At 39.0% G+C, this 121,896-nt stretch overlaps 2 pseudogenes; both read right to left on the bottom strand.

Annotated features, from left to right (window-relative positions):
- Nucleotides 1–1,338: 1,338 nt before the first annotated feature.
- LOC104215314 (uncharacterized) lies at nt 1,339–6,152 on the bottom strand (annotated as a pseudogene).
- Nucleotides 6,153–7,131: 979 nt separating this feature from the next.
- LOC104215315 (uncharacterized) lies at nt 7,132–54,177 on the bottom strand (annotated as a pseudogene).
- Between the last annotated feature and the right edge of the window lie 67,719 nt (nt 54,178–121,896).

Below are 121,896 nucleotides of genomic sequence, written 5' to 3'. Positions count from 1 at the left end.
CCTAATGATCTAAGAATGTCCAACTTCTATATTCGATGCAAAAACATATCATATCAAGTCTGAATAACTTCAAATTTTGCACACAAGTCATAAATGACATAACAAAGTTATAAAAAATTTCAGAACTGGATTCCGACCCCGATATCAAAAAGTCAACCCTCAATCAAACTTTCCAAAAATCTTCTAATTCCAACTTTCGCCAAAATGCACCGAATTATCCTACAGACTTCCAAATCCAAATCCGAACATGTGCCTAAGTCCAAAATCAGGATACGAAACTATTGGAATCATCAAAATTCTATTCTGGGGTCTTTTTCTCAAAATTCAAATCTCCGGTCAAACTTAAGAAATCTTTAGCCTCAAATTTCTAGATTCCGTTAAATGGCGATAATTTGATCTAGGGACCTCTGAATTCGATTTCGGGCATATGACCAAGTCCCAAATCATGATGCGGAACTATCAGAATGGTCAAAACTTTCATCCGAGTTCGTTTGCTCAAAATGTTGACCGAAGTCAACTTAGTTGAGTTTTAAAGCTCTAGTTCACAATTTAATCCATTTTTCACATAAAAATATTCTAAAAAATTATACGGACTGCGCACGCAAGTCGTGGAATTATTGATACCAATTTTCAAAGCTTTAAAATACTGAGATGATTATTAAATTTAAAGATGACATTTTGGGTCATCACATTCTCCCCCTCTAAAATAAACGTTCGTCCTCGAACGTACTAAGAATTATTCTCAAGTTACCAAATTGATGATTTTACTTTTACACAAATATTCGCGATTGATTCCACATTACCGCATTCGATATAAGTCCGACAACACCATTTCAATTGAGATTATTTTCTTTATCCATATTTTTAAAATTTAAGACCAAATTTCTTATACTCCAATCATTTCCAGAAAGGTCCGATTTTTACGTCAACACACGATATTAGTCTCGACTGGCTATAGCAACTCGTGCCTACGCACCCATCCAATAAGGGGTATTACATTCTCCCCCACTTAGGGTCATTCGTCCTCAAATGAGAAGTAGAGCATGTCCTTAAACACATAATGTAACTTATCTCTTTCTTTGCACATCTCAATATCCCAAATTTTTCTAACTCCCAAATTTTTCAGAAATTTCGACAGAGTCTCCCCTGTAATTGGGCCTATCCATTGCCAGAGTAACACCAAAATAACTCCTAACAACATGTCCACAACCCAACAAAGCACCACAAAGTATATATTAATAATACTAATCTCCGCATTACAAGCACGTCATTATCACAATGATATCTTGACATGAAACACATCATATGTATGACCATAACCACATCTCTGGTCTTAATAGTTGTTCATAAAATATTATAAAATCACCAATTAATCTCATGTTAACAAAATCTCGTTTCAAACCTCCAGTTTACTAACAACGAGGCATGAAGATCTCATAATTACTTACCTGAATTAACGAATAACAATTTACATCCCCCGGACACTCACCTCATAGTCTAAAACTCAATAATTACAATACAAATCTGGAAAATAAGTGTGACTCCTCAATCAGCAACCGCTGTGACCAGAAGGGTCTAGATCTGTACACGAGGTACCGGGGGTAACGTGAGTACACCAACTCAGTAAGTAACAGAAATAAATAAGGAACTGAGAAATAGTGACGAGCTATGCAAATACAGTTATCTCAATAACTTTTAAATAAGAGTAGTCATACTGGTAGGAGATAGCAGGTACCCAGTGGAATAGTCGAGGTGTGCGTAAGCTGGTGCTAACACCATTATTGTATGGACACAAAAGACTATATGAATAAACTGATTTACCTTATTTTCTTCTTATTATATCATTGCTAGAAAAATTACTCTCTTTCATATAATCTTTTGATTATAAGTAACCCGAGTTCTTCTAAATAGAAGCTTTGACCGAAATCCCATTTTTTTGATTAAACACCATCCATATACCGCACCTGCCGCTTTTTCCACTATGATTATATGCCATTAGCATTTATCTTTTGAACATTGGTAAGATTATGTAATCAACATTTATGTCCAAACAAACAAAGGAAAATGGCTTGAGAGGTGATTTTCAAAGATTTATCAGCATATACCTGATAATCACCTAGCATACATGTTTTGAATCCAACAGCAAAGTAGTCAAAGTAGTATTCCCTTGTCCTGATGAACTTGTCGTCAAATCCCAAAGCTCGAATTTGTCTAGTGATATAGTTATCAATAGTCAAGTATAAGCATTTACAACTGATCAAGCTACAAAGAATCGTTTTGGACTTATGTTGATCTTGTTACCTTTGATTTTTCAAGAACTTTTCTCGCCAACATCTCAGCGTCTGATAGTAGTGAATTCCTATCTCTTTGAGGTGCCCTACACTGCATTTATATCATTTATCAAATGCTTTCAGAGAGAAATGCTTTTGAAAAAGTAACAAGCACACGATATAGTGCAAAACAATGTTATCAAAGGCGCGCTTAAGTCCTGAAGTGAGGCTTAAAACATGTTGAACGCTTCACCTCACTTAGCGGGCACTTCAGTATTGTCATCAAGACCCTAAGACATACTTCTTTTGGCCAATGAGCGTAATCCTGAAGAGGCGATACTAAACAATTGATATTTTACTTTATCATAAATAGTCTTCTATGTCTTTGTCCATATATTTGGTATTCATGCTTATAGATATTAGTTTTGGACTACACATACATCTTTGTCATTTTTCTCCATTTGCACCTTTCTTCATTAAAGCTCACGCTTTATTTTCGCTTTACGCTTAAAGACCCAACAGAACTTAGAGCTTTTTTGCGCCTTTTGCCTGTGATAACATTGGTGCAAAATCACATAATGAACTCTTTCTTACCATATTCTGGATGCAACAGCCATGGGTGATGTTACTCGACTTAGTGCAGGCAAGCATCCACCTGGGAGTATATACTCTTTTAGGAATTCTATGCTATGCCTGCATTCGTCATACCTCTCATCTGGTATTGAAACGAACTAAGGAAAGCCATCACTTGTGAAAAGAAGCATAAAGAAACAAGAACGATAGGACAATGAAGGAAATTGAAGGGAAAAAGTGAACAAAGTGGACTATATTAAAGGATCAATTTAATTCAATACCTGCAGAACTAGAATCTCATCATCTGCCAATGCAGACTCGCAGCAAGTAAAGAATTCATCCATAAACTCATGACCAACATGTTCTATCATCCCGTTGAAAATTAAATTAGTTCAATCGTAACACTGGCTTGACATATAGTATGTAATACAATATGTCAAGATGTAGAGGATAAAAGCTCACATTGATATAATCCTGTGATATTTGACCTTGTTTGGCATTTGACGATAGTCACATAGGAGAAGTGTAATTCGATCCTGTGAAAAATTTTTATTGAATAGAATATTAATAGATTACCCAAACAGATATAAAGTGGCTCGGATTTGGCTTGCAAGTGCTCAGCAGATCATGTTCTCATGTTGATCTTACAAAGACAAATGTAGGAATGCAACATATAAAGAAGCATTTTAGTTAATTTTGTGTCATAACTTCTCAGGCCTAACCTGTGACCTATGTTGCTCCGACAAATTGATGGATGAGAATGAAATTCCAAACTCAAAAATTTTGAGCTTCAACATTACGAGTACAATCTATACCTGAAGGCCTGCTTGCTTGACTATCAACTGTGCATACTCCAGTTGCTGCTCGGAGAGAGTTTTACCAGTATATTTACACCCTGTTTGCCTGACAACTTCTACAGAAAAACTTCCCCAACCAAATCCTATCTCTAAAATGTGATGTTCCTTGCTAATTTTTGACTAAATAGAATAGAAGCAGAATCAAATTATGATTGAAATCTATGTTGAAACAAGAGAGCTTTTTACATAGTTCATCACTTACCTTTTTAATGAGAACGGAAATCTTTCTCAGCTGTGCATCTTTTAGGTCTTCATCCTCACTCTAGAAAAATTACGAAAGAAAACTAAATACCATGGGATGAGATTAAAGAACAGTAAATGTACAAGAGTATAAGGAAAAAAAGTGGGGTCTAGGGAGGGTAGTGCGTACGCAGACCTTACCCTACCTTGTGAAGGTAGAGAGGCTGCATTCGATAAGGAAAAAAAAGTGACAAGCATTTAAAAATTTGAGAGCTAACCTTGAATATTGCACAAGAGTATGTCATTGTCTCATCCAGAAAGAGTGAGAAGAGTTCATTACTCTAAACAAAACATCAATAAAACAATGTTTATTCTATACAATAACAGCCAATATTAGACAAAAAAATTACAGGAAAATGGAAGTGATAGATCTACTCCCAGGATTGAGTACTTCAATTTCACTACTGATCTTTGACATCCCCTACATACTTCGGGTGATATAATATGCACAAGTTGTTTACCAGGTCATAATGACAGGAGATATTCCGACGAGCCTGAGTCAAGGTGTTTCGATTTGAAACATGTCGAACGAAATATTTTGCAGATGATACTGCAGCTGTAAAAAGCAATGGTGTCCATCAGCCTCTGGAGGATAAATGAGTGTAAAACTTCTAAAGTATGAACATAAGTTGCAATTTCCTGATTTCAGTTTCTATAAACTACTTACCTTTTCTTACTAGACCTTGTGACTGATGCTTTCAAATCTCTGTTGGCAACAAATATCTGAAAAAGAATTTCAGGAAGCTAAGTATAAATAGCTATTTACAAAGATGTTGAGTCATTTTCTTACCATGAAAAGATTAAGAAGACCTTCATTCGCGTCAACAAAAGAGAAATCCCCATGAATAAAAGCATCAGCAAGGCCCATGTCAGCTTTAGTTGCAATCTATATCACAGAATTTGTCAGGATTTGGATTGAGTTTTTCCTTATGGGTTTATCAGTTGATAACATGAAGGAGACAAAAGAGAATTTGAATTTACCTTCCAGTAAAACTACGGACTATGAATTCTAAGAGAAACTTTCAGAGAGCATTTCCTCTCTATTCCTTGGAAGGTGAAAACTGTACCTCCTTCTTCAAACAAGCTGTATATCGCAAAATATAAAGTAACTATCTAGATATCTTTAACATTTAGAAGAAACAACTACTACTACTAACACTCAGTCTCAAACAAAGATGGAGTCGGCGATATGACTTCTCACTTCTTGCTTAACTCATATTGCATCATGCCAAAATAAAATAAGAGTTACAGTGAAATTAAGTTAAATATATATAAGTAATAGTAACAATAACAAGAAAAGTAAAATTTCAAAGCCTATTCCTAACTAGTAAGTATCACCTGCATTGATATTTTTCCTCCATTGTGCCTCCCTTTAGCTAAGTTGCATGATTCCAATGATTTATAAGTCTTTTGAGACAACGTATTTACATGTAATTTTATGTCTAATTTGCCCCTTTTTAACACCTTCATTCACCATAGTTCACACCTACAGGCCGGTGCATCTGTAGTGCGATGCAAGACATGACCAAACCATCTCAAGCGACCTTCTCTCATTTTATCCGCAATGCTTGCTACTTGCACCTTCTGGCAAATGTCTTCATTTTAATCTTATTAAATCTTGTATGACCGCACATCCATCTTAGCATTCGCATGGCTGCAATACTCATCCTGTGGATATGTGGGACTTTAGCTACCCAACATTCACTACCATATAACATTGTCGGTCTTATAGTTGTTCTATAAAGCTTACCTTTCACTTTGGTAGACATCCTTCTATCATGTAACACTCAGGTAGCATTTCTCTGTTTCAACCATCCTGTTTTAATCCCATGGATAACATCTTCATCTATCACTCCATTCTCTTAAAACAACGAGCCTAGATATCTAAATTGTTTGCATGTTGACACTGCAATCCCATCTAGTCTCACCTCAACTTTGTTCACTAATTACAGTGCATGTATACAGTCTTACTCCTACTTATTCTATAACTTATAAAAAACTCAAAATCTCCAAATAATATTCAAACATTTTCAGCATGAATAGTTAAGACAATTCTGAAGCTATGTATAATAGAAGAAATAATATAAATCAAATAGTATAATAAATCGTGACTCACATGTGAGTTGTCTTGCGACATGCTTTCGACTTGTATATGAGCTTTAAGCCAACGAGATTTGAATAAAAGAAGTGCATTTTCCCAATAAAATAGTCATTCCGCATATTGCTACCATTCAAATAGCAAAGATCATGACTGTGATAAAATAAGAAACGGAAAAGGGCCAACAATACCTTTATACTATCCGAGATGGATCACTTTTGCCCTCCGTTTATTTTTTGTATCAAAAAGATCCTTGCCGTCTAAAAATTGGATCAGACTTGCTCTCAAATTTAACGTTGTCAACATAAGCTTTTAGACTTATTTAATTACAATATATTTGCTGGACCTCGCCCACTCCCTCCACATCGATCTTCCCATTACTGCTCGAACCCACTAGCTGTTTCTGCAAATCAATGGCTTTATCTTGTTCATTCTTTGTTAGGGTTTTTGTTCTGTACTAAAACTAATTAAATGAATTGGATTGAGTTTTAATAAGGTCATTGGATTTTAAGTAGTCTCTTTAGGTTTTTTCCCAGGATCTGAAAATTTGAGTTGTCTGATGGAGTTAGGAGCTTCTCATGCGAGATCGATATCTCAAACGAGCATTTTCTTGAATAATTGTTTGCCTTCATTGAGCCATGTTCCTGCTAGCGAGTCATTGATGGTGTCGGCTAACTCTAGCTTGAAGAATACATCCATAGAGGAAGTAGATGTGAATTGTCCAAAAGTTGTGTCTAACTTTATGAGGGAAAATGTGATTCGAGGTAGCAATGGTATTCCTCCTCGAAAAGGGCATCGTTGGTCTAACAATGATGTTCCTTTAGGATTCTCAGCTATGATTCATGGCGACGTGTCTGTTTTTATGTTGGACAGCCATGTCAGCAAATATACTGTATTCAAATAGGTCTAGAAGCTCCAGAGGACAGCCGTTAGTTTTGAGGGTAAGTATGGCCCAATGTTTAGACGGCAAGGAACTTTTTGACACCAAGAACTAAGGGAGGGCAAAATGCTCTATTTTCGATAGTTCAAGGGTAATTTTGACCCTTTCTAGCATAAGAAATAGGATAGATGGAAATAAACAAGTTGTTAGATATGCATCTGCCACTATCTTGGGATTAAAGCAATACAAGGTGAAACTATCATCACTCATATTATACATCCCGTTTTAATGAAACTTCTGAAAAATCTTGTAACGACGAGGCGTGCTCCTGTTTCAGGCCAGGTTGGTACCATGTGCTTGGGGTTGTCCAGAATACTACAATTCCTTCTAAGCATGCCATCTGCAGCAGCCACACCCACCTGAGGAGGAGCAAACGTAGATAATCATCCACATGACATTAAAGGGACAACAAAAGCTAGAAAAGACTTCAAATTGTTTTCAGAGTAAGGTGATACTTCAAGTTAAAATCTGTTGAGCGTGTTATTAGCAAAAGTAGTACTACCTTTAGTGCATCCTCATGGAAGTCATAGCCTGGAAGTATTAATATACATCAATAAGTAGTGAAACAATAATAAAATCTTGCACTAGAGGGAAATTAAGACTACAAACATTAGCAACCACAACACAGGGGAAAGAAAAAAAGTGAATGAAGTTCTCTTTGTAAAGACAGCTTGGCGGCTTGTTTAGTCCCCTCAGCCTCGATAGCTCAGGGCTATTTTATCTAAATAGAAACGGAGTCGCATCTTATCCGTGAAGACTCAAAATAATTTCATAAACAGATTCAAACTTATAAACTCCAATTTCCAAGGAACTATAAAAGGTCCGGAGAAAGAAACTACTTATATTGTTTCATACGGTGTGTTCTACAAGTGATTTATTCGAGGTGCACTACACTGCATTTATATCATTTATCAAATGCTTTCAGAGAGAAATGCTTTTGAAAAAGTGACAAGCACACGATATAGTGCAAAACAACGTTATCAAAGGCGCGTTTAAGTCCTGAAGTGAGGCATAAAACATGTTGAGCGCTTCACCTCACTTGGCGGCACTTCAGTATTGTCATCAAGACCCTAAGACATACTTTTTTTGGCCAATGAGCGTAATCCTGAAGAGGCGATACTAAACAATTGATATTTTACTTTATCATAAATATTCTTCTATTTCTTTGTCCATATATTTGGTATTCATGCTTATAGATATTAGTTTTGGACTACACATACATCTTTGTCATTTTTCTCCATTTGCACCCTTCTTCATTAAAGCCCACGCTTTATTTGCGCTTTACGCTTAAAGGCCCAATAGAACTTAGAGCTTTTTTGCGCCTTTTGCCTGTGATAACATTGGTGCAAAATCACATAATGAACTCTTTCTTACCATAGTTTGGATGCAACAGCCATGGCTAATGTTACTCGACTTAGTGCAGGCAAGCATCCACCTGGGAATATATACTCTTTTAGGAATTCTATGCTATGCCTGCATTCGTCATACCTCTCATCTGGTATTGAAACGAACTAAGAAAAGCCATCACTTGTGAAAAGAAGCATAAAGAAACAAGAACGATAGGACAATGAAGGAAATTGAAGGGAAAAAGTGAACAAAGTGGACTGTATTAAAGGATCAATTTAATTCAATACCTGCAGAACTAGAATCCCATCATCTGCCAATGCAGACTCGCAGCAAGTAAAGAATTCATCCATAAACTCATGACCAACATGTTCTATCATCCCGTTGAAAATTAAATTAGTTCAATCGTAACACTGGCTTGACATATAGTATGTAATACAATATGCCAAGATGTAGAGGATAAAAGCTCACATTGATATAATCCTGTGATATTTGACCTTGTTTGGGTCGCGAGGCAGGAATATTTTGTCACGATGAAGGAAAATATCGCTGTCATAGAGAAAGAAAAAATGATTTTATATTTGGACATCATATATCTTGAATATGGTCCAATCAACGTAACATAAATTAAAACGAATTTATCAAACCACACAGCATCAGCAAGAGAAATAAGTTAAAACGAATTTCTCAAGAAGATGAACCTATTCAATTCGAACAAGCATTTTCAGACTAAGCTGCAACTACAGAGCATACTCAGACAGAACCTTGACTCAGTTACCAAGATAAATCTTTTCTGATGTGGAAGATCAGACTATGCTGCAACCACAGAGCATACTTAGACAGTACCTTGGCTCTGATACCAATTGTTGCGGAAGCCAAATGTATATAGTGTGAATAAGTCACAACTACTATACCAAAAATTATGACAACCACCAAATAATAAATAAGACAATAAAGCAACAATAAAGGGAACACCAGAATTTACGAGGTTCGGCTAATTTTGCCTACTCCTCGGACACAACCAATATTTTATTTCACTCCAAAATACAAGTGAAATAATACTAAAGAGAGAAGATACAAATGCCTTAAACAGATGAGAAGGCAAATGAGAGGTGTGTTTCAATCCTAAACATTAGGCCTTCTTTTATAGGGGAAAAATCCCCCCAAACTTAACTCCCAACCAATGTGGGACTTTGGCATTTTGCCAAACTTCAACAAATCTCCACCTTGGCAAAATTCCACATTTTCAATTCTCTCTCAATAACAAATTTTGGTTGTGTCTTCATCTTCAATCTTCAGTGTTCAACAATGTTGATCAAATCCAAACAATGTTGAAACTTGACCGCAGTCACCACCTTTGTCAGCATATCAGCAGGATTCTCTGTAGTATGAATTTTCTTCACCGTGACTCCACCTTCTTCTATGATTTCTCGTACGAAATGATACCGAACATCAATGTGCTTCGTCCTTGCATGATAAACTTGGTTCTTCGCTAATTGAATAGCACTTTGACTATCACAAAAAATTGTGATACCTTTTTGTTCAACACCAAGCTCCTTTAGCAATCCTTGAAGCCAAATTGCCTCTTTCACAGCATCTGTAATAGCCATGTACTCTGCCTCTGTTGTAGACAAAGCAACTGTTGACTGCAAAGTAGACTTCCAACTAACTGGTGCCTTTGCAAAAGTAAACACATAACCAGTAGTTGATCTTCGTTTGTCCATATCACCCGCAAAATCTGAGTCACAATATCCAACTACAAACTGATTGTCTTCCTGCTCAAAAACTAACCCGACATCTACAGTATTATGAATATACCGTAGAATCCACTTCACAGCTTGCCAATGCTCCTTCCCTGGATTGTGCATATATCTGCTAATAACTCCAACAGCTTGTGAAATGTCAGGCCTTGTGCAAACCATTGCATACATCAAGCTACCAACAGCATTTGCGTATGGTACCTTTGACATATACTCTCGTTCAGCTTCATCCATTGGCGACATAGTAGTACTTAGCTTAAAATGGGAAGCAAGTGGAGTACTAACTGGCTTAGTCTTGTCATCTATGCCAAAACGTTGAAGTACTCTCTTCAAATATTCCTTTTGAGATAAACAGAGTTTCTTTGAACGTCTATCTCTAATTATCTCCATGCCAAGAATTTTCTTTGCCTCACCCAAATCCTTCATCTCGAACTCCTTCTTCAGTTGAATCTTCAACTTATCAATTTCTTCCGAATTCTTGGAAGCTATCAACATATCATCAACATATAGGAGAAGATATACAAAGGAACCATCTTTAAGCTTGTGCAAATACACACAATGATCGTATTTGCTTCTCTTGTACCCTTGCCGCAACATAAACTCGTCAAATCGCTTGTACCATTGTCTAGAAGATTGTTTCAATCCGTACAATGATTTTTCAAGTTTGCACACCATATTTTCTTTTCCAGCAACTTTGAATCCTTCTGGCTGAGTCATGTAGATTTCCTCCTCCAAGTTTCCATGTAAAAACGCAGTTTTTACATCCATCTGAACTAGTTCCAAATCCAATTGTGCTACCAAAGCCAACATAATTCTAATGGAGGAATGTTTTACAACTGGAGAAAACACTTCATTGTAATCAATTCCCTCCTTTTGAGCATATCCTTTGGCCACCAATCTTGCTTTGTAGCGAACATCTACTTGGTTAGGAAATCCTTCCTTCTTTGCAAATACCCATTTGCACCCAATTGCTTTCTTTCCCTTCGGGAGATTGGCCAATCTCCATGTATGATTCTGATGAAGGGACTGTATCTCATCATTCATGGCAATCCTCCACTTATCTTCTTCTGAACTTTGAACAGCGTCTTTATAAGTAGTAGGAACATCATCAGCTACAATTGAGGTTGCACAAGCAACCGTCTCTATGAGACGAACAGGTTTCGTTATTGTTCTTTTTGGCCTGCTGGTTGCTATTGATTCAAGTTGTTGTTGAGATTCCTGAGTTGGAATCTCCTCTACTGGCTCTCCTTCCAGAGGGTAATCTTCATTTGTTTCCTCCTCTGCTTCTTGTGTAGGAAAAATAAATTTTCCCTCAAACTCCACCTGCTTAGAAGCACCTTCATTTTGTTTGGTATCTTCTGTTACCTTATTTACCATAGCAAATTCATCAAAGGTAACATCTCTGCTGAATATTACTTTCTTTGTCATAGGACACCATAAGCGATATCCTTTGACTCCAGAAGTAATTCCCATAAAAATAGCCTTCTTTGCCCTTGGATCCAATTTTGACTCCGTCACATGATAATATGCAGTTGAGCCAAACACGTGCAAAGAGTTATAATCTACAGCAGGTTTTCCGTACCATTTTTCAAATGGTGTTTTGCCATCAATAGCAGCAGATGGTAGACGATTAATGAGGTGGCATGCATATGTAATTGCCTCAGCCCAAAATTCTTTGCCCAAGCCAGCATTGGACAACATACACCGTACCTTCTCCAGCAAGGTCCGGTTCATACGTTCTGCCACTCCATTCTGTTGTGGTGTATGTCTAACAGTGAAGTGTCGGACGATGCCATCATTTTCACAGACCTTATTGAAATGATCATTTTTGTATTCACCTCCATTGTCTGTGCGAATACACTTGATTCTCCTGCCTGTCTGATTCTCCACCATCGTCTTCCATTTGAGAAAAATTCCCAACACTTCATCTTTGCTCTTCATTGTATACACCCATACTCTTCGGGAAAAATCATCAACAAAGGTTACAAAATAGTGCTTCCCACCCAATGAAGGTGTTTTGGAAGGACCCCAAACATCAGAGTGTACATAATCCAAAATGCCTTTAGTATTATGGATCGCTGTACCAAATTTAACCCTTGTCTGTTTCCCTTTAACACAATGCTCACAAAACTCCAAGTTGCAAGCCTTTACTCCTTTTAACAATCCTTGATCTGATAGAGTTTTCAAGGATTTTCCTCCAGCATGTCCCAAGCGCATGTGCCATAGCTTGGTTGCTTCTGCCTCTTTGTCGTCACTGGATGTTACTGTCGCTGTCCCAATAATTGTACTGCCACGATAGCGGTACATATTATTATTCTTCCGATTAGCCTTCATTACCACTAGTGCACCGGAGCATACTCTCATCACTCCATTTTCTGCAATGATTTTGAACCCTTTTGATTCTAGGGCTCCCACAGAGATGAGATTCTTCTTCAAATCCGGTACATATCGAACATCTATCAATGTTCTGATCATTCCATCATGGTTCCTTAATCGTATTGAACCAATGCCATATGAGGTAAGAGGGCTGTTATCCGCTGTGTGGATGACTCCATATTCTCCTTCTTGAAATTCCACGAACCAGTCCCTGTTGGGACACATATGATAGCTACAAGCCGAGTCCATCAACCATATGTCTGATGATGTTGATGACTCTGTTGTAACTAATGAGAAGTCTGAATCATCACAATCAGCTACATTTGAATCCATAATAGCCTTTCCATTGTTATGTTTGGCCTTATTCTTCAACTTCGGACAGTCTTTCTTCCAGTGCCCTTTTTCTCGACAAAAGGCACATTCATCTTTGCTGGGTCTGGATCTTGACTTGGATCTTCCCTTCTTTGTCCTCGTTTGATTTTGAGGACGACCCCTCACAAACAGTGCTTCTCCTTCTCCGCCCTTCTGTTTTTCTCGCTTTCTTTGTTCATAGCTGTACAAAGCTGAACAAACTTCTCTGAGAGAAATTTCGTCATTTCCATGGAGTAGAGTAGTTTCAAGGTGCTCGTACTCATCAGGAAGTGACGCCAACAACATTAAGGCCAAGTCACCATCATCATAAGTTGTATCCATATTTTGCAAATCTGTGACCAACTTATTGAAACTGGTGATATGTTCATTCATCGTGGTACCAGGAACATAGGTGAAGTGAAACAGTCTCTTCTTCATGTACAATTTATTTTGACTGTTTTTCTTCAAAAATTTATCCTCCAGTGCTTTCCATAATTTACTTGCAGAAGTTTCCTTTGTGTATGGATATTTCTGCTCTCTAGCAAGGTAGGATCGAATGGTACCGCAAGCAACACGGTTGATAATTCTCCAATCTTCTTCTCCAATAACATCTGGTTTCTTTTCTTCAATGGCCAGATCTAGCCCTTGTTGAAAAAGGACATCTAGAACCTCGCCTTGCCACATCCCAAAATGTCCGGACCCGTCAAATATTTCGACCGCAAATTTCGCATTTGACACAATTCTTGTCATAAGCGAAGATGCCAATGATGACGTATTGTTGACACTTGATGTAGATTCTTCTTGTTTATTGTCTCCCATCTTTGACACAAATATTATTTAATAGCTGACGACACAAATCAAGATTATTTCCTTTCTGGTGTGGAAGATCAGACTAAGCTGCAACCACAGAGCATACTCAGACAGAACCTTGACTCAGTTACCAAGATAAATCTTTTCTGATGTGGAAGATCAGACTATGCTGCAACCACAGAGCATACTTAGACAGTACCTTGGCTCTGATACCAATTGTTGCGGAAGCCAAATGTATATAGTGTGAATAAGTCACAACTACTATACCAAAATTATGACAGCCACCAAATAATAAATAAGACAATAAAGCAACAATAAAGGGAACACCAGAATTTACGAGGTTCGGCTAATTTTGCCTACTCCTCGGACACAACCAATATTTTATTTCACTCCAAAATACAAGTGAAATAATACTAAAGAGAGAAGATACAAATGCCTTAAACAGATGAGAAGGCAAATGAGAGGTGTGTTTCAATCCTAAACATTAGGCCTTCTTTTATAGGGGAAAAATCCCCCCAAACTTAACTCCCAACCAATGTGGGACTTTGGCATTTTGCCAAACTTCAACACTATAGACATACTGGAATGCACCCAGTATTCTTGTTTCATCATATGTTGCCTCTTTCCCTAACATTCTCAGAGTATTCGGAGCATGTGCTGCCCTTGATTTTCAGGCTTCTTTCTCATCTTCTCATTGAGTAGAAGAGCCGATGTGACATCTTTCAACTCAATAGTAGTCTTACCGTGCAGGATGGTTGTTGCCAAATTATCGTACGAAGATGGCAACGAGTTCAATAGCAAGATGGCTTTATCTTCTTCCTCGATTTTCACTCCGAGGTTGGCAAGCTGTGTGATTAGTCCGTTAAACACATTTAAATGTGACAAAAAATTCGTACCTTCACTCATGTGTAGGGCGTATAACTGCTTCTTCAGGTACAATTTATTTGTCAGCGTTTTGGACATGTATAGGCTTTCCAACCTTGTCCAAATTCCTCGTGCAGTGTCTTCATCAATGATGTTATTTACCACATCATCTGATAAGTGCAACCTAATTGCACTAGCAGCTCTTTCATCCAAGTCAGCCCAATCCTCAGCTTTCATGGTATCAGGCTTTTTGGAATCAACATCTAGAACCTTGTGTAATCCTTGTTGGATGAGCAGATCTCTCATCCTTCTTTGCCATGTTGAGAAACCGTTATCTCCATTGAATTTTGCTACCTCGTACTTTACTCCGGACATTTTTATTTTTCACCAAGTATAGTACTACCGACAGTGAATAGTATTTCAGTGAACGAGCAGAACCTGTGCTCTGATACCAGTTGTTGGGAATAAACCCCTTACCAAAATAATATTCACGGTAATAAAGCGGAATAATAATGTAGCACCGAGATACGGTAATTAACAAGAATAAAAGAGTAACAATGACACCAAGATTTTTACGTGGAAAACCCTTCTGAATAAGGGAAAAAAAAACCACGACCCCGAGAGGAGCAACTGATATCACTATAGTAAGGAATTTTACACTTTGTAGGTCGGAGGTAAATACTCCAAAGACCACTACAACACTCAAAAGAAATAACCCTCTTTTGATATTCCCACCTCACTACAATATCGCTCACTCTCTATTTTCTTCACAGACTATTTTCTTATACCTTGTCTGTGAAACCTCACTCTTTCTTTCTCTCTTTGTTGGTGTGAAGAAATGAGAGTTGAAGCTCTCCTTTTATAGCCAAAGTTTCACTCTCTAAAGCCTACCATATTTGACAATTTACACACACTTTTCACAATTCAACAAAGTTGGCTACCAAACCAAAGAAATTCAACAAGGTTGGCTACCAACCAAACCAAGTCAACAAGGTTGGCTACCAAACCAAAGAAAACTCTTATTAGGCACATGCCTAATACTTCTTCAATGAGATGGACATCATCAATCTCCCCCTCCAGTCTCATTCATCTAGAGGAGGTAGCACTGTCTTCTAGTTTGAATGCATGCCGACAAGTTCTTTGCATAGCTCGAACTTGTTCCTTGGTACCACCTTGGTCAGCATATCTGCGGGATTCTCATTTGTAGAAATCTTCAAGACTTTTAGAGATTCATCATCTACCATTTCTCGAATCCAATGATATCTCACATCAATGTGTTTGGTCCTTGCATGGTACATAGAGTTCTTGCTAAGGTCTATTGCACTTTGACTGTCACAATAGACGACATACTCCTTCTGATGCAATCCAAGCTCTTGAAGGAATCGTTTGAGCCATACCATCTCCTTGCCAGTTTCTGTAGCGGCAATGTACTCTGCTTCAGTTGTTGAAAGTGCAACGCACTTCTGCAACTTAGACTGCCATGATATAGCTCCCCCTGAAAATGTAAACAAATATCCAGTAGTGGATTTTCTGTTGTCAATGTCACCCGCCATATCAGCATCTGTATAGCCCTTCAAGATTGGATCAGATCCTCCAAAGCACAAACAATCTCCCGTGGTACCTCTCAGGTACCTGAGTATCCACTTGACTGCTTCCCAATGTTCCTTTCCAGGATTTTCAAGAAACCTACTGACAACACCAACTGCGTGAGCAATATCAGGTCTAGTACATACCATTGCATACATTAAGCTTCCGACTGCTGAAGAATAAGGAACTTTAGCCATGTTTCCTTTCTCCTCCACTGTTGTAGGACACATCTTCTTACTCAACTTTAGATGACCAGCAAGAGGTGTGCTGACTGGCTTAGCATTCTTCATGTTGAAGCGTTCTAGTACACGTTCAATGTACTTCTCCTGAGATAGCCACAACTTTCTACTTGTTCTCTCTCGAACTATCTTCATCCCTAGAATTTGTTGTGCTGGGCCCAAGTCCTTCATATCAAATGACTTGGACAGATCTCCTTTCAACTTTGCTATCAACCCCTTGTCTTTTCCTACAATTAACATGTCATCCACATACAACAACAATATAATAAAGTTATTCTCAGAAAATCTTTTGAAGTATACACATGGATCAGAATAGGTCTTTAGGTATGTTTGACTTTTCATGAATGAGTCAAACTTCATGTACCACTGCCTTGGTGCCTGCTTCAATCCATAAAGACTCTTATTCAATTTGCACACCATGTGTTTCTTTCCAGCTACTTCAAATCCTTCTGGCTGCTCCATATAAATCTCCTCTTCCAAATCTCCATGAAGAAATGCAGTTTTCACATCTAACTGCTCCACTTCAAGATCTAGGCTAGCTGCTAAGCTCAAAATTGTTCGAATAGAAGTCATTTTGACAACAGGTGAGAAAATTTCGTCAAAATCAATACCTTTCTTTTGTTCGAAGCCTTTAACCACCAATCGAGCTTTGTATCTGACCAGCTTGCCATTTCCATCTTTCTTGAGTTTAAAGACCCATTTGCATTTGAGTGGTCTTTTACCCTTTGGAAGTTCAACCAACTTGTATGTGCCATTTTTCTGGAGAGATTCCATCTCTTCTTGCATAGCTTTCATCCACTGGTTCTTTTCTGGATGGGACAACACCTCCTTAAGACTTTCTGGCTCCCCCTCATCACTGATGAGGACATACTCTGTGGAAGGGTACCTGCGTGACTCTACCCTTGGCCTCTCTGATCTCCTCAGAGGTTGAGGTTGTTCTTCTCCCTGAGTGGGGTGCTCCACTTCCTCGACACCTTCATCAAGTTGCTCCCCCTGCTCAATAACCTCACCAGGTTGCTCCACCTGCTCGGCAACCTCGTCGGTTGTACTTTCTGCACTTGTGGGATTGTTAGAAGTAGAAGGAATAGTAACAAAGTTAGGAATTATACCATTTTTCGCCTTTTCTAACATATCAGCAGCAGTTCCAACTTCACTTTCTCGGAAGACTACATCTCTGCTTCTGTTGACCTTCTTCTTTACAGGATCCCACAGTCTGTACCCGAACTCTTCATCTCCATATCCGATAAATATGCAGGGAACAGATTTATCATCCAGCTTTGTTCTCTGCTCTTTTGGTACATGTGCAAAAGCTCTGCAACCGAACACCTTCAGATGCGAGTAGGACACCTCCTTGTTGGTCCAAACTCTCTCTGGGATTTCAAACGCCAACGGAACTGATGGACTCCTATTGATCAGGTAACAGGCTGTCTGAACTGCTTCACCCCAGAATGACTTAGGCAGTTTAGCCATTCTGAGCATGCTTCTCACCTTCTCCACAATGGTGCGGTTCATCCTCTCGGCTACGCCATTGTGCTGTGGGGTTCCAGGAACTGTCTTTTCATGTCTGATCCCATGACTTGAACAATACTCTTCAAATTCCCTTGAAGTGTACTCACCTCCATTGTCACTTCGGAGACGCTTTAGCTTTCGACCCGTCTCCCTTTCTACTAGAGCATGAAACTTCTGGAAAACTTGAAACACCTGATCTTTGGTTTTCAAAATATAAACCCATAATTTTCGTGAAGCATCATCAATAAAAGTAACAAAATATTTGTTACCGCCCATTGATTCAATTTCCATTGGGCCGCAAACATCAGAATATACTAAATCAAGTATATTCAATTTTCTTTCAGACGATGTCTGAAATGAGACTCTATGCTGCTTACCAAATAAACAGTAGTCACAAGGTTTTACCGTTGTACCTTTGGCATAAGAAATGAGTGATTTCTTGGCAAGAATCTGCAATCCCTTCTCGCTCATATGACCCATTCTTTTGTGCCACAAATCTACAGAAATCTCATCTTGTGCCGCGTTCAATTCACCTTGGCATATTTCTGCATTTGTCCTGTACAACGTGCCACGAGCAACTCCCTTTGCAATCACCAATGATCCCTTAGTGAGTCTCCACTTTTGATTTGCAAAATAGCTCTCGTATCCATCTCGGTCTAAAGCAATTCCCGAGATCAAGTTCATCCGTAAATCAGGTACATGCCGCACATCCTTTAGAACCAATGTGCATCCGACATTTGTCTTGATACAAATGTCACCAATCCCCGCAATCTTTGAGTAACTTGTGTTACCCATTTTCACTGTGCCGAAATCACCTGCTACATATCTGCAAAAAAGATCTCTTACCGGTGTGGCATGGTGAGATGCCGCTGTGTCAACCACCCATTCCGACTCTGAACCTGACAGGTGCATGCATTCCTCTTCCTCATTTATAAAGAGGACAACATTATCATTATTTTGCACCATGGCGGCTGTGTTGTCGTCATTCTTCTGGCCACTGGTTTCACCTTTGCCCTTCCTTGGATTTGGGCAATCTCTTTTGAAGTGACCTGGTTGATTACAGTTGTAGCAATTTCTGACTCTTGATTTGGATCGGTTCTTTGACTTCCCACGAGCTCCGGATCTACCATAGTTGTTCGAACTCCTTTGATAACTCCTGCCTCTACCTTCTGTGATGAGAGCCTGTCCTTGATTTTCAGGCTTCTTTCTCATCTTCTCATTGAGTAGAAGAGCCGATGTGACATCTTTCAACTCAATAGTAGTCTTACCGTGCAGGATGGTTGTTGCCAAGTTATCGTACGAAGATGGCAACGAGTTCAATAGCAAGATGGCTTTATCTTCTTCCTCGATTTTCACTCCGAGGTTGGCAAGCTGTGTGATTAGTCCGTTAAACACATTTAAATGTGACAAAAAATTCGTACCTTCACTCATGTGTAGGGCGTATAACTGCTTCTTCAGGTACAATTTATTTGTCAGCGTTTTGGACATGTATAGGCTTTCCAACCTTGTCCAAATTCCTCGTGCAGTGTCTTCATCAATGATGTTATTTACCACATCATCTGATAAGTGCAACCTAATTGCACTAGCAGCTCTTTCATCCAAGTCAGCCCAATCCTCAGCTTTCATGGTATCAGGCTTTTTGGAATCAACATCTAGAACCTTGTGTAATCCTTGTTGGATGAGCAGATCTCTCATCCTTCTTTGCCATGTTGAGAAACCGTTATCTCCGTTGAATTTTGCTACCTCGTACTTTACTCCGGACATTTTTATTTTTCACCAAGTATAGTACTACCGACAGTGAATAGTATTTCAGTGAACGAGCAGAACCTGTGCTCTGATACCAGTTGTTGGGAATAAACCCCTTACCAAAATAATATTCACGGTAATAAAGCGGAATAATAATGTAGCACCGAGATACGGTAATTAACAAGAATAAAAGAGTAACAATGACACCAAAATTTTTACGTGGAAAACCCTTCTGAATAAGGGAAAAAAAAACCACGACCCCGAGAGGAGCAACTGATATCACTATAGTAAGGAATTTTACACTTTGTAGGTCGGAGGTAAATACTCCAAAGACCACTACAACACTCAAAAGAAATAACCCTCTTTTGATATTCCCACCTCACTACAATATCGCTCACTCTCTATTTTCTTCACAGACTATTTTCTTATACCTTGTCTGTGAAACCTCACTCTTTCTTTCTCTCTTTGTTGGTGTGAAGAAATGAGAGTTGAAGCTCTCCTTTTATAGCCAAAGTTTCACTCTCTAAAGCCTACCATATTTGACAATTTACACACACTTTTCACAATTCAACAAAGTTGGCTACCAAACCAAAGAAATTCAACAAGGTTGGCTACCAACCAAACCAAGTCAACAAGGTTGGCTACCAAACCAAAGAAAACTCTTATTAGGCACATGCCTAATACTTCTTCAATGAGATGGACATCATCAATCTCCCCCTCCAGTCTCATTCATCCAGAGGAGGTAGCACTGTCTTCTAGTTTGAATGCATGCCGACAAGTTCTTTGCATAGCTCGAACTTGTTCCTTGGTACCACCTTGGTCAGCATATCTGCGGGATTCTCATTTGTAGAAATCTTCAAGACTTTTAGAGATTCATCATCTACCATTTCTCGAATCCAATGATATCTCACATCAATGTGTTTGGTCCTTGCATGGTACATAGAGTTCTTGCTAAGGTCTATTGCACTTTGACTGTCACAATAGACGACATACTCCTTCTGATGCAATCCAAGCTCTTGAAGGAATAAATTTATGTATAAAAATTCATTAAATTTCAACAAATGATAGGTCAGAACCCATAAATTTAAAGATATAATGGTTACAATAACAACAACCTAATATAATCACACCAGTGGAGTCTTGGGAGAGTAGTGTATACGCAAACCTTACGCCTACCTGGAGCAAAGAGGCTATTTCCGATGGAGAAGAGAGTTTTAGGGCCAGGACTTCTTTTTTCTTTTGTCTTTTTTGGGTTGTGGAGACAACTTAAAGGAAAGATTCGGGATTTGACTCTCATTTCAGTGAAATAATTTCACAAGTCTTTTCGTTCACTAAAGGAAAGATTTTTCACAAGAAATGACTCTCAATAATTCTTTTTAGATAAACGGATACACCACATTTTTTTTAGTGAAATATACTACATTTAGCTAAATAATAAAGATACTTGTAATAGAGCTTTAATTTTATAAATCAAAACTAACATAAAAAGATAACAATAGAAATTTTAATGATAAAAGTAAGCATAAAACTAAAAGAAAAAGAGAACCGAGATGGATTATACTATATAGAGAGCTTTGTTGAAGAAATTTTTATAGAGCTTGACTTTTAAATTATAAAATTAATTTAAAAAATAACTTTAAATTTAAAAACTACTTTTAAATTAGTTGTTTGTTTTTACACATACAGTGGTTTAAACTCCTAAACAAAAGCTCGCTTTGAACACTCTAGATAATTGGGTTGCCTCACTCTTCTTTATCAAGGGTGTTCTATATATATATATATATATATATATATAATTTTTTAACAAAAAGGTGTTCGCTTAACTACCTTTCACATTGTGTAGCTATACCTATTTATTCAAACTCATAGAATCTGTGCGTTTTAAAGGAAAAACAGCCTCCTGCCATTTCAACTTGCATTGGATTATCAACCCGGTAAATGAACTTATAAGTTTCCCAATATAGCACCTTTACTTTACAAAGTAAGGAGCAATAAACATATTTGACTGTTGACTATATATACGTGGAAGAAACATTGTTGACATGGCCAAACTACGTGCAACTCACACTTAAATGGCGTGTGAATATAGTAGTTTTGATAGAAAATAGTAAAATAAACGAAAAAATTTAAATAATAAAAAAAGATAAAAAAGAATTAAAAAACTTTAAGATCCCAACATTTTCTCCCATCTCCTTCGTTCCCACCCCATCCATCTCCGACGTTCCTAACCCCCTTTCCCCATTCTTTCCGTTTCTTACGCCATCGCTCACTCCCAACCTTTTGTTCCCACCCCCTCTTCATTCTTTTCGTTATTATACTTTTTCTAAAAAGGAATTATAGCTTCTTTTTTTTTCAAATTGAATAGAAAGATCTAGAGGGAAGAAGGTAACCCATAACTCGATTTTCGGCCATAAGGAAATCGCATCGATTACTCAGATGGCGATGGTTGATTTTATTATGAAATTCTGGCGAAAAAAGGCTCTCATCTTCACATTTTAAGTGTTTGGAGTATGATTTTTATCAATGAAGGGGTTGATGTTAGTTTATGGCCGAGGGTCGCTATTAGAAGCTTTCCGATATGGTTGCCGCAGAGTGAAGTGGAATATCTGATCATTTTGCTGGTTTATGATTCTTGTTGGTCTCACTTGTGGTGGAGAGAAAAGGGAAAAAAATATGTTAAAATTTGATAAATTGTAATTAAAAAGTCAAATTACAGATGTCAAATTATAAAAGGTTAAACGTATAATATGTCATTTATGTTGCACCGAATTGCCAATCCCGTACAAGTTTAGGTATGTAATTTTCGTAATTTGGTTTTTGCCTAATAAATTTAAAAACTATTTGGTCAAATGAATACTTACCCGATTGAAGACCATAAGACCAACTGACCAAGGTCATCATCAACGCCGTCGACAGTGACAGACTTGGCGTGGCCGCCGAGTTAATCCTCCTTTTCATAAACCACAACTTTTGCCAATTCATATGCAGAAACCAGTCCACTTACCCTAACCACTGCTACTTTCACGTTTAAAACTTAGGTTTCAAAGTTACAACTGCATGCAATAACAATCAAGATTAGAAGAGGTAAAAGGACAGATCGAAGTAATTAGTAGTCACTAGTCAGTAAACTGTAGACTTTATTTTTAACTTATACATTACATATCACTCATTAGATGAGCATAGCTATGGAGTTGTTGGTGTTTAAGGTATTATAATGGTGGTAAACGTACCTCAAGATATTGCTGTGAGTTTTAAGAGTTGAGGATATTCTAAAAATGCAGTAGGAAAGGAAATAAAGTGAAAGAGTAGAAACTCCCTTAGCATGTTTGTGCCAAATTAGTTGACTATTTATAACCTGCACAAGATACTTCTGTTTGGATATGTTGGGTTCAAACGGCTCAAAAATACTCTTAATATTTTTGATATGTCTGTATGCTCGTTCGAGGACGAACGAATGTGTGGGAGGATGTAACGACTCGGCCGGTCGTTTTAAGAATTTACGCCCCGATCCCCTATTAACTGCTTTTCCCCGTGTTTAATTCTGCTATTTTGATTTGCCGGGATGGTTGTGAGTTTCGGAGAGTTTTGGGACACTTAGTCCCTAAATGAGAGCTTCCGTAACCGTAGTCGGAACAGTATGAAGACGGCCTCGGAATGAAAATTCGATGGTCCCATTAGCTCAGTTGGGTGATTTCGGGCTTAAGGGCGTGATCGGATTGTGTTTTGGAGGTTGGTAGCTAATTTAGGCTTGAAATGCCGAAAGTCAAATTTTGGAGATTTCCGGTTCGATAGTGAGATTTTGATCCGAGGGTCGGAATGAAATTTCGAAAGTTGGAGTAGCTCCATAGTGTTGAATGTGACGTGTGTGCAAAATTTCAGGTCATTCGGACGAGGTTTGATAGACTTTTTGATTGAAAGCGTAGTTTAGAAGAATTTGGAAACTTAGGCTTGAATCTGATGTGTTTTGGTTGATTTGATGTTGTTTGAGGTGTTTTGAAGATTTGTACAAGTTTGAATCAGGTTATGTGAGGTGTTTGTATTTTTGGTTGAGGTCCCGGGGGTCTTCGGGTGATTTCGGATGGTTGACGGAGAGTTTGGAATTTTTTTGAGAAAGCTACAAATTTGCTGTTTCTGGTATTTCTGCATCTGTGGATTGGGTACCGCAGGTGCGATGCCATAGAAGCGGAAAGGGCCTGGGAAGGTTGGAACCGCAGAAGCGGCTTAGGGGCCGCAGATGCGAAAAAGAGATCGCAGGAGCGGAAGTTGGGACTTAAGTGAAAAATTGCAGGTGCGGTTCAAGGACCGCAAATGCGGTACCGCAGAAGCGGAAATTGGGCCGCAGATGCGAAAATGCCTGATCCAGAAGATATAAATTGTGTCCTTCGCGATTTTGAGCTATTTTTCATCATTCTACGTCGGCTTTTGAGCATTTGGGGCGATTTTGAAGAGGAAATTCAATGGAACTTCGTTGAGGTAAGAATTTTGGACTAAAAACTCGTTCCTATGGTATTATTTCACGGATTAGAGTTGTAATTTATGGAATTTAAAGGTTAAAAATTAGGGAAACTATAGCTTGGTATCAGAGACCTAGACTTGAGGATTTGAGGGACCATTCTCCTCTCTCTCCCCGCTCCCCGCTCCCCGCTCCCCCCTCTCTATTTTTCTACTTTTCCTTTCCCTTCCATTTTCTGCTCCTTTATCTCGTTACTGGCGTAGCTCTCAAATTCTTAATTCCCTCTTTTCTTTCCATCGGCGAAGGTAAGGATCAGACCCACAAATATTTTTGCTTCATTGTGAACATTGAATTTCTAATATCTAATCAACCCATTTCCAGATCTAATCTCTTTGGTGCTTTTATTTTGGCATTCGGTTTCTCTCTCATAAATGAAGCAATTTTCCTTTTCAGTGCAACAACTTCAATAAGAAGTGTATATCCATACACGAAGCAATTTTACTAATTTTGCAATATTTGTTTGTCCATTAACTAGCACCTTCAAATTCGCTTCCTTTTTTCTTTGTGTTTCTTTGCAACGGCTGGGCATCACCAGTGGTAGCAGTGACAGCCCCCTATTTGTTTGGCTCTATGGTATTTTATGTGTATTTCAGGTTAGGACCGGTGACTTTTGGTGGCGAGCGAGGCGTGCACGTGTAAACAGTGAAGAAGAACCCGAGGTCAGCAAGGAACGACAGGAGTTGGACTTGAAAGAGCTAGGTGACCACAACACCATCGGATACCAAGAAAATTCCTAGGTTCTACTCACGGGAGTTGGTATCTCTCGTTTTCCTGTTTCCCTCTATTGTGTTAGTTAAATTGTTGTTGTCGTAGTTCTTATTAGTTTATTCAGAGTATTAGTGGGCCTATAGTGGAAACTCATCTTCTTCTTGTTTGGTCTGTTATGTGTGTTAGTGATTCCCCTTAGTAAGCTGGAGTTATAGTGGCTGTGGTCTGGAATGGTCGAATGAATTCATGTCCTTGGGGGGAGCGGGGGGTGAATCGGGAGGCAGGGCGGGGGTTAAGGGGTGGGTTGGGAGGCAAGGGAGGTAAAGGGAACAAGGGTGTTTGTCGGTTAAGGATTGGATCATGGAACGTAGGTACATTGACAGGTAAGTCTATAGAGTTGGAGAAGATCCTCCGGAAGAGGAAGTTCAATATAGAGTGTGTCCAGGAGACAAGGTGGATAGGGTCGAGTGCGAGGGATGCAAACGGGTATAAAATTTGGAACTCAGGAACTCAGAAAGGTAAGAATGGAGTGAGTATTTTGGCGGATAGGGAACTTAGAGAGTCTGTGGTTGAGGTTAGACGAGTGAATGATAGATTGATGATTATTAAGTTGATGGTTGGACAGTGCACCCTAAACGTCGTTAGCGCATATGTGCCTCATGTGGGCCTAGATGAGGAGGTTAAACGGCGCTTTTGGGAGGGGTTAGATGAGATTATGCATCAGGTACCACCCGCTGAGAAGTTATTCATAGGATGGGATTACAATGGTCATATTGGGGAGACCGCAAGTGGGTATGACGAAGTGCATGGAGGCTTCAGTTTTGGGGAGAGGAATGGAGGAGGAACCTAGTTACTGGACTTTGCTAAGATTTTTGGGCTGGTGATTGCAAACTCTAGCTTCCCGAATAGGGATGAGCATTTGGTTACTTTTCAAAATACGGTGGCGAAGACTCAAATTGACTATACGGTGGCGACAACTCAAATTGACTATCTCCTCCTTAGGAGGCGGACAGAGGGTTGTGCAAGGATTGCAAGGTGATTCCAGGTGAGATATTCGTGACGCGACATAGGCTCTTGGTGATGGACATTGGTATTACGATGAAGAGGAGGAAAATGTCTGCTCGAGGAAGACCGAGAATCAGGTGGGGAGCCTTAACTAAGGATAAAGCCCAAGAGTTGAAGGGGCGGTTGTCGGTTATGGGAGCTTGGGGGAGTAGTGGAGAAGCGAGCACTATGTGATCAACGACAACAGACTGTATAAGGGAAGCTACGAAAGAGATATTAGGGGGTCTCGGCGGGCATCTCTGGCAGGCACAAAAGAGACTGGTGGTGGAATGAAGTGGTTCACACTACAACAAAAAAGGTCTTTAGCGGCAATTATTTAAAGGCAATAACTTAATTGCTGCTAAATTGTTTAGTGAAGGCAAAACATTAGCAGCTAATAAACATTTGTCAGCAATAAATATATTTTTTAAGGTGATTCAAGAGAATTAGTCTGCTAAGCTTTTATTTTTACCTTTTCTTTTCCCTCTAATTTTTTTCCCCTCTAAATCTTCTCCCGCCTAAATATTATATCACTTCTCTGATTTGCCCAAAAAAAGGAAAACCTACGCCTCTAAGAATTAGGTCTCATTCTTAAAAAAGCTTTTACAATTTTCATGGTGTAAGAAAACCTCCGCCTCTAGCAACCAAAATTTTCGCCAATTGAAAGGTATGATTTCTATCTATTTTTCTATACTTTTATATTTTTCTCTTAATTTCTCTTTATACACCTCTATCTCTATCTCTATCTTTTAGGATATTGTCAGATTGATTCACGTTCTTGAAGTGAATGATGAAACTTTTTCTATTGATAATTATAACTTTAATTTGGTTTGCACTTTTTGCTTACTGAGATATTTATTTTGTGTTATATCTCTAGATTCTATGGTGCTACTTCTCCCTCCCAATTATTTTATACATATTAACTTCTCAAAAATTCAAATATCAAATTAAACATCAAGTTGAACACTTTTTTATCATTCTGATGTGTCAATAGTGAAATTTAATGGTGAAAAACATCTGAAATTTCATTCCATGGAATTTATGTGGCAATTAAAGATTCTTTAAAAAACAGTATTGGGTAGTTAGGTTTTCCACAATTTGATAGTGTTATTTAGTTTTTATGAATTCATTTTGTATAATGCGGCTTATTAGGTGTTTAATTGGTGTTGATTCATTGAGCAAAATTGCATTATAATGAATTTTAGTTATAGTTTGCAAGCGGTCGTCTTAGGTGCTTCTTAATGATTATGCATCTGTGAAGTCGTTTCTGAGCCAGCTGAATATGCACATTAAGAGTACAAAAAAAAAACTAGAAACTGGTGTTCTAATACCAAATAATAGTTTAATTTGCATTTCTTATTGTTTTTAATTTATTCCCAGTCCTTAATTTTATTGTTGAAATGACTTCTTTGAGCTATATAATCATGTTAATATCTCATCTATAACTACATTTTTTCTAGAACTACCATTTAGGTTATTTTCTCTTTTGTACTAAATTATTTTTAGCTATTATTGAAAGAAAAAAAAATCCTTGAATAGTCGTGGACAAGCCTAGAAGTAAGAAATGGATGTATTATGATAGAGTCAGTAAAGAATATTTGGATGGAGTAGAGAATTTTCTAAACTACGCCTTTCGTGAAAGAGAAACAATTTCATGTCCTTGTTCACAATGTGTGCTATACTATCAAGTAAATCGGGCTACTGCATATGATCATCTTGTGGTTAATGGTGTTATGCCATCACATGATACTTTATTTTGTCATGGGGAGTCTCTGAATGAATCAAATAGTATTCATGTAAATAATTACAGACAATTAACTATAAGGGGTGATGATATGATAGGAATGATACATGATGCTTCTGGAGGCTTTACCCAGTCTATGGTTAGTGATATTAGTGAAAGGGGTGAGATGGAGCCAAACTCAGAAGAAAATAATACTAATCCATTTATAAATCAATCTCATCCAGAGGTGGATAAGTTTGAACAACTCTTGAAGGATTCAAATGAAGAACTATATCCTGGATGCAAGAAGTTTAATAAACTGTCATTTTTGCTGCATCTCTACAATATGAAACGGTCATTCATATGGACAAATGAATCTTTTAATGCTTTGCTTGGACTATTAAAAGATGCACTGCCTGAGGGTGAAAAGTTGCCTCCTTCTTTCTATGAGACTAAAAAGATACTTGAAGTGTTGGGCTTAAAGTACAAAAAAAAAATCATGCTTGTCCCAATGATTGCATGCTTTTTAGGAATGAATTTTCCAGTAAGGATGTTAATAAATGCTTAATTTGTGGGGCTTCTAGATGGAAAATTTTTTATAGAAAAATTCCAGCCAAAGTCCTAAGGTATTTTCCTTTAAAACCAATGTTACAAAGATTATTTATGTCTTCAGAAACTTCTAAGCTTATGCGGTGGCATCATGAAGAACACAACAAAGATGGAGTTTTACGACATCCTGTATATTCTGAAGCTTGGAAAAGTTTCGATAATAAATATCCAGAATTCACTAGAAATCCCCGTAATATTCGTTTAGGATTAACTTTTAATGGATTTAATCCATTTGGTACAATGCGAACTGTTCATAGTACATGGCCAATAATTATAATGTCATATAATCTCCCACCTTGGATGTGCATGAAAAAAGAGTTTTTTATTTTGTCATTACTTATTCCTGGACCAAAAGGGCCTGGCAATAACATTGATGTCTTTCTGGAACCTTTAATAGAAGAGTTAAATGAATTATGGGATGTCGGGGTAGAAACATATGATGCCTTTGCTAAGGAGACATTTAAAATGCGAGCAACTCTCATGTGGACTATAAATGATTTTCCAACATATGGTAATCTCTCTGGATGGTGCACTTATAGTAAATTTACATGCCCTTCTTTTAACATAAACACTGAATCTAGAAGACTCAAACATGGGGGAAAATTTTGTTATATGGGCCATCGATTTTTCTTGAAGCCTGTGCACAAATATCGAAATGATGCAAAGTCGTTTGATGAGACTAAAGAATCAAGACCTGCACCTTATAATCCAGTATCTGGATCACAAGTTCTAAATCAAGTTAGAGATATAAAGTTTACTCTCGGTCAATCAAGTGAAGATTTAAGCGGGGTGATGAAAAACACATGGAAAAAAAGAAGTATTTTTTTTCAATCTTCCTTATTGGGAGTATAACTTGGTGCGTCATAATCTTGATGTGATACACATAGAAAAGAATGTGTGTGATAACTTAATTTATACATTGTTGGGTCTTGGTAAAAAGTCAAAAGATAACGTAGAAGCTCGATTGGACTTGAAGGAGATGAAAATAAGACCAAGCATATGGCCTCAAACTCGAGCTAGTGGGAGGACAAACCTTCCTGCTACTTTTTTCACAATGTCTCCAACAAAAAAAGAGTTATTTTATGAAGTACTGCAAAACGCCAAGTTTCCACATGGCCATGCGACTAATATCTCACGTTGCATTCGCAAACGAAAAATATCGGGGCTAAAAACTCATGATTTTCATGTTATAATGCAAGAACTTCTTCTTCTTGCATTGCGAAGGTCAACAGATAAAAGAGTCAGTCTGTTTTAGTTGAACTATGCACATTTTTCGGGTTCTTTGTAGCAAAGTGCTTAAATAGAAGAGTTAGAGTTATTTGAAGAAAAAATTGCAGTAACATTGTCTAATATGGAAAAACTCTTCCTCATGTCATTCTTTACTGTTATAGTCCGCAACTAGTCTGGAATATTTTCATAGCTTCATCAACATTTCCACCTAAACAATATGCATGAATTAGTGCTCCATATGTAACAACATTAGGCAAATAACCATCATCAATCATCATCTTCATAACTCTATGGGCAGTTGCAAAATGCTCCTTCTGGCTGAAATATGATATCAAAGTGTTGTAGGTGTAGCAATCAGGTTTCCCATGCTTGCACATTCCATCAAGCAAAGTATTCAGAGAAATCACATTTGGCACTACCCTGCCCTTTTTCATCTGGTCAAAAAGCTCATATGACCTCTTAATCTCGCCTGCTTTGCAGAAACCATCTATCAAGCAATAGGTAACAGTATTAGGTTCATATCTACTCTCCAGCCTCATCTTTTCCATCAACTTAAACCCTTCTTCTTGCCACCCTACCTTACAAAGCCCATCAATCAATGTATTGTAGAGAACAAGGTCTGGCTTAACAAGAATGCCATCACTTTCACTGTCTCCCATCTTCTCAAACACCTGCATTGCCTCATCGACCTTGTAACTTTTGCATAAATGATTGATGAGAATCTCAAATGTCACAACATCTGGTTTACATGTATATATTCCTTTGCCTCGCTATTTGTCCAGAATTGGTGTACATGTATATATTCATTTGCCTCTCTATTTGTCCAGAATTGGTGTGCATGTATATGCCTGTACGAGTTATTGTATTTTAGATAGGACTATCATCTAAATGATAGAAATAACAAATGAGTAAAAGGAGATTCATTTTTCATATTACTTATTTTGTTATTTCAGGTTAAACAGTATGATGTGAAAGATTTCAGTACGAGGAAGATTTGCAGAATTGTTTGAGGGCTTCTACTCTTTTGTTATTATGAATATTATATAGTATTAGCTATCATAATATTGGTTATTTTGTTTGAACAATGTAATTTTATCTTACATGTCGTTGATACATTAGTAAGAATTAATACTTTCTTTTGTTTTTCTAGATTGAATGAAATATATTATATTTTTATGAGTTAAGTAGCGTATTTTATTAGCATTTTTGTAGTTTAAAGATAGTTTGGTTTTTTATTTGCCGCTAAAAGGGTATTTTTAATCGAGAACTAATTTGATTTAGCATTTGTTATAGTTGCAGCTACACAATTGCCATTATAGCCTATGACTTTTAGTGACAATTTAATTTAATTTGATGTGACTTTTGGCGGCAATATAGTTTGATTTACTGGCCAAAATATTAGACATTAAAGTTCAAATTAAGCCTATTATGGAATAGATTTTGCAGCCACTAAATTGCCACTAAAATATTTGACATTAAAGCATTCTACTTTTAGCTGCAATATAATTAGATATATCGGCCAAAAAGATTGACCATTGAAGCACAATATAAGCCTATTATGAAATGGATTTAGTATCCATTTAATTGCCGCTAAACTTTAGCCGTTAAAGCCTGGGACTTTTAGTGGCAATAGAACCTAGCATTACCGGCACTTCATCGAATGGCCACTAAAGGCTTTAGCGACGCCAGCAACCACGGCTAAAAAAGAATAGCCGGTAAATCATTTAGCGGCAATATCTATTGCCGCTAAAAGGTTTTCTTATTACCGCTAAAGACCTTTTTTGTTGTAGTGTCAAGGTAAAGTGGAAGCGAAGAAGGAGGCATATCGGACCTTAGTGGGGAGCATAGGTGAGGAGGAGAGGCGAGTGTGCATGGAGAGGTATAATGTAGCTAGGAAGGAAGTGAAACTGGCGGTCACGGAGGCTAAGACTGCTACTTATAGTCGTATGTATGACGAACTAGGGGAAAAAGGCGGGGAGAAGAAATTATTTAGGCTGGCCAAGCTGAGAGAGAGGAAATCTCGAGATTTAGACCAAGTGAGATGCATCAAGGACGATGACGGTAGAGTATTGGTGGAAGATCCCCAGATAAAGAAGAGATGATGGACCTACTTTCAAAAACTTCTTAATGAAGTAGGGGATCGGGGTATTGTGCTAGGTAAATTGAGGCATTCCAAGAGTCACAGTGATTGTGGGTGCTGCAGGCACATCAAGGTTGAGGAGGTCGTAGGAGCTATGAGTAAGATGTGTAGGGGCAGAGCGACCGGGCCTGACGAGATTCCAGTAGAATTTTGGAAGTGTGTGGGGAAAGCGGGTTTGGAGTGGCTGACTAGGTTGTTGAATGTTATTTTTCACTCGAAGAGGATGCCGGATGAGTGGGGGTGGAGTACGGTGGTCCCATTGTATAAGAACAAGGGTGATATCCAGAGTTGTAACAACTATAGGGGTATCAAATTACTGAGTCATACTATGAAAGTGTGGGAGAGGGTGGTTGAAGCGAGGTTGAGGATGATAGTGTCTGCTTCCGACAACCAGTTTGGGTTCATGCCGGGTTGTTCTACTACTGAAGCTATACACCATGTTAGGAGGTTGGTGGAACAGTACATGCATAGGAAGAAAGACCTGCACATAGTGTTTGTTGTCTTGGAGAAAGCGTACAACAAAGTTCCTAGAGAAGTTCTCTAGAGAAGCTTGGAGGCAAAAGGCATGTCGGTCCCCTACATTATGGCGATTAAGGACATGTATGATGGGGCAAAGACTTGGGTTAGGATAGTAGAAGGCGACTCTGAGTATTTTCTGGTTGTCATAGGGTTACACCAAGGTTCTACGCTTAGTCTGTTCTTATTCGCCTTGGTGATGGATGCGTTAACACACAACATTCAAGGGGATGTGTCATGGTGCATGTTGTTCGCCGATGACATAGTTTTGATTGATGAGTCGCGAGTCGGTGTTAACGAGAGGCTGGAGGTTTGGAGATAGGCTCTGGAATCTAAGCGTTTTAAGTCTAGCAAGACAAATACGGAATACCTGGAGTGTAAGTTTAGCGCTGAGCAGGGGAAAATGGGCGTGGATGTGAGGCTTGAATCATAGGTCATCCCGAGTAGATGCAGCTTCAAGTACCTTGGGTCGGTTATCCAGGGGGAGGGGAGATTAACGAGGATGTCACACACCGCATTGGGGTAGGATGGATAAAGTGGAGGTTAGCATCTGGAGTATTGTGCGACAAGAGAGTGCCACTGTGTTGAAAGATCCAGTTTTCTTTAAGAAATTTTAACTGTGTTTATTCTTCCTGTTTATGCTACTTGCAATTTAAGCATGTTGTAGCTTAGGGAAGCATGTCTAATTGACTTATTTGCATTACTTGCTTAAATTGCCTTATTTGGATTATGCGCAACATGCTAGGTTAGAATTACCTGTTACCTTAATATGAAATTGTCATTGTTGAATATTTCTCCTGTTGCCGCTGTGTATTTATATTGGGACTACGGATGTGGGATTCCGGTAGATCCCCCTTGATTGTTTATTTGGGATTACGGATGTGGGATTCTGGTACATCCCCCTTGTCTATTTATTTGGGACTACGGATGTGGAATTTCGGTAGATCCCCCTGCACAATTATTTGGAACTACGGGACTGCACCCGGTAGATTCCCCTAGTATTGGGTATTTACATTTGGGACTACGGATCGAGATTTCCGGTAGATCCCTACGCATTATGAGATGGACTACGGGACTGCACCCGGGAGATCCACTGGATATTTATATTTGGGGACTACAGGACGGTATCCTGAGAGATCCCCGGTTGTTATCTCGGTGTCGAGCTGTACTCCTTTCTGTGATTATTTCTCTCTGTTATAGTTGTTGTTGTTCTTCTATTCTATGTTAATTCTTACTGTTGTACTTAATTATATTGTATTTATTTTTACACTGTTAAACCTTATATTTTATTTACCCTCAGTGAGGCCTTGACCTTCCTCGTCACTACCCAACTGAGGTTAGGCTTGGCACTTACTGAGTACAGTTGTGGTGTACTCATGCCCTTTCTGCGCATGTTTTTCATGTGCAAATCCAGGTACATTTACTCAGACCTACCATGCTTGAGGCGAGGCGATCCTTCGGAGACTTCGAGGTATATCTGCCGTGTCCGCAAACCGGGGAGTCTCTCTCCATTCTATCTTGTAGTGATAGCCCTTCTATCTTTACTATTGATGTAGATATTCCGGAGTTAGAGCATTTTACTATATTTCATAGCTTGTGATTCATGGAGTTCCGGAATTTGTGAGTGTTAAGTTAAGATTTTTTTTTACTGTTATATGTCAGGCGACATCTTAAACACTATTTCATTTTCGTTATTTCGGTTTATATTATTTTCTTTTCTGCAAATTGTTTCTTTTTCCGCATTTGTTAGGCTTACCTAGTCGTAGAGACTAGGTGTCGTCACGATAGTTCACGGAGGGCGAACTGGGGTCGTGACATTTCTTCAATTCGAAAATCAAAAATTACAATGGGTATTTCTATCTTGTAGTGATAGCCCTTCTATCTTTACTATTGATGTAGACATTCCGGAGTTAGAGCATTTTACTATATTCATAGCTTGTGATTCATGGAGTTCCGGAATTTGGGAGTGTTAAGTTAAGATTTTTTTTTACTGTTATATGTCAGGCGACATCTTAAACACTATTTCATTTTCGTTATTTCGGTTTATATTATTTTCTTTTCCGCAAATTGTTTCTTTTTCCGCATTTGTTAGGTTTACCTAGTCGTAGAGACTAGGTGTCGTCACGATAGTTCACGGAGGGCGAACTGGGGTCGTGACATTTCTTCAATTCGAAAATCAAAAATTATAGCGGGTATTTCTATCTTGTAGTGATAGTCCTTCTATCTTTACTATTGATGTAGACATTCCGGAGTTAGAGCATTTTACTATATTTCATAGCTTGTGATTCATGGAGTTCCGGAATTTGGGAGTGTTAAGTTAAGATTTTTTTTGTACTGTTATATGCCAGGCGACATCTTAAACACTATTTCATTTTCGTTATTTCGGTTTATATTATTTTCTTTTCCGCATTTGTTAGGCTTACCTAGTCGTAGAGACTAGGTGTTGTCACGATAGTTCACGGAGGGCGAACTGGAGTCGTGACATTTCTTCAATTCGAAAATCAAAAATTACAACGGGTATTTTTATATTCAATTTGAATTGCCCGAATGCTCATCTCACTATATCAAGTAAAGTAGCATTAAATGAATTAATTTCTTCTTTTTTTTTTTACTGAAAAAAAAAATCAAGGTTGTTGATATTTCAGGTTAGGGATAGACCACGTACATCAATATACATAAATGATTTAAAGACCTACAAGTTGATGTGGAAAAAAAAAATACAATCTTAACGTTTACATTTTCAGTATAACCAATTAATTCGGCAATGACTATACTGGCCATAGATATGCGAGCCAGAAATAGTGATAAGATTCAAAAGAAACAAAATATAAAATGTTACGTTTAGGATCTTTGTTTATGGAAAGTAAAATATTACATAAGTGATTGGATTTAGGGTGTTCGCGGTTCGTTTAAGGTCGGTTTTTCTTAAGAAAAATCAAATTAAATATGTTGATTTTTCAAATACTGGACTAAAGCAAACCAATTAAGTCAGCTTTTATCGATTTAGTTCATATTGATTTTTGTCTCTTTTTTAATTTTCTCAGTTATTTATGAGTTTTTTCTTAAAAATATGAGACATACACTACCAAACACATATTTTGGGAACAACATTTTTTGTAACACCATACAAGGATGGATAAGATTAGGAATGCAGATATTCGAGAGAAGGTGGGTGTGGCCCCCATGGAGGACAAGATGCGGGAAGTAAGACTCAGATGGTTTGGGCACATTCAGAGGAGGAGCACTGATGCACCGGTGAGGAGGTGTGAGCGACTGGCTGTAGTGGGCACGCGGAGAGGTAGAGGGAGACCTAAGAAGTATTGGGGAGAGGTGATCAGACATGACATGACGCGACTTAGGATTACGGAGGACATGGCCCTTGATAGGGAATTATGGAGGTCGAGCATTAAGGTTGTAGGTTAGGGGAGAGGGTGAATATTTCTACAGCACAACTGAGAGAGACTATCTAGTTAGGAGTTAGACTAGGAATGTCAGTGGTCGTCTATTGATGCAGGGCTTTACCTTCTAGTTGTACTATACCAGCCATCTAATTCGTAGTTCGTATTTCGTATCCTGTATTTCATATTTCGTATCCCCTATATATTGTTGTTATTTTATTACGCATTTTTATGGTACTAATATATTATCTCCCATTTGTTTTTTTTGAGCCGAGGGTCTCCTGGAAACAGCCTCTCTACCCTTCGGGGTAGGGGTAAGGTCTGCGTACATATTACCCTCCCCAGACCCCACTTGTGGGATTATACTGGGTCGTTGTTGTTGTTGTTGTTGTATTAAACAATTGCTCCTTGAGAAATCTATCATTTACCAAGGTATATTGGTGAATTGAATTAAATAGTGATGAATAATTTAAGGACTCAATTAAAAATAATTATTTTTAACATGAAATAGATTCTTATACTTAGCAAAAGAAAACTTCCATGCAAACTAGATTGTAAAGGCAAAGAACTAGATACAACAACAACAACAACAACAACAACAACCTAATATATAATCTCACTCTGGGGAGGGTAGTGTGTACGCAGACCTTACCCCTACCTTGGGGTATAGAGGCTATTTCCAATAGACCCTCGACATCCTTCCCTCCAAGAACTCTCCACCTTGTTCTTGGGGTGACTCGAACTCAGTGGCGAAGCCAGAAATTTTATTTAGGGTGTTCAAACTCGAAATCTCCAATAAAGGGTGTTCAATATATGTTATATACCACTAAAATCTAATATTTTACCTATATATACCGTGTAAATTTTTTATGAAGGGTGGTCGACCACCCTTGGAGCTACGTAGTTTCGCCCATGCTCGAACTCACAACCTCTTGGTTGGAAGTGGAGGGTGCTTACCATTAGAGCAACCCAACGTGTGTGTGTGTATATATAATATAGGTTAATCGTTTGCACTTTTAATCTAGTCCTTTGTTGTATGTGTGTGTATGTGTAATAATAAATTTTGAATAGTCGAATGATCTAATACACTTGAATGTAGGAGCTAAGGTGCTCAACAATCATCTAAACTTTTAAACCTTAACTAAATTTGAAAATGATATCCTAGCGTTGCTAACGTGCCCCTCATTCTTTTTCATAAGCTAAGTATTTGAAAATTCTATTTGACGAAGAGACTCGAACCCATATTTAATGTCTGGTTTGATACTAATTTTGAGTGTGTGACCATTGACCATCTCAACTTAAATTGTAAAATGTTAAAGGTGATGTACGTACATGCACCTACTTAATAATCTCTTAAACATACAACTAGAACTCTAGCTTTGCTCGTGTGTATTAATCCAATAATACACAATAATTAGGTTAAAAAAACTGTAGAATTTATTAGCTTCACCTAATAAATAAATGCGCGCACTCAAAATTTATAAGCCAATATTTCAATGAAACTTTATAAGGCAATTAAATGCGCGTCCCCAAAATTTATAAGCCAATGGACACAAAATTTATTAGTTTCAACTAATAATCTCTCCTTCCTTGAATAACTTTTCATTGGTAACTGAAAAGAGGAGTTTACTGAATACAGTACGAAAGGATCACAAAAGTATAAGTCAATAAGGTGATGGACACAACATTGGTGTGATGCCTTTTGGGAAAGATCGTGCAACTTTTCCCAAAGCAAACAATATCACACCATGTTATAAGTATTTTTATTATGTAGCCGAACACCAATGACACATTGGCTTGATTAGTTTTTTCTTGTTGTGCTGAGGAATTAATTTATTTTCCAGAAGGAAGTTCCAACATTCCAAACAAAGAAACTCTAATAAGTTGAAGGTGCACTGTTGTAAGGATCACCAAATGCTGCAACATTGCCTGGCCTTGAGAATACAATCTACAAGAACAGAAGAATCCTTTGAGTTGTTTTACTTCTCAAAAATTGGAAAAATAAAAGTGTATCCTCTCTATTTACTAAGTTTTTATATGAAGTAGTTCACATAATTCAACATAGTAGCAAAGCAGAGCTCCTAAGTTCGAGTTCAATAGCTATGCTTCACAAGAAAAAAGAGTCTTCTCGTGAAGAGTGTGAAGAGTCATGTTGAAAATACAATTACGTTAATAAAATCATACCATCTCTAATAACGGAAGATTTTAGGCTGCCTGTTCTCTCCATCGGAACCCAAATTCTCGGAAGCTCTCTCCGGGTTTCTTCTCGAGCTTTAGCAATGTGAGACGGTCTGGGACTATCTCAAGGTTGTATTGGAAATGTCCTGCGAAAGCCTGTGCCAAGTCATCCCAGGTGTACCACCTGCTCGGATCTTGTCTTGTATACCACTCTAACGCCGACCCGCTCAAACTCTGGCCAAAGTAAGCTATTAATAGCTCATCTTTGCCCCCTGCTCCCCTCATTTTGCTACAAAAACCTCGTAGATGTGCCATAGGATCACCATGCCCTTCGTATAAATCGAACTTGGGCATTTTGAACCCTGCTGGTAATTGAACGTCAGGGAAAGGGCATAGATCCTTGTAAGCCACGCTGACTTGGTTACCTAACCCGTGTATGTTCCTGAAGGATTGCTCCAGGCTTTTAAATTTCCGCATCACCTCGTCCTGCTCTGGGCTCTTAGCCGGCTTTTCAATCTCCGCCGGGACCTCAAAGTGGGGATTATAGGTATGTGGCTCGGGTGCTTTGAATGTGAGTTCAGGGGGGTAGTATTGTGTATCGTGAGCCTGAAACAGTGGCTCACTAGATGATCTGTGCAATGGGGCTTTCTTTGTTCATAGCTGTACAAAGCCGAACAAACTTCTCTGAGAGAAACTTCGTCATTTCCATGGAGTAGAGTAGTTTCAAGGTGCTCGTACTCATCAGGAAGTGACGCCAACAACATCAAGGCCAAGTCACCATCATCATAAGTTGTATCCATATTTTGCAAATCTGTGACCAACTTATTGAAACTGGTGATATGTTCATTCATCGTGGTACCAAGAACATAGGTGAAGTGAAACAGTCTCTTCTTCATGTACAATTTATTTTGACTGTTTTTCTTCAAAAATTTATCCTCCAGTGCTTTCCATAATCTACTTGCAGAAGTTTCCTTTGTGTATGGATATTTCTGCTCTCTAGCAAGGTAGGATCGAATGGTACCGCAAGCAACACGATTGATAATTCTCCAATCTTCTTCTCCAATAGCATCTGGTCTCTTTTCTTCAATAGCAAGATCTAGCCCTTGTTGAAAAAGGACATCTAGAACCTCGCCTTGCCACATCCCAAAATGTCCGGACCCGTCAAATATTTCTACCGCAAATTTCGCATTTGACACAATTCTTGTCATAAGCGAAGATGCCAATGATGACGTATTGTTGACACTTGATGTAGATTCTTCTTGTTTATTGTCTCCCATCTTTGACACAAATATTATTTAATAGCTGACGACACAAATCAAGATTATTTCCTTTCTGGTGTGGAAGATCAGACTAAGCTGCAACCACAGAGCATACTAAGGCAGAATCTTGACACAGTTACCAAGATAAATCTTTTCTGATGTGGAAGATCAGACTATGCTGCAACCACAGAGCATACTAAGACAGTACCTTGGCTCTGATACCAATTGTTGCGGAAGCCAAATGTATATAGTGTGAATAAGTCACAACTACTATACCAAAAATTATGACAGCCACCAAATAATAAATAAGACAATAAAGCAACAATAAAGGGAACACCAGAATTTACGAGGTTCGGCTAATTTTGCCTACTCCTCGGACACAACCAATATTTTATTCCACTCCAAAAATACAAGTGAAATAATACTAAAGAGAGAAGATACAAATGCCTTAAACAGATGAGAAGGCAAATGAGAGGTGTGTTTCAATCCTAAACATTAGGCCTTCTTTTATAGGGGAAAAATCCCCCCCAAACTTAACTCCCAACCAATGTGGGACTTTGGCATTTTGCCAAACTTCAACAAATCTCCACCTTGGCAAAATTCCACATTTTGCATCGAAACGAACTAAGGAAAGCCAACGATTTTGAAAAGCATCATAAAGAAACAAGAGCGACAGAAGATTGAAGGAAATTTAAGGGAAAAAGTGAACAAAGTGGACTGTGTTAAGGGATCAATACCTGCAGAACTAGAAGCCCGTCTTCTGCCAATGAAGACTCACAACAAGTAAAGAATTAATCCATAAACTCATGACCAACATGTTCTATCATCCCACTGAAAATGAAATTAGTTCAACTGTAACACTGACTCGACATATAGTGAGTAATACAATATGTTAAGATATAGAGGATAAAAGCTCACATTGATATAATCCTATGATATTTGTCCTTATTTGGCATTTGACGATAGTCACATAGGAGAAATGTAATTTGATCCTGTGAAAAAATTTCATTGAATTGAATATTAATAGATAACCGTAGATTTAAAGTTGCTCGGATTTGGGAATGTAACATATAAAGACAAATGTGGGAATACAACATATAAAAAAGCATTTTATTCTTCAAATCTTCAACATATAAAGACAAATTTTGATCTTCAACATTGTAAGTACAATTTATACCTGAAGGCCTGCTTGCTCAACTATTAACTGTGCATATTCCAGTTGCTTCTCGGAGAGAGTTATACCAGTATATTTACACCCTGTTTGCTTGACAACTTCCACGGCAAAACTTCCCCAACCAAATCCTATCTCTAAAATGTGATGTTCCTTGCTAATTTTTGCCTAAATAGAATAGAAGCAAAATCAAATTATGATTGAAATCTATGTTGAAACAAGAGAGCTTTTTACATAGTTGATCACTTACCTTTTTAATGAGAACGGAAATCTTTCTCAGCTGTGCATCTTTTAGGCCTTCATCCTTTCTCTAGAAAAATTATGAAAGAAAATGTAGCTCAACATACGAAGACAAAAAAAAAAGTGGCAAGGATTTAAAAATTTGAGAGCTAACCTTGAATATTGCACATGAATATGTCATTGTCTCATCCAGAAAGAGTGAAAAGAGTTCATTACTCTGAACAAAACATCAATAAAACAATGCTTATTAGACAAGAAAATTGTAGGAAAATGGAAGTGATAAATCTACTGTAACTGGCAAAAAATACTCGCAGGATTGAGTACTTCAATTTCACTGCTGATCTTTGATATCCCCTACATACTTTGGGTGATATAATACACACAAGTTATTTACCAGGTCATAATGATGGGAGATATTCCGTCGAGCTTGAGTTAGGGTGTTTTGATTCAAAATATGTCGAATGAAGTATTTTGCAGATGACAGTGCTGCTGTAAAAAACAATGGTGTCCACCAGCCTCTAGAGCCATGAAAAGTGATGAAAAACTTTAACATATGAACAGAAGTTTATGTTTCTTTATTTCAACTTGAGGATAAACTATTACCTTTTCTTACTAGACCTTGTAACAGACGCTTTCAAATCTGTGTTGGCAATAAGTATCTGTAAAAAAATTCAGGAAGCTAAGTACCAACCAAATGCTATTTACAAAGAATCTATTTATTTCCTCACCATGATAAGATTAAGAAGACCTTCATTCTTGTCAACAAAACAGAAATCTCCATGAATAAAAGCATCAGCAAAGCCTACGTCAGCTTCAGTTGCAATCTATATCACAGAATTTGTCAAGATTTGGATTTAGTTTTTTCCGTATGGATTTATCACTTGATAACATGAAGGAGACAAAAGAGAATTTGAATTTACCTTCTAGTAAAACTGTGGACTATGAATTCTAAGAGAAACTTTCAGAGAGCATTTCCTCTCTGTTCCTTGGAAGGTGAATACTGTACCTCCTTCTTCAAACAAGCTGTATATCGCAAAATATAAAGTAACTATCTAGATATCTTTAACATTTAGAAGAAACAACTACTACTACTACTAAGACTCATTCTTAAACAAAGATGGGGTCGGCGATATGACTCCTCACTTGTTGCTTAACTCATATCTCATCACGCCAAAATAAAATAAGAGTTACATTGAAATTAATGTAAATATATATAAATAATAGTAACAATAATAAGAAAAGTAATTTTTTAAAGCATATTCCTAACTAGTAAGTATCACCTACATGGATATTTTTCCTCCATTGTGCCTGCCTTTAGTTAAGTTGCATGATTCCAAAGATTTATAAGTCATTCGAGACAACATTTTTACATGTAATTTTAGGTCTACCGTGCTCCTTTTTAACACTTTCATTCACCATATATAGTTTCACACCTACAGACCGGTGCATCTGTAGCGCGATGCAAGACATAACTATTTTGGGCAATTTTGACCCTTTTCGGGATAAGAAATAGGATAGATAGAAATAAACAAGTTGTTAGATATGTATCTGCCACTATTTTGGGATTAAAGCAATACAAGGTGAAACTATCATCACTCACATTATGCATCCCGTTTTAATGAAACTTCTGAAAAATCTTGTAACAATGAGGCGTGCTCCTGTTTCAGGCCAGGTTGGTACTATGTGCTTGGGGTTGTCCAGAATACTACAATTCCTTCTAAGCATGCCATGTGCAGCAGCCACACCAACCTGATGAGGAGTAAACGTAGATAATCATCTACATGACATTAAAGGGACAACAAAAGCTGGAAAACACTTCAAATTGTTTTCATAGTAAGGTGATACTTCAAGTCAAAATCTGTTGAGCAAAAGTAGTACTACCTTTAGTCCATCCTCATGGAAGCCATATCCTGGAAGTATTGCAATAAATATACATCAATAAGCAATGAAACAATGATAAAGTCTTGCACTAGAGGGAAGCTAAGACTAAAGTTGGAACAACTCAAACTACAAGCAGTAGCAGTAGCTTTCCTTTAACATTACGCAAATAAAAGAAGTAACCACGACACGAGGTTGTTGAGCTCACTCACAGGAATCAAGTTGAAATGGAAAGAAAAAAAGTGAATGAAGTTCTCTTTGCAAAGACAGTTTGGCGGCTTGTTTAGTCCCCTTAGTCTCGATGGCTCAGGGCTATTTTATCTAACTAGAAACGGAGTCGGATCTTATTCGTGAAGACTCAAAATTATTTCTTAAAACAGATTCAAACTTATAAAATCCAATTTCCATGGACTATCTGAGAGAACTATAAAAGGTCCGGAGACAGAAACTATATTGTTTCCTATGGTGGGTACTACAAGTGATTTAAAAAGCAATAGTGAGTGGTGGAATTCTTCAGGATTACAGGTTACAAAGGAACATCTATCTTGAAAAAACTGTCCATGCTCTGCATAATAGGAGATTCATACCTTGATATCCTCCACAAAACCATATTCCTCTCTTCCCTTGGATTTGATCTAGCTCACGTGAAGCTTTTGATGTAGCAATTGAGGGGACTGGGTGGCCTGTTGTCCACTTAAGCAATGTATGCTCTGGTGTGTGAGGAGGATCGATGGTTACGAGATAAGGCAGCTTTGAGTCACCAAGATTCTGTAAGTTTAGACAGCTCATAAAATAAGAGGTCAGTTATTAAAGAGAAGACTCTCCACTGAAGAACATTATATTCTAATTTCTCTACAAGGTCATAAATCCTTGTATTCCATAACACACCTGGATTACATTGAGCCAATATGTCATGCATCCTCTATTATTCGTAGTTCCAAGAAAGTTCAAACCACTCCATGCAGATTGGTCGCGAGGCAGGAATATTTTGTCATGATGAAGGAAAATATCGCTGTCATAGAGGAAGAAAAAATGATTTTACATTTAGACATCATATATCTTGAATATGGTTCAATCAAGATGACATAAGTTAAAACGAATTTCTCAAACCAGGCAGCATCAGCAAGAGAAATAAGTTAAAACGAATTTCTCAATAAGATGAACCTCTTAAATTCGAACATGCATTTTAACTGAACTTCACTAAAGCACAAAATAGGGCTCATCTGGTAACAGAAAATACAAATGCTGGCATGACTATGCATTTATTACCTTTTTTAGAGGAAGATAAACCACATTACTGATGTCAATTTATGGATGAATTTTTCGAAAAAAATATAACGTAAATTTAAAGAGAAAACAAGTCCAAGGTGTTCAAATAAAGGAGTTGAAAGTACCTATAGACATACTGGAATGCACCCAGTATTCTTGTTTCATCATATGTTGCCTCTTTCCCTAACATTCTCAGAGTGTACGGAGCATGTGTTGCCATTATGCATCCATCATATACTTCTTTGGCGCCATCATTGCAATCTATGGTACAACCTGCAACGCTTCTTCCTTTCACAGTTAGAATCACGAGTAGTTCGTAACATAATACAGCTCACTGAAGCTTTTTCCCTAGATAAGCAACAAATTAACTCTATCTAGATCTTTTTCTCTTGAAAAAATATCATAAATTAAAATGAGTATAAACTAAGTAACACATGTTCTTGTACAAATCAACAAGCTAGAAACCAACTCCTAATTCCTTGGCACGACCTGATAAGATCATTGTTCAGTGATTTGTATTTATTTGAAACCGATATGGTGTTTATTTCAATTTAGTTTGTAAAAATCAAAATCTTAAAAGTTCATGATTTGTACTACCAGTCCTTAGGAAAAGTATTAAAGTTCAGCTATTTTATCATATATTTGTCTAAAAAAATCTCATAAAATAGGATAGTTGTTAATTGGTTTAACTAGCGAGTTGGGTTAGGTGCCATCACGACTAGTTGGATTTTGGGTCGTGACAAGGAATTAGGGCTTGGGTTAAAAGATGGTTGGATGTTATCCGGTTGGGCATGGTTAGTTATAAATAATCAGGGTTAAAAGAAATGTAGGGTCAAGTAAAGAAGAACCAGTAATATAAAGAAATGTGGCAATAGTGGGGTCGAAAAATTGATTTTTATTATTTAAAAACCAGAAAATGGAACTGTCAGTAGACAATGGCATAAATAGGCCAAAAGTATAACGTTAGTGACATGAATAGGGCGACCTTTTAACGGATGGCATAGATAGGCCATTTATGTTAGTTGAGTGGCATTTTTAGGCATTTTCCATTAAATAAATTGCCATTAGGTAATAACCTATCCGTTTTCCAACAGATATACGCCCATCTACTATTATGATAAAATAATCAGCACAACAAACTCTTGCAACAAGCCAAAAATAAAACCAAACTAGACCTTCTTCATCTGTCAATACAGAATTTACTTCACAACCAGTTCTTATTTGGCAGCCTCTCTTCTCCAGCCCCTCCTTAACCTGCATTCAATGTCCCCCATCATATTACTCTCAAGGATGACACATGCTTAACATATCATGCAAGAAAGTGAAATTTGGTAATTGCCCGAAATTTTCCTCAGGGAAATAGTAAGAACTTTGCGGTATCTAAGAATAAAAATTCACCTTGTTTACAGATATGTGTGATCCCCATCTTACAGTGAGCAACTGAGAGAGACCAAAGAGCTTTAAAAAAAGAAACAAAATCACCCTTAGGCACAAATATAATAAAATGATATATGTAAGCATTCAAATTCAGTCTCTCGCATTTAACAATTGGGTATAATCTACACACAAAGTATCTAATTGAACAGTTGATGAGTGGAAGAACCTGAAGAAGATGATGGTCGCGAAAGAATGAAAGAATGGAATAAGCAGAAAAGCCCATTACTCCTTCTAGGGGACAGGACCAGATTGAAGAACATATTGGAATCTGTGAAACATATGAGTAAATTGCTTATAGCAAGGACAATTTGTTGAGTGAACAAAAAGCATAATACACCTGTCAAAATCAATAACTACGACAATCAGCAGTGTCACCACTCACCAGATAAGCCTTCAGAAATAATTCCGAACAGCCATTTGACTTAATAAATTGCCCTATTGTTTCATTGCGATCAATGTCAGGATTGTTGTCAAGTGCTTCAAGGTAACTGCAATGCGATCAGAAATGTATTCGTGATGAAATAAACTTCATTGAAGATAGCTCTTTCCTTGACACATATATAAAGAAAGCATAAAAAACAGAACGATCTAGTCCATTTTAATCCAATGCATCAACAAAGAAGACTTTGTGCTCTAAATTTCTAATTGTAACAAGTCATATTTAAAGACAAATAAGTTATTGGTACCTTATGACATCCTGTTTGAACTTGATAATTTCTCTAATCATTTGCCAAAAATATGGATTCAAGACATTCCTCTTCTGTGCAAACAAACTAGAGATTCCATTTCGGGTACCCCATTCGCAACCACGGCCTTGGTCTAAGCTCACCGAAAATGACATATCAGTTATCTCCATATCAACTCCAAGGAACTCAAAAAATTCCATCATGTTTGGATAAGTTACCTGTCAAACACATCATTTCAGCATTAACATGTTGAATTCATGCGTCCGCCCTTTAGTGCGGGGCGGATGTAGAGTAGCGGCCACGAGTTTATTCGAACTCATAACTTTCCACGCGGAGAAGCATAGATTTATGTATAAAAGTTCATTAAATTTCAACAAATTGTAGGTCTGAACCCATAAATTTAAAGATATAATAGTTCAATGCTAAAATCCCTAAAACTGAATCCATACAGTTCAAATTCTGAATCCGCATCTGCTTCGATGGCCTAACTTTCCCCTCTCGGAGTGAAATTTGACTAAAGCAAGTTTCACACCGAAAAAGTTCATTTGCAATGTATATTTATCTGCTTTCAACCTTTACCGAGGTGTTTATAGTGGTTATTTGCTGACTAGCCAACTAGTTTTGCAATCCCACTTCTTTTTTCCTGTTTCTTACAATAAAATTAACAGTTTTTTTAATCCAACTTAGATAACCCCTTAAAATTAACATAATTTGTCAATTCGTCTGAAGTGTGTCTTATAATAGGTTATTATATTCTGATGTGTCTGTTCTACACACTAATGTGAGAGAGACGAAGAAGAAAACACAACACAACTGAGCTAAAAAAAATTGGGACTATATTTCAGAGCTGGAGAAGAGAGAGCTTTAGGGATTCTTTTTCTTTTTTGGGGTTGAAACAATGGTGGAGACAATTTAAAGGAAAGATTCGGGATTTGACTCTCATTTCACAAGTCTCTTCGTTTACTAACAGCTTGTTTGGATGGTTGTTTTATATGGTTTCATAACGTCGTATCGTATTGTATTGTACTGTACTGTATAGTTTGATGAATATAATGTTTGGATGGATTGTGTCGTTTTGCCGTCGTTTCATGTTATCATGCACCAGTAATATGATGAATAAGCTTGCAATATTATAAAGAAAAATTATGATACGGTATATAAAAATGTAGGGTAAATGATAAAATAAAATTATTTAATAATAATGAAGGGTGAGATTAAGAGAAAAGGACAAGGTAACTGTTGAAGTTTGGCAAAATGCCAAAGTCCCACATTGGTTGGGAGTTAAGTTTGGGGGGGGATTTTTCCCCTATAAAAGAAGGCCTAATGTTTAGGATTGAAACACACCTCTCATTTGCCTTCTCATCTGTTTAAGGCATTTGTATCTTCTCTCTTTAGTATTATTTCACTTGTATTTTTGGAGTGGAATAAAATATTTGGTTGTGTCCGAGGAGTAGGCAAAATTAGCCGAACCTCGTAAATTCTGGTGTTCCCTTTATTGTTGCTTTATTGTCTTATTTATTATTTGGTGGCTGTCATAATTTTTGGTATAGTAGTTGTGACTTATTCACACTCTATACATTTGGCTTCCGCAACAATTGGTATCAGAGCCAAGGTACTGTCTAAGTATGCTCTGTGGTTGCAGCATAGTCTGATCTTCCACATCAGAAAAGATTTATCTTGGTAACTGAGTCAAGGTTCTGTCTGAGTATGCTCTGTGGTTGCAGCTTAGTCTGATCTTCTACATCAGAAAGGAAATAATCTTGATTTGTGTCGTCAGCTATTAAATAATATTTGTGTCAAATATGGGAGACAATAAACAAGAAGAATCTACATCAAGTGTCAACAACACGTCATCATTGGCATCTTCGCTTATGACAAGAATTGTGTCAAATGCGAAATTTGCGGTAGAAATATTTGACGGGTCCGGACATTTTGGGATGTGGCAAGGCGAGGTTCTAGATGTCCTTTTTCAACAAGGGCTAGATCTGGCCATTGAAGAAAAGAAACCAGATGTTATTGGAGAAGAAGATTGGAGAATTATCAACCGTGTTGCTTGCGGTACCATTCGATCCTACCTTGCTAGAGAGCAGAAATATCCATACACAAAGGAAACTTCTGCAAGTAAATTATGGAAAGCACTGGAGGATAAATTTTTGAAGAAAAACAGTCAAAATAAATTGTACATGAAGAAGAGACTGTTTCACTTCACCTATGTTCCTGGTACCACGATGAATGAACATATCACCAGTTTCAATAAGTTGGTCACAGATTTGCAAAATATGGATACAACTTATGATGATGGTGACTTGGCCTTGATGTTGTTGGCGTCACTTCCTGATGAGTACGAGCACCTTGAAACTACTCTACTCCATGGAAATGACGAAGTTTCTCTCAGAGAAGTTTGTTCAGCTTTGTACAGCTATGAACAAAGAAAGCGAGAAAAACAGAAGGGCGGAGAAGGAGAAGCACTATTTGTGAGGGGTCATCCTCAAAATCAAACGAGGACAAAGAAGGGAAGATCCAAGTCAAGATCCAGACCCAGCAAAGATGAATGTGCCTTTTGTCGAGAAAAAGGGCACTGGAAGAAAGACTGTCCGAAGTTGAAGAATAAGGCCAAATATAATAATGGAAAGGCCATTATGGATTCAAATGTAGCTGATTGTGATGATTCAGACTTCTCATTAGTTACAACAGAGTCATCAACATCATCAGACATATGGTTGATGGACTCGGCTTGTAGCTATCATATGTGTCCCAACAGGGACTGGTTCGTGGATTTTCAAGAAGGAGAATATGGAATTATTCACACAGCGGATAACAGCCTCTTACCTCATATGGTATTGGTTCAATACGATTAAGGAACCACGATGGAATGATCAGAACATTAACAGATGTTCGATATGTACCAGATTTGAAGAAGAATCTCATCTCTGTGGGAGCCCTTGAATCAAAAGGGTTCAAAATCATTGCAGAAAATGGAGTGATGAGAGTATGCTCCGGTGCACTAGTGGTAATGAAGGCTAATCGGAAGAATAATAATATGTACCGCTATCGTGGCAGTACAGTTATTGGGACAGCGACAGTGACATCCAATGACGACAAAGAGGCAGAAGCAACCAAGCTATGGCACATGCGCTTGGGACATGCTGGAGGAAAATCCTTGAAAACTCTATCAGATCAAGGATTGTTAAAAGGAGTCAAGGCTTGCAACTTGGAGTTTTGTGAGCATTGTGTTAAAGGGAAACAGACAAGGGTTAAATTTGGTACAGCGATCCATAATACTAAAGGCATTTTGGATTATGTACACTCTGATGTTTGGGGTCCTTCCAAAACACCTTCATTGGGTGGGAAGCACTATTTTGTAACCTTTGTTGATGATTTTTCCCGAAGAGTATGGGTGTATACAATGAAGAGCAAAGATGAAGTGTTGGGAATTTTTCTCAAATGGAAGACGATGGTGGAGAATCAAACAGGCAAGAGGATCAAGTGTATTCGCACAGACAATGGAGGTGAATACAAAAATGATCATTTCAATAAGGTCTGTGAAAATGATGGCATCGTCCGACACTTCACTGTTAGACATACACCACAACAGAATGGAGTGGCAGAACGTATGAACCGGACCTTGCTGGAGAAGGTACGGTGTATGTTGTCCAATGCTGGCTTGGGCAAAGAATTTTGGGCTGAGGCAGTTACATATGCATGCCACCTCATTAATCGCTTACCATCTGCTTCTATTGATGGCACGACACCATTTGAAAAATGGTATGGAAAGTCTGCTGTAGATTATGACTCTTTGCACGTGTTTGGCTCAACTGCATATTATCATGTGACAGAGTCAAAATTGGATCCAAGGGCAAAGAAGGCTATTTTTATGGGAATTACTTCTGGAGTCAAAGGATATCGCTTATGGTGTCCTATGACAAAGAAAGTAATATTCAGCAGGGATGTTACCTTTGATGAATCTGCTATGGTAAATAAGGTAACAGAAGATACCAAACAAAATGAAGGTGCTTCTAAGCAGGTGGAGTTTGAGGGAAAATTTATTTTTCCTACACAAGAAGCAGAGGAGGAAACAAATGAAGATTACCCTCTAGAAGGAGAGCCAGTAGAGGAGATTCCAACTCAGGAACCTCAACAACAACTTGAATCAATAGCAACCAGCAGGCCAAAAAGAACAATAACGAAACCTGTTCGTCTCATAGAGACGGTTGCTTGTGCAACCTCAATTGTAGCTGATGATGTTCCTACTACTTATAAAGACGTTGTCCAAAGTTCAGAAGAAGATAAGTGGAGGATTGCCATGAATGATGAAATACAGTCCCTTCATCAGAATCATACATGGAGATTGGCCAATCTCCCGAAGGGAAAGAAAGCAATTGGGTGCAAATGGGTATTTGCAAAGAAGGAAGGATTTCCTAACCAAGTAGATGTTCGCTACAAAGCAAGATTGGTGGCCAAAGGATATGCTCAAAAGGAGGGAATTGATTACAATGAAGTGTTTTCTCCAGTTGTAAAACATTCCTCCATTAGAATTATGTTGGCTTTGGTAGCACAATTGGATTTGGAACTAGTTCAGATGGATGTAAAAACTGCGTTTTTACATGGAAACTTGGAGGAGGAAATCTACATGACTCAGCCAGAAGGATTCAAAGTTGCTGGAAAAGAAAATATGGTGTGCAAACTTGAAAAATCATTGTACGGATTGAAACAATCTTCTAGACAATGGTACAAGCGATTTGACGAGTTTATGTTGCGGCAAGGGTACAAGAGAAGCAAATACGATCATTGTGTGTATTTGCACAAGCTTAAAGATGGTTCCTTTGTATATCTTCTCCTATATGTTGATGATATGTTGATAGCTTCCAAGAATTTGGAAGAAATTGATAAGTTGAAGATTCAACTGAAGAAGGAGTTCGAGATGAAGGATCTGGGTGAGGCAAAGAAAATTCTTGGCATGGAGATAATTAGAGATAGACGTTCAAAGAAACTCTGTTTATCTCAGAAAGAATATTTGAAGAGAGTACTACAACGTTTTGGCATAGATGACAAGACTAAGCCAGTTAGTACTCCACTTGCTCCCCATTTTAAGCTAAGTACTACTATGTCGCCAATGGATGAAGCTGAACGAGAGTATATGTCAAAGGTACCATACGCAAATGTTGTTGGTAGCTTGATGTATGCAATGGTTTGCACAAGGCCTGACATTTCACAAGCTGTTGGAGTTATTAGCAGATATATGCACAATCCAGGGAAGGAGCATTGGCAAGCTGTGAAGTGGATTCTACGGTATATTCATAATACTGTAGATGTCGGGTTAGTTTTTGAGCAGGAAGACAATCAGTCTGTAGTTGGATATTGTGACTCAGATTTTGCGGGTGATCTGGACAAACGAAGATCAACTACTGGTTATGTGTTTACTTTTGCAAAGGCACCAGTTAGTTGGAAGTCTACTTTGCAGTCAACAGTTGCTTTGTCTACAACAGAGGCAGAGTACATGGCTATTACAGAGGCTGTGAAGGAGGCAATTTGGCTTCAAGGATTGCTAAAGGAGCTTGGTGTTGAACAAAAAGGTATCACAATTTTTTGTGATAGTCAAAGTGCTATTCAATTAGCGAAGAACCAAGTTTATCATGCAAGGACGAAGCATATTGATGTTCGGTATCATTTCGTACGAGAAATCATAGAAGAAGGAGGAGTCACAGTGAAGAAAATTCATACTACGGAGAATCCTGCTGATATGCTAACTAAGGTGGTGACTGCGATCAAGTTTCAACATTGTTTGGATTTGATCAACATTGTTGAACACTGAAGATTGAAGATGAAGACACAACCAAAATTTGTTATTGAGAGAGAATTGAAAATGTGGAATTTTGCCAAGGTGGAGATTTGTTGAAGTTTGGCAAAATGCCAAAGTCCCACATCGGTTGGGAGTTAAGTTTGGGGGGGATTTTTCCCCTATAAAAGAAGGCCTAATGTTTAGGATTGAAACACACCTCTCATTTGCCTTCTCATCTGTTTAAGGCATTTGTATCTTCTCTCTTTAGTATTATTTCACTTGTATTTTTGGAGTGGAATAAAATATTTGGTTGTGTCCGAGGAGTAGGCAAAATTAGCCGAACCTCGTAAATTCTGGTGTTCCCTTTATTGTTGCTTTATTGTCTTATTTATTATTTGGTGGCTGTCATAATTTTTGGTATAGTAGTTGTGACTTATTCACACTCTATACATTTGGCTTCCGCAACAATTGGTATCAGAGCCAAGGTACTGTCTAAGTATGCTCTGTGGTTGCAGCATAGTCTGATCTTCCACATCAGAAAAGATTTATCTTGGTAACTGAGTCAAGGTTCTGTCTGAGTATGCTCTGTGGTTGCAGCTTAGTCTGATCTTCCACACCAGAAAGGAAATAATCTTGATTTGTGTCGTCAGCTATTAAATAATATTTGTGTCAAAGATGGGAGACAATAAACAAGAAGAATCTACATCAAGTGTCAACAATACGTCATCATTGGCATCTTCGCTTATGACAAGAATTGTGTCAAATAAGATAACAATAGAAATTTTAATGATAAAGTAAACATAAAACCAAAAGAAAAAGAGAGCCGAGAGGAATTGTAGTATGTAGAGAGCTTTGTTGAAGAAATTTTTATAGAGCTTGACTTTTAAATTATAAAATTTATTTAAAAAATAACTTTAAATTTAAAAACTACTTTTAAAATTAGTTGTTTGTTTTTACGCGGTTTGAACTCCTAAACAAGAGCTCACTTTGGGTTGCCTTACTCTGCTTTATTAAAGGTATTCAAAAATATATACTCGTATATAATTTTTTGTGTTCGCTTGACCGCCTTGACATAGTGTAGGTACACCTGTTTGGTCAAACTTACAAAATCTACGTATTTTAAAATATGTAATTTTGGTAATTTGGTTTTTGCCTAATAAATTTAAAAACTACTTGGCCAAACGTTTTAAAAAGTACTTACCCGATTGAAGACCATAAAACCACGGTCAAGATCAACGTCGTCGTCGTCGACAGTGACAGTCTTGGCGTGGCCGCCGAGATAATCCTCCTTCCCATAAACCACAACTTTCACACCAGATTTTGCCAATTCATATGCAGAAACCAGTCCACTTATCCCTGCCCCAACCACTGCCACTTTCATGTTTAAAACTTAGGCTTCAAAGTTACAAACTGCATGCAATAACATATCACTCATTAGATGAGCATAGCTGTGGAGTTGTTGGTGTTTAAGACGGGAGTTATAATGGTGGTAAACGCACCTCAAGGATATTGCTGGAGTTTTAAGAGTTGAGGTATTCTAAAAATGCAGTAAGAAAGGAAATGAAGTGACGGAGTACAAGAAACTCCTTTAACATCTTTTCGCCAAATGCATTGCTTTGCCCAGAAGATTTGCTACTTCGTTTTGCTCTCTGAAGATCAATGGAATATCAGGACCTCCTAATCAGTTGACTATTTATAACATGCACAAGATACTTCCGTTTGGATATATTGAGTTAAAACGGCCAGTGTCCGTTTTAGACTAAGGCCGTTTTAGACTAACTCCTTATCAGGTGAAAATAGCAAGGGCTAGCTAGTTTTCGGACTAGTAATCGAAAAATAACCAGCATTTGTAAAGTTATTTAAAAATATTCACTATTTTAGCTGAAACTTGAAAAATTCCAGCATAGTATGCTGAATTATGGAACTCCTGCGTATAAACTTCCAGCAAAAATCACTAAAGACCTAAACCCAACAAAAATCCCAAATTGCAGCCGTTCTTCTCTCTCGCTCAAATCCCCAATTTCAACCGCTGGTCACTCAAATCCCAAACTTCAGCCACCAGATTCCGATCTCCACTACTTACACAACCCTGTTTTACTACTGATTTTGTGCTTCTGTTGTTCTGATCTTGGCCTATAAGTAGTAGTAGCTAAAAAGAATTCTTGTTTAACACCACGTAAACTTCAGAAAGGTAACCCATTTTGCTTTTCTTTTCTTTCTTTATGACCGAGGTTCTGCGATAAGATTTCTTTGTTTGTTTGAATACTGATTGTTGTTATGTGAGTATATATTGGGTTGAAGGGCAAAGATTGAGGAGGTCTTCAAGGGTTGAAGTTTTCACTGTCGGGTTGCATTTAAAAAGTTGTATGGAGACTTGGTTGAAGGGCTAACGATATGTCGTGTGTTCAATTTATTGTGTACTTTTATTTGTTCTGATTTTTCTTATAAATAGTTGTATTGGTTGAACATTTTAGACCCGTTAGAAACTTTAGATTGAGCTTTTTCTTTCTCAAGTAGTTCACGACTATAGCAATGACCTTTTTAACAGTATTTTGGTAGGCAACAAAATACTTGGTAAATATTATTAGAACTTGGTTCTCCTGTTGCTTGACCTATAGCTGCAGCTAGTTGCCATCGTTGTAGTCATGAATTTATATGCATTATTACCGTACTATCCAATGTTCAGTATAATAGGAGTCTAAGAATGGTCGATGACTTGTGCACGCAACATGTATTGGATGTCTTTCATCTTGATTGAATTTGCATATATCGTTTGATGTTGAATTTTCTTTTTATAGGCATATATCAGTTGATGATCTTGCTCTTAACTTCCCCTGTTAAGAAAGATAAATGGAACTTAAAGGGATGTGCTCAACTTGTGGCTACTGTAACTGTATCTTTTTTCTTTTCTTTTCTCTGTTATGGTGTTGTAGTTACACAAGAAAAAGGATTATAAAAGAAAGGAACTTGATAATCAGTGTGATGGCTCATTTAATTGTTTAGTTTTCATCTACAATATAATGTGGTTCGTGAACTAGAATTGTGCTCAGTTCTCTTGTGTGCATTAGTTGAACAAGGATAATTTATGTTAGACACTTCTGTTATCCTTTTCTTTTAAATCTAATATTTATATACCTTCTAAGGTCATGGAATCAAATAAGCAATGGATGCAGCTTGTTGATAATTGACTTGATTAATACTACTACTGTCACGACCCAAAATCTAACCATGGTCGTGATGGCACCTATCGTGTTACAAGGCAAGCCTACTTCCCAAAATATTACTACTAAACCGATTATACGAAATTAATAAAACATTTCAACATTTAAATTTTTTCATAAACTAAATCAACTCTAAATATAATATAGAAAAATACGGAAACGAGTCCCAAACATCAGCGTGTCACTAAGTCATGAGCGTCTAAAACTATAAACTAAGATATATAAACTATCTAACTATCCAAAAGAAGAAATAACAAGAGGAGTAACAAGGTCCTGCAGATGCTGGTAGCTACCTTGTAATCTCCACAGATAGTCGGCCTGAAATCAACGATCGCCACGCTCTAACTCACCTAGATCTGCACATAAAGTGCAGGGTGTAGTATGAGTATAACCACCTCAGTAGTAACAGAAATAACTAAGGAACTGAGCAGTAGTGACGAGCTAAGTAAAATAGTCCAATTATTTATTTTCACAATTTAAAAATTAATAGAAATAAATAGGTAAATTCCATAACTCAATAAATGCCACAAAGAATTTAAAAGATAAATGCAGCAATAGCAAAAGTAAATGCAACCTCACAGCATTGTCACTCCATCACTCATCACTCACACTCAACACTCAATACACTCAAAAAACTAAACACTCTGCGCTTACCAAGGGGTATGTACAGACTCCGAAGGGGCTCCCAAAACCCAAGCGCTAAGCACGGACAACTCACGTGCTACCATATCAATACCTGGTTCCGCACGGTCAACTTACGTGCTACGCGGACAACTCAAGCGCTATGGCATTAATATCCTCACAAACAGGCCCTCGGCCCTACTCAATCATGTACCTCACTAGCCTCACCATCATCAACAAATAAGGGAACACAGTCCACATCAAGTATCACATCATATTAGCAAATAATAGAGACTGAGGTAAATATGTACAATAATTTCTATGACTGAGTACAAATAATATGAGCATGAATAAAGCCTAAGCATGATCTCTAACATGAAGGCAAACAAGTTCAACAACAAGTAAACACATAACCACAGATAATAGTTATTAGGCCTCGTAGCCTCACGGGACGGACCAAGTCTCAATCTCTCGAGGTATACACCCACACGCTCGTCACCTAGCATGGGTATCACCTCCAAACAATCACATGATATCAAATTCTATGGGTTTATACACTCAAAGCTAGAGTTAAAACTGTTACTTACCCAAACCACATAAACTCCTACTCCGGGATGCCCTCGTCTCTGGACTCGGTATCCAAAAGCTCCAAATCTAACCATAATCAGACTAATACCATCACCATGTGCTAAAGAATCGAATTCCACAATAAAAACTACAAAATATGCCAAAGATCCGAAATCGGCCAAAATCCGGCCCCCGGGCCCACATCTTGGAATCAGTCAAAAATGGCAGAATCATAAATCTCGTTCTATCCCGAGTCTAACCATATAAAATTTATCAAAATCGGATTCCGTTTGGTCCCTCAAATCCTCACATAAAACTCTCCAAAACTCAAACCCTAACTCCTTCAATTTCACTTTGAAATCATCAATTAAATCCCAAAAGCGACGATGGATTCTTGAAATATAACCAAAACCGAGTAAAGAACACTTACCCCAATCCCTATGGTAAAAATCGCTCAAATCTGAGCTTCGCAATTCAAAATATGACCGAATGAACAAACCCTAGTTTTATATATTTTTCTGCCAGCTATTTTGTCTCGTTTCTCGTGCCAAACGATCCTAAAACTCATATTTTATGACTTTAATGGATTCCTTTTGAAATTCTAGTCAAGTTAAGCTTTTGAATCACTCAATTTGACCTTATAATGAATGAGATTTCTAGGTTTTAATATTTGCAAATAGTGCAGATTTTAAAATACGTCACCAGTGGCAATTTCGTAATTAAACTGAAAATATTTGGCAATCTAATTCTTAGTAAAATGACCATAAAATCCTTATACGATGTCCAAATTTAATAATTCTTTTTGCTATGGGTCCGTAATTAAGATACAGATCTAATTCTTCAATTAAAAAAGAAATCATAGCTCATTTATTCAATATGATATCATTTATACTTGCAGAAACGACATCGAAACATAAGAAAAACGAGCGCAACACAACCCAAACATATCCAAAATTCACCCGAGGACCTCGGGACCTCAACCAATAATTCCGACAAGTTATGTATCACTGCCAGAACTTAGTCGAACCTGCGGAACACCCAAAACAACACCAAAATACCAAATCAACCTCGGATTCAAGCCTAAGAACTTCTAAACTTCTAACTTTCGCCAATTTAAGCCTAATTCTACCATGGATCTCCAAATTACATCCCTAACACACTTCTAAGTCTAAAACCACCCAACGAAGCTAATCGAATCATAAAAATCCAAATCTGAATTTGTTTACTTATAAGTCAACTTCCGATTGACTTTTCTAATTTAGCTTTCTAACTAAGAGACTAAGTGATCATTTCACTCCAAAATTACTCTGAACCCAAACCTACCAACTCGATACAACTCAACACAGATGAACAACACATAAAAAAATAGAAATGGGGGAAACGGGGCTATAACTCTCAGAATGAACGACCGGGTCGTTACATCCTCCCCCTCTTAAACAAACGTTCGTCCTCGAACGAGTCTAAAATATACCTGAAATCACATGATATAACACATAATTCAAACAGTTACAACGATGATTTCTAATCATAGTAGTTGCCCAAAACAACCAAATGCTGGTAATAAACCTCTTATTAGACAGAGCCTGAACAAGCTATATCAAGTCATAAATCAAACACCCATTAATCCTTGCTACATCTCAAGTAAACCCTTCTCGTCACATTCGATCAATCCAAACACAATCTCGCAGTCAAATCATACTCTCCACATAGCCATCAAATCACAAATCCCACTAATAGGGAAACTACCGGACATATAAGTCCACAAGCACGCAGCCGCACATTCAACTCCTCAGTGCTCAAGCTACAGTCAAAACCCGACATCAAGTCCTCCAGACTGGCCCAACATCAACACACATAAATCACATCTTGCACCTCATCTAGGGAATCACAATCCATCGAGGCACAATGGATACTGAGCGCTCATGTGCGCATATGAATGCGTGAAAGGAATTCAAAGAGTTACACTTCAAGCTGAATCAATACTGCACGATAAGAATTCAAGAAGGTAAAATTTTCCGAAAAGTTCTGCAGCCTCTCGAAGATAAGTACAAACGTCTCTGTACCGATCCGCAAGACTCTACTAAACTCTTTCATGACTCGTGAGACCTGTGTAACCTAGGCTCTGATACCAACTTGTCACGACCCAAAATCTAACCATGGTCGTGATGGCGCCTATCGTGTTACAAGGCAAGCCTATTTCCCAAAATATTACTACTAAACCGATTATACGAAATTAATAAAACATTTCAACATTTAATTTTTTTCATAAACTAAATCAACTCTAAATATAATATAGAAAAATACGGAAACGAGTCCCAAACATCAGCGTGTCACTAAGTCATGAGCGTCTAAAACTATAAACTAAGATATATAAACTATCTAACTATCCAAAAGAAGAAATAACAAGAGGAGTAACAAGGTCCTGCAGATGCTGGTAGCTACCTTGTAATCTCCACAGATAGTCGGCCTGAAATCAACGATCGCCACGCTTTAACTCACCTAGATCTGCACATAAAGTGCAGGGTGTAGTATGAGTATAACCACCTCAGTAGTAACAGAAATAACTAAGGAACTGAGCAGTAGTGACGAGCTAAGTAAAATAGTCCAATTATTTATTTTCACAATTTAAAAATTAATAGAAATAAATAGGTAAATTCCATAACTCAATAAATGCCACAAAGAATTTAACAGATAAATGCAGCAATAGCAAAAGTAAATGCAACCTCACAGCATTGTCACTCCATCACTCATCACTCACACTCAACACTCAATACACTCAAAAAACTCAACACTTTGCGCTTACCAGGGGGTTTGTATAGACTCCGAAGGGGCTCCCAAAACCCAAGCGCTAAGAACGAACAACTCACGTGCTACCATATCAATACCTGGTTCCGTACGGTCAACTTACGTGCTACGCGGACAACTCAAACGCTATGGTATTAATATCCTCACAAACAGGCCCTCGGCCCTACTCAATCACGTACCTCACTAGCCTCACCATCATCAACAAATAAGGGAACATAGTCCACATCAAGTATCACATCATATTAGCAAATAATAGAGACTGAGGTAAACATGTACAATAATTTCTATGACTGAGTACAAATAATATGAGCATGAATAAAGCCTAAGTATGATCTCTAACATAAAGGCAAACAAGTTCAACAACAAGTAAACACATAACCACAGATAATATTTTTTAGGCCTCGTAGCCTCACGGGACGGACCAAGTCTCAATACCTCGAGGTATACACCCACACGCTCGTCACCTAGCATGGGTATCACCTCCAAACAATCACATGATATCAAATACTATGGGTTTATACACTCAAAGCTAGAGTTAAAACTGTTACTTACCCAAACCGCATAAACTCCTACTCCGGGATGCCCTCGTCTCTGGACTCGGTATCCAAAAGCTCCAAATCTAACCATAATCAGACTAATACCATCACCATGTGCTAAAGAATCGAATTCCACAATAAAAACTACAAAATATGCCAAAGATCCGAAATCGGCCAAAATCCGGCCCCCGAGCCCACATCTTGGAATCAGTCAAAAATGGCAGAATCATAAATCTCGTTCTATCCCGAGTCTAACCATATAAAATTTATCAAAATCGGACTCCGTTGATCACTCAAATCCTCACATAAAACTCTCCAAAACTCAAACCCTAACTCCTTCAATTTCACTTTGAAATCATCAATTAAATCCCAAAAGCAACGATGGATTCATGAAATATAACCAAAACCGAGTAAAGAACACTTACCCCAATCCCTATGGTAAAAATCGCTCAAATCTAAGCTTCGCAACTCAAAATATGACCGAATGAACAAACCCTAGTTTTATATATTTTTCTGCCAGCTATTTTGTCTCGTTTCTCGTGCCAAACGATCCTAAAACTCATATTTTATGACTTTAATGGATTCCTTTTGAAATTCTAGTCAAGTTAAGCTTTTGAATCACTCAATTTGACCTTATAATGAATGAGATTTCTAGGTTTTAATATTTGCAAATAGTGCAGATTTTAAAATACGTCACCAGTGGCAATTTCGTAATTAAACTGAAAAAATGGCAATCTAATTCTTAGTAAAATGACCATAAAATCCTTATACGATGTCCAAATTTGATAATTCTTTTTGCTATGGGTCCGTAATTAAGATACGGATCTAATTCTTCAATTAAAAAAGAAATCGGAGCTCATTTATTCAATGTGATATCATTTATACTTGCAGAAACGACATCAAAACATAAGAAAAACGAGCGCAACACAACCCAAACATATCCAAAACTCACCCGAGGCCCTCGGGACCTCAACCAATAATTCCGACAAGTTATGTATCACTGCCAGAACTTAGGCGAACCTCTGAAACACCCAAAACAACACCAAAATACCAAATCAACCTCGAATTCAAGCCTAAGAACTTCTAAACTTCTAACTTTCGCCAATTTAAGCCTAATTCTACCATGGATCTCCAAATTACATCCCTAACACACTTCAAAGTCTAAAACCACCCAACGAAGCTAATCGAATCATAAAAATCCAAATCCGAATTTGTTTACTTATAAGTCAACTTCTGATTGACTTTTCTAACTTAGCTTTCTAACTAAGAGACTAAGTGATCATTTCACTCCAAAACTACTCCGAACCCAAACCTACCAACTCTATACAACTCAACACAGATGAACAACACATAAAAAAATAGAAATGGGGGAAACGGGGCTATAACTCTCAGAATGAACGACCGGGTCGTTACATCCTTCCCCTCTTAAACAAACGTTCGTCCTCGAACGAGCCTAAAATATACCTGAAATCACATGATATAACACATAATTCAAACACTTACAACGATGATTTCTAATCATAGCAGATGCCCAAAACAACCAAATGCTGGTAATAAACCTCTTATTAGACAGAGCCTGAACAAGCTATATCAAGTCATAAATCAAACACCCATTAATCCTTGCTACATCTCAAGTAAACCCTTCTCGTCACATTCGATTAATCCAAACACAATCTCGCAGTCAAATCATACTCTCCACATAGCCATCAAATCACAAATCGCACTAATAGGGAAACTACCGGACATATAAGTCCACAAGCACGCAGCCGCACATTCAACTCCTCAGTGCTCAAGCTACAGTCAAAACCCGACATCAAGTCCTCCAGACTGGCCCAACATCAACACACATAAATCACATATCGCACCTCATCTAGGGAATCACAATCCATCGAGGCACAATGGATACTGAGCGCTCATGTGCGCATATGAATGCGTGAAAGGAATTCAAAGAGTTACACTTCAAGCTGAATCAATACTGCACGATAAGAATTCAAGAAGGTAAAATTTTCCGAAAAGTTCTGCAGCCTCTCGAAGATAAGTACAAACGTCTATGTACCGATCCGCAAGACTCTACTAAACCCTTTCATGACTCGTGAGACCTGTGTAACCTAGGCTCTGATACCAACTTGTCACGACCAAAAATCTAACCATGGTCGTGATGGCGCCTATCGTGTTACAAGACAACCCTACTTCCCAAAATATTACTACTAAACCGATTATACGAAATTAATAAAACATTTCAACATTTAAATTTTTTCATAAACTAAATCAACTCTAAATATAATATAGAAAAATACAGAAACGAGTCCCAAACATCAGCGTGTCACTAAGTCATGAGCGTCTAAAACTATAAACTAAGATATATAAACTATCTAACTGTCCAAAAGAAGAAATGATAAGAGGAGTAACAAGGTCATGCGGATGCTGGTAGCTACCTTGCAATCTCCACAGATAGTCGGCCTGAAATCAACGAATGCCACGCTCTAACTCACCTGGATCTGCACATAAAGTGCAGGGTGTAGAATGAGTATAACCACCTCAGTAGTAACAAAAATAACTAAGGAACTGAGTAGTAGTGACGAGCTAAGTAAAACAGCCCAGTTATTTATTTTCACAATTTAAAATTAATAGAAATAAATAGGTAAATTCCATAACTCAGTAAATGCCACAAAGAAAGTTAACAAATAAATGAACAATAGCAAAAGTAAATACAACCTCACAGCAATGTCACTCCATCACTCATCACTCACATTCGACACTCAACGCACTAAAAAATCTCAAAACTCTACGCTTAGCAGGGGTTTTGTACAGACTCCGGAGGGGCTCCAAAAACCCAAGCGCTAAGCACGGACAACTCGCGTGCTGCCATATCAATACCTGGATTCGCACGATCAACTTACGTGCTACGCGGACAACTCACGCGCTATGGTATTAATGTCCTCACAAACAGGCCCTCGGCCCTGCTCAATCATGTACCTCACTAGCCTCACCATCATCAACAAATAAGGGAACACAGTCCACATCAAGTATCACATCATATTAGCAAAAAATAGAGACTGAGGTAAACATGTACAATAATTTCTATGACTGAGTACAAATAATATGAGCATGAATAAAGCCTAAGCATTATCTCTAACATGAAGGCAAACAAGTTCAACAACAAGTAAACACATAACCACAAATAATAATTATTAGGCCTCGCAGCCTCACCGGACGGACCAAGTATCAATCCCTCTAGGTATACACCCACACGCTCGTCACCTAGCATGGGTTTACCTCCAAACAATCACATGATATCAAATTCTTTGGGTTTATACCCTCAAAGCTAGAGTTAAAACTGTTACTTACCCAAACCGCATAAACTCCTACTCCGGGATGCCCTCGTCTCTGAACTCGGTATTCAAAAGCTCTGAATCTAACCATAATCAGACTAATACCATCACCATGCGCTAAAGAATCGAATTCCACAATAAAAACTACAAAATATGCCAAAGATTCGAAATCGGCCAAAATCCGGCCCCCGGGCCCACATCTTGGAATCAGTCAAAAATTGAAGAATCATAAACCTCGTTCCATCCCGAGTCTAACCATATAAAATTTATCAAAATCGAACTCCGTTTGGTCCCTCAAATCCTTACTTAAAACTCTCCAAAACTCAAACCCTAACTCCTTCAATTTCACTTTGAAATCATTAATCAAATCCCAAAAGCGATGATGGATTCATGAAATATAACCAAAACCGAGTAAAGAACACTTACCTCAATCCCTATGGTAAAAATCGCCCAAATCTGAGCTTCCCAACTCAAAATATGGCCGAATGAACAAACCCTAGTTTTATACATTTTTCTGCCAGCTATTTTGTCTTGTTTCTTGTGCCAAAATATCCTAAAACTCTTATTTTATGATTTTAATGGATTCCTTGTAAAATTCTAGTCAAGTTAAGCTTTTGAATCACTCAATTTGATCTTATAATGAATGCAATTTCTAGGTTTTAATATTTACAAATAGTGCAGATTTTTAAATACGTCACCAGTGGCAATTTCGTTATTAAACTAAAAAATATCCGGCAACCTAATTCTTAGTAAAATGACCATAAAATCCTTATACGATGTCCAAATTTGATAATTCTTTTTGCTATGGGTCCGTAATTAAGATACGGATCTAATTCATCAATTAAAAAAGAAATCGGAGCTCATTTATTCAATATGATATCATTTATACTTGAAGAAACGACATTGAAACATAAGAAAAACGAGCGCAACACAACCCAAACATATTTAAAATTCACCCGAGGCCCTCGGGACCTCAACCAATAATTCTGACAAGTCATGTATCACTGTCAGAACTTAGTCGAACCTCCGAAACACCCAAAACAACACCAAAATACCAAATCAACCTCGGATTCAAGCCTAAGAACTTCTAAACTTCTAACTTTCGCCAATTTAAGCCTAATTCTACCATGGATCTACAAATTACATCCCTAACACACTTCTAAGTCTAAAACCACCCAACAAATCTAATCAAATCATAAAAATCCAAATCCGAATTTGTTTACTTATAAGTCAACTTCCGATTGACTTTTCTAACTTAGCTTTCTAACTAAGAGACTAAGTAATCATTTCACTCCAAAACTACTCCGAACCCAAACCTACCAACTCGATACAACTCAACACAGATGAACAACACATAAAGAAATAGAAATGGGGGAAACGAGGCTATAACTCTCAGAATGAATGACCGGGTCGTTACATCCTTCCCCTCTTAAAAAAACGTTCGTCCTCGAACGAGTCTAAAATATACCTGAAATCACATGATATAACACATAATTCAAACACTTACAATGATGACTTCTAATCATAGTAGTTGCCCAAAACAACCAAATGCTGGTAATAAACCTCTTATTAGACAGAGCCTGAACAAGCTATATCAAGTCACAAATCAAACACCCATTAATCCTTGCTACATCTCAAGTAAACCCTTCTCGTCACATTAGATCAATCCAAACACAATCTCGCAGTCAAATCATACTCTCCATATAGCCATCAAATCACAAATCCCGTTAATAGGGAAACTACCAGACATATAAGTCCACAAGCACGCGGTCGTACATTAAACTCCTCAGTGCTCAAGCTACAGTCAAAACCCGACATCAAGTCCTCCAGACTGGCCCAACATCAACACACATAAATCACATCTCGCACCTCATCTAGGGAATCACAATCCATCGATGCACAATGGATATCGAGCGCTCATGTGCGCATATGAATGCGTGAAAGGAATTCAAAGAGTTACACTTCAAGCTGAATCAATACTGCACGATAAGAATTCAAGAAGGTAAAATTTTCCTAAAAGTTCTGCAGCCTCTCGAAGATAAGTACAAATGTCTCTGTACCGATCCGCAAGACTCTACTAAACCCTCTCATGACTCGTGAGACCTGTGTAACCTAGGCTCTGATACCAACTTGTCACGACCCAAAATCTAACCATGGTCGTGATGGCGCCTATCGTGTTACAAGACAACCCTACTTCCCAAAATATTACTACTAAACCGATTATACGAAATTAATAAAACATTTCAACATTTAAATTTTTTCATAAACTAAATCAACTCTAAATATAATATAGAAAAATACAGAAACGAGTCCCAAACATCAGCGTGTCACTAAGTCATGAGCGTCTAAAACTATAAACTAAGATATATAAACTATCTAACTGTCCAAAAGAAGAAATGACAAGAGGAGTAACAAGGTCATGCGGATGCTGGTAGCTACCTTGCAATCTCCACAGATAGTCGGCCTGAAATCAACGATCGCCACGCTCTAACTCACCTGGATCTGCACATAAAGTGCAGGGTGTAGAATGAGTATAACCACCTCAGTAGTAACAAAAATAACTAAGGAACTGAGTAGTAGTGACGAGCTAAGTAAAACAGCCCAGTTATTTATTTTCACAATTTAAAATTAATAGAAATAAATAGGTAAATTCCATAACTCAGTAAATGCCACAAAGAAAGTTAACAAATAAATGAACAATAACAAAAGTAAATACAACCTCACAGCAATGTCACTCCATCACTCGTCCCTCGCATTCGACACTCAACGCACTAAAAAAACTCAAAACTCTGCGCTTAGCAGGGGTTTTGTACAGACTCCAGAGGGGCTCCAAAAATCCAAGCGCTAAGCACGGACATTTCGCGTGCTGCCATATCAATACCTGGATTCGCATGGTCAACTTACGTGCTACGCGGACAACTCACGCGCTATGGTAATAATATCCTCACAAACAGGCCCTCGGCCCTGCTAAATCATGTACCTCACTAGCCTCACCATCATCAACAAATAAGTGAACACAGTCCTCATCAAGTATCACATCATATTAGCAAATAATAGAGACTGAGGTAAATATGTACAATAATTTCTATGACTGAGTACAAATAATATGAGCATGAATAAAGCCTAAGCATTATCTCTAACATGAAGGCAAACAAGTTCAACAACAAGTAAACACATAACCACAAATAATAATTATTAGGCCTCGCAGCCTCACGGGACGGACCAAGTCTCAATCCCTCGAGGTATACACCCACACGCTCGTCACCTAGCATGGGTATCACCTCCAAACAATCACATGATATCAAATTCTTTGGGTTTATACCCTCAAATCTAGAGTTAAAACTGTTACTTACCCAAACAGCATAAACTCCTACTCCGGGATGCCCTTGTCTCTGGACTCGGTATTCAAAAGCTCCGAATCTAACCATAATCAGACTAATACCATCACCATGCGCTAAAGAATCGAATTCCACAATAAAAACTACAAAATATGCCAAAGATTTGAAATCGGCCAAAATCCGGCCCCCGGGCCCACATCTTGGAATCAGTCAAAAATGGTAGAATCATAAACCTCGTTCTATCCCGAGTCTAACCATATAAAATTATCAAAATCGGACTCCGTTTGGTCCCTCAAATCCTCAGTTAAAACTCTTCAAAACTCAAACCTAACTCACTCAATTTCACTTTGAAATCATCATTCAAATCCCAAAAGCGATGATGGATTCATGAAATATAACCAAAACCGAGTAAAGAACACTTACCCCAATCCCTATGGTAAAAATCGCCTCCAAAATTGCCCAAATCTGAGCTTCCCAACTCAAAATATGACAAAATGAACAAACCCTAGTTTTATATATTCTTCTACCATATATTTTGTCTCGTTTCTCGTGCCAAAGGATCCTAAAACTCATATTTTATGACTTTAATGGATTCCTTGTTAAATTCTAGTCAAGTTAAGTTTTGAATCACTCAATTTGACCTTATAATATATGAGATATCTAGGTTTTAATGTTTGCAAATAGTACAGATTTTTAAATACGCCGCCAGTGGCTATTTCGTAATTAAACTGAAAAATTTGGCAACTTAATTCTTAGTAAAATGACCATAAAATTCTTATACGATGTACAAATTTGATTATTCTTTTTGCTATGGGTCCGTAATTAAGATACAGATCTAATGCTTCAATTAAAAAAGAAATCGAAGCTCATTTATTCAATATGATATCATTTATACTTGAAGAAACAGCATCGAAACATAAGAAAAACGAGGGCGACACAACCCAAACATATCCAAAACTCACCCAAGGCCCTCAGGACCTCAACCAATAATTCCGACAATCATGTATCACTGCCAGAACTTAGTAGAACCTCCGGAACACCTAAAACAACACCAAATCAACCTCGGATTCAAGCCTAAGAACTTCTAAACTTTTAACTTTCACCAATTTAAGCCTAATTTTACCATGAATCTCCAAATTACATCACTAGCACACTTCTAAGTCTAAAACCACCCAACGAAGCTAATCGAATCATAAAAATCCAAATTCGAATTCACTTACTTATAAGTCAACTTCCGATTGACTTTTCTAACTTAGCTTTCTAACTAAGAGAATAAGTGATCATTTCAATCCAAAACTACTCCGAACCTAAACCTACCAACTCAATACAACTCAACACAGATGTACAACACATAAAGAAACAGAAATGGGGGAAACAGGGCTATAACTCTCAGAATGAATGACCGGGTCGTTACATCCTTCCCCTCTTAAACAAACGTTCGTCCTCGAACGAGTCTAAAATATACCTGAAATCACATGATATAACACATAATTCAAACACTTACAACGATGATTTCTAATCATAGTAGTTGCCCAAAACAACCAAATGCTGGTAATAAACCTCTTATTAGACAGAGCCTGAACAAGCTATATCAAGTCACAAATCAAACACCCATTAATCCTTGCTACATCTCAAGTAAACCCTTCTCGTCACATTCGATCAATCCAAACACAATCTCGCAGTCAAATCATACTCTCCACATAGCCATCAAATCACAAATCCCACTAATAGGGAAACTACCGGACATATAAGTCCACAAGCACGCGGTCGCACATTAAACTCCTCAGTGCTCAAGCTACAGTCAAAACCCGACATCAAGTCCTCCAGACTGGCCCAACATCAACACACATAAATCACATCTCGCACCTCATCTAGGGAATCACAATCCATCGATGCACAATGGATACGGAGCGCTCATGTGCGCATATGAATGCGTGAAAGGAATTTAAAGAGTTACACTTCAAGCTGAATCAATACTGCACGATAAGAATTCAAGAAGGTAAAATTTTCCTAAAAGTTCTGCAGCCTCTCGAAGATAAGTACAGACGTCTCTGTACCGATCAGCAAGACTCTACTATACCCGCTCATGACTCGTGAGACCTATGTAACCTAGGCTCTGATACCAACTTGTCACGACCCAAAATCTAACCATGATCATGATGGCGCCTATCGTGTTACAAGGCAATCCTACTTCCCAAAATATTACTACTAAACCGATTATATGAAATTAATAAACATTTCAACATTTAAATTTTTCATAAACTAAATCAACTCTAAATATAATATAGAAAAATACGGAAACGAGTCCCAAGCATCAGCTTGTCACTAAGTCATGAGCTTCTAAAACTATAAACTAAGATATATAGACTGTCTAACTGTCCAAAAGAAGAAATGACAAGAGGAGCAACAAGGTCCTGTGGACGCTGGCAGCTACCTTGTAATCTCCATCGATAGCCGGCCTGAAATCAACGATCACCACGCTCTAACTCACCTGGATCTGCACATAAAGTGCGGGGTGTAGTATGAGTACAACCACCTCAGTAGTAACAGAAATAACTAAGAACTGAGCAGTAGTGACGAGCTAAGTAAAACAGTCTAATTATTTATTTTCACAATTTAAAAATTAATAGAAATAAATAGGTAAATTCCATAACTCAGTAAATGTCACAAAGAAAGTTAACAGATAAATGCAGCAATAGCAAAAGTAAATACAACCTCACAGCAATGTCACTTCATCACTCATCACTCGCATTCGACATTCAACGCACTCAAAACACTCAACACTCTGCGCTTACTAGGGGGTTTGTATAGACTCTGGAGGGGCTCCCAAAGCCCAAGCGCTAAGCACGGACCACTCACGTGTTACTATATCAATACCTGGATCCGCACAGTCAATTCACGTGCTATGCGGACAACTCACGCGCAATGGTATTAATATCCTCACAAACAGGCCCTCGGCCTTACCCAATCATGTACCTCACTAGCCTCACCATCATCAACAAATAAGGGAACACAACTCACATCAAGTATCACAACATATTAGCAAATAATAGAGACTAAGGTAAACATGTACATTAATTTCTATGAATGAGTACAAATAATGTGAGCATGAATAAAGCCTAGGCATGATCTCTAACATGAAGGCAAACAAGTTCAACAACAAGTAAACACATAACCACAGATAATAGCTATTAGGCCTTGCAGCCTCACAGGACGGACTAAGTCTCAATCCCTCGAGGTATACACCCACACGCCCGTCATCTAGCATGGGTATTACCTCCAAACAATCACATGATATCAAATTCTCCAGGTTTATACCCTCAAAGCCAGAGTTAAAACCGTTACTTACCTAAATCACATAAACTCCTACTCCGGGATGCCCTCGTCTCTGGACTCGGTCTCCAAAAGCTCCGAATCTAACTATAATCAGATTAATACCATCATCATGTGCTAAAGAATCAAATTCCACAATAAAAACTACAAAATATGCCAAAGATCCTAAATCAACCAAAATCCGGCCCTTGTAATTAGTCAAAAATGGCAGAATCATAAACCTCGTTCTATCCCGAGTGTAACCGTATAAAATTTATCAAAATCGGAATCTATTTGGTCCCTCAAATCCTCACTTAAAACTCTCCAAAAATCAAATTCTAACTCCCTCAATTTCACCTTGAAATCATCAATCAAATCTCAAAAGCGATGATGGATTCATGAATTATAACCAAATCCGAGTAAATAACACTTACCCCAATCCCTATGGTGAAAATCACCTCCAAAATAGCCCAAATCGAGCTCCCCAACTCAAAATATGATCGAATGAACAAACCCTAGTTTTATATATTTTTCTATCAGCTATTTTGCCTCGTTTCTCGTGCCAAACGATCCCGAAACTAATATTTTATGACTTTAATGGATTCCTTGTGAAATTCTAGTTAAGTTAGGCTTTTGAATCACTCAATTTGACCTTATAATGAATGAGATGTCTAGGTTTTAATATTTGCAAATGGTGCAGATTTTTAAATACGCTGTCAGTGGCAATTTCGTTATTAAACTGAAAAATCTGGCAACCTAATTCTTATTAAAATGATCATAAAATCCTCATACGATGTCCAAATTCGACGTTTCTTTTTGTTACGGGTCCGTAATTATGATATAGATCTAATGCTTCAATAAAAAAAATCGGAACTCATTTATTCAATATGATATCATTTATACTTGAAAAAACGGCGTCGAAACATAAGAAAAACGAGCGCAACACAACCCAAATATATCCAAAACTCACCCGAGGCCCTCGGGACCTCAACCAATAATTATAACAAGTCTTATATTGTCACACCTCCTTTTTGCGCGCCGGCCCCGAAGGGTTAGAAATGCGCGAGGTGGAGTTTTTCCAATTTAAGTGACAATATTCGAAATGGGATTATTTATTTAATTCAGAGTCGCCACTTGGGAAAGGTTTGGCTTTTGGTGTCCCAAGTCACCGGTTTATCTTGAATCCCAAATCGAGGAAATTTTCGACTTTTCCAAATGAAGTCTGCGAACCAGAAATTCTAAGTAAGGAATTCTGTTGACCCGAGGGAAGGTGTTAGGCACCCTCGAATCCCGTGGTTCTAGCACGGTCGCTTAAATTGTTATAATGGCTAAAATATCTGATTTAAATACATGTTGTGACTTATGTGCTTTTATTAAGTTTAAACCGCTTTTATTATTATCATTTATTTTTATAGAATTGCAACGTCGTGAAAATGCATCTCGAACCATGTCACAATCAATGCACCCGTAGTTGTTAACACATTTCGACTCCGTTGAGATTTGAATTTGGGTCACATAAATGCGCACCCGAATTTAAGAATGTAATTTAATTAAGCCGCGCCTAAAGAGTCTAACGTGTTATTATTTTTTGAGAAGGCCATGAGATTCACTAAACGGCCTAGCCTGAATTCTAAATATTATGATTAGTTGTTGAGGGCCCCGCAATTTGCATTTTTATTTGGCGAGACTCGCCTCATTATTTTAAAAGAGGATATCCTACAGTGACTACATTTCTATTATTTTTTGTTTCCAGAAATAGAAGAAAGAAAGATGTATGCTAATTGAAGTATATGCTTTGGCCTAAACCGGATTCCTATCAATTTCTAATTACTTATAAAGTGAAAAGACGCCATACCTTACGAAAATGCTTTGGTTGAACAAAGAAATTACATGTGAGATGGATGAAATGCAATACTTAATCCGACAACATCCTTAAGTCGAATCTAAATCGGATTGCTTAAACAGGATTAACAGAGTTCTTTATTAAAAGACGTTACTGATAATGTTCAAAACTAGTCCTATAAACTGCCTAAAGAAATCGAAACTGGATGATTTAGGACTGTCTTATATTTGGCTAGATTTAACAGCCATTTGCCCCTACCTATTCAAACATAACTGGAAGAAGAGTTTGAATTAACAATTCTACCAAATCATAGCTCATTCCATAAATTATATGACTACATCACGTGTACTGCCAAACAACCATATCGCAGTTTTAGACTAGAATATTTTCAATTAAGTACAAACTTACCAATGTGTTTTCTATTGGACTACAAATAACAGAATTTATACAACTTTAACAATATTCGCAAAGCTGTAAAGTAAGGCAACAGCTGATTAAAAATTTCTTCAGATCTTTCAATTCATGCCTCTCATGATTACATCAGTATGAAATGTGTACCTGGATGTTGAATACGACAGAAGAAAAGGAAGGAGATAGAGAAAATCAGCAGCAACAGGAACAAAGTAACAGCAGCAATCGAAACAACACAATAGAACAGATTCTATTGCAAGAAGTGGAGCTATAGTTGAAGAGAAAGCAGCCAAATGAAACAGCACACTGTGGTGGAAACAAAACTCCAGACAATCCAATTCCGAGATATACCAAATGCAACAAAACACTAACAATAATCTCGATTGAAACTTAGAAGAAGCAACACTGCCTAACACATTAATAACAGATGAACTTCAGACAAACAAAACCAAGTTTCTGATTTCCTAATCTGTTTTATCTCTTTCTTACTCTCCTTCTATTTCTGTATCCTTGTCTATCTATGTATATCCTCCTCTATCAGATGTCCTCTTTTTTTTTTCTATATCCTCACAGTGTGCCTCTGTCTCCCCCCGTCCAATTCTATCAGATGTCCTGCCCTTTTATAAGCCTAAAGTCATACTAAAACACAGCCTGTTCAACAACCAAAAACCCCTCCCATGTGGTTTGTCTTGTTTCAGTTTCCACTTACTTTAAATATAGACCAACTCCCATGATATTCCCTGGCAGACTTACCTTTTAAGTGGTTTAATACTTCTTAACTAAAGCAGGGTAATGGGCAGCAGAATATATCTGACAGCATGTGCTGTCGATTATTATATTCAAAAGCCCTTATGCAGGGCACAGGTTGTGCACAAATGCACCTGTGGTGCACAAATGCACATGTTGTGCAGAAGGTGCACATGCCCTCCAATTCAGAGTTAAACAAACATTCCTTTTTACATTTCTGATTCAAATTAACAACTATAAGTAAACAAACTCAGTTCCTAATTGATTCAAACAAATGTGTCCAGAAGCAAATCGATTTGTTATTGTTCAGGCAATTGAAACTAATTGACGACACATGTCGACTCGACTATATTAATCATAACATGCACAACGTAGCCAAAAATCAGACATTTAACAGTATCGACACACGATTTGAATTATACTGACTAAGCAAAGTGGTACTCGAGAAATCAATTAGTCAGTTCAAATTTGAAAATCAGCTAATTGCACAACACCTACATACACATTATCAGAACAAATAGAAAGACTCGATCAAACAACAGAGGTTCAGGCAAAGTGGTCAAGGCACAGTTGATAAAAGTCAAGGATACAAACAAAACATGAACAGACCTTTACAACAATCAGATGAACCAAAACAAATAAGAAAAGAAAGAACTCACCTTAAACCTCGAAAGATCAAAACCTTAACTCGAACTCGGACAGACCTTTCTTAAGGCTGAACGGACTTTAATCGAAGTGTTTCTCAGATGAGAAACACTTCGATTAAGGTCCATTAGACCTTAATTTCTTTGGCTCGAACAAGACAAGGACCAGTGACGAGGAACCCTAAGGTTTAAAAACTAGATCCGGGATTCATGCTTCCCTAGTCAGATTCGAACCAAACCAAGTATGGTTTGGTCACGAGGGGGGTGTGGGGAGTGTCTGGTATGAATTTAGGGCAGATTGGTGTAGATCGAGTTTGACTCGAATCTTCAAATGAAGATTCGAGAAGATGGGAAGGGATTCGAACTAAGTAGTCAACATATCCATGTTTAGGATGGCAAGGGGATTCTATGGTGTTAAGGGCGAGGTCACCGGCGTCCGTGCCGCCGGTTTTCATGGTGAAGGGTACAGGGGCGGCTCTAGGGTTTGGGGTTCTGGTGAAGACGACGAAGGCTGGGGTTTGGATAGGGGGGCAGGGTAAGGTAAGAGGCTTATATATGGAATGGGTGGGTCGATCTCAACCGTCGGATGAGGCACGATGAAGGGCCAGGATCCTTCAACTCGAAGGAAACGGTGTCGTTTCATCTTTTAGAGGGTTTGGGTCGGTCCGAGTGGAAACGGGTCGGGGTCATTAGTGGGTTATGAGGAGGTGATCTTGGCCGTTGATCAATCTGAGATCAATGGCCCAGATCATACTGGATTAAAACGACGTCGTTTAGACACCCTGGGCATCAACTGGTCTGGACCGGGCAGGCCTGGGTTTTGGGTTGAATTTGTTTGGGCCAATTTGTTAAAACTGGCCCAAGTCTGAAAAAGGAAGGGGTCTTTTTATTATTTCCTTTTCTTCTTTTTTTTTTCATTTTTAAAAAAAAAAAACAAAACTAAGTAAAAAAAAATCAAATTAAAATTAAATAACACTTACAATTATTTACACACACATTAAAATAATTCAAAACAGGTACAAATCAAACAAAACAAAATCACGGACAAAGATGCCTGTTTATGATTTTCTATTTAACAACCGTGTTGCGGTTCAGATTACGCATGACACGTACATTTTTTGTATTTTGTTTTAATAAGGTAAAAATGGGCAAAAATCACAAATAATTAACAGAGTGCCATGTAAAAATCCAAAAATTGTACAGCAGGACCCATTGTTATTATTTTTTATTTCTTTTGGAGCGATTGTCGCGCGAAACAAAAATCACGTGCTCACAGCTGCCCCTCTTTGTTCGGAAACACGAAGAGTTTTCGTGCAAAGATAAAGTGAGCGTGTATGAGCGATTTTTGCCTATGGACTACTCCGTATGAAGCATGTTTTTTGAAAGAATCTGACCGAATCTTGCTTCAAAGATTTCCTACATATCCTGGGCTAAACAGGAATCAGGTCAATGTAGTTCGAGAAGCTTTGGTAGCTGGGACTACCATGGGATTGCAATGCTTGCTGTTACTGCTGCTGCTGTTGTCACTGCTGTGTCACTGACCGCCTTATTACAACCAAAGGAAAATTGGAACTGAACTAACTACTTATATGCATGTCAACTGCGAGTTACAAGATTCCTATCTATGATTCTTTTGCGACTTGATCTTGGGTCTTAGCTGATTGTGCTTGGAGACTTTGATCCGAATCTTGATGCTTGCGAGTTGCGGCGACCTGTTCAATCTTTGGGATACTGAGTGAAACGCGACTGGCAGAGTTCGGGACCTTAGTCAAATGTTGGAGTCAATCTGCCTTCCATTTACTCCGATATCTCGGGACATCTTCTCTTTTTTTTTCTTTTTCTTCTTTGATTCCGAACTGGGACTCATCTCGTGGGTCGTTTCGATCCATGTGGCTCGAGGTTAGACCTGCGGGAGAAAACAAACAAACGAAATTTTCTGCCCCAGTTTCACTAGGAAAATTCCGTTAATTATTCGCCAGGAAGTTCACAAAATTGATGAAGGAAGATAAAAATGCTTAGTTCAGGACTGGAGTCCTAATAACGACTAGCTGGGGAGAAGTTTAGCTTAGGGTTTAAAACCCTAATGCTGACTAAAGGAAGAGGCTAAGTTTAGGGTTTTAAAACCCTAATGCTGGCTGAATGGAAAAAGTTCAGTTTAGGGTTTAAAACCCTAATGCTGACTAAAGGAAAATTCAGTTTAGGGTTTAAAACCCTAATGCTGACTAAAGGAAAAATTCAGTTTAGGGTTTAAAACCCTAATGCTGACTGCATGAAAAAGCTCAGTTTAGGGTTTAAAACCCTAATGCTGGCTGAATGGAAAAAGTTCAGTTTAGGGTTTAAAACCCTAATGCTGACTAAAAGGAAAAATCAGTTTAGGGTTTAAAACCTTAATGCTGATTGCATGGAAAAACTCAGTTTAGGGTTTAAAACCCTAATGCTGGCTGAATGAAAAAAGTTCAGTTTAGGGTTTAAAACCCTAATGCTGACTAAAAGAAAAATTCAGTTTAGGGTTTAAAACCCTAATGCTGATTGCATGGAAAAGCTCAGTTTAGGGTTTAAAACCCTAATGCTGGCTGAATGGAAAAAGTTCAGTTTAGGGTTTAAAACCCTAATGTTGGCTGAATGGAAAAAAGTTCAGTTTAGGGTTTAAAACCCTAATGCTGACTGAAAAGGAAAAAGTTCAGTTCAGGGTTTAAAACCCTAATGCTGACTAAAAGGAAAATTCAGTTTAGGGTTTAAAACCCTAATGCTGATTGCATGGAAAAGCTCAGTTTAGGGTTTAAAACCCTAATGCTGGCTGAATGGAAAAATTCAGTTTAGGGTTTAAAACCCTAATGCTGATTGCATGGAAAGCTCAGTTTAGGGTTTAAAACCCTAATGTTGGCTGAATGGAAAAATTCAGTTTAGGGTTTAAAACCCTAATGCTGATGGCTGGGGACAAAATTCGAGAACAACAACTGACTTTTTTTTTTTAGTAAGGATAAAAGGGAGTTTCGTGGAAACTTACCTTTCGAGTGAATTCCTTATTGCCAAAATGTTTCTTGTACCCATGTACCTTCTTCTTTGGGCGACACGTGCCTCTTGCACGGTTGTCTTGGATTAAGCCTGTTTGAACCTTTTCAGACAAAGAACACTTGTTAGTTCGGGAAATGACGGTCGATTTGGTGACCTTGATCGTTCCCGGTTGCCTTGTTGCATCTTCATTTCTGTCGCGAAGTCCCGCTATCGATTTGATTCATATGTCGGAACCCTTTAGACTGCTCAAGCTTGCATTTCCATATTCTGTGATGACTTGCCTCGTAAGGCTCCTTTTTTTTCCTTTTCCTTTTTTTTGTCCCGTTTTGCTTGGAGGTTCTCAACGGGGATTTTATTGGAGGTATTCTGTGGGGATTTGTACAAAAGGAAACTCTGTGGGGGAATATTTACAAAGTGGATTCTTTGTGTGGATTTTTGTACAATGGGGCATGCTGGGGATTTATTTCAAAGCGGGCTTTCTAGGATTTGTTGGGGTAAGCTTGTTGGGGAATTTTTACAAAGGGACTCGCTGGGATGTGCTGGGGAGATTCCATTTTTTTTGATTGGGGAGACTCTGTGGGGATTGTACAAAAGGAGAGACTCTGTGGGGATTTGTACAGAGGGAGATTCTGTGGGGATTTATCTGAAAGTGGACTTGCTGGGGGGAAATTTCTCTTTTCCTCTTTACTTTAAACACCATCACACATCATGATTCATCAGGCTCGGGCAATAGTAACAATGAAATGAGGCGTTTTCCTTCATGAAACGGGATTCCGTGCAAACAAACCTGCCACCTGCCCTTTCCGGTGTATCCTGAACTTGGGGTTAAAACATAAAAGAGATTCGAAAAGAAACAAAGAAAGGAGAAAACAAATTTCAGGAAGGGAGTGTCCTTTTCGGGACGAGAAAGACTTATCTGAGGAAGATAACGCTGGCTTTAAATGACATGACATGCTCTTTGGACTGGATGCCTGACCTTCCATGAACTTGCGTTTCCCTGAACCAGAACGGATCTGTGATTCCAAACCGGTGGAACTTTGCCGAGACTTCCTTGGGGTAGAGTCATTCTTTTTCGGCCAACAGCGTCCTTTGCGGGTTTTCGCTGGCTGACCTCTCTCATTTCTCTTCCTGTCATCGCTTGATAGCACTCTTTGTGAGTTTTTTACTAAAACAAGCTCTCTCATTTTGGTTTCTCTACTCCCGTCGCCTCGTGGTGCCCGAAGGTTTTCACCGACGAGACTCTCTCATTTTATCTCTCTCAATTCAGAGTGTGCTGGTCTCCATTTGCGACGCTTATTGGTTCCCCACCATATTTGGTAACTGATTTGAAGGCTTGTACTTGGTAAAGAGTAGACGATACTAACTTCTCAACTGCTCGACGTGCCCCGGTTTCAATTTCAGGGCGAATGGGATTTTATTGTTGGTGTGACTGAACCTCAGGGAGAGGCTGCCTACGTATCCTTTCGGAATCAAGTCAAACGTAGTTCAGGCCTCAATCAATGTTTTGTTTTGTTGTTTTTTTTTTGTAGAGAGGATTGGGTAGTATTTGGGAGTAGTGGGGGATAAAACCTTCGCCATTTTCAAATGTGTCAGGATCACGGGAGTATGATCTAGACATAGTATCTCTTGACTGCATCTGCATTTACTGTTGTGTCGGGGTCATTTCCTTCGATATCACCTAAATACAAGGCTCCTCTCGGCAATATCTTCCTTACGATGTATGGGCCTTTCCAATTTGGGGCAAACTTTCCTTTTGCTTCTTCATGATGCGGCAGAATACGCCTTAGTACCAGCTGACCTACTTCGAAATTCCGGGGTCGGACTTTCTTGTTGTAAGCACGGGCCATCCTTCGTTGGTATAACTGTCCGTGACAAACTGCGGCCATTCGCTTTTCATCAATCAACGTCAATTGCTCTAACCGAGTCTTGACCCACTCGCTGTCCTCGATTTCTGCTTCGACAATGATTCGAAGCGAAGGAATTTCTACCTCTGCCGGTATTACAGCCTCGGTCCCATAAACCAAAAGATAAGGAGTCGCTCCTACTGATGTGCGTACCGTGGTACGATACCCCAACAATGCAAATGGTAACTGCTCATGCCACTGTCGGGAACTTTGGATCGTTTTCCTCAAAATCTTCTTGATGTTTTTGTTTGCCGCTTCCACAGCACCATTGGCTTTCGGCCGATAAGGAGTAGAATTCCTATGCGTTATCTTGAACTGCTCGCATACATCTCCCATCAAGTGACTGTTCAAGTTTGCTGCATTATCTGTAATGATAGTCGCAGGAATACCGAAACGACAGATAAGATTTGAGTGTACAAAATCCACTACAGCTTTTTTAGTGACCGACTTGAGAGTGACAGCTTCTACCCATTTTGTGAAGTAATCGATGGCAACCAGTATAAACCTGTGTCCATTCGAAGCCTTCGGTTCGATTGGTCCAATGACGTCCATGCCCCATGCGACAAATGGCCAAGGTGCGGACATGGGATGCAACTCCGTGGGAGGTGCATGAATCAAATCACCGTGCACCTGACACTGATGACACTTCCGGACAAAGCTAAAGCAATCTTTTTCCATGGTCATCCAGTAATAACCTGCTCGAAGGATTTTCTTCGCTAAGACATACCCGTTCATGTGAGGTCCGCACACACCTGCGTGTACTTCGTGCATGATCTTTCTCGATTCCTCGATATCGATACATCTTAGGAGATTGAGGTCCGGGGTCCTCTTATATAACAATTCACCGCTTAGAAAGAAACCATTTGTGTGTCGCCTAATGGTCCTCTTCTGATCTCCAGTAGCGTGCTCGGGGTATTCTTGTGTCTTCAGGAATTTCTTGATGTCATGGTACCAAGGTTGCGTATTTGATCCCGCCTCGATTACACTGCAATAACCGTGTCTTTCCTTGATTTGGATTTCCAAAGGATCGACGTGGGCGTTGCCCGGGTAGGGTAGCATTGAAGCCAAAGTAGCAAGTGCATCTGCTAGTTCATTGTGACACCTCGGGATATACCTGAACTCTATTGATGTAAAGCGCTTGCTGAGGTCCTCCACATGCTTTCGGTATGGGATAAGTTTGACATCCCGAGTTTCCCATTCGCCTTGAGCTTGCCGGATAATCAGGTCAGAATCTCCCATGATCAGTAAGTCTTCGACATCCTGATCGATTGCCATGTGCATGCCCATGATGCAAGCTTCATACTCAGTCGTATTATTTGTGCAGAAGAAACGCAGTCTAGCTGTGGCGGGATAATGCTGACCAGAAGGCGAGATCAAAATTGCCCCAATTCCTACACCCTTGGCGTTCACGGCTCCATCAAAGAACATCTTCCAAACATGAGCTTCCTCCGAGACCACTTCTGCGGTGTTTACTTCTTCATCTGGAAAGTAGGTATCCAATGGCTGGTATTCCTCATCGACCGGATTTTCGGCCAAATGATCTGCTAACGCCTGAGCCTTCATTGTCGTGCGAGTGACATAGACTATGTCGAATTTCGTAAGCAAGATTTGCCATTTAGCCAGTCTCCCAGTAGGCATTGGTTTCTGAAATATATACTTCAAAGGATCCAACCTGCTTATGAGGAACGTAGTGTGGGCTTGGAGATAATGTCTCAGCTTTTGAGCAACCCATGTGAGAGCGCAACATGTCCTTTCCAACAGTGTGTATTTGGCCTCGTAGCCGGTGAATTTCTTGCTCAAGTAGTAGATTGCTTGCTCCTTCTTTCCGGTTACGTCGTGTTGCCCGAGGACGCAGCCGAAAGAGTTCTCCAAGACTGTTAGATACAAGAAAAGTGGCCTTCCCGGTTCTAGAGGGACCAAGACCGGGGGATTCGAAAGGTATTCTTTGACTTTATCAAAGGCTTCTTGACACTCAGTTGTCCATTTAATCGCCGCATCTTTCCTTAACAGCTTGAATATGGGCTCACACGTGCTTGTCAGCTGGGCAATAAACCGACTGATGTAGTTCAACCTGCCCAAAAGACTCATCACGTCTTTCTTTGTTCTTGGGGGAGGCAGATCTCTGATGGATTTTATCTTAGTTGGATCTAGCTCGATACCTCTCCTGCTTACGATGAAGCCCAAAAGTTTGCCCGACGGAACTCCGAAAGCACATTTGGCTGGGTTTAGCTTCAAGTCATACTTCCTTAGCCTCTCGAAGAATTTCCTCAAGTCTTGGATGTGATTATCCTGCGTCCTGGACTTGACTATCACGTCATCCACGTACACCTCTATTTCCTGATGCATCATGTCATGGAAAATGGCAGTCATGGCCCTCATGTAAGTAGCCCCAGCATTCTTCAAACCAAATGGCATGACCCGGTAACAGTAGGTGCCCCAAGGCGTGGTGAAGGCAGTTTTCTCGGCGTCCTCTTCATCCATCAATACCTGATGATACCCAGCATAACAATCTACAAAAGACTGTATCTCGTGTTTGGCACAATTATCAACGAGGATGTGGATGTTGGGCAGCGGGAAATTATCTTTAGGACTTGCTCTGTTCAGGTCTCGGTAATCTACACATACCCGAGTTTTCCCGTCCTTTTTTGGTACTGGAACCACATTCGCCAACCATGTTGTATATTGGACTACCCGAATCACTCCCGTTTTCAGTTGTTTGGTGATCTCCTCTTTAATCTTGTCACTGACCTCAGTTTTGAACTTTCGTTGCTTTTGTTGAACTGGAGGACAATCAGGATGAATCGGCAATTTATGAACCACTAGATCAACACCTAGCCCCGGCATGTCATCATATGACCAAGCAAACACGTCTTTAAATTCAAAAAGAAGTTGAATTATCGCCTCTCGCGTTTTCTTGTCCGTGTGAATGCTTATCTTGGTCTCCCGGATTTCTTCCGGGGTTCCTAAATTTACCGGTTCAGTGTCATTCAGATTTGGCTTAGGTTTATTCTCGAAATATTCCAACTCTCGGTTTATTTCCCTAAAAGCCTCTTCCGCATCATATTCTGGTTCTGGGTTCATTAATTCGCAGTTAAATAACTCATTGTGATCTGGGCGTGAAGTCCGCAAGCATGTCATATTTAAAGCCGCATTATTATGACTGAAAAGAAAGATAAAAAGGAAAAATAACAAAAATTAGAACAAAAGAAAGAATGGGAAAGCAATGATGATTTTTTTTTATTTTTCTTTGGAAAGTTGGAAGACAACAATGTTTACAACTTAGGAATTCAAAACAACAATTGAAAGGAAGAAAACGCTCAAGTCATGTCCTGGAGATAACTTGTGACACAGGAAAGGTGGCAGGATAGGTCTACCCGGACTTCCGTCTAGTCGGGAATGGCGTAGCCTCCCAGTTTTGAAGTCGGGCGTTCGGCCCCATGTATAGCATCTCCGCAGTGCTTGTGCCTTCACCTGGTTGAACCATGTGGACCTCGTAGAGCATTCTCTCTCATCGCCCCACATATCTCCTCGATTTCCTCAGCTGTGAAGACCTCATCATCTTCTTCTTCAACGTACCTTGGCCTGATGAAAGTTGCATATAAATCCGGCAGTGGTTGAGGTAACTTCCAACCCTCATTTTTCCTTTTCTTTGCCCACTCTTCGTCTGCTGGAGTAGGTTTGAAACCTAGTCCAAAAGGTTTCTTGATGACTGGCAAAGTAATGGGTTCTGTTATTCCCTGAAGGGTTCGTCCAAGTCCCTTCCCTGGCCTAAATCCATGCCGGATCATCTCTTTGGCCACCATGACCGAGGCGTTAGACAAGAAAGGCTGGGGGCAAGGTATTCCCTCTTCGTGCTGCTCTGCCAGTACAATCTCGAAATCTTGATAGGCCGTATGTTCGCTCCCTTCTCTCGGTTCAAGATACGGGATGGATGGGTCCCGATAAATGGCATGTTCGTCTTCCCCATGGACCACGATCTCTCGGTCTTCGTACTCGAACTTCACCATCTGGTGAAGAGTGGAAGGCACGGCTCCTGCCGCATGGATCCAAGGTCTGCCAAGGAGAAAATTGTAGGATGTGTCCATGTCGATCACCTGGAAGGTTACTCGAAATTCGACTGGTCCTATGACCAACAACAGGTCTATTTCTCCCATGGTATCTCTCTTGATGCCGTCGAAAGCTCTTACGCAGACATTGTTGGGTCGGATTCTTCCGGTCCCAATTTCCATTCTTTGTAGCGTGGAGAGCGGGAAAATGTCAACGCCTGAGCCTCCAGCCAACATTACCCGCTTGACATAATAGTCTTCGCATTTAACTGTTAGATGCAAAGCCTTGTTGTGTGCCGCTCCTTCCGGGGGTAAATCATTCTTGCTGAAAGAGATTTGGTTAACGGCGAATAATCTTTCTGTCATCCGCTCTAGTTGTTCCACCGAGGTTTCAACTGTTACATATGCTTCATTCATGGTTTTCAGTAGGATCTTTTGATGCTCAGTCGACCTCATCAATAATGACAGCATGGATACTTGCTCAGGGTACTTGCGCAGCTGATCTATTACTTCGTAATCCGATATTTTCATTTGTTGGAAGAACACTTCCGCTTCTTCAACACTTACGGGCTTCTTTGGAGGGAAGCGCCTTTGTGTGGCGTTGTTCAGTTCTTGGGTATTTGAATACCTTCCAATGAAAGTATTTTCTGGAAGTTCTCCCATGACCTCTTTACCTTTGTACATTACCAAAGTCTTTTGATAATTCCACGGCACTGTGGACGGGTTGGTCATTGGCTTTTGTGGCACGCGTCCGATAACCACTGGCTCATTCGGCCGAGGTGGTTGAATCGTCCCCCGGACCACATAGGCCCCTTTTGGCACGTACATAGGTTTTGTCTTTTTGATTCCGAAGTTCTGCGTCTTCTCAGCTTGACCTCGTGGTATGTAAAGAACTCCATCCTTTACTGGTACCACTTTCTTCTCCACCTTCTTTTCAGGCACTTTCTTTATAGCTTTGGCCTCTTCCCCCTTTTCTGGTTTTTGGTCCGTTTCGGGCCTCTTTCCCGTGTCAACAATGGCAATTATGGCTTTCAGAGCAGGGTCGAACTCTTTGTCTTCACAAATCATTCCGATCAGCGGCCCATTATTGTGAGCAGGTAATGGATTGTTAGTTACATTCGGGATCTCCTCGTCCCTTAGCACTATTTTCCCTTGCTCTATCAAGTTTTCGACCACTCTTTTCAACGACCAGCAGTCATTTGTGTCATGTCCCTCGGCTCCTGAATGATAGGCGCATCTGACTCCAGCTTTGTAAGAAGGTGACGTCGGGTTTTGCCTTGTTTGAGGGATTGGTTGCAAGAAACCCAACTGGACCAGCTTTGGGAACAAAGTTGAGTATGGCTCACCCGATGGGCGTGAAAGTCCGCCTTCTGGGTGGCTCCTGAGGGCGGAAGTTATTCTGCGGGGGTTGTGGGTTATAGTGGTTGCGGTAAGGAGGCTGATTTCTGGGAGGTGGAGCTGGGCCTCGGTTGGCTTGTTGTGGTGGATGGGCATAAGGTTGGGCATTCATGACCATATAAGGTTGATGAGCATATGCCAAATTGGAGTGGGGGTAATAGTGTTGTGGGGTGCTTTCCGGGAAACGGGGCCTGGGATGACGATACTCCCTTGCTTCCGAGGATGCCATAGTCGTTTCTTCTTTCTTCTTCCCTCTTGTCATTCCTCCAGACCCGCTTTGGACGGCCTGGGAGGTTGCCCTTATGGATGCTTGACTCAGAATTCTACCTGTTTTCAGACCATTTTCTACCATCTCTCCAATCTTGATCGCTTCCGCGAATGGCTTACCCATGGCTGACATCATGTTTTGGAAATAGTCAGACTCTTGAGCCTGGAGAAAGGTGGTGACCATTTCCACTTCATCCATGGGAGGCTTTACTCTTGACGCCTGTTCACGCCACTTAATAGCATATTCTCTGAAGCTTTCTGAAGGCTTCTTCTTTAAATTCGACAGAGAATTTCGGTCTGGCGCAATGTCGATGTTATACTGGAATTGTTTCACAAAATCTCTGGCGAGATCATCCCATATATGCCATCGAGACATTTCCTGATCCATATACCATTCCGAGGCTATCCCTACTAGACTTTCCCCAAAATATGCCATTAGCAGTTCTTCTTTTCCGCCGGCTCCCCGCAATTGGTTGCAGTATTTCTTTAGATGTGCAATGGGGTCGCCGTGCCCATCGTATTTCTCGAACTTCGGGGTCTTGAAACCCGCTGGCAGGTGCACGTGAGGGAACATGCATAGGTCGGCGTAAGAGACGCTCTTCTGTCCGCTCAATCCTTGCATATTCTTCAAACTTTGTTCAAGGCTTCTCATTCTCTTGGCAATCTCATTTTGTTCTGCAATTCTGGGGTTCTGATCCTGCCCGGGTGCAAGTTCGCACTGAGGCGGTAGAGGATTAGTGCTGGTAGCGAACCTAGTTGGTTTTATTGAGAACGATGGTGCTTGGAATGTAAAAGAGGATGAGTCAAAGCTTGGCTTGTACGTGGTAGGCTGTGCCGTAATCGGGCAAGGCGATGCAGTAAAGATGTTCATGCTTGCATCAGTGGATGACATTCGGGGATGAGGCTCAGAAGGCGATCCAGCAGAGAAGGCTGAGGTGGCTGGGTACCCGAATGGGGTAGCAGGATAATTTATGGGGACATTAGAAGTCCCACTTGACCTGGAGAATAATTCAGGGAATCCGGGGACGACACTTGGCGGCTCTTTCCCATTATTCCAATCGTCCAGCATTTCCAACATGCGGAGCCGTAGGATTCTATTTTCCTCCGCAGTTGCGGATTCAGGTGTGAGGACGGCTGAGATCGAGCTTTCCTCGGAAACAGGGATTGTTTGCAATGGAATTTCTGAAGACATTTCCACACTTCCTTTTGACCTGGTGAAGTAAGTGTGAGTACTGCTTCTGGTCCTAACAACAGGTAGTTGAACACTTCTCCTTGACCTCGTGAAGTATGAGTGCGAGGCCAGACTTTCACCAAACCAACCGTCTTTCCCAAAAACCCTGGAATACTCATCGACAAACGCATGGTTAACGTGCAACAAATAACAGATAGTTAATCTCACGTTGGGCATGATGCACTTATACAGTTAAGTGGATTACTATATGTTTGCTACGAGAGCATGCGTCATTCCGGCATTTTTCCTCTTATTAGTTTTTTTTCTTTTCTTTTTCTTTTCTTTTTTTTTTCTTTTATTATTATTATTTTTATTTTGCAGTAAAAGAAATTGCGACCGGATCCGATGAGGATTGCCTACGTATCACGATGCCTACGTGAATCAGATCATTACGTAGTTCGAAAAAACACAAATGAGCGTAAAAGAAGCAACCTCTTTATTGTTGAAATGGTCTATTACAAACCACATTTTGCAAAAAGAAAAAAGCGAACTTTGAAAATAAACCTAGACTCAAAATAGACTAAAAATCACCCTGATGGGAAAAACAAGCAGAAGATGCTAAGATACAGATTTGACTTATGAGTGCATTATGGTTTTGAAAATTGGTTTCCGCGGGGCATCGTTCGGCCTCACCGCGGTCCTAGGCGTGAGATCCCTCTCAAGTTGCTCCAGCTCATGCATAGTCTGCTTGACATAACCCATCACTGCCGAGAGGACGGTAACGCTGGACATGTTCTCACATCGTAGACATCGTCTGGTGATGGCATGGGCAATGGCCTTGATCCTATCTCTGGTTTGCTTCTTCTCTATGAGTAGGCGTTCTATCTGATCGCTACATATCTTGAATACTTGAGCATCCTGTATATGCTGGTGCTTCAGTCGCCGTACTTCCAACTTCATCTGGGCTATTGAGTCGTACCAGTATCTGCTCTCAATTTGGAAACCCTTGGCCTGATTAGCTGCTTTGATCTCAAGTGTAGCCATCTCTTTCTTTATTTTAGCAACAGTTTTCTCGTGGTCGCCTTCCAATTGATTCAGGTATCGGCGATGCTTATCTGCTCTTGTATCCCACTGTGCCTTGAGCTCTGCTATGACATTTTCAGATTTCTCCAAACCATCTTGCCATTCCCTGATTTCGCTTTTTAGCCTTTTTATCAGGCGCTCGTCGGATCGACGCCTTGGCTGTTTATCCGCATCCACCCTTATCTGTTTGATCTGGGCTCTGAGTCTTTCGTTGTCCTGAATTAACCTGTTCCGCTCTCCCAGATTGGTAGCATCTTGCATGTTGTGCTCATATTTCAAACTTTCCACTTGTTGCTTTAACCTGCTGATTTCGGTGCAATAACCTCTTTCCTTTGCTAACCAATCCCACTGCCTTTGCGATGATTCGGTGAAATTTCGGATGTGGGGTCTCTTAGCTGGCCTTTCATGCTCAAGTTCCCTTCTATACCATGCAAGGTAACCTGGCGCCGTCTCTCCTTTGGCTCGATCCCGCACGCAAGTATCTGATTTCAAATATTGACACTCACTCCAGATTTGGCGAATCTTTGCTTCTGGGAATTGTCCGTTAGGACTTATCTCAACTGCTTGAGTGCTAAGATCTTCCTCATGAGGTACTGTCTGGCATCTTCCGAACTGTCTCAAAACTCGGCAGGGTGCGTAAGGTTGAATGCTCTTAAGCCCCATCAGTAAGAAATGAGTTTTAGCTGCCGACGTATATAGGATCTCATCAACAGGCAACCATCCCAACGTCCATTGTATTTGGCTGGCAGTAAGAGCTTGAAAGAACGAGGTCCATGCCAGGACTCCTTTGGGCAAACTGATCTCTTTGGTTCTCGTGTAAGATTCTTCTATGCAGGTCTTTTCCGGGGAACCATGGCTCAAAATCTCGGAATGATGGCAGAGGTGCTCGGTCATCCATATCTGTAGGAGCAAGTTACAACCTTCGAAGAAATTTCCCCCAGCTTTACAAGCTGTAAGAGCTCGAAAGATGTCAGATACCACCATAGGCGCGAGAGTACTGTCACTTTGCGTGAGTAAAGTGCTGACGACCCCGAATACCTTCAAATCAATGTTTCCGTCTTTCCTTGGAAATACCAGAAGGCCCAAGAACATCATCATGAACGCTACCCGTCTGTGTTTGTCCCACTTCTGACGAACTCCTTTGCTGCACAGTTTGTTGATTGGATTATTGAATCCCCCCTCATGACCGTACCTATCATATATGAAGCATGGAGTACAAAATCCGGCTGCCAGATCCGGGTTGTGGACTGTTCTAGGTATCTTCAATGAATCTAGGAACCGATGTACCGTGACGACTCTTGGGGCGACCAAGTATTTTTCCCTCAAGGGAAGTTCAGTATTCCCGATGTATCCGGCCATTTCTTCCAAAGTCGGGGTGAGTTCAAAATCAGAGAAATGGAAAACATTGTGCGCCGGGTCCCAATAGGTAACCAAAGCTCTTATGATATCTCCCCGAGGCTGGATTTCCAACAAACCCACAAGACCTTTCAGATATTTCTTAACCTCATTTTGTCCTTCAACACCTAGATCATTCCACCATAGCCGTAACTTGACAGGGATTTTGGTCATTATTGAAAAATGTTCATTTTGCACCGTGCTCATCCTGCACATTTATTAAGGTGATTTTAACAAAAAAATAACTCGCCTCAAAATATTTTAAAGAGGGGATCGAGTTTTGAACACGGCCTTTAAACACTTTGAGGACGAAGATTTTAAGGCTGTGTGGGTCTACTGGATAAAAATGCTAAACAAGACCCAAAGGTGGCTATTTATGCAAAGTCAGCCTTTCGGCGTCCCTTTCGGGAACATTCGGCTATTTATGACAAAACAGCGTCACCAGATTTATTTACGACTTTTTTTTTTTTTAAAAAGTTTGAAACGCATTTTTTATTTATTTATTGATTTTGGCTATTTTAGCAAAAAAAATGGGGTTGAACCCGACGAGGGTTGCCGACGTATCTCACATCCGGTGAGAATCAAACCGGCGTAGTTCGGGCTATCGTGAATAGAGAAAATCAAATAAACCTAAAAATCAAAAATACGTATTTTTATTATTTTTTGAAAAGAGATAAAGATTAAAGAAAATATTTATTACTAATTATTTTTTGAGAAATATTTGGACTATTAGTCTGAATTTATAAAAAGGGTGCTACAAAAGAAACAACATTTTTTTTGAATTATGAATTTTCCGTCTTTTTTTTTTTTACTTTTAAAAATAAATACCCTTTTTTTTTATTTTGAAAAATGATAAAAAGAAAAAATTTTATATATATTTTTTTTTAAAAAAATCGAACTAAAGGACAATCTTTTTTTTTATATACACACATTTTAGAAGAAATTCCGGCGAGGTTTCGACACTACTCGGACATTGGTTCTATTTTCCAAAATAAGTAATTATCTCCCTATACCGCTATTTTTCTTTTTTTTTTTAGAAACCGGTCGGCATGCGGAACTGAAGCAAATAAATGCACAACACAGATAGGAATGCAGCATGAGGGTCTTTTCATTTCAGGTTGCTAGTCCTAGACGGACCCAACCCCTGTGTTGAGCCCCCTAAGTCAAATGCAACATGATGCAAATAAGCATTCCTACTAGGGATCCGGCATGAAGTTTCGTTATACTAGGTTTATGACCTGGGTATTTGTTCTAGACTGTGTACCCGAGCGGACAACTCGAGTCGAGGAGGGGGCTACGTACCGGGGACCCGCGAGATCGTCCGGCTTTGTAACTTGTCCGACCTCTTTCTTATTTCAGGTATTGACACTAACAGAATAGGGAGTCTCGACCAGCGAGCTTCTCCCCGGAGGTAAGAAGAGAAGGGTTTCGGCACAGTTTATATACAGTTCAGATAATATCAAAGCGGTAAAAGACAACATTTAGCACGTTATGCAAAAACATGTAATAAAGATCAGATAATAAAGCCAAATATAACAATTATTCTAAGCTCGAATTCTTGAACCCTGAACCAGTGGTTCTGGGTTTCATCCCCAGCGGAGTCGCCAGAGCTGTCACACCTCCTTTTTGCGCGCCCGGCCCCGAAGGGTTAAATGCGCGGGTGGAGTTTTTCCAATTTAAGTGACAATATTCGAAATGGGATTATTTATTTAATTCAGAGTCGCCACTTGGGAAAGGTTTGGCTTTTGGTGTCCCAAGTCACCGGTTTATCTTGAATCCCAAATCGAGGAAATTTTCGACTTTTCCAAATGAAGTCTGCGAACCAGAAATTCTAAGTAAGGAATTCTGTTGACCCGAGGGAAGGTGTTAGGCACCCTCGAATCCCGTGGTTCTAGCACGGTCGCTTAAATTGTTATAATGGCTAAAATATCTGATTTAAATACATGTTGTGACTTATGTGCTTTTATTAAGTTTAAACCGCTTTTATTATTATCATTTATTTTTATAGAATTGCAACGTCGTGAAAATGCATCTCGAACCACGTCACAATCAATGCACCCGTAGTTGTTAACACATTTCGACTCCGTTGAGATTTGAATTTGGGTCACATAAATGCGCACCCGAATTTAAGAATGTAATTTAATTAAGCCGCGCCTAAAGAGTCTAACGTGTTATTATTTTTTTAGAAGTCCATAAGATTCACTAAACCGCCTAGCCTGAATTCTAAATATTATGATTAGTTGTTGAGGGCCCCGCAATTTGCATTTTTATTTGGCGAGGCTCGCCTCATTATTTTAAAAGAGGATATCCTACAGTGACTACATTTCTATTATTTTTTGTTTCCAGAAATAGAAGAAAGAAAGATGTATGCTAATTGAAGTATATGCTTTGGCCTAAACCGGATTCCTATCAATTTCTAATTACTTATAAAGTGAAAAGACGCCATACCTTACGAAAATGCTTTGGTTGAACAAAGAAATTACATGTGAGATGGATGAAATGCAATACTTAATCCAACAACATCCTTAAGTCGAATCTAAATCGGATTGCTTAAACAGGATTAACAGAGTTCTTTATTAAAAGACGTTACTGATAATGTTTAAAACTAGTCCTATAAACTGCCTAAAGAAATCGAAACTGGATGATTTAAGACTGTCTTATATTTGGCTAGATTTAACAGCCATTTGCCCCTACCTATTCAAACATAACTGGAAGAAGAGTTTGAATTAACAATTCTACCAAATCATAGCTCATTCCATAAATTATATGACTACATCACGTGTACTGCCAAACAACCATATCGCAGTTTTAGACTAGAATATTTTCAATTAAGTACAAACTTACCAATGTGTTTTCTATTGGACTACAAATAACAGAATTTATACAACTTTAACAATATTCGCAAAGCTGTAAAGTAAGGCAACAGCTGATTAAAAATTTCTTCAGATCTTTCAATTCATGCCTCTCATGATTACATCAGTATGAAATGTGTACCTGGATGTTGAATACGACAGAAGAAAAGGAAGGAGATAGAGAAAATCAGCAGCAACAGGAACAAAGTAACAGCAACAATCGAAACAACACAGCAGAACAGATTCTATTGCAAGAAGTGGAGCTATAGTTGAAGAGAAAGCAGCCAAATGAAACAGCACACAGTGTGGTGGAAACAAAACTCCAGACAATCCAATTCCGAGATATACCAGATGCAACAAAACACTAACAATAATCTCGATTGAAACTTAGAAGAAGCAACACTGCCTAACACATTAATAACAGATGAACTTCAGACAAACAAAACCAAGTTTCTGATTTCCTAATCTGTTTTATCTCTTTCTTACTCTCCTTCTATTTCTGTATCCTTGTGTATCTATGTATATCCTCCTCTATCAGATGTCCTCTTTTTTTTTTCTATATCCTCACAGTGTGCCTCTGTCTCCCCCCGTCCAATTCTATCAGATGTCCTGCCCTTTTATAAGCCTAAAGTCATACTAAAACACAGCCTGTTCAACAACCAAAAACCCCTCCCATGTGGTCTGTCTTGTTTCAGTTTCCACTTACTTTAAATATAGACCAACTCCCATGATATTCCCTGGCAGACTTACCTTTTAAGTGGTTTAATACTTCTTAACTAAAGCAGGGTAATGGGCAGCAGAATATATCTGACAGCATGTGCTGTCGATTATTATATTCAAAAGCCCTTATGCAGGGCACAGGCTGTGCACAAATGCACCTGTGGTGCACAAATGCACATGTTGTGCAGAAGGTGCACATGCCCTCCAATTCAGAAGTTAAACAAACATTCCTTTTTACATTTCTGATTCAAATTAACAACTATAAGTAAACAAACTCAGTTCCTAATTGATTCAAACAAATGTGTCCAGAAGCAAATCGATTTGTTATTGTTCAGGCAATTGAAACTAATTGACGACACATGTCGACTCGACTATATTAATCATAACATGCACAATCGTAGCCAAAAATCAGACATTTAACAGTATCGACACACGATTTGAATTATACTGACTAAGCAAAGTGGTACTCGAGAAATCAATTAGTCAGTTCAAATTTGAAAATCAGCTAATTGCACAACACTTACATACACATTATCAGAACAAATAGAAAGACTCGATCAAACAACAGAGGTTCAGGCAAAGTGGTCAAGGCACAGTTGATAAAAGTAAAGGATACAAACAAAACATGAACAGACCTTTACAACAATCAGATGAACCAAAACAAATAAGAAAAGAAAGAACTCACCTTAAACCTCAAAAGATCAAAACCTTAACTCGAACTCGGACAGACCTTTCTTAAGGCTGAACGGACTTTAATCGAAGTGTTTCTTAGATGAGAAACACTTCGATTAAGGTCCATTAGACCTTAATTTCTTTGGCTCGAACAAGACAAGGACCAGTGACGAGGAACCCTAAGGTTTAAAAACTAGATCCGGGATTCATGCTTCCCTGGTCAGATTCGGACCAAACCAAGTATGGTTTGGTCACGAGGGGGGTGTGAGGAGTGTCTGGTATGAATTTAGGGCAGATTGGTGTAGATCGAGTTTGACTCGAATCTTCAAATGAAGATTCGAGAAGATGGGAAAGAATTCGAACTAAGTAGTCAACAGATCCATGTTTAGGATGGCAAGGGGATTCTATGGTGTTAAGGGCGGGGTCACCGGCGTCCGTGCCGCCGGTTTTCATGGTGAAGGGTACAGGGGCGGCTCTAGGGTTTGGGGTTCTGGTGAAGACGACGAAGGCTGGGGTTTGGATAGGGGGCAGGGTAAGGTAAGAGGCTTATATATGGAATGGGTGGGTCGATCTCAACCGTCGGATGAGGCACGATGAAGGGCCAGGATCCTTCAGCTCGAAGGAAACGGTGTCGTTTCATCTTTTAGAGGGTTTGGGTCGGTCCGAGTGGAAACGGGTCGGGGTCATTAGTGGGTTATGAGGAGGTGATCTTGGCCGTTGATCAATCTGAGATCAACGGCCCAGATCATACTGGATTAAAACGGCGTCGTTTAGACACCCTGGGCATCAACTGGTCTGGACCGGGCAGGCCTGGGTTTTGGGTTGAATTTGTTTGAGCCAATTTGTTAAAACTGGCCCAAGTCTGAAAAAGGAAGGGGTCTTTTTATTATTTCCTTTTCTTCTTCTTTTTTTTTATTTTTTTTTTATTTTTTTCATTTTTAAAAAAAAACAAAACTAAGTAAAAAAAATCAAATTAAAATTAAATAACACTTACAATTATTTACACACACATTAAAATAATTCAAAACAGGTAAAAATCAAACAAAACAAAATCACGGACAAAGATGTCTATTTATGATTTTTTATTTAACAACCGTGTTGCGGTTCAGATTACGCATGACACGTACATTTTTTGTATTTTGTTTTAATAAGGTAAAAATGGGCAAAAATCACAAATAATTAACAGAGTGCCATGTAAAAATCCAAAAATTGTACAGCAGGACCCATTGTTATTATTTTTTATTTCTTTTGGAGCGATTGTCGCGCGAAACAAAAATCACGTGCTCACATATATCACTATCCGAACTTAGTCGAACCTCCGGAACACCCAAAACAACACCAAAACACCAAATCAACCTCGAATTCAGGCCTAAGAACTTCTAAACTTCCAATTTTCGCCAATTTTCGCCTAATTCTACCACGGATCTCCAAATTACTTCCGGAACACACTTCTAAGTCTAAAACCACCCAACGAAGCTAATCGAATCATAAAAATCCGAATTCGTTTACTTATAAGTCAACTTTCGATTGACTTTTCTAACTTAGCTTTCTAACTAAGAGACTAAGTGATCATTTCACTCCAAAACTACTCCGAACCCAAACTTACCAACTCGATACAACTCAACACAGATGAACAACACATAAAGAAATAGAAATGGGGGAAACGGGACTATAAATCTCAGAACGAACGACCGGATCGTTACGACTACGCATTAAGTACGAACTTGAAAAGAAATATTTAGTTACTTACCTTACTAGAATTGGAGCAATAGAAAGAAGTCCAGAATTTAGTTTTTGTTGTTCAATACGTTTTTATTTTTGTTTACCCTTCAAGAAAATACTTGCTAGACACAATTTAAGTCCTCTTCTGGGATTGTCTAGTAATTAAGATGTCCAAGTAACGACATTATTTCTTATATTATTACCTCTAGAATCTAGATCTATAAAAGGAATGTCAACCTAAATTAATTAAAGAAAAGACAGAAACATGCAATTTTTACGACAAACCTAACCAAAAGTGGCCATCCCTCTCAAATCACTGAAGCGAAATTTCTAGACTTGAAATTTCTGCAAGACCAATAAAAACCTTTTTCTACCGTTAATGCAAATCAAGAAGAAATTGATGAGTACCTAAAAAAATTGAAGTCTCAAACAAACATTTATACTTAGGAGTGGGCATAGTTTGGGCAAAGCCAAAACTTAAATCGAAATTCATTTTTTATTTTTTATTTTTGGTTTGAATTTTTGAACTACGAATTAGACTTCGGATTTATTTTTTAATATTTTTGGATTTCAGATTGGATGTTGGATTTCGTACTTCATATTTTTGGATGCTGGAAAATCTAAAATTCTTATTCTTTATATTTATCTATATGTCAATAGTAAAAGTCCAATACCGTACATGCTAGACTTTATCTTCTGTATTATAATTATTAATTTACTATCAGAATATTTCTAAAATGGTTCTAGATAAATTATTTATAATCATTAAATAAATTTCTTAATAAAAATATGGAATTTGGTTAAAGCTACTCAATTCTGCCTAACATATAACTAGCTCCACTCGTGCATATTAATCGGGATGCTCAATACAGTTTATTGAAGAAGAAGAAGAAAAAAAGCCAACTACTTTTTAGTAGCTTCCTGTTTAGGTTTTATTTGGTAACTAGAACTGCCAAATTTATTAGCTTCACCCAATAATTAAATGAGCAATCAAAATTTTTAATCTCTCCATTTCCTTTGTCAAATAGTAATTCCTTTGAATAATTTGTATAGCATGTTTGGTCAAGCTTCTCTAAAGCCAAAATTATTTTTATTTAAAATAAAAAAAGTTTATTTTTTTAAAGTAGAGGTTTGGTCAAGCTTTTGGGAGAAAAAAAGTACTTTTAAGTAGAAACGGAAGCAGTTTTTGAGCACTTTTGATAAAAATACATTTAGAAGAATTTTTTAAGAACTTGATTGCCACTAAAACTTTTCAAATTAATTTAGTCAAACACAAATTGCTTCGCACCAAAAGTACTTTTTCCGAAAAGTACTTCTCAGTATAAGTTGATTTTAGAAGCTTAGTCAAACAGGTTAATTGGTAACTGAAAAGAGGAGTTCACAGAGAGAATCACAGAAGTATGAGCCGATTGTTAAGCGGGTGAACAAAGTCCTACATGGAAAGCAAAAAAGAAAAATAAGCTACTTATAAAGTTTTGGGCACTCTTAATAGCGTGAGACCAAAATCATACGAACCCTTTTCAAAGCGAGCAATATCACATCATATTAAAAGTATCTTTTGGCTAGTTTAGCCCAACACCAATGACATGACTGGCTTGATGAGGTTTTCCTTGTTGTGTTGATTAATAAATTTATTTTTTCAAAAGGAAATTCCAGTATTCCAAATAAAGAAACTCTAATCATCATACTATATTATTAGTGGGAAGCCCCAATATGAAAATTAAGAGACCAATATACCATAAGAAATTTAAACGACCATCTTGCCCTTCATTTAAACACTATTCTTTGTATCAAAATTTAAATATACATTGATATGAAATTAGGTTAAAAAAAATATAAACTCTAGGGTAGTGATTTTTTAAATGTTAGGCGACCTCCAATGAGAAATGCCAAACAAAAGCAGGTCGCCCCAACTACATCAATAAGGTCCAATCGTTCTAAAAAGAAATCATGAATTTTGAATACTTCTTGAAGAATTGGGAGTGTGATGAAAAAGAATTACAAATTGAAGAAATTACAAGTTTGGACAAGAAGGGACAACATTTTAATTCCTTCATCATTTTATTCTACCATTATGTTAGTATTCTGATTTGTAATATCATCACATAATATGTTATAAACTCTGTGGTGATCACTGAATATTTGATTGTAGCTAGCTTTTTACATGCTTGCTAGTGAGGCTATTTTATGCCTCAATAGGATTAGTAAGGTAAGGTTTAGCCCGTTTTATGTTATATGGGTAACAATACCGGTGTTATTATCCCCTTAAAAAAAATGGAAAGCCTATTTTTCAACTCCACATTTATGTTGTCCATTGAATGAATAACAGCTATACCTCATTTTAGTTGATCCGTTTATCCTTAGACTAACTCTTGAGAGTTGAATTTCTTTTTCTTATAATAATATCCACAGAGTCACTCTTTTTGGGAGTACTTTCTTTTTGGCAATAGCGAGAAATCTAACAGCCATTTTGTTAACTTTTCTACTATTAAATTAATTTTTTTACCCCTTAATTAATCATTGATGAAAATTCGGCTCATATATGCATTGTAATCCATTACGAATTATTCTTTGGGAAAATGCATAAGTACTCCTGACCTATACCCGGATTCTCAACTACACACTTTTTCTTTGTGGGAATCCTATTACCCCTCTAAACTTATTTTAAATGGAATTATTTGCACCCTTAACGCTGACGTGGCAGAGTGTGTGTATTTGAGAGTGAGAAGCAAGAAAAAATAATTTTCAGGTTATTTTTTATTCTTTTTTACCATTTTTTCTTACTTTTTTTCCTTTTCCTTTTTCTTTGTCTTTTTTATTTTACTTTTTTTTCGTTTCTTCTCTAATTTCGGCGGATATTCATTCACCGGCGACTTTGTCTAACCGTTTTTTTTTCATTTTTTTATTTCACACACAAACTAAACTCTCATAAAGATCTATTCATAAGCAAAACAAAATACACTCAGATTTGGGAGGGGGAAAATTCATCATCGGAAAACCTTCCCACACCGGAAAAAAATGTTGTATTGACATTTTAATTGGAAAAAATTTTCTCAGCTTATATTCATTTTTATTTCTTTTGCTCTTCCTCCCACTCATAAATTACACTTTCAAGAAAATATATATATGTGTGTGTGTGTGTGTGTAAAACAAAACACACTTAGATCGGGATAAAAATCTGTCGCCAGAAAAAAAATTCGCCGAAAAAAATGGTGTTTTATGAAATTCCGACGACCACCATTTTATGCCGCCAGTGACCAAAACAAAAAGAAAGAAAATGAAATAATCAAAAAAAATGAGAATAATAAGGAATAAGAAAAAAGGATAAGAAAAAGTACTAAAAATACATGTGGGGGCACGTGTAGCTCACCACTTGCCAAGAGTTTGGCTTTAGAATGCAAATAATTCCATTTAAAATAAGTTTAGGGGGGTAATAGAATTTCCGCAAAAAAAAAGCGTGTAATTGGAAATCCGGGTATAGGTTAGGGGGTACTTATGCATTTTCCTATTATTCTTTCGTAGCACTTATAATGGAGGAGCCAACCTGCACCAATCAAATTAGGTCAATCTATTTACTTTTCGGTAATTCGTTTAACCTAATTCTCTTATTTACTAGAAATAAAATAGATGCAATATTTCTTGAGCTAAGGTTTACTGATTTTACTCACTATATAGGTACTTGTTCTAATCTTTTTTGGGTATGGTTGCCCAATAGTCAGCTAGACAACCTATATTTATTATGTAATTCTTGTAGGAATGATATTTGTTTAACCAAAAAATAGTTTTGTGGTCAAAGCAAATAATATACTTCCTTAGGTCCATTTTAAGTAATTTTTTGGCTTTTTTTTTGTGGTCCACAATATTTGATTTTTTCATATATCAAGAAGAAATTAACTTTATCTTTTCAAAGTTGCCCTTAGAGTAAAGAGCCTAGGAGTAGTTTGTTATAAGTTCAATGAGCGAATTAAGGTTAATATGGTCAATTTCATTGTTAATTACTGCTAAAAGGTAAATTTCTTAATATGTGTGAAAAGAGCAAAAAATTACTTAAAGTGGACCGGAGTAATAATTTGGGTTTCTCATAACTAATTTTACTTCACTTTTCCTAATATAGCCAAACTTGGAAATAAAGGAAATAAACTTTTGAGAGATTAAGGAAAAAAGAATCTTATTAATGATCGCAACTTCTTTTTAAAAAAAAAGATCTTCAAATAACCGAAAGTAAAAATGTAAGCAATGATAATATTATTTCGTGAATTATGCGATGATCGTATAAATATGGTAAGGGAGTTTATATAAGGGTATAATATGTAACCGCTTTGCCCCTTTCAATTCTTGCCGGTTACTAATATTAACTACATTAATTATCAGTTACTTGAGTTATTCGTAATGGTTTTGGTAATAATATCCAACCGCACATAATCAGGGATTGTGCGGATTTCTTTTCCATATTCATAGCTATTAATGAATCTTTCTCTTTTGTAGTCTTCAATCATGCATCTCGTGCCTATCTCTTATTTCCCAGCTGTCAGATGCGGTATTTTGAAAACAATCCCGCATGTATTTTACTTATGCCTCATCATTCTTCTTTATTGCTCTAATTCTAATGTCACCTATCAGTTTATCATTAATCCACGTGTCAAGTCTATTTTTCCACCAATATATTATCCTTTTGCATAGCTTTTGGAGTTTCTTTTCTTTTCTTTTATTTTCTTTTTGTTATACTTTATTCATGTCAAATGCTTTGTACTTATATATAGTTTATCGAGTGTCATGACCCAAAACTCAACATGTCGTGATGGCACCTATGTCACGCCCCAAATACCGAGGAGCGCAACCGGCATTCAACCGAGTAAACTCGACCGAGCAAACCTATTAGGTTTCAGTCTATCCAAACTAATTCATGAATAAAGAGGAGATGAACTCCATTAATCATACCTTGTAAATGTATCATTAACGACTTCCATTTCATTTCCATTAGTAACTTCGTTTATAATCTTCAAAATATTACAAGTTTTATACATCTTTGCCAAATATCAATATTTCTAATTCAATTCCCCATTATCAAACTCCAACCACAACCTGTCTACGGAACCTCTAAATACAACTGAAGAGTAGTATGGAAATGCTGGCAGCAAGGCTACAGCTATACCTCAAAATACAAAGTACATGATAAACAACGGTACATGATCCCGAAATAAAGTGGGGCTTACCAAGTCAGCTGAAGGAAGATGCGTCACTAGCTGCGACCAACACTGCCTGCTATGGAACCACCTACATCCATTTAAAGGTGTAACGCCCCCCGACAAAAGGGACGTTAGTGCCGTTGAATAGCACTAGTATGTATAACTAAACACCATCTCATTAGAAAGAACTATCATACAAGGACAAAGAAATCATAAACACCATCCCAATAGAAAGAACTATCATACAAGAACAAAGAAATCATAAACACCATCTCAATAGAAGGAACTATCATACAAGAACAACAAAATCATAAACACCATCTCAATAGAATGAACTATCATACAAGAACAAAGAAATCACAAAGGTTCAACAAAAGCTTTAAACAATCACCACATCATCAAATAACAGGAATCACATAGCTTTCACGTAATTTCCATAGCTTTAGGTTGGGACATTTCATACTATTGCACCATCATTCACAATACCACCGCCTTCTTGTGCGGAGTCCGATCTCGGCCCGATCGGCTAAGCCATCTCATTTGAGACGTATACCTCAATCCAAATTTCATTCTCACTTTCCGATTTCAATATCAGCACAATACCACCATGTGTGTAGCATGACATCTGATCACGGCCCGATCAGCTAAGCCATCTTACCAAGACGTTACCCTTTTCCATTAATCATCTCACTTCAATTTTTGTTTCACATATATTAGTTCATCGGCACTTGGGGCCACAATTATCACATCATACTTGGCACTAGACCACATTTCATTTCCCCCCACATTTCACATCAATATTAGTTTCAACAACAAGCCATTCAATCCAAGATGTCAAGTACACATGGGAGGAATCATGAATCATGGGCATATACAATATTTCAAAAATCATACACCTCAAGTTTATTAGCAATGGAACTTTAAACACAACAGATTCTTCCAAAAAGGAGGTACATACCAAACCACAATAGAAACACACATCAAAGGCATAAATAAGCAATTACACCAATTGTTCTTGAATTACTCTTTTCCAATCATGATAATATATAATTTCAACATCGAAGTATGTAACAACTCGGATCACATTGGATGTACTTATAATGCAAAACATTATCTCGAACAACCATTTATGGGCATAAATTGGGTACAAAGCCTTTAGGGCACTTTATTATTGAAGTCATTTTATGGAAAGCAGAGTCGAGGCTCATTTCGTAATCTGTTTCATATTTTCTCATGTCATAGGCATCACCAGGTACAATTATAATTCAAGTTCTCAGCACGTTGGCCACACTCTATTTCCCAAATTCATTTGATTTACTTCAAACATCTTTATACATAGAGGATTTCACATAGTTTGGCATAACAATCTCAATGTAAACTTGACTTGAAATCTAGGCATTTTATCACATAGTTCACATTCTCCACATATCCTCAATTTACCAAGAATAACATATTGAACATATTGAGATACACCTTTCGCATATATCATGCAACACCAATTTCTTTGAAATAACAAGTACTACATCAATCAAATTTCGGACTTACAATATTTGCATGGACACCATGGGAGCTCGATTTCTAAGAAGAGGGGTTTTTAGCCATACATACCTTGTTTAAGCTTTTCTTAAGTTATTACAATGCACCAACATCTCTAGCGGTAATAATATATAAGGAGAAAGCGAAATCAATTAATAATTTAGAAATATTTCCCATGGTATAACTCTCTTAGAAATTTCATCAAACACCTAATCATGTGAAATAGACTACAAGGTTCTACAATGGAAATTCCTTCTTCCCTCATCCAAATTCATCAAGAACTACCCAAAATAGTTCATTAATTCCACATACTATAGCTTAGTGTCACATGCATGGCTTATTTCTAACCCCACAGTATATTTTTGAACTCATAATCTCATATATGAAATATTAGAAGTAGGACTTATCCGGAAGATAGTGAGCTAGAGATTAGCATGCTTGATTCTTGAGGGTTTGTGCAAGATTGATGATAAGGAGGCTAGATTCCCTCTTTCTCTCTCTAAAATATTCTCACCTCTCTCTAGATTTAGTGTAAAATGATCCCAAATGAAGCCCCAAAGCTTGTTTATCAAAGTGAGTTCGGTTATGAAAATTTCCAAAAATGACCCCCGAAGTCAAATATGTGATGCAATTATGCTATAGTATAATCGAAATATGGGCAGCATAATCATTATGTGATAGCATAATCGACAGCATAATCAACATGCGACAGCATAACATTTTGCCCGACACTGCTTCATTATGCGACGCATATGCGGTCTGCATAGTCGTTTTGCGATCGCAAAATTGGTCGCAAATTCAGCCTTTGGTAATTTGATCATAACTTTGTGTAGGAATGCTCAAATGATGAATGGTTTGAAGAGTTAGAAACTAGACTCGAAGACCTTTCATTTGATAGGCTGTTCACTACATAAAAAATTATATATATCTAGATATACTCGACCAAAGTGTAGACTTGTACGAACTCATTTGGAATTTTAGCCTCGTATGAAATTTTCCAATTTGACTTAGACTTAGGCCTCCTACTAGACCGCGCATTACACATTATAAGACTTGTACAATAATTTACCAAATCGAATTGATGCCCATCATGTTAATAGCACAAAAAAATATTATAATTAGCCTACCTGGTACCACAAAATCCTAAATTACTTAGCGAAATTTTTGGGGCCATACAACCTATCATGGTACTAGTCAAGCCGACAACTCAGACATTACCAACACTTTCGAATTTAAAATATTCATTCTAAAATAGGTTTAAATAAGTAAAACTCTTATAAAACTAGATAAAACATCATAACTCAATACGGAAGTTACCAAAACCAGGTTGTCGCTGAATACATGAGCATCTATACAACACAAGTCTGAAATAATGTCTAAGAAAAACTTGAACTAAATAAAAAAAAGACTGATGGATAGGGGAGGAAATTCAAGGTCTACGGAAGCCAAGGCGTTACCTCGAATATCTCCGAATGACAGTAAACTCTAAGAATCAGCAACCACCGTGACCAAAAACAAGTAGATCTACACACAAAGTGTTAGGTGTAGCGTGAATATAACCAACTCAGTAAGTAACAAGTCTAATTTTTTGGCTAAAAGTAGTGGCAGGCTTCACATGTATAGTTCAATTACAAAATAACAGTAAAGAAATATAGGCATGGTTTCAAGTTCAACAGTTAAGCCCAAATATATATAAATCATGTCAAGTTCAATTGAAACAAGGTATGGTACATCTCAGTGTTTATATGACAGTTATATATGCCAACTGAAGTACAAAATAGTAATAAAATCATACACATACCCTTAGAGTATCAACCGCTCAGTCCTTCCATTTACTCTATCCACACAATCACTCATTCCTCATAATTACTCCATCCTCACAATCACGCCATCCTCCCAATCACTCTGCACTCGCACTCAGTAGGTACCTACGCTCATTGTGCAGACTCTGGAGGGGCAATTCCATCCCAAGCGATATAATAAGCCAATCATGGCATGAATCAATAAACATGTTACGGCGTGCAACCCGATCCCATAAATATCCTCCCAATCCGGCCCTCGGTTTCACTCAGTCATCAATTTCTCCAGTCTCTCGGGCTCACAAGAATCTTGATAATCATCCCAAACAATGATGCTATAGTGTATCAATAAAGGACAACATAGACTCATATGTAATATGCAAATAATAGTTGTGACTAAGTATAAAATTAAAAATTAAGCAAATAATTCAACATGTAACACGACCTCTGTGGGTCCCAATAGTACCAACACGTAGTCTAAGCATGATTTCTAATATGACTAGCAACTCAAATTCTCTAACACATGGTAAAAATATGGGTAACGACAAGATTAATCAACTATATAGTTCTATGGAATCGACCAAGTCACAATTCTTATGGTGCATGTCCACATGTATGTCACCTCAACACTAATCACATAACACGTAATTTGGGATTTCATACTATAACGATACGGCCGGTCGTTTTGAGTATTACAGCCCCGTTCTCCCATTCACTACTTATTCTGTGTTCAATTATAATTATGTGACTTGTCGGGGATGTTTCAGAATGAATTGGAATACTTAGTTCCAACATTTAAAGCTTAAGTTGAAATAATTGGTCGGATGGTGAATTATATGTAAACAACCCGGGAATGGAATTTTAATGGTTTTAATAACTTCGTATGGTAATTTTGGACTTAGGAGTATGTCTGGATATTTATTTTGAGCTATGTATCTAAATTTGGCTTGAAATGGCAAAAATTAAAAATTAAAAGTTTGGAAGTTTGATCGGGAACTGAATTTTTGATATCAGGGTTGGAATCCAATTCTAAAAATTTGAAATAGGTCTGTTATGTCATTTATGACTTGTATGCAAATTTTGAGGTCAATCGGACTTGATTTGATAGGTTTCAGCATCAAATGTAGAAGTTGGAATTTCTTAGTTTCATCAGGCTTGAATTAGGGTGTGATTCGTGTTTATAGCATTGTTTAATGTAATTTGAGGAATCGACTAAGTTTGAATGATGTTTTAGAACTTGTTGGTATATTTGGTTGAGGTTCCAAGGGCATCGGGTGAAGTTCGGATAGTTAACATATCGATTTTTGGACTTAAGGAAAAGCTGGAAAAATCTGGTAACTGGTGCAACCGCTTCTACGAAAACTTGGTCGTAGAAGCGTGCTCGCAAAAGAGAGTTTTCCATCGTATAAGTGGCCAGGCTTGGGTTGAGGCAAAGGTCGCAGAAGCGAGCAGCTGGTCCACAAAAGCGGAGTCGCATCTGCGACTATACGATCGCAGAAACGCAAAGGTCGCAGAAGCTGCTTGCTCCTTGCAGAAGCAGAAGGTTTGTCCGTAGAAGTGCTGGAGTCTGCAGAAGCACAAACCATTCTCGCATCTGCAAGATTGCAAATGCAGTCAAGTATTTTGTAGATGCGAAATTGCTGGACAAAATATATTCGAGGGGTCCGAGATTTTCTTCTCATTTTTGGACTTCAAGCACGGTTTGGGGCATTTTTGAGCGAGAATTCACGAGAAATCCTGAGGTAAGTCACTTGTGACCATTGTTAGTCAATAATATTGAATTATCATTGAGTATTTCGACTAGATTACGTGTTTTTTAGATGAAATTCGAGAATTTGGGCCTAGGGATTTGAAAATAGGATTTGAGGATTTGGAGGTCGAGTGATGTCAGAATTTGGTAAAGTTTTTATGGTTGGACTCGTGGTTGAATGGACTTTCATATTTTATAACTTTTGTAGGGTTTTGAGACATGGGCCCCACTATTGATTTTGAGTTGAATTTTGGATTTTAATTGGAAAATTTAGTATTTTCATGTGGAATTGATTCCTATAATTCGTGTTGACTGTATCGAATTAATTGTGACTAGATACGAGGCATTTGGAGAACAATTCGCAAGGCAAAGGCATATTGGAATAAAGAATTTGCACGGTTTGAGGTAAGTAACACTTCTAAACTTGGTTATGAGGGTAGGAATCCCTAAATTACGTGATATATAATTTGTTGGGAGATGACGCACATGATAGGTGACGAGCGTGTGGGCGTAAACCATTGAAATTGTGACTTAATTAATTCCGTGGAGTTGCATAATCAAATAATCATACAATTTTCCACATATCTTCCACGTGTTAGAGAGAATTGAGCTGAGACTCATGTTACGGATTTTGTTACGCCACGTGCCGATATTTTTGGGACCTACAAGAGGTCATATTTCTATTGAATTAATTATTTAAATTGTAATTTTTGTACTCAGTCACATCTATTTTTTGTATATCATATCTAAGCCTCTGTTGTCATTCATTGATACACCATATCATCATGTCGGGTTGATTTTCATGTCATTGAGAGCCTAAGAGACTGGAGATTTTGAGTGATATTTATGGGATCGGGGTGCACGTTGCAGCATGTTTTACTTATTTATGCCTGTATCTAGATTATTATAGTGCTTGGGCTGAAGGAGCTCCTCCAGAGTCTGTACCCGGCACAGTGAGCGCAGTTGACTCTATATTGAGGGATGGATCTTCCCTGGGCATGTAACTTGCATGAATTATTTATATTTTTGGGATGGATTTACCCTTGCATGGATCTTGCCTAATTATTTATATTGAGGGATAGATCTTCCCCGGCATGGATCTTGCCCGAATCATTTATATTTGGGGATGGATTTTGCCTGGGTTGAATTGGCCTTATATAGTACTTAGTAACTAACTATAATTTGATATATATATATATATATATATATATATATATATATTCGAGATGGATCTTCTAGGGACTGGTTGACTATATACAATTTTGAGTGATTGAGTATTTTGAGAGTATGAGTGCACGAGGTTTCTATTGAGGTGCATCACATACAGTACATACATTGGCATGTAGATATAGAGATGTCATATTCCTCATATCATTCAGAATTGATCTATTTTTACTTGTACTGAGTTTAACTATTGAACTTGAAAGCATGCCTACATTTATGCACTGTTATTTCTATACTTGACTGTACCCGTTGAGCACGTCACTACTTTCAGCCCAAAGGTTAGTCTTGTAACTTATTAAGTGCATTGGATCGGTTATACTCATACTACACTCTACATTCATGTGCAGACCCAGGTATCTTCGAATACGGTGGCTGCTAGAATTCGGGGATTTATCTATTGGAGACTATCGAGGTATCTACTTTGGCGTCTGCAGATATTGACTCTTTTTTCTTTCAGTTATTTGTATTATTCTACATTTCTAGATAGTGTTTGTATCAGTCAGACTATATTATTATTTAGATGATCATGTACTCAGTGACACCAGTTTTTGGGAGTATATTTGTATCAGTATTTGGGGGATTTTCTATTAAATCTAATTATTATGTGTTCAAACTTAAAAGATTATTGTGATTTATTGAGGTTATCAGCTTGCCTAGTATTGAGATAGGCGCTATCACGACATACAAATTTTGGGTCATGACAAGTTGGTATCAGAGCCTAGGTTACATAGATCTCACGAGTCATAGGTAGGTTTAGTAGAGTCTTGCGGATTGGTACGGAGACGTCTGTACTTATCTTTGAGAGGCTGCTGAATCCTTAGGAAAATTTTGCTTTCTTGTATTCTTGTCGTGCAAATGTGTTGATTCCGGATACTAAAATCCTGTTATTCTATTCTCTCATAGATGGTGAGGACACGTACTATCGGATCAGACAGCTAGTCACCAGTACTACTAGTTAGGGCCACGAGAGGTCAGCGTCGTAGTAGAGGCCGAGATGTAGCTAGTATAGCACCTAGAGCAACGCCTGTTGACCTATCAGTTGCTCCAGCTCAGAAACAGGTTCCGGATATAGTTGAGTTAGTGAGACCATCTCAGGCTCCAGCTATGCCTATTGTGATTCCAGGCCTTCAAGATGTTTTGGCCCAGATATTGGCTGTTTGCACTGGCCTTGCTCAGGTAGTTTAGGCTCCGGCCGCACCTGCCACTTTTTAGGCTGGGGGAGGTAATCATACCCCCATCGCCTATACACCAGAGCAGGTAGTGCATGGATTCCAGATACCGGGGGTACTACCAGTCCAGTCGGTTGTAGCTGCTCAGGCCTAGGTGGGTCCTATTATGAATGACGAGGAGTAGAAGAGATTGAAAGATTTTGGAGACTCCATCCTCCATCATTCAGTGGAACTGAGTCAGAGGATGCTTAGGATTTCTTGGACAAGTGCCAGTGAATTCTTCGTACAACGAGTATTCTAGAGACCAGTAGGGTCTAATTTACTACCTTTCAACTGACCTGGGCCGCCTTCAGATGGTGGGAGGATTATGAGAGGAGCAGACCAATTGGTGCAACACTACTTCATGGCATGAGTACTCCGTATTATTCTTGGAGAAGTTTATGCCACAGACCCGCAGGGAGGAGCTGTGCAGACAGTTTGAGCAGCTACATCAAGAAGACATGTCTATGAACCAGTACGAGATGAGGTTTTCAGAATTGGCTCGTCATGAAGTTTGGTTGGTTCCCACTGAGAGAGAGGGGATTAGGAGGTTCATTAATGGCCTCAACCAGCAGTTTCATTTGTTATGACTTTAGGGAATGTAGCAGGTGCTAAGTTTGATGAGGTGGTTGATAGTGCTCGACAGCTAGAAATAGTCCGTACTCAGGAGCGTGAGTAGAGGGAGGCTAAAAGGTCTCGAGGTTCGGGTAATTCTAATAGTGTTCCTTTAGTGGGCGGCTCTATCACAATAGGGTTCATCCATATCGGCCCGCTCAGATGGCTTGTTCAGCTCATCGTGGCGCATCAGCTAGCCATGATTCATATAGTGCTCGACCGAGTCAATCATCTCTTAATGCACTTCTAGCTCAGAGTTCATCTCGTGCACCATCAGTTCAGGGTTCATATGTACCATGTTCTTCTTGTAGTTATTTTTGTTCTCGAGGTTCGCCTTAGTACTTACCAACATTTTTAGAGAGGGGTTGTTTTGAGTGTGGAGATTTGGGTCATATAAAGAGACATTTTCCCCGCCTTTTGGGAGGTTCATCTCAGCAGAGGAGTCAGGATGTAGCTCCCGCACCAGTTATGTCACCACCCGCCTAGCCAGCATGGGGTGGGACACAGGGAGATAGAGGTCGCCCTAGAGGGAAGGTCGATCAGGTGTCAGCTAGGCTCGATTTTATGCTATTCTTGCCAGGCCAGATGCTGTTGCTTCAGACATAGTGATCACAGGTATTTTCTCAGTATGCCATAGGGAAGCTTCTATATTATTTGACCCTGTTTCCACATATTCATATGTCTCGTCATATTTTGCTCATTGTCTGGATATGCCGCGTAAGTCCTTAGTTTCACAGGCTTATGTGCCTACACCGATGGGCAATACTATTATTGTGGACCGCGTATATTGGTCAGGTGTAGTGACTATTGGGGGATTGGATACCAGAGTTGATCTTTTATTTCTCAGTATGGTCGATTTTAATGTGATCTTGGGTATGGATTGCTTGTCTCCATGTCATACTATTATAGATTATCACGATAAGACCATGACATCGGCAATGCCGGGGTTACCAAGGGTCGAATGGAGAGGTTATCCAGATTATGTTCCCAGTAGGGTAATTTCATATTTAAAGGCCCAATGAATGGTTGGGAAGGGGTGTTTATCATATTTGGCTCTTGTGAAAGATATTGATGCTGGCACTCTTACTATTGACTATGTTCCGGTAGTGTGAGACTTTCCAGATGTGTTTCCTACAGATCTACCGGGTATGCCACCTGATAGGGATATTGATTTCGATATTGACCTGGTGCCGGGCACTCAGCCCATTTCTATTCCTTCGTATTGCATGGCACCAGCTGAATTGAAAGAACAACTTCAAGAACTTCTTGATAAGGGGTTTATTAGGCCTAGTGTGTCACCTTAGGGTGCACCGGTTCTGTTTGTGAAAATGAAAAATGGTACTATATGGATGTGCATCGACGACATGCAGTTGAACAAAGTTACAATCAAGAACAAGTATACTTTGCCGCCTATTAATGATCTGTTTGACCAGCTTCAGAGAGTGAGGGAGTTCTCCAAAATTGATTTGAGGTCTAGGTATCACCAGTTAAAAATTCGGGGTTCAAATATTCTAAAGAAGACATTTAGGACCAGTTATGATTACTATGAATTTCTCGTGACGTCTTTTGGGCTGACCAACGCCCCATCAGCATTCATGCACTTGATGAATAGTGTATTCCAACCGTATCTTGATTTGTTTGTCATAGTATTTATTGATGACATCCTGGTGTACTCACGTAGATAGGAAGAGCAATCATAACATTTGAGTAGTGTACTATAGAGGCTTAGGGAGGAGAAACTTTATGTCAAATTCTCCAAGTGGAGTTCTGGCTTAGTTCAGTTGCATTCTTGGGACACTGTCACGACCCGGATTTCCCACTATCGGGAGTCGTGATGGCGCCTACTAATAGGAGCTAGGCAAGCCAACTTAAATTACTTTCCATTTAACACACACTCTTTTCCATAATTATCAACATGTAATAAAGGCAACATAATTAAAATTTCAAGCAGAAGTCTTAACTTATATAAAACTGAATAGAAATACGGAAAGTTTAACATAATCCCCTACCCAAGATTTGGTGTCACAATGCTCACGAACTTCTAAGATTTACTAAATACAATCGTCTGAAAGAAAATTATAAACTGTTTGTTTTGGTTCAAAAGATAACAAACAGAATAAAGAGAGAGAGACTCCGGGCCTGCGGACGCCAGCAAGGCTACCTCGGTGTCTCTGGACTGAAGTCAGCTCCCGATCAAATCCTACTACTGAGGTCCAAAAGCTGCTCCTGGATCTGTGCAAAAAGATGCACAGAGTGTAGCATCAGCACAACCAACCCCATGTGCTAGTAAGTGTCTGGCCTAACCCCGGCGCGAAGTAGTGACGAGGCTAGACAAGACCTACCAAAAACAACCTGTGCAGATATATGCAATAAAAGGAAATATACAAAATTTAAACAGCTAAGAGGGGGAAAGCATGCTATGGGGAGCTAACAGTTTAAAATAGAAATCCTCAATAACAGAAAGAAATAACAAAGCCAGAATGTCAACAAGAATCAAAAGTCAACAATTTGCACGGCATCACCCTTCGTGCTTTTACTCTCGTCCTCACCAAAACAATACACGACATCACCCTTTGTTCTTTACACTCTTCCTCACCCAAACAACAATCACAAGGCAAATAGGGTAAGGGAATCTATAACCTCAAAGTAAATCAAATAACAACAAGTAATGAAAGAAACAACATAACTCATATATCAACAAAGAATCAGAAAGCAACAAATGAACGGCATCACCCTTCGTGCTTTTACTCTCGTCCTCACCAAAGTAATCATATAAATGAAATACACACGGCATCACCCTTCGTGCTTTTACTCTCTTTCCTCACCATATAATCAATAAAATCGGCACGGAATGGTACATCGTGCGGCACGGCATCACCCTTCATGCTTTACACTCTTTCCTCACAATAGCAAACAATGAACGACATCACACTTCGTGCTTTATCACTCTTCCTCACCCAAGAAACAATCACACACAAGGGGCAGAGGAGTAGACATATAATGATAGAAATCCCGGCAAGGGAATACAAATAAATAGCTAACTCCCGGCAAGGGAGCACAATTAAGCAATTAAAAACCCAGCAAGGGAACAATATCAATAATCTCAGCATCCCGACAAGGGAGATAGTCAAAAAAGCAACAAGCATCCCGGCAAGGGAGCAATTCAATAATTCTTTCTCTTTCTTTCACTTTTTACCTCTTATCTCACTTTACCACCTGAGCCAACGCTCCAAAGGGGTTCAATCATTTCATATACTTTCACGCTTTATGATATACTCGAGCCAATGCTCCAAGAATGTACAAATCATAATTCTTCCTCAAACTCTTCACATTATATGAAATTTATCAATTTAACAAGGAAGAGGTATCACAAAATCCGAATAAACACAAATAAGACTCACGGTCATGCTAGACTCCGGTGTATAGATACTCGTCACCATGCCTATATACCGTACTCAACAATTAGCAAATAGCAAACAACACTCTAATCCTATTCCCTCAAGCCAAAGTTATAACAAACACTTACCTCGGTCCAAAGAATAGCAATCAACCCCCAAATACCGCCTTTCCTTTATAATCCGACTCCAAAACAACGATATCTAGGCATAATTGATTCAGTAATATCAATAAAGACTCGATAACAAAATCCTATAGCTTAGATATGAAGTTCCTAGCATTCTTCCAAAAATACCAAAATTCGACCCCGGGCCCACATGGTCCAAACACGAGGCTCAGACCAAAACCCAATTACCCATAACCCCACGAGTTCAAATATATAATTCATTTTAGGATCAAACCCCAAATTGAGGTTGAATCACTCAAAATTCCCAAAAAACCTAACTCTACCCAAAACCCCTAATTTCTACTTTGATTTCATGATTTAGGTTTAGAAACTCATTAATTAATGAAGGAAGATGAAGGAAATGAGTGGGAATTTACTTACCCAAGAAGCTTTGGTGAAGAAGTGCACAAAAATTCGCTCAAGAGCTATGGAGAAGAAGAACTCGTGTGAAATATGGACTAAATCTCGTCACTGATTTGTTTTGGGTATTTAAAATCACTGGGCAAAAATGCCAAATGCGATCGCGAAGAAGGTAATGCGATCGCATAGGGTGAGGGGAAGCTGGTCATTGCGATCGCGGAAGGCCTGTTGCAAACGCATAGAAGAAAAGGTTGTGCGTTCCAGGTTTGGATTTAATGAAACGCGAACGCGGATTATAGGTTGCGTTCGCATTGAAGGATCTGGCTAAGCTATGCGATCGCATAGAACAAATGTGGGGTACCTGAAGGATTACTCTATGCGATCGTAATGCTACCTATACGATCGCTTAGAACTAGATACCAGAACATCAGAACTGAAACTTCTGCAATTTTTCTAAGGCCAAAACCACTCTGAAACACTTTCGAAACACTCCCGAGCCCTCGGGGCTCCTAACCAAACACACACACTAACTCAACAACATCCTACAAGCTTAACCATGTGATTAAATCGCCAAAATAACATCAAAATCAATGAATCAAGCCTCAAAATCATCATTCTTTTTATGAAACTTCATAAACTTTCAAACTTAGAGTTTTAGGTCTGAAACTTGTCAAATGACGTCGGATTTCAACCAAATTTCACAGGAAGCACTTAAACCATATATAAGACCTGTACTGGGCGCCGGAACAAAAATACGGGCTCGATACCAATGTTTTCTAATTCATTTTTATTTCAAATATTCATATTAAATTTCAGAAAATAATTTCTTTCAAAAATTCATTTCTCGGGCTCGGGACCTTGGATTTCGATTCCGGGCATACGCACGAGTCCCATATTTTTCTACGGACCCTCCGGGACCGTCAAATCACGGGTCCGGGTCCGTTTACCCAAAATGTTGACCAAAATCAACTTTAACCATTTTAAAGCCACAATTTATCAAATTTCACATAATTTAACACATAAGCTTTTCCGGTTACGCGTCCGAAATGTGCACGCAAATTGAGGAAACTAAAGGTGAGGTTTTCAAGGCCTCGGAAGCACGAAAAAAAGGAGAAAACCGGTGATGACCCCATTGGGTCGTCACATTCTCCACCTCTAAAACAATCGTTCGTCCTCGAACGGACATAAGAAAGAAGTACCTGAGTCGGGGAAAAGGTGAGGATAACGGTCCCGCATATCGGACTCGGACTCCCAGGTCGATGCCTCAGGAGGCTGACCTCTCCACTGAACACGAACCGAAGGAAAACTCTTCGACCTCAACTGGCGAACCTGCCGGTCTAGAATAGCTACCGGCTCCTCCTGATAAGATAAGTCCTTGTCCAACTGGACAGTGCTAAAATCTAACACGTGGGATGGATCGTCGTGATATTTCTGAAGCATGGACACATGAAACACTGGATATACGGCTGATAAGCTCGGTGGCAATGCAATTCTATAAGCCATATCTCCCACTCGATCAAGAATCTCAAATGGATCAATGAACCTAGGGCTAAGCTTGTGCTTCTTCCCAAATCTCATAACGCCTTTCATAGGCGACACTCGGAGCAATACCCGCTCACCAACCATGAAAGCCATATCTCGAACCCTTCGATCTGCATAGCTCTTTTTCCTGGACTGAGCTGTACGAAGTCTATCCTGAATGATCCTGACCTTGTCCAAAGCCTCCTGAACCAAATTTGTACCCAACAACCGAGCCTCTCCCGGCTCAAACCATCCAACCGGAGATCGACATCGCCTACCATACAAAGCCTCATAAGGAGCCATCTGGATACTTGACTGGTAGTTGTTGTTATAGGCAAACTCTGCTAAAGGCAAGAACTGATCCCACGAACCTCCAAAGTCAATGACACAAGCTCGGAGCATATCCTCCAATATCTGAATAGTCCGCTCGGACTGCCCGTTTGTCTGAGGATGAATGTTGTACTCAACTTAACCTGGGTGCCTAACTCTCGCTGGACTGCTTTCCAGAAATGCGAGGTAAACTGTGTACCTCGGTCTGAAATGATAGATACCAGCACACCATGAAGGCGAACAATCTCCCGGATATAGATCTCAGCTAACCTCTCAGATGAATAGGAGACTGCCACATGAATGAAATGCGTTGACTTGTTCAGCCTATCAACAATGACCCAAACTGCGTCGAACTTCCTCCGAGTCTGCGGGAGCCCAACAACGAAGTCCATAGTAATCCACTCCCACTTCCACTCGGGAAGCTCAATCCTCTGAAATAAACCACCAGGCCTCTGGTGCTCATACTTAACCTGCTGACAATTCAAACATCGAGCCACATAGGCAATGATATCCTTCTTCATTCTACGCCACCAATAATGATGTCGCAAGTTCTGATACATCTTCGCGGTGCCCGGATGAATAGAGTACCGGGAACTATGGGCCTCCTCTAAAATCAACTCTCGAAGCCCATCCACATTAGGCACACAAACTCGACCCTGCAATCTCAAAACTCCATCAGCATCGACGGTAACCTGCTTGGCACCTCCACGCTGTACCGTGTCCCTAAGGACACACAAATGGGGATCATCAAACTGCCTATCACGGATACGCTCCCATAATGAAGAACGAGCGACCGTGCAAGCTAATACTCTACTAGGTTCAGAAATATCCAACCTCACTAACTGATTGGCCAAAGCCTGAACGTCCAAAGCAAGCGGTCTCTCACCGACTGGAATATAAGCAATACTGCCTATACTGGCTGACTTCCTACTCAAGGCATCGGCCACCACATTGGCCTTTCCCAGGTGATATAGGATAGTGATGTCATAATCTTTCAACAACTCCAACCACCTCCTCTACCTCAAATTCAACTCCTTTTGCTTGAATAAATACTGAAGACTCTTATGATCCGTGAACACCTCACACGCCACGCCATACAGATAGTGCCTCCAAATCTTCAATGCGTGAACAATGGATGCAACTCCAAATCATGCACTGGATAGTTCTTCTCATGAACCTTCAACTGCCTCGAAGCATAGGCAATGACCTTGCCATCCTGCATCAACACTGCACCAAGTCCAATACGAGATGCATCACAATAGACTGTATAAGGCCCTGAACCTGTGGGCAAAACCAATACCGGTGCCGTAGTCGAGCTGTCTTGAGCTTCTGAAAGCTCGCCTTACACTCGTCCGACCATCTGAACTGGGCTCCGTTCTGGGTCAACCTGGTCATTGGGGCTGCAATAGATGAGAACCCCTCCACAAACCGACGATAGTAACCTGCTAATCCCAAGAAACTCCGAATCTCTGTGGCTGATGCTGGTCTAGGCCAGTTCTTGACTGCCTCAATCTTCTTTGGATCAACCTGAATACCCTCTGCTGATACCACATGTCCCAGAAATGCAACTGAGCTCAACCAAAACTCGCACTTCGAGAACTTAGCATATAACTGACTATCGCTCAAGGTCTGAAGAACCACTCTAAGATGTTGCCCGTGCTCCTCCCGGCTGCGGGAATATATCAAAATATCATCAATGAAGACTATCACGAACGAGTCCAAATAAGGCCTGAACACTCGGTTAATAAAATCCATAAAGGCTGCTGGGCATTGGTCAACCCAAATGACATAACCAAGAACTCATAATGCCGTACCGAGTGCAGAATGTCGTCTTAGGGACATCGGATGCCCTAACCCTCAACTGATGGTAGCTAGATCTCAAGTCAATCTTTGAAAATACCTTGGCACCCTGAAGCTGATCGAACAAATCATCAATCCTCAACAGTGGATACTTATTCTTAATTGTAACCTTGTTCAATTGCCGGTAATCAATGCACATTCTCATCGAGCCATCATTTTTCTTTACAAACAAAACTGGCGCACCCTAAGGCGATACGCTGGGTCTAATGAAACCCTTCTCAAGCAAGTCTTGCAACTACTCTTTCAACTCTTTCAACTCTGGCGGGGCCATGCGATATGGCGGAATAGAAACGGGCTGAGTGCCCGGAGCCAAATCGATGCAAAAATCAATATCCCGATCGAGTGACATCCCTGGCAAGTCTGATGGGAAAACCTCAGGAAACTCACGAACCACAGGCACAGAATCAATAGAGGGAATCTCAGCACTGGAATAATGAACATAAGCCAAGTAGGCCAAACACCCCTTCTCGACCATACGTCGAGCCTTCACATACAAAATAACATTGTGGGTAGAATGACCAGGAGTCCCTCTCCACTCTAAACGGGGCAAATCCGGTAAGGCTAAAGTCACAGTCTTGGCATGACAATCCAAGATCGCATGATACGGGGACAACCAATCCATCCCTAATATAACGTCGAAATCCACCATATCTAAGAGCAACAAATCAACACGGGTCTCAAGTTCCCTAAACACCACAACACAGGAACGATGAACCCGATCAACCACTATAGAATCACCCACTGGTGTAGATACATACAAAGGAATACTCAAGGCCTCACTAGGCATAACCAGGTAGGGTGCAAAATAGGACGACACATATGAATACGTAGATCTAGGGTCAAATAGCACTGAAGCATCTCTATCACAGACCAAAATAGTACCTGTAATAACAACATCGGATGACTCGGCCTCTGGCCTAGCTGGCAAAGCATAACATCAGGGTTGGGCCCCACCTCCCTGAATCACATCTCTAGGACGATCGGCTGCTGGCTGACCCCTACCTCTGGCGGTCTGAGCTCCACCTCTATGACCTCTACCTCTACCTCTATGTCCTCTAACCCCGCCTCTAGCTGGCTGGGCAGGCTGTGGAGCAACTGGTGCCTGAATCATAGGACGAGGACCCTGCTGCTGAGAACTACCCGAAGCTCGAGGGCAAAACCTGGCAATGTGACTCATATCACCACAAGTGTAACAAGTCCTTGGCTGCTGAGACTGCTGATCTTATCGCCCTGAATGACCACCTCGGAAACTCTGAAGCAGCGGTGCACTGATGGGAGCTGGTGGTGCACTGAAGGACTGCTGATCCAAATAATGCGTTTGAGAACCACGACCACCTGAGATACCATGTGATACCTAGAGGGCTGACTGAAAGGGCCTAGGAGGATGGCCTCTACCATATGAATCTCTACCTACAGATGAGGTACCACTGAATCTGCCTGAATGATGGGGCCTCTTATCCGACCCATGACCACATCCCTGTGATAGAACCATCTCAACTCTGCAGGCCACATTGGCTGCCTCCTGAAATGTGATCTCGCTCCCGGCCTCCTTGGCCATCTGAAGACGAATCGACAGAATAAGACCATCAATAAACCTTCTCACCCTCTCTCTCTCAGTGGGAAGTATGATGAGAGCATGACGAGCTAAATCGATGAACCTGGTATCATACTGGGTAACAGTCATAGAACCCTTCTGGAGGCGCTCAAACTGCCTCCGATAGGCCTTTCTCTGAGTAACGGGGAGAAACTTTTCTAGAAATAACACTGTAAACTGCTCCCAAGTCAAAGATGGCGATCCGTCTGGTCTCACTAAGCAATAATCCCTCCACAAAGTCTTGGCGGATCCAGACAAGCGAAATATGGCAAAATCAACCCCATTGGTCTCAACAATGCCCATGTTTCTGAGAACCTCGTGGCAGCTGTCTAGAAAATCCTGGGGATCGTTAGTAGATGCACCGACAAAAGTAGAAGTGAAGAGCTTGGTGAACCTATCTAGTCTCCACAAAGCATCGGCGGACATAGCCGCTCCATCGCCGGTCTGAGCTATGGCACCCGGATGAACTACCCCAACTGGCTGAACCGTTGGAGTCTGCATCTGGGGAGCTACCTGCTCCAGAGTGCGTGTAGTAGGAGTTTGAGCCCCTCCTCCAGCCTGAGAAGTGGTTGGTGCTACAGGAAGCAAACCTGTTCGGGTGACTCTCTCCATAAGGCCCACCAATCAAACCAGGGCGTCCTGAAGAACTGGGGTGGCAATGAAACCCTTTGGGACTTGGGCTGGGCCCACCGGAGCTGCTGGAGCTGGAACCTCCTCATCATAATCAACATGAGGCTCCACCTCTGGAACTGCTGCTCGGGGCTGAGCTTTTCCCCTACCTAGGCCTCTGGCACGGCTTCGACCTCACCCTCTGTCCCTAATATGAGCTACTGCTGGGGGCTCGGGCTGCTGCGCGGTCGATGAGGAAGTGTGTGTCCTCGCCATCTGCGAAAGAACGGAGTAGAAATTCAATCAGTATTTGGGAAACAAAACCGCACGACAAGAAAGAACAGATGTGAAGTTTTCCTAACTCAATAGCCTCTGCGGGATAAATACAGACGTCTCCGTACCGATCCCTCAGACTCTACCGAGCTTGTCCGTGAGTTGTGAGACCTAAGTAACCTATTGCTCTGATACCAACTTGTCACGACCCGTATTTCCCACCCTCGGGAGTAGAGATGGCGCCTACTAATAGGAGCTAGGCAAGCCAACTTAAATTACTTTCCATTTAACACACACTCTTTTCCATAATTATCAACATGTAATAAATGCAACATAATTAAAATTTCAAGCGGAAGTCTTAACTTATATAAAAATTGAATAGAAATGCGGAAAGTTTAACATAATCCCCTACCCAAGATTTGGTGTCACAATGCTCACGAACTTCTAAGATTTACTAAATACAATCGTCTGAAAGAAAATTATAAACTGTTTGTTTCGGTTCAAAAGATAACAAATAGAATAAAGAGAGAGAGACTCCGGGCATGCGGACGTCAGCAAGGCTACCTCGGTGTCTCTGGACTGAAGTCAGCTCCTGATCAAATCCTACTGTTGAGGTCCAAAAGCTGCTCCTGGATCTGTGCAAAAAGATGCACAGAGTGTAGCATCATCACAACCGACCCCATATGCTGGTAAGTGTCTGGCCTAACCCCGGCAAAGTAGTGACGAGGCTAGACTGGACCTACCAAAAACAACATGTACAGATATATGCAATAAAAGGAAATATACAGAATTTAAATAGCTAAGAAGGGGGAAGCATGCTATGGGGAGCTAACAGTTTCAAATAGAAATCCTCAATAACAGAAAGAAATAACAAAGCCAGAATGTCAACAAGAATCAAAAGTCAACAATTTGCACGGCATCACCATTCGTGCTTTTACTCTCGTCCTCACCAAAACAATACATGGCATCACCCTTCGTGCTTTACGCTCTTCCTTACCCAAACAACAATCATAAGGCAAATAGGGTAAGGGAATCTATAACTTCGAAGTAAATCAAATAACAACAAGTAAATAAAGAAATAACATAACTCGGATATCAACAAAGAATCAGAAAGCAACAAATGCACGGCATCACCCTTCATGCTTTTACTCTCGTCCTCACCAAAGTAATCATATAAATGAAATACACACAGCATCACCCTTCGTGCTTTTACTCTCTTTCCTCACCATATAATCAATAAAATCGGCACTGAATGGTACATCGTGCGGCACGACATCACCCTTCCTGCTTTACACTCTTTCCTCACAATAGCAAACAATGCACGGCATCACCCTTCGTGCTTTATCACTCTTCCTCACCCAAGCAACAATCACAAACAAGGGGAAGGGGAGTAGACAAATAATGATTGAAATCCCGAAAAGGGAATACAAATAAACAGCTAACTCCCGGTAAGGGAGCACAATTAAGCAGTTAAAAACTCGGCTAGGGAACAATATCAATAATCTCAGCATCCCGGCAAGGCAGATAGTCAACAAAGCAACAAGTATCCCGGCAAGGGAGCAATTCAATAATTCTTTCTCTTTCTTTCACTTTTTACCTCTTATCTCACTTTACCACCTGAGCCAACGCTCCAAAGGGGTTCAATCATTTCATATACTTTCACACTTTATGATATACTCGAGCCAATTCTCCAAGAATGTACAAATCATAATTCTTCCTCAAACTCTTCACATTATATGAAATTTATCAATTTAACAAGGAAGGAGTATCACAAAATTCGAATAAACACAAATAAGACTCACGGTCATGCTAGACTCCGGTGTATAGATACTCGTCACCATGCATATACACCGTACTCAACAATTAGCAAACAACACTCTAATCATATTCCCTCAAGCCAAAGTTAGAACAAACACTTGCCTCGGTCAAAAGAATAGCAATCAACCCTCAAATATCGTCTTTCCTCTATAATCCGACTCCAAAACAACGATATCTAGGCATAATTAATTCAATAATATCAATAAAGACTCGATAACAAAATCCCATAGCTTAGATATGAAGTTCCTATCATTCTTCCAAAAATACCAAAATTCGACCCCTGGCCCACATGGTCCAAACACGAGGCTCGGACCAAAACCTGATTACACATAACCCCATGAGTTCAAATATATAATTTATTTTAAGATCCGACCCCAAATTGAGGTTAAATCACTCAAAATTCCCAAAAAACCTAACTCTACCCAAAACCCCTAATTTCTACTTTGATTTCATGATTTATGTTTAGAAACTCATTAATTAATAAAGGAAGATGAAGGAAATGAGTTGGAATTTACTTACCCAAGAAGCTTTGATGAAGAAGTGCTCAAACATTCGCTCAAGAGCTGTGGAGAAGAAGAACTCGTGTGAAATATGGACTAAATCTCGTCACTAATCTATTTTGGGTATTAAAAATCACTGGGCAAAAATGCCCTATGCGATCGTGAAGAAGGTAATGCGATCGCATAGGGTAAGGGGAAGCTGGTCATTGCGATCGCGGAAGGGCTGTTGCGAACGTATAGAAGAAAAGGCTGTGCGTTCCAGGTTTGGACTTAATGAAACGCGAACGCGGATTAAAGGTTGTGTTTGCATTGAATGATCTGGCTAAGCTATGCGATCACGGATGAATCTATGCGATCGCATAGAACAAATGTGGGGCACCTGAAGGATTACTCTATGCGATCGCAATGCTACCTATGCGATCGCATAGAACTGGATACCAGAACATCAGAACTGAAACTTCTGGAATTTTTCTAAGGCCAAAACCACTCCGAAACACTTTCGAAACACTCTCGAGCCCTCGTACTCCTAACCAAACACACACACTAACTCAACCACATCCTACGAACTTAACCATGCGATTATATCGCCAAAATAACATCAAAATCGATGAATCAAGCCTCAAAATCATCATTTGTTTTTATCAAACTTCATAAACTTTTAAACTTAGAGTTTTAGGTCCGAAACTCGTCAAATGACGTCCGATTTCAACAAAATTTCACAGGAAGCACTTAAACTACATATAAGACTTGTACCGGGTGCTAGAACCAAAATACGGGCCCGGTTTTATTTCAAATTTTCATATTAAATTTCAGAAAACAATTTCTTTCAAAAATTCATTTCTCGGGCTCGGGACCTCGGATTTCGATTTTGGGCATACGCCCGAGTCCCATATTTTTATACGGACCCTCTGAGACCGTCAAATCACAGGTCCAAGTCCATTTACCCAAAATGTTGACCAAAGTCAACTTTAACCATTTTAAAGCCACAATTTATCAAATTTCACATAATTTAACACATAAGCTTTCCGGATACGCGTCCGGATTGCGCACGCAAATTGAGGCAACTAAAGGTGAGGTTTTCAAGGCCTCGGAAGCACGGAAAAAAGGAGAAAACCGGTGATGACCCCTTTGGGTCGTCACAGACACATAGTGTCCCGTAAGGGAATTAAGGTGAATCCGAAGAAGATTGAGGCAGTTCAGAGTTGACCAAAGCCATCTTCAGCTATTGAGATTCAGAGTTTTCTCGGCTTGGACGGATACTATCATCGCTTTGTAGACGGTTTCTCGTCTATTGTGGCGCCTATGACTAAATTAACCTAGAAGGGTGCTCCATTCAGGTGGTCGGAGGAGTGTGAAGAGAGCTTTCAGAAGCTCAAGACTAATTGGACCATAACTCCAGTTTTAGTTTTGCCTTCAACATCGGGTTCTTATACTTTATATTGTGATGCTTCTCGGATTGGTATTGGGTGTGTCTTAATGCAGGAGGGTAGAGTAATTTCTTATGCCTCGCGCCAATTGAAGCCAAATGAAAAGAACTACTCTGTTCATAATTTAGAGTTGGCAGCTATTGTTCATGCATTAAAGATTTGGAGGCACTATCTCTACGGTGTGTCTTGTGAAGTATTTATAGATCATTGGAGTCTTCAGCATTTATCCAAACAAAAGGATCTAAATTTGAGAAAGTGTAGATGGTTGGAGTTACTAAAGGATTATGATATTACTATTTTGTATCATCACGGGAAGGCCAATGTGGTGGCCGATGCCTTGAGTAGAAAGGCGATAAGCATAGGCAGCCTTATATTTATCATGTTGGTGAGAGATCGCTTGCTTCAGATGTTCACGCTTTAACCAACCAGTTCGTGAGATTAGATGTTTCGGAGCCCAGTTGGGTCCTAGCTTGTGTACTTTCTCGGTCTTTCTTATATGACTGCATCAGAGAGCATCAGTATGATGATCCCTATTTGCTTGTCCTAAAGAACACAGTGCAGCACGGCGATGCCAAAGATGTTACTATTGGAGATGATAGGGTGTTGAGGATGTAGGGTCATATTTGTATACCAAACATATATGGGCTGCGTGAGTTGGTTCTTGAAGAGACCCACGGTTTGCGGTATTCCTTTCATCCGAGTGCCGCAAAGATGTATCAGAACTTGAGGCAGCATTATTGGTGGAGGAACATGAAGAAAGATATAGTGGGGTTTGCAGCTCGGTGTTTAAACTGTCAACAGGTGAAGTATGAGAATCAAAGACCGGGCGAATTACTTTAGAGACTTGAGATTCCGGAGTGTAAATTGGAGCTTATCACTATGGACTTCGTAGTTACACTCCCACAGACTTTGAGGAAGTTTGATGCTATTTAAGGGATTGTGGATCGGTTGACCAAGTCCGCGCATTTTATTCTAGTTGGTACTACTTATTCTTCAGAGCAGTTGGCTGAGATTTATATCCACGAGATTGTTCACCTTTACGGTGTGCCGGTGTCTATCATTTTGGATCGAGGCACGTAGTTTATACTATAGTTTTGGAGAGCAGTGCAGCGAGAGTTAGGCACACAGGTACAACTGAGTATAACATTTCACCCTCAGATGGGCGGACAGTCCGAGTGCACTATTTAGATATTGGAAGATATGTTACATACTTTCGTCATAGATTTTGGAGGTTCTTGGGATCAGTTTCTGCCGCTAGCAGAGTTTGCCTATAACAACAGCTACCAATCGAGCATTCAGATGGCTCTCTATGAGGCTTTGTATGAGAGACAATATCGGTCTCCGGTAGGTTGGTTTGAGCCGGGTGAGGCTAGGCTATTGGGTACTGACTTAGTTCAAGATGTTTTGAAAAAAATTAAATTGATTCAGGATCAAATTTACACAGCACAATCTAGACATAAGAGTTATGCTGACAGGAAGGTTCGTGTTGTTGTTTACATGGTAGGAGAGAAGGTACTACTCATAATTTTTCCTATGAAAGGTGTTATGAGATTCAATAAAAAAGGGTAAATTGTGCCCTCGGTATGTTGGACCTTTTGAAATACTTAAGAGGATTGGAGATGTGGCTTATGAACTTTCATTGCCGCCTAGTTTATCGGGTGTCCATCTAATATTTCATGTATCCATGCTCCGGAAGTATATCGGAGATCTGTCTCATATTTTGGATTTCAGTACGGTTTAGTTGGATGGTAATTTGACTT

The sequence above is a fragment of the Nicotiana sylvestris genome, chromosome 1 (genome assembly GCF_000393655.2).
Source record: "Nicotiana sylvestris chromosome 1, ASM39365v2, whole genome shotgun sequence".
NCBI lineage: Eukaryota > Viridiplantae > Streptophyta > Magnoliopsida > Solanales > Solanaceae > Nicotiana > Nicotiana sylvestris.
The sequence above is the reverse complement of the archived record's forward strand: the minus strand, read 5'-3'. Positions and strand labels throughout refer to the sequence as shown.